At 39.7% G+C, this 121,896-nt stretch overlaps 8 protein-coding genes, 3 long non-coding RNA genes and 2 pseudogenes across 25 annotated transcripts; 4 read left to right on the top strand and 9 right to left on the bottom strand.

The window, feature by feature from the left end:
• Positions 1 to 1,450: 1,450 nt before the first annotated feature.
• LOC133717680 (protein WUSCHEL-like) lies at positions 1,451 to 5,179 on the bottom strand. The gene is made up of 2 exons (XM_062144393.1): positions 2,089 to 5,179; positions 1,451 to 1,999 (listed from the first exon to the last, which is right to left on the bottom strand). Exons 1-2 carry the CDS (start codon positions 2,675 to 2,677, stop codon positions 1,782 to 1,784), a joined length of 807 nt encoding a protein of 268 aa, XP_062000377.1. The 5' UTR covers positions 2,678 to 5,179; the 3' UTR covers positions 1,451 to 1,781.
• Positions 5,180 to 10,785: 5,606 nt separating this feature from the next.
• Positions 10,786 to 11,940, bottom strand: LOC133713605 (uncharacterized). The gene is made up of 2 exons (XR_009848144.1): positions 11,878 to 11,940; positions 10,786 to 11,222 (listed from the first exon to the last, which is right to left on the bottom strand). It is a non-coding gene; the product is annotated as an uncharacterized LOC133713605 (long non-coding RNA).
• A 731-nt stretch (positions 11,941 to 12,671) lies between these two features.
• LOC133717449 (uncharacterized) lies at positions 12,672 to 15,673 on the bottom strand. 4 transcript variants are annotated; one of them, XR_009849628.1, is made up of 5 exons: positions 15,416 to 15,673; positions 15,104 to 15,182; positions 13,769 to 14,422; positions 13,178 to 13,263; positions 12,672 to 12,919 (listed from the first exon to the last, which is right to left on the bottom strand). It is a non-coding gene; the product is annotated as an uncharacterized LOC133717449 (long non-coding RNA). The 4 variants fall into 4 exon arrangements; XR_009849627.1 differs by having other exon boundaries at positions 13,178 to 14,422; XR_009849629.1 differs by lacking the exon at positions 13,178 to 13,263.
• Positions 15,674 to 27,732: 12,059 nt separating this feature from the next.
• LOC133716358 (uncharacterized) lies at positions 27,733 to 29,118 on the bottom strand. Its single transcript, XM_062143069.1, has one exon. The coding sequence runs from the start codon at positions 29,116 to 29,118 to the stop codon at positions 27,733 to 27,735; it is 1,386 nt and encodes a 461-aa protein (XP_061999053.1).
• Positions 29,119 to 31,397: 2,279 nt separating this feature from the next.
• Positions 31,398 to 39,294, top strand: LOC133714269 (protein BTR1). Of its 3 annotated transcripts, none has more exons than XM_062140354.1 (8): positions 31,398 to 31,732; positions 34,003 to 34,241; positions 34,332 to 34,438; positions 35,728 to 35,921; positions 37,560 to 37,633; positions 38,404 to 38,502; positions 38,621 to 38,682; positions 38,772 to 39,294. In XM_062140354.1, the coding sequence occupies exons 1-8, from the start codon at positions 31,645 to 31,647 to the stop codon at positions 38,866 to 38,868; spliced, it is 960 nt and encodes a 319-aa protein (XP_061996338.1). In that variant the 5' UTR covers positions 31,398 to 31,644; the 3' UTR covers positions 38,869 to 39,294. The 3 variants fall into 3 exon arrangements, with proteins under 3 accessions (XP_061996338.1, XP_061996336.1, XP_061996337.1); XM_062140352.1 differs by having other exon boundaries at positions 37,494 to 37,633; XM_062140353.1 differs by having other exon boundaries at positions 31,399 to 31,732; positions 37,557 to 37,633.
• Positions 39,295 to 39,360: 66 nt separating this feature from the next.
• LOC133714270 (putative glycine-rich cell wall structural protein 1) lies at positions 39,361 to 40,361 on the bottom strand. Its single transcript, XM_062140355.1, has one exon. It carries the CDS (start codon positions 40,204 to 40,206, stop codon positions 39,592 to 39,594), a length of 615 nt encoding a protein of 204 aa, XP_061996339.1. The 5' UTR covers positions 40,207 to 40,361; the 3' UTR covers positions 39,361 to 39,591.
• Positions 40,362 to 44,594: 4,233 nt separating this feature from the next.
• Positions 44,595 to 45,535, bottom strand: LOC133718200 (uncharacterized). The gene is made up of 3 exons (XR_009850145.1): positions 45,256 to 45,535; positions 45,080 to 45,157; positions 44,595 to 44,994 (listed from the first exon to the last, which is right to left on the bottom strand). It is a non-coding gene; the product is annotated as an uncharacterized LOC133718200 (long non-coding RNA).
• A 20,267-nt stretch (positions 45,536 to 65,802) lies between these two features.
• LOC133715450 (acyl-CoA-binding domain-containing protein 4) lies at positions 65,803 to 73,847 on the top strand. 3 transcript variants are annotated; one of them, XM_062141950.1, is made up of 14 exons: positions 65,803 to 65,955; positions 68,119 to 68,244; positions 68,481 to 68,558; positions 68,636 to 68,749; positions 68,850 to 68,916; positions 69,126 to 69,187; positions 69,521 to 69,660; positions 69,745 to 69,871; positions 70,586 to 70,700; positions 70,829 to 70,917; positions 71,519 to 71,602; positions 72,729 to 73,046; positions 73,154 to 73,213; positions 73,320 to 73,847. In XM_062141950.1, the coding sequence occupies exons 2-14, from the start codon at positions 68,128 to 68,130 to the stop codon at positions 73,497 to 73,499; spliced, it is 1,551 nt and encodes a 516-aa protein (XP_061997934.1). In that variant the 5' UTR covers positions 65,803 to 65,955; positions 68,119 to 68,127; the 3' UTR covers positions 73,500 to 73,847. The 3 variants fall into 3 exon arrangements, with proteins under 3 accessions (XP_061997934.1, XP_061997932.1, XP_061997935.1); XM_062141948.1 differs by having other exon boundaries at positions 65,807 to 65,955; positions 68,082 to 68,244; XM_062141951.1 differs by having other exon boundaries at positions 65,824 to 65,955; positions 68,116 to 68,244.
• Positions 73,848 to 84,447: 10,600 nt separating this feature from the next.
• On the top strand, positions 84,448 to 87,012 carry LOC133716357 (uncharacterized; annotated as a pseudogene).
• Positions 87,013 to 90,398: 3,386 nt separating this feature from the next.
• LOC133718155 (kiwellin-1-like) lies at positions 90,399 to 91,249 on the top strand. Its single transcript, XM_062144971.1, has one exon. It carries the CDS (start codon positions 90,449 to 90,451, stop codon positions 91,007 to 91,009), a length of 561 nt encoding a protein of 186 aa, XP_062000955.1. The 5' UTR covers positions 90,399 to 90,448; the 3' UTR covers positions 91,010 to 91,249.
• Positions 91,250 to 91,454: 205 nt separating this feature from the next.
• On the bottom strand, positions 91,455 to 98,893 carry LOC133718154 (uncharacterized; annotated as a pseudogene).
• Positions 98,894 to 109,368: 10,475 nt separating this feature from the next.
• LOC133717896 (nardilysin-like) lies at positions 109,369 to 116,119 on the bottom strand. Of its 8 annotated transcripts, XR_009850017.1 has the most exons (10): positions 115,728 to 116,119; positions 115,341 to 115,508; positions 112,704 to 112,895; positions 111,589 to 111,738; positions 111,296 to 111,478; positions 110,936 to 111,097; positions 110,683 to 110,783; positions 110,402 to 110,565; positions 109,907 to 110,015; positions 109,369 to 109,787 (listed from the first exon to the last, which is right to left on the bottom strand). XR_009850017.1 is itself a non-coding variant. In XM_062144648.1 (9 exons), the coding sequence occupies exons 4-8, from the start codon at positions 111,610 to 111,612 to the stop codon at positions 110,433 to 110,435; spliced, it is 603 nt and encodes a 200-aa protein (XP_062000632.1). In that variant the 5' UTR covers positions 111,613 to 111,738; positions 112,704 to 112,895; positions 115,341 to 115,508; positions 115,728 to 116,119; the 3' UTR covers positions 109,369 to 110,015; positions 110,402 to 110,432. The 8 variants fall into 8 exon arrangements, 2 of the variants coding, with proteins under 2 accessions (XP_062000632.1, XP_062000633.1); XR_009850018.1 differs by having other exon boundaries at positions 109,369 to 110,015; positions 110,894 to 111,097; XR_009850020.1 differs by having other exon boundaries at positions 109,369 to 110,015; positions 110,402 to 110,553; positions 110,894 to 111,097.
• A 439-nt stretch (positions 116,120 to 116,558) lies between these two features.
• LOC133717897 (uncharacterized) lies at positions 116,559 to 117,187 on the bottom strand. Its single transcript, XM_062144650.1, has one exon. It carries the CDS (start codon positions 117,118 to 117,120, stop codon positions 116,626 to 116,628), a length of 495 nt encoding a protein of 164 aa, XP_062000634.1. The 5' UTR covers positions 117,121 to 117,187; the 3' UTR covers positions 116,559 to 116,625.
• Positions 117,188 to 121,896: the final 4,709 nt, after the last annotated feature.

Raw genomic sequence — 121,896 nt, 5'->3', positions numbered from 1 at the left:
TTTGTGTTGTTGCAACTCCCGGTACACTATTCAAATTGTGTAGCGGGTAATCCTACAGGACAGGAGAACCAGGACGGTGATCGTGCGGTTAGAGCAATTGTTAGAGTTTTACAACAATTGTAAGTTGTGAGGTGTGTTATGCTCATTTGAGCTTTATAATATATTGTGAGAGTGAATTGTAATAATGAACTCGAAGTTTCGAGATTTGGTTTTTTGTAATTGTAATTATTCAGGTTTCGGATTTGAATTTATTATTCAAAATCCGGGGCGTGACAGTTTGGTATCAGAGCGTAAGGTGCATATTTGGTGATGTGTCAATACCTTCCGAGTGATGGCCCGTCTGCAGCGGATCCCCATCGTGTGCTCTTTGGTATTGGCTAAGTCATTGGGTATGCGTGAGTGTTGGGAGTTGTTTAGGCCGCTAGGTCGTTTTAGGAACGTGAATACCTTCCCTATAGTATTGACTTGGTTAATATGAATTTGTATTTGACTTATACTGTGTTTTAAGTGTTATACATGTCTTAGCCAAGCATACTATACTCCTTAGGTGATGGAGATTCGAAGGGGTTGTACTTAGAACCTTACAGTTGTCTTGTAGGTTCGTATTGGAATAAGTTCAGTGGCCGCGAGTTACAATCCTTGAGGAATAGGAACCTCTTGATTCAACTCTGTTAAGTCAACGAGGATTGTTTTATGGAAATGAGGTTCTTTTGATTGTTGAAGTGTTTGGTTGAGGACATGGTGTGGACCTATGCACGTACCTAGTGTGGATACGAGTATGAATTGTTATAAATTTTGTCTTCTTAAGTTGGACGTACAGATGTTTAGATGAGGTGTACGTATCAAGGATTAGATATCTTGTTTTATAAAGAGACGTCTTAGTGGAGTTTTGGTAATTGACATGTGATACGTGATTAAAGTGACTCTGAGGCAATTATGCTGACCTTGTGTGAGATTGAATTCTTAGTGTAGACTAAGAAGGTTGTGTGGTGATTTTATATACACTACGTGATGAACTTTTAGAAGGAAAAGTTATGAGTAAAAGTATGGGTTTTTCCCTGATGTCTATAGCAGACTTGTGAATATAGTTTTGTTCAAGTGAATGAAATTGAATTTTGAGGCCTATGTATGGTGCAGGAAGAAGCATGGAGGACATGTTAGAGTCAGGCAAGGGTTTGCCTTTGGTGATTGATTTTAGGTGATATAGTTAAACGCAATTTCAGATATTGATTTTAGTGACTTTGTTAGGTATCCATAGTGGTTCAAGTGAATTACTATGTGATATGGAGTTTGATTCGATTTCTGAATCGCTAAATGTTAGGGATTGAATTGTGGTGAGTTTTTGTTGAAGCAATTGATAGATGGAATTATCGAGATTCTATAAGAGTTGTAAGAGTAACTCTAAAAACGTGGGTTTTTCCTAGCTAACTCAGGATGTGTTTAGCTTTATAAATCCCTAATCCTATCGATGAAATTGTTGTGTTTGGTTTGACTCAGAGGATACTAGCTAGACCTCGATGCGACTTAATTGATTGTTGGATTCTTTTTGAGTGATTGTTTTTATTGCATCATTATGAAAGATGTGTGCAGTAGAGTTGTTTATGGTTTTGAAAATAGTATTGGGTGACCAAGGTTCGATCCTTGGTGTTGTTGTTGGTTAAACAAACAGGAAAGAAAACATGCACACCATCTTATTGAGTTTATATTACAAAAAAAAAAGAAAAAAAAAAAAAAAAAAAAAAAAAAAAAAAAAGGAAAACGAGGACTATGCTGTACTAAGCCTAGTCAGCAGCTCCGGATGGGTTGAGGCTGAGCTCAAGAGAAACTGGAGATCCACGGTTGTAACCGCCTGAGCCACCGAAATAGTAATCATGTGCACTACCTTCCTCGGAAGTAGTCTTCAGGTTACCAAAGACGTCCTCGCCGTGCACGGGGAACAGAGGAAGAGTTTGAACCTCCTGGTGATCTCCTCCTCGTTGTTGCAGGGATGTTTGTCCTCCTGTTGTGCCAAAAGAGTTGTACTAGTATTAGTGTTGAAGTGTGAGGAAGAATATGAAACAGAATTTAAATCAAGAAATCCTTCATTACCAGTAGAATAGGTGGAACCAAAGTTGAGATCAATAGATCTACCATCATCAGTAGAACTAGTGGACCCAAAATTGATGTCAATGGATCCACCAGCTGGCCCAAAATTGATGTCGATGGATCCACCAGCACCAGTAGAACCAGTGGACCCAAAATTGAGATCAATGGATCTACCAGTACCAAGAGAACTAGTTCTCATGGGCACTGGAGCAGCCTGATTACACCTATTCATCTGCTTCTCTCGAGCCCTGACGTTCTGGAACCAAAAGTAAATGTTCTTACCCTCAACATGCCCATACTGGTTCAGCTGGAGACAGATCTCGTGAATCTGCTCTGTAGTTGGGCACTTAAATCCCTTGACGTAGTAAAGATCCTTGAGGATTCTTATTTGTTCTGGAGTAGGAATCCACCTGGTACGGCTTCGCCAGAAATCCATGTTGGCACTACTTCCAGCTGCTTGGGTGTTTCCTCCCTCCTCTGTTGGTTGCTGTTGTTGTGGTTCCATTTGTTGCGGGGTTTGGAGCTCCATTAGTTGCAGAGTTCGTGGCTCTTGGGTCATGGGGTGAGAGGATGTGGAAATCGAGGAATACATGGTTTAGTGTTTGAGGGAGATTTTGTTAGAAGGATTGGAGTTGTTGAACTGGTGATTGGAGATCTGAGATTCTCAGAGGAAAGATGAGATCGAATCTTCAAATGGAAGAAAAGATCTGAGAAAGAAGGATTGAAGATTTGGAGGAAAAGATTGAAGATCTGAAAGTTCAGAGGAAAGATGGGATTGAATCAACTAGATGGGAGAGAAGATCAGAAGAGAAGGATTGAAATTGATGAAGAAAGGATTTGAGAAGAGAAAGGCTGAAGAGTTGGGAGAGAGGGGCTGGAACTCAGGAGAGATTTTCGTTCCTTTGGAATGAACAGTTGCGCCCTCAGAATGCACCTATTTATAGAGCGAGGTGAGCGGATCTCCACCGTTGGATGGACGACTCCTGTGATTCATTCTACGCGTTGGATTAAAGTCGCCCTAAAACACGGAAAAGCTGTTGGCGCGTGGAGAGCGTGTAAGGGGACCGAGGGAATCTCGAGGCGCTGTGGCAGACAGCTGTAGCCGAAAGCAGATTTGACTGCCGTAAATCACGGAAGGGATAAGCCGTGACACAAGTGGGCCGTACTTGGGCCTGTCTCGGATCAAGGCATCACTGTAGCTGTGGGTGGAGGCCTGATGGGCCGAGTTTCAGAAACAGTTTTGGACATGATGGGCCGAGTTTCTGAAACAGTTTTGGATGAGTTGGGCCGGATTTCTGTAACAGTTTTGGATACGTTGGGCTGGGTTTCTGCAACAGTCTTGGATGTTTTGGGCCGAATTGTTTAAACAGTTGAAACAGTTGGTTTAAATAAAAGGATTGGTATGGATAATAACGTGAGCAGCCGTGCTCGAGTGGTTGAGTGTACAGTTCGTGTACAAGAGGTCTGAGGTTCGAACCTCGCCTCTCGTTTATTTTTATTATGTTCGTTATGACATAATAAGTATAAAATTTGTACACATTATATTAAGCACAGCTTGTGCTCCAGTGGTTGGGGGACAAAGGTTTCGTGCGGCAGGTTGAGGTTTCGAACCTTGCCTCCCCCGTTATTTTATTTATGTCGCTTATGACATAATAAATATAACACGTGAGCATATATTAATGAAGGCAGCTCTTGCTTCAGTGGTTGAGAGCAAAACTTTCGTGTTCGAGGTCGGGAGTTCGAACCTTACCTCCTACAAATATTTTTGGATCTCGTATATGCTTGATATACGGACGTATATACGGTATGTACGGTATATATACGTATATACGGTCTGTACGGTATGCATACGTATATACGGTATACCTACGGTATGTACAATTTCATACCGTAGCCGAGCTAAACTTTGTGGGCCGAATAGTAAGCCCAAATTGGTTGGGCCTATTCAAAATGCTTTTGTTCGGCCCGAATGGTAGGCCCAAATGGTAAGCCCAATTGTTCGGCCCGAATAGTAGGCCCAAATGTTAAACCCAAATTGGTTTGGGCCGGTTCGAAATGTGGATGGTCCGATTTCTTCAGGCCCAATTGGCCAGCCCTAGTGCTTAGCCCAAGGATTGAGCAAGCCCAAGTCATCATCATTGGGTGACATAATTTATTGGCGTGCTTTTTGGGATGATTTGTTTTGAGTGATGCATCTCTATTGTTGTGAAGAATGGTGCATGCTTGAGTTTTACTATAGAGATTTACCGTGATGCTAATTGAGTAGCGAAACACTTTGTGGGAGTGTTTACTGTGCTTGTATGCCAGTACAGAGTGATGATCTATGTGAAGATCTATGTGATGATCTATGTGAAGATCTATGTAAGGATCTATGAGATGATCCACGTGATGATTTTGTGTAATTGATGTGGAGTGATGTTGAGCAGTTGTTTTGTGAATTTACATTGTGATGAAAGGATTTAGTGGCCCTAGGAATGTATTTTTATACAAAGGATTGTGGCTTTGTAGATTACTACAGATTTGGAAAAGATGGAGATTCTATGATTAGGTCAACCTTAATCGAGAGGAATTGACTTACGCTCAAATTTCGGGACGAAATTTCTTTAAGGAGGGTAGACTGTAATACCCCGGAAAATCCAAATTAATTTCCGTGGATTTTTAGAAATGATTTCACGATAGTAGGAGCGAGTACGAAGCTTGGAGAAGTTGTGGAATTAGTTCGAACGATTTTATTTTCGAAAACGAACGTTTTTAGGGGGTCAACAAAGTTGACTTTTTATTCGTTCAAAATTTGGGAAAACTTCCTTCATGAAAGTTGTAGAGCTCGTCGATACGAGTTCGTGGACATGTGGAACGCATTATTCGGAGTTCGTATGATTAAGTTATGAATATTTGAAAATTGGGAATTTTCTATAAATAGGAAAAATTTCTGATTTATTCATTAAGGACAAAAAAATGGAGATTTTGCGGAATAGTCCCCCGAAACCCTCCGTCCTCTCTCCTCTCCCACGCGGCCGAACCGCTCGACCCGACCCGGCCGAACGGCCCTCCTCCGGCCTCCTCTGGCCACGGACCCGGCCTTCCCCGAGCTCGCCGTCGCACGACCAGCCGCTCCCTGCCACCGTCTTGCCCCGCCGCTGCCCCCAGATGGAGATCGAAGACGCCCCAGCCATGTGAACCCGACCCGACCGGAAAACGACTTTTCCGGCGTTGCATGGGCCGATCGTCCCCATTTTCGTGATCTCCTCCTCATGCTGATCATCCCCATGTAAGCCTTTCATCACGATTTTGTGTATAGAACGCTAGATCATGGTTTGACTTTTTCGACGTCCCTGATTTAATCTGAATCTGATCAGACGCACGAGATTAATCCAACTTCAACGCTTGATCTAGGACGATCTAGGCCAAACCAGACTTAGCTCCAGGTATGGAAGTCGATCACCCTTTCATTTTGAACCAGTTTGTAGTTGGTCACTTTGCCATCTGAGGTGGTTGACCGTCGTTGACCGCCGCGTTGACCGCCCACTGACCACCGCTTGTGGCGGCGCATCAGACCATATTTCGAGTTTTCATTATCTAGGCGATGATCTATGCATCCATACGAGCGTTTTGATATATAACATGGTCATGTTAGAAAAAGTTGATAAATAGTGGATTTACGTTTTGACGTTACTATTTAACGTTTTTACGTTTATCTTCGGTTTACGATCTGTGAAGATCTGACCATCGGTTTTGCTTCAATTTTGGATATGTTGATCGTATGACTGTCCCGGTGACCTTGTGAGGTCACGGACGAAGATCCGACCGTTGGATCTTCGTATAATTGAGAAATAGTGATTCGGAAGGCGATTCGTGAGAATCTGACCGTCGGATTTTCATATAATTTTGTGGAGATGTTAGTAAAGGCGATTCAGGAAGATCTGACCGTTGGATCTTCGTGATAATTTTGGAGGATGATCCTAAAGGCGATCCGTGAGGATCCGACCGTTGGATCATCATTAAATTCAGATCCGACCGTTGGATCATCGTTTAATTTGAATCTGAGCGTTGGATCGTCGTTTAATTTCATATTTGAGTTGTTGGCTAAGTCAAGATCATTATTGGACTAGGTGATTGACGGTTTGAGTTGGTGGACGATTGTGGATCGTATTTTGAGCTGAATTGAAGACGCAGCGGGATTATCGAGGTGAGTAAACCTCACGTGGTTCATATTACGAACCCAATATATTTAATTGCTTTATTTTGCAATCATATGAACTATTGTTGGTGTATTAGACATTCCTGTGTGAATGTCTGTATATATATTATTACGTGAAATAATATGTATTGTTGGAGTTGTGTTGAGTTATTGTTGAGAAACAATATATTGTGAGAGATATTGAGTTTATTGTTGAGAAACAATATATTGTGAGAGGTGTTGAGTTTTATTGTTGAGGAACAATAAATTGTTGTGATCTGTGGAGATCACTAGGTCACGAGGTGACCATGGCATCTATTAGTGAATCACGCTCTCGTACCGGGCTGGTGGTTATTAATAGTATTAAATCGTAATCACGTCTGTGGCCGGACGAGTGGTTACGTTCAGTTAGAGCTCTAGTCTGTCTGCCAAATGTGGAGTGACCTTATGAGTGAAATTGAGAGTAACTCATAAGTGTCAATATATATATGGTAACCTTATGAGGGAAATTGAGAGTAACTCATAAGGGTCTATATATATATATGAGTCTGTCTACCAAATGTTGGGAAATCTTATGAGCGAATTTGAGAGTAACTCATAAGTGTCTATATATATATATGAGAGTGAGTGATCTTATGAGCTAAATTGAGAGTAACTCATAAGTGTCTACATATATATATGAGAGTGAGTGATCTTATGAGCTAAATTGAGAGTAACTCATAAGTGTCTATATATATATATATGAGAGTGAGAAAGTAACGTGGGTTTGTGGTAGTCTTGAAATCTAATAAATCAACAGTTCTTTCTTGTTTACTCATACTGGCTGTAAAAAGCTTACCGGGTTTTGTGTTGTTGCAACTCCCGGTACACTATTCAAATTGTGTAGCGGGTAATCCTACAGGACAGGAGAACCAGGACGGTGATCGTGCGGTTAGAGCAATTGTTAGAGTTTTACAACAATTGTAAGTTGTGAGGTGTGTTATGCTCATTTGAGCTTTATAATATATTGTGAGAGTGAATTGTAATAATGAACTCGAAGTTTCGAGATTTGGTTTTTTGTAATTGTAATTATTCAGGTTTCGGATTTGAATTTATTATTCAAAATCCGGGGCGTGACAGAATTGTTGGTGTGATTTGAATTTTTTTACAGTGTATTAATATAAAATAAAATTCAAGATTTAGAAATTGCCTATAAGCAGTGTTTGCTGTTGAACTTGTGCTGGCAATTCACTGAAGTCAAGAAGGCGGAATGAATATTCTGGGATTGGAGGAACAATGCCTTCAACTGGTTCAAATTTGGTTGATTCATAATACAACTACACATCATGATTCACAACTTTGTATTTGGATTGATCTTTTCGGGTGTAGAAAATAGAGATGTCATATATTTCTCCTTGTTGCATTTTGTTAGAAACATGGGGGTAATCAGATTCATCAATCCTGGCATGGATTATATCTCCCTGTGTTAAATTAGAGTAAAAGGTCAGCAAAGAGACATTGATGATGCAGATGCAATCAAATTTTCAAATGATTGAACTAATTGAATATGATTTGTATGAAAATTACCGTTTCATCAATTAGGAGATAGTGGAGGCCGTCATATATCTCACTATTGAATCTACTTGGTCTCCATATTCTGGACACACGAACTCTGATCTTGAAAGTTAGTGAAAAGGCTCTTATGTCATGGAGTAACTTTGGTCTGACATCTTCTTGATTTTGTAAAATTTGAAAGAGTATAAATACTGAGAAATGATTGAAATTAAATGAATAAAGATGATTTAGAGTGGACTTACTGCCATAGCTTGGCTTCTTCTCTTACAGTGAGTTGATTGTAACTGCTTTGTTGATTGTCACAGTCGAGAGAGATACTATTGGTCTACATGGTATTGTGGAATAAAAATTGAGTGGAGAAACACAATTTACAGTTGTTGCTAAAAAAAAAAAAACTAACAGGTTCGAAATTAATTGTAATCTTTTTTCTTTTGAACGCGTAGGGTGTCAGTCCATTAATAGTAAAGTAGGAAACATTACAAATATGACTCACCCGGATTCCGGGCAACGACAGAATAGAGCCATGAATGATAAATCTAAAGAAACCCTAGAGTACACAAACATAATGTAACCATGAGATGAAGCTCAAATGCTGCAGAACAAAATCCGACACTACTAGGAGGACCTCCGACGACAATCAAGAGGCCATCCCAATTTATTCATGTTCCCAAAACACACCCTAATCTAGGGCACTCTTGAGAGTGCTTTCCTTCAGCTCAGGAGCTTTGCTGGAGGACGAGTTCTCCACCGTAATCAGAGATGGTGCTATTGCTTCCGGGACGTCTTCCATACGACCTTCCCCAGAAGAAGGAGAAAGATCAACTGCCTTAAAATTTCTCTTACGGCGGGGTTTCGCCTCCGCCACATTCAGTTTCTTGGGCTTCAACCCAGTTGGTTTGGGATTGTTCTTACGACTTGGAGGCCAGCCAACCTTTGCCTTCTTAGCAGGGGAAACCAGAATAATCCCATTGATATTCTTCAAAGCTAGTTCCGGCTCAAAATCCAGAATAACCGAGGCAGTGGGAGGGAGCGCAGCTTCTGTCCTCTTACGCTTTGAATATTGCATCAAAGTCACACCTGCAGACCTCTTCTTCCCAATGATGGGAACATCAGCATTAACAGCAACCTGCAAGGGCTTCGTAACAGGTACAGTTACCGGAGCTGGGATCTTAGCCACATTCACAGCTAAGGCCGACCCTGATAAACCAGGAAAGTTAATCGATCTGGGCGGAACAGAAAATAGATTCGGCGCTGGAGACTGAACCAAAACCTCCGCCAAAGTTGGACCAGACTGACCCGCAGAGGACGAAGCCCTAACCGAGTTAGGGTTAGGCTTAAGGCCAACAGTGACCACAACCGCCTCTGGAGGCCCAGCACACCCCAAATGTTGATGTTCCATCATTCCACAGACGCGGCAGAAACCAACGAGACGCTCATACCTGAATCTCACGGTGGCAGATGCACCAGACGTAAAATCGAAAGTGGAGGGAGGGAAGACCTGTCTCATCGGCGCCGACAAAGCATGTCTGATCCGGACACGCGCCGCCGTACCCTTACGGATACCCGGCCTGTCAAGGTTCACCACCGCCCCCAGCGTGGCTCCAATGAGCGCCACTGCTCCCTCGATGACCAGCGCAGGAGGTAGTCCCATGATCTCGACCCAAACTGGCACCGACAAGAGAGGAACCGCTGCCACAGTCTGCAGGCCATCGAACTCAGCCATCGCAAGAGCCCACTTGCCAAAAAACCATGGACCGCCGTCAACGATCCTTAACCGATCCTCCAGATGAGAAAACTGAAAAACATAGCGATCCTGTTGTGCCCGGACAGATAGGCGATTACCAAGCCCCCAGAGAGAGGTCATGGTGCCCATAAAGGCCTTTGGATCAGCACGACGCTTAGCCGTAACAGAGAGCAATTTGCCCACCGCAAAGTGATGGGAGGACACCGCAGCAGCGCCAGCCGGACCGAAGGTCGTCCGACCGTCCTCCGAGATAGCCAGGGCCGCAGCAAGGCGAGCGGTAACGTGATCAACCATGGTGTGGAGGCAGAAAGAGTGCTGAGAGGAATAAGATTTGAGAAGAAACCCTAGCAGAGAACCCAAACCCGAAAACCTCTCCAGTTATTAGTAATAGCCAAACTGCCTAGTAGAGCTCTTGTTGATGTAGAGAGACAATCTTGAAATTCCACTAAATAGAAACAAATTAATTGTAATCTTAATATCTCATTTATTTTTTATGTTTGGTGTACAAAAAAGAAAATAAGTTAAAAACAACAAAGAAAAAGTACAAATTAGTAGTTCAACAGTGATGAGTGAAGTGGCTGACATATAAGTGAATTGGTTGAAAGGGATTTTGACAGTTTTGGCGAAACAACCAAAGAGCTGTGGTAGAAACATTTTTGGTAATATAGAGGAGTTGAAAATTAGTTGTAATGTTAATATCTTTTTCTTTTTTTTTATCTTTCGTGTAAAGAAAATAAAATAAGTTAAAAACAATAGAAATCACTACCAACACAACAAACACGTACCTATGGCCGTGAGTATATGCAAACACATTTGGTGGAAACATTTTTAGTTAGTCGAAGGATGGAAAAACTAAATGTTTGATGAAGGAGAAAACAGAAGTAAAAGAATAAACAAAGGTGGTTTATAACATACTTACACTAAGTTTGAATTATGAAGATAAAGTTAATCAGGTAAATTTGACTTCGGAATTAACATGTGATAAATAATCTAAAATATGTGTCTATGATTCTTTTTTTTTTTTTTTTTTTTGAACTAAACATCAATTTCATTCATACTCAAGCCAGAATGGCACGGATACATACCTTCCCTTGCCATACCAAGGACAAGTTTAGGACGTGGTATGCTAGCACCACCCATTAGACAACCAGTGCTCACTTATTCAGCGAGCCTATGAACTATGAACAGTCATAGTAAATAGGCACATAAAAAACAAAAGTGCATAGGTCCCTGAAAATACAAGGAATTTGTTGGAATTAGACAAACTAAAAACATAGAGATGGGCCTAGAGCAAAACCCTAGCCCATCAAATTTCTGTCCCAATGAGCTCCAAGAGAGAGGAAGTCCAGCTCGCAGCCCAGCAGGAAAGGGTGCTCCAAGCCCAACCCAAATACCATCACCCAACCAAAATCTGTGGACAGCTCGGTGCAGCGCCGCCGACCACCATCATCCAGAAACCTCGCCGCCGCTACCACCCCACGAAACCGCCCAGAACCACCAAGCCACGTCGGCCATCACGATCCCGCCAGACCCTCCATAGCCACGCCGCCACAGCAATCCATCCAGATCACCAAAGCCACGCCTCCACGACACGATCTACTCCGACTCCTTCATAGCCACCGCCGCCTCCAGTTCTATGATTCTTTCGATATATGTAATAAGCTATATATACAGCAGTTCAATAAATTTTAATTATTAACTTATATAAAACATTAACAATAGATGGCAAAACCATGATCACTCTTAGCTTTATTCAGACCCAAATTCATATACAAATCAATTCGACTTACACTGTAATATAGAAAATTTAGAGCAATAAAACTCAATCTTAACCATTATTTCTAAATCTGAAAATTTAGCTTTATTCAGACCCAAGTTCATACACAACTCCGTTCGACTTACACTGTAATATACAAAACATAGAAAATTTAGAGCAATAAACTCAATCTGAACCATTATTTCCAAATCAAACGCAGAACTGTAAACCCAAAATCATTAACTATGATAGCCTCAAAATGGTACGTTCAGCAGTAGAATTCAAGTTTTTGGGTGATTGAGATCAAAAACATAAAGATTGTAGTAAACTATCAACTGATTTAAGCAATAAGAAGAACAAAATTGGTGTATTAATTCTAGTAGATGAATCCGTTGTAGATAATTGAAAATCAAATCGGATTCTCCAATAATAAAAACATGTATCTTTTAAATACAATCATGATATGAAAAAGGAAGGGAGATTTTGCAAAAAACGGATTGAAAGGCGACAGTGGTCATGGATAAGGATGGAGAGTTGTGGAATTGAGAAAATGACGGGTACCTGAGTTTGCTGTCGGTTAACAGTGGGTATGGGTAAGGATGGAGACTTCTGAAAGTGGATAGATGGTGTGGTTTTGGTCTATATACTTGGGATTTTGGGGCAAAAAAGTCATCGTACAGCAAATCCCTTTTTATCACTGTTTGTTGGATTGCAGTATGTGGAACATTCGATACACCTTATCTTCTGGACTGTGGCATCGCTGCAATGATTCCATAGCTTTTGTTAACTTTAACATGGTATGAGAAGGGTTGATCCATATGTTAGCCCCAATGGTCACCTATGCTCCATGTTATCATCATAATGCATCTACATGTTTGGCTTTATGGCTCACATGTGAAAAGGCATGTTGAGAATATCATATCCCATTTCAGGAATTCTATGCCTTGCATGAATATATGTGATATTGTGGGCATCTACATCCATGTCCTATTGGTTTGTTTTAGAAGCTTTAACATTAGCAATATAGTTATAAACTTTTTCTGATGGTCTTGCACTTTAGCATTTTAGTGGTGATGGTTGTTACAATGCAGTTTGAAGCGAAATTTGTCTTTTGACGTCATTCAGAGATACTTGCTTTAGCGAAATTGTGCCTCAATTCTAGGCACGAAAACGTGATAAGTTTAAAAGTATGTTTACTTTTGTTTGCCGAACTCTATTATTTTCTAAATAGAAACAGTGACACACCCAATAGGTGCAGTGAAAGAGTGAGTTATTGATATTTGATTTTATTTTTTATTAATGAGGAAAGTGTGGCAATTAGTGTTATGAATGAATTAAAAGCCTTCATTGAGCTAAAGACCTTGGTATCTGTGGACACCATTAGTTTGATTTCCATTGACATGTTAATATAGCAATACACAAATTTAGAAACAAAAAAGTCACTGAAGAGTAGAATTTTAGATAAGTGAATAAAACAGTTTTCGATCAAAATTTGAGGAGCCAGTTCTTGTGAAACAATGCTAAAGTTTCCTCCAAAAATTGACGAAAATCTTGGATCTCTTTTGAGGTGCATCATTGCCATTTTGAAGTTCTACGATAGTACCTGCAAGATCAAATGATTGATCATTAAATTCCGCAATGTATATTTGACAAATGTTTGTCAATCTAATATGCAATTATAGCAAGAGCTAGACCATTGTCTTCTTCAATTTCTGCAAGTTGATATTAAATGCCAAAACTACTTTCAATTGATTTAATGCTACTACAGAATTATAAAGTGAGCATATGAGATGTAGTACATTGTTCTCCTTTTTTTTCTTCTTCTTACCAAAAATGATGTAGAGCACATGTTAATACTTACTACGAAAATGTGGGAAATAAGCAAATGCAGCAACATAATTGCCCAAAATCAGTTTCAAAGCTGATTCAACTTTAATTTCTTAAAACCTGCAAAATGAAATAGGTTCATTGAAATTTTTGTCTGTCATTGTTTCGTCAGTTACGAAGCTGACTGCATCATATTATTTCAATATATATGGCCATGTTGGACCCAAATCCAGTTTGGAGACCATCAGCTAAAGAGTTGGTTGAAAATTCAATTTTTCATAGGGTGATAAAAAATGCATCGGCCTAGGACAACCATAATTGTGAATTGTAGATATTGGGGTTGAGTCTTATATCTTACTGGCTCTAGCACTATTGTGATAGATAGGCTACGTTTGTGTGACTGTAAATGAAAAGTGAAAGCTATTACTAATTCATATTTACAGAAAAGATGAGTAATAGAAAGTATGTACTATCGGTTCTACTAATTGAAGTACAAAATCCACAATTACAAAAAGTTGAACAACCTTTTGATTGAGTAAATTCTTTCTTATAGCAGATATATTGATGACGATATTCCAGAATTATAAAGAAACCAAAAGTTGGAAGAATGTATCTGAAAATATACCTTCAGTAGTTCCTTGTCAACAACCTCCTTAGCCTGGGGAGTTCTTTTGTTGCGTGTACAAACCATATTAACATTTATAAAGTAGAAGTAAATATGGAATAAAAAACTAAGATATAAGAATAATGCAAAACATGATTAGCATCAATACAAACCATATTAACATTTATAAAATCTATACCATGAATACAAACCATATTAACAATTCCCAAACAAAAAACAAACTGAGGTGAAGTACAAAATAAAAATTCAACTTAGTAAACATGGACCGGTTCCCCTGAATGAAAATTTTCACAAAACATGGGTATTCATTACCAAAAGCTTAAATCTTGTCCTCTTTTTTGCCTTTTTTTTTTTCCTTTCGAAAAAAAGAAGAAGAAAAAATTTAGAAACTCTATCTATATTACATATTGGAAATGTAGCAACGAACAAACATATAAGCCAATGAATAAAATAAACATTGTAAACAGAAAAACAAATCAAACCAAATCGAAAGTCGAAACATCGAGAAGTAAAGGAATATGTAGCATGCATCAACCATCAGAGCCCCATAAACAGAAAAATGAACCACTGAAAAATTTTACATGCAGTCAACAGTGATGTCGATTCAATATCTGTAGAATTCGTAATCGTTGACTCAGTCTTCCTACAGCAGACCTGCATAAATAGACAAATAAGAGATGTTATAACAATTATCATTTGTTTATTGACTCCAATCAAGATTGCTGAAATAAACATTGTGTTCTAAGGCAAGAACTGCTGAAACCGCATTCCTACACTTATTTCTACATTTTGGGAGTCTGGTGTAGAACTTGAATTGTTAAATTAGAAAGCTGACATTTTAAATAATCTTCAGTGCACCCAACTCCCAAAATTTTGAATGTTAACTATCTTTGTTCCATACCAACATACAGCAATGAATAACTTTCTAGAGTTAAAAGACCTTAAGCATTTTTAGGGATTAATAATGATTATCAAAAGCTATTTAAGGTCTTATTGTAGAACACAACGAAATCAAAACCTTAATGCAGAGTACTCGTTTTGGTAAGACCACAGCAACAATATCAATAACATAGCAACAAATACTAAAGACCTTTATGAGAACTGTATAAGAAGGCATGAAACAAATATTAAACCACCCGCACAACTCAATAACGCAGGAATAAAAAAGTAAAAGCAAACCCAAAACCAACTACCCCAACAACCAAGAAACAAAATCTTCTTTCTCTTCTCACATCAAAACTAACATCAAAATCATACACTAATAAATAAAATACATTTACTTTTATCCAAATGAGCCTAACTTTCAGTCAGCAAAAAGAACTGAATGACGATTACCTTTTTTGGGTAGATAAATGATAACACCTATCTCCTTTCCTTTACTCTTTACTCTTTGTCTCCCTTTTTCAACCTTCCTCTGCAAACACATACAAATCGAACAACAGATGAATTGATAAACAAAAGCAAATTGAACAACCCAGTTTAATACCTATCATTGAAAAATCATTTCATATTTATCATTTCAAATCTAACAATCACAAACAATTATCCTCCAGTTCATTAAAAATAACCCAAAACTATCATCCCCCTCAAAAACAAAAGAAGAAAAAATCCAACGACAAAAATCACAGAACAATTCAAACCACATACCTTGCAACCGGTTTTTTCTTTCCTCTCTCTTCTTTTGCTTTTTTTTTATTCCAGACCCAATAGATCTTCACCTTTCCTCTCTTCTATCCCTCTTTGCAGACCCGATAGATCTCCTCCTTTCCTCTTTCTTACAAATGTAACAATCAGAAACAATTATCCTCCAGAAACAATTTCTAAAAATAACCCAAAACTATCATCCCCCTCAAAAACAAAAGAATAAAAAATTCCAACAACAAAAACCACAAGATGATTCAAACCACATACCTTGCAACCGGTTTTTTCTTTCTTCTCTCTTCTTTCACTTTTTTTGACCCAATAGATCTTCTCCTTTCCTCTTTCTCTTTGCTCTCTTGTTTGATCTTCCAATACCTTGCAGCCGGTCTTTTCTTTCTTCTCTCTTCTTTCGCTTTTTTTGATCTTGATGTAAGCCACTGAATCCTAGCCCCGATTGTTATGCCCATCCAAGACTGAGAAATGCAAGGACGAAAATGACCCGATCGTCATGCCTATCCAACACTGACAAAAGCAAGGATGAAAATGACTTTTCCACCAACTTGATATTCTCTTCGAACAGTGAGGAAAAAAATGGCTTTTCCAACCCTTAGGAATAGTGTAACAGTACATTCACGCTTTATATATAGAATAATGTTCATAAGATAAGAACTTGTTAATATCAAAGTGTTTACAATATCCAACAAAAGACAACAAAGTCAAAGGCAAGTCAATGACATGAATTTTGAAGAGGTGTCGCCTTAGAAAGCTGAAGCCTAAAGATCTAACCAATTTAGAAAGTTCATTAAAGGTAAATAGGACAAAACGAGCTTCTTTTGATTGTTGGAGTGCAGTAACATAAAAAGGATACTAAAGCAAAATTACAGTGGGAGATGAGGGGGCTTACCATGTATGCTTCTGCAGTAGCAATAATACCTCCTAATTGATAACATCTATAAACCCTTTGATCATGAAAACAAATTTGAGCAAGGAAATTAAATAACTTCTTTGGCACATTTTTACGAACCCAGTGCAAGTTACCTTGTTTGAATTCACCTCGATTAAATTTAGAGGCCCAAAGTTGCTGACAAATACTAAGATAAGGTTTCAAATTCTAAGTTCTTTTGTTCAAGAATCGAGTAAAGAAATAAAGAAAGATAAACAGCCAAATTTAGGCAATCTGGATTTAAATCTAGATGCAACCACAACCGAAACCGAATTCCTGTTTCCTTCAATACCACATTCAACCAAACGCTTAATTACAATCTTTTGACAGGTCCTTCATCTGTCGAAACCCCAAAGCAACAAACATTTGAACTACAATGGTTTGGTTCCTTCACAGGGTATGTAGGCAATCTAATGACCCACTAGATGCAACCACAAATTCATATCAAATCTCTGGCTCCACGGGTCAAATTTAGCCAATCTGAATCTCTGACTTCACTAGTCAAATTCACCCAAATACCAGAAAAATCAAGAGAAAATGTCCATTTACCCAAATTTGAGCTACACTAACCTCATTTACCCAAACATCTTATAAGATTGCCCACTTACCTAACAAAATACATATTTTTTACCTTAATACTCAATTAAGTTATTTTTTAATTAATTTTTGGGACAATTCTGCCATCTCTCCCTTTGTCACTTAGAGAGAGAGAGAGACTTCACCGGACTCCAGTCGTCGGCCGCGGGACTTCGGTCACCGATCATCGGAATTCGGTAACCGGCCGCGGGACTCCGGTTAGCGGTCGCCGGAATCCTGCGACTGGTGTCCTGTTTTATTGCCCCCCAATAAACTTTTTATTACCCCCAATAATATCCAATAAACTTTTTATTGCCTCCCAATAAACTTTATTGTCCTCTAATAAACTTTTTATTGCCCTCCAATAAACTTTATTGCCCCCTAATAAACTTTTTATTGCACCCAATAAATTTTTATTGGGGGGTAATAAAAGTCTCGGCGACCTCTTTGCGAACTTCCGGCAACCTCTGGACCCGTGACCAAAGTCCTGCGTCCTATTTTATTGCCCCCCAATAATACCTAATAAATATTTTATTGCCCCCCAATAAACTTTATAAAAATTTATTGGGGTATTGGGGGTAATAAAAGTCTCTAGCGACCTCTTTAATTGGAAACCTCCGGCGACCGGTGATCAGATTCGGGCGGCCTGTGATCGGATTCCGGAGGCTAGTGACTGGATTCCAGCGGCCGGTGACTGAAGTCCAGCGAGGTCTCCAATGACTTTTTAATTATTTAAAGGTCAAACTTATCTTTTTATATTTAAATTGGGTAAGTGGGCATTTATTGGGCTCAAATTGGATAAATGGTGAAGAGCCCAAAAATCAAATCATTCCCAAATTACCTAAACGCAAATTCAAGAGCTCTAAACCCTCATAAATATCTCAAACACAAAATCCAAAAATAAATGGCTCATCTACCTATTTAAATCCCAAAATCTTGGAACTACATGTGGTTTGATCCCGCATGGGTATGTAGGCAATCTGGAACCAAATAATCTAGATGCAACCACATCCTAAACACTATTCCTAGTCCAAGCTCTCCAATGGGTCATTCACTCATTGGAATCAAGCTACATGAGCGTTTGTTTTTGTTTTTGCGGGGCACCCATTCTAACATTGGTTCCTTAATAAATGGAATCAAAGGGATTGTAATTAAGAGACACATTCTGTCTTAAATGAGTCAAACCCAAAATAATTAAAACTCTATTCTTTATATGAATACAAGTGAAATTACGTTGTGCAATTTTTACTCAACACTTGCTAAAAAAAAAAAAACAAAGATGTGCAACCCTTTACACTAAATGAAGGGAAGCAAACACTTTTTGTGCCCTGGATTACATGCTCAAACACCAATTCTGACTTAGGCATGCCTATCTTTTCGACAACATCTACTTTACCCGTTTACATGTTCTTGCTATGAAGCTTTGAAATTTACGTTTTAATAAGGAGCAGAATTGAAAGAAAAGAAGAAAAAAAAAATAATTGCTGCAGAGAGAGGAAAAAAGATAGAGAATTCGCTTCGTAGGCCTGTGATACTCCACCCGGCGGCGCGTCTTTGTAACGTACCCATTAGACGGGCATGTACGGTAGAAAGATTTGCCGGGGTTGATCGACATAGGCTGGAAAGGTTTGGAGTGGTGGGGTTGCAGGTGTCGGTTGGTACAGATCTTTTCAAATATGGGCTCGGGTCGCGGTTGTGCGTAGGCACAGTTTGTTGGTTAGTGGCTAATCGCAGGTGAGGGGGTCGATGGCCGCCGGAATGGAAGTCAGTTGCAATCTTCTCCTTCGTCGTTATGAAGGATTCATGGAGCTCTATTGGGTGGATGAATTCCCGACCCGTGGTATGATGTACGTGGATCCGATTTGGATATGTTGTGCTTCATGGTCAGGCCATTGTCATCAGCTGAAGTTCAACACCGGTCGCAGCATGATGATCTAATGGTGGTTTAAATCCGATGGTGTAGTACGAGTTGGCTACTAACGTTCATTGCAGGGAAGACGAGTAACTGGTTTGGGCATGTGTCTTTGGGCTCCTGTTAGTGGGCTGCTAGTATCTTATTACTTAATCTTTACTTCTTGTTTTTAGTTTATTGCTTTGTATTAGCAATAAGTTCCTAAGCTATAATAGTAGGGGGTCATGCTATTTCTCTGTGTGTGTATTCTAAGTGCCTTGTCTGCCCTCTGCCCTAACAAGGGTGCGACCTGTCTCTATAGTAAATTGGGCGTAACCTCCTAGTGGTAGAATGAAATATCGTGTCGTTGGATTTATTTTTGGGCATCAATATACTATAAAAGTTGTTTTTATTAGTTTTATGGCATTGCTTTAGCTCTCTGATATGCCACTGTTATTGTAAAGCAAATGGAGTAGTTGATGTGATACTCTTTGCGAGTAGGTGCATGTTTCAATACATTGTAATAGTGGAGAATCATCCTATTATTCGAAATGTTCTCTTAAGGCTTATTGTAAACTGGGGTTTAGGCACTATCACCCCCCCCCCCCCCATAGTGTTCGGCAGTTTCATTAATCAAGGCTTAGGGCAGCCGCACAAGCCCATATTTCAAAACCATTAAATAGAGATCAATGGCAGTTGAAAGATTAGATGTAACCAAAAACATAAATACTAAACAAAAGAAGACACATAATGATATCTATTCATATTTAAACCTCACAAGATAACTGCTCCTATTTGTTGGTAAGGATCAAATATTAACCACCTTTGATATTATGATCTGGGATTCCCTTACCTTCACCATGTTTAACTCTCTTTCTTGCATCGGTTGGTGTTGGGCTTGTTTTAACAGTTCGAAGTTGGGAAATTTTGAGGTTCTGCTTCAATTTTTTCACTTCTTTTTGTCTTTCTTTCTAGCTTTTGGGGTAAGGTTTATGTCCCCCCCTTCTTTAGGTTGTATTTTCTTTTTCTGTTATTAATAAAATAAAAATAGGGGGACGGGCTGTGGGTTCCCAGAGTGTGGCAAACCCTTCTCCTTCGGGATTGAGGGTGGGACTTGTTCCCTACATCGTTTGCCTCCGAGGAACTAATATCGCCTAATCCCTTATTCAAAAAAAAAAAAAAAAAAAAAAAAAAACCACCTTTGATAGAGATTTCCAGTCCCTTCACTTTCTTCCCAGTGAGGACTCATAAGGATCTACTTAATTACTTTGTGAAATTTTCTCTCAGTGTTTCTGAATCTATCATCTTATTACTTTAATTGATTTTATTATATTTCAATATCTCTTCATTTCTCATTTTCTGTTAAAGAAAAGTTACCCAAGAAAATATCGATTAAATAGTAATTCTTTTGTCATCCTATCCGTATTGGTTCAAAGCACAATCTTATTTTATGGATTTGTCATAAATTATTTTAAACTAGAGTGTATATACAAAAAGATGTTTCATATATTGTTGATTATTCTTAACTAGCATACAATCTATAAGGGAGGTCAAGTAAGAACAAAAAGCAAACCCGACCTAGGGTTTGAGCAGAGCGGCGGCGGACCCTCTTCGGTGGCCGGTTGAGATCTAACACCGGCGAGACTTCTCGTCAGGGCGAGGCATATAGGGCGGCACACGTCTTAGGAGGGCAGATCAACGCCCGAGATTAAGAGAGTCGAGGGTCGCGTGGATTAGTTTGGGCCGACGGTTTCGGCTTTCTTTCTCGGCATCTTGACAAGAGAGATCGATCTCTGGGCTAGAGGACTGGCGTCGGCGACTCTGGCTTGAAGATCGTCGCTGTTTCTCTGATTTCATCACTTGTTGGTGCAGTTTGCAAGGGTGCTTCAGGCTGAGTTTTTGGTCAGTTTGGTCCTTCAGTTCTTTGACACTAGTGTCGATTGGACATGATCTGTGGACAGAGAAGGCCTCCAGATGGGACGGTGGTGGTGCAGACGGTGGAGGCAACTCCTCTGTTAGCTGGGGTTTGGAAAAGTCGGCCGCCGGAGTTGTGGTCGAAGGGGATGCCGCTAGAGGTCTTGACGGCGGTGGAGGCAAAGGAGCAACGTGATTCTTCTGCGCTGTTTGCTTGGGTTTGGACCTGGGCCCAAATTTGGGCTGATGGGGCAGGGGAGTCATCTGCTAAGCAAGACTTGACTTGGTTTTGGGCCTACGGGCTTGGGCTCAAATTAAGGAAATCTGGGCCCTAATGAATTAGGGTATTAAGTCTGTGTGAGGTTGGATTAACTTCTATGAGTCTTCTATGACGTTTCTAGTATCTTGTTTGTACCACAATTGCGTGATTAAGTAGGGACTAGTTGAATGATTTCTTTTCCGTAGGAGGTGAGGTTTTTTCATTCTTGTATAGGCTCGCTTAAATGTGAGCATCCCAGAGATTTTAATGATCTGCTCTATCTTAGATAGTTTAGTTTGAATTTTCTTGCCGAGTTTTGCTTATGTAAGTTATGGTAAACTCTAGCCTATTGGTTGTTGATCTAATGAAATCAACTTATATATATTTTTTAAAAAGCATACAATCTATAATAAAAGTCTCTTGGCGTGTAAGCTGTGACCTGTTGGTAAATTATAATTCCAACATTGTATAGGTCATGGGTTCGATTCTCACTGACATATGTAAAGGTGCGGTGGGTTAAGGGTTTTTTTTTTTTTTTTTTTTAAAGTCTCTTGGCGTGTAAGAGGCCAATTTTGATCCAAAAACGTATATATTCTGCATATGTTGTTTCTCACACAAGTTTTTGAGGTTATTTACGCCAAGTAAACAGGTAGAAGTGATAAGATCCAAAAGTCTTCATTTAGCTAATAATAAGTAGCAAATGGGTTTTTGTTCAAGTGCTCGAAGTTGTAATTGCAAATATGTACGTAAAGCAAATAAGTCCATACTATTATTCTTTTTTCTTTTAGTTACAGCTAAAATCTATATTGCTTTTGAATATGAACCGGTAAAATACAGTTATTCATTTTTTCTAATGAGTTGTACCCACTTTGCATAATAGTCGTGTTCAATAATTTTTTAATGATTGAGACTTGCTATATATGAAAATGCTGGTGTTCCAAAATCAGTACTAATTAAACACAATTCAGGAGAGACTCACCCCTTATATGTATATATTTTTTAATTTTTCGTTGTTTGGTTGTATTGCATTATATTTGAATCTTAGTTTATCATGATTCTATATATTTATTTCTCAGTTATGTACTGTAAGTTTTTGAAAGATGTCTCATAATGAAAAAGAAATAGATAGAGCCGGTGAATAGAGTTTTGTCTATGAAAAGAACTTTCATAAGGAAGTCATGCCACAGGTCTAGTATGGCTGCCCAATCAGTGCACATGTAGGGGATTTTTGGTATTTCACTTTAATAAAGTAAAGGTAGTTTCGGAATATAATTAAAATTTTCTGGATTTTGATTGGGTTGCCCTACTAGACGTACAAGTGGCACAGCTGTCGTATGTAAGACTTTGTCTGGTTCTTTTGTTTTAATTACCGTTAAAGAAAATTATGTCATGCATAGATCAATGAATCTTTAGATTACCTTGCACTGAGTTCGTGTTTAATTGCATCATACTTTTGGTTATTAATGGCCTAATCCAAAATTAACTCTTACCACAATGACAACAAATTTGTTGTCATATCTGTAGATGTGTGTATCACACACATGTAGATACTATAGAATTTCTTCTTCTTTCTTTTAAACCGCGCTGTAAGCAGTGAGATTGTTTTCTAATAACTTATGTCCACTGACTGGGAAATTCTACAATGTGTTAATGTATGACATGCATACAATTGCCTTAAAGTGGTAAAATGAGTCCTCAAGATAATAATATTAGTCCTTAAAGTGGTAACATGAATCCTTAAAGTGGTAAATTTTCATAGTTACCACATGAGTCCTTAAAGTGGTAAAATGAGTCCTCAAAATAGTAAAAATAGATGTATGAGAAATATTAACATACCATAGCCTTACCCCCAGTGACTTGGCCCGTGAAAACAAGTGATTCTAGATTAAAAAATAGAAAATAAAATAGAAAAGAACATGTTAGAGGAGATCAAGAATTAAGATGATGTAGTCCAAAAACCCAACAACCTCCCTTAAACTAAACATTGACGATTCCATAAATCGATATTTCATTGACTAATAAAGATATTGTAAGAATTTATTTCAGGGGGAAGAGGATCCATTAATAAATACTGTGTCAAACTCAGTTGAAAATTTGAAGTGGTCGAGAAATAGAAACAAAAGGATATTCATATAAACCAAAACAACAAATTAACAACATTGGATATCGATCAATTCATTTGCTACATATCAAGGGGAATAAGGCATAAGGGCTTTAGGGTTTCATTTTCTACAGCTTCATGGTTTAGACTACTGAAACAACATAAAGATCTACATTGATCTCCATATGCAAAATCTTGCGATCTACATAAGAACCGCAGTTTCTTGCACTTTCGAAGCTCCGGAATAATATGGTGTCTACCAACGATTCCTGAGCCTGTAACGGCACTTGCAGTTGAGAAATGGCCTTAGATATTGCATCCATGTTCACGTCATATGGGTCGTCACACTCGAGTTCGATTGTGATGTCCTTCTCATTAGAGCTCCAGTTTTCTTCTTCTAATAATATGTCTATTAGATCTTCCTGGTCGTTGTCATCGAAACTTGTATTGTCACCATGCTGTTTCTGCAGTCGACGAATGGTGGCATTAATATGCATTAAGAACTTGATGCAGGGCAAGGCCTTTTCTGGTTCGATGACTCTGTGCAACCTTGCAATGCACCAAGTGTCGCCCACCACAACCCATTGTTCATTGGCCATGGAGATGTTGTTGTCTTGAATCTGGAATAAAAAATGTGACTAAGAAAGGATGAAGATTTTGTCTTCTTAAATCTTGAGTAAGAAAAGATGACGAAGAATGAATGAAGATGATCGAACACTAGTGCAGGTGTTGAAGGTTATATAGGAAGTGATGGTTGGTTTCTAATTAAATTTCGAATTTAGATTAGTCCAAAGCAATCTAGGATTCAGATATTTTTCCAAAATATTACCATATAAAGTAGAAATGTAATTTGAATAAAAAAAAAGAGTAGAAATGTAATTAATATTTTTAATGTGCCGCGATATCTTTTATGAATCTATCTAGACCAAAAGAGAAATATGGATTTTGTCCAGCAAAAGAACTTACTCATTTAAGAAAACAAATTCCCATATATATGTCATGTACATACATAATAATTAATACATTCATAAGTAAAAGAAGAAGAAAAGGAGTTAACATATATTGGTGTTGATTAAAACCTTCCAATTAATTATTTGAATTCATAACAAATTACCATGCCATATAAATCGTGTACATACATTACTTCGTACAAAACCTTCCAATTGTATTGTTTTCAATAAAAATTTTGATAGAAAAAGAAATTAAATAAAAAGTAGTTTTTTTTTTTTTTTTTTCAATTACAAAATAAAAACCAAATGCTACAAAGAGTCATCCAAAAACAACGTAAATTCAAATTATCAAAACAAAGAGCTTGGGCAGCTTGAAAAGGTAAAGCACGGACCAATTTTTTTGAGAAACTGTCAATTCAAATTAAGCGTGGACCAATTAGAAATCTGCAAAGTGTGTCTATGATTGGGAATAACATCATCAACAAAATTGGCTTCCTGAGCATGTGTGAGTCAGATTGAGTGAAAGGATATAGAGATCATTTAGTCTCGAACTAACTTTTTTATCCTCCAAGGTCAATAATTCTTTCCAGCTATGCTATTAGTGAGAATCTTTGAATCTCCTTCAACTTGAATATGAGTATGACCATACATAAAAGCTGCTTGCCCTTAAGAGCAAGTGCACCGGTCTGGTATTGACCGGGCAAAAGCATGGAATTATGACGTGGTGACCGGGCATGTAGAGATTCATCCCTCCACCGGTTGGTTTTTGCCCAGGTATAGTTTGCCTTTTGATGACCCAGGCCAAGAAAAAAGCCAACTGCATGACTAATTTCTTGACCCAGCATGCCCGGCTGCCAGCATGCTTCTGAGCTGACGACAGCGACCGAAAGCAGAGAGAGACAGAGAGCAGCAGACGCGTGGAGGCAACGCACCAATGAGAGGAGAAGACGCGCCGCAATTGCTGACCCCCTGCTGCAATTGGTTTTGTCGCCTAGCGATAAGAAATGGCGGAAGAGAAAGGCCACGTGGTACCTAGCCGTTGGGCAAATAGTAAATTTGAAAGCAACGGTCAAGTCATCTCAGCCGTCTGTTTCAATTAACTTGCAGATCTGACGGCAACCAATTAATATGTATATATATTAAATCAAACGGTAACAAAACGGTAAGAAAAAAAATTGTAAAAAATTCTAAAATTTTTTCTATAAATACCTACAATTTTTTCTAACATCTCACACCCAAAAAATCTGATTTCATAGTTACACCTTCCTCCTCTTCATATAGCTCTCATCATCCAAAATTTTCATTATCCAATATGGCCGAACAAAGGGGAAACACACGTCCAGTGGCCGGACAAGAGGGAGATCAAAGTGAAGATACTCAAGATAAAAGGAGATGGACGGATGAGGAAGATGTTCAATTGTGCAAGTCTTGGAAAGTTGTAAGCCAATGTCCGGCTGTGGGCACAAATCAGAAAAAAAACGACTTATGGATGCGCGTGAAGCGACATTTTGACGCAAATTGGCCGCAGAGCCGATCAACCCAATCTTTGCAGGGAAGGTGGAAAATTTTAAAGGTTGAACTCTTTGAGTGGCATTGTGCATTAAGGCAAGCGAAAAATTGGTACAAGAGCGGTTCGAATGCGGTTGATGAGGTATGTATTTGTTGATAAATCATTTAATTTGTTGATACATTATAGTAAAATATTACATGATAAATAATGTAGTAATTATAAACTCGTTTTAATTGTAATAATTGTTTTTCGTTATAATTAAAATAATTAGTTGATAAATAATGATGTAATTACAACGATATTTATATTTGTACTTATTGATTTTTATTGTAAAACGGTGAGATACTTTCTTATTAAAATTATGACCTTTATATTTTTTGATAAATCATTTAATTTGTTGATACATTATAGTAAAATATTACATGATAAATAATGTAGTAATTATAAACTCATTTTAATTGTAATAATTGTTTTTCGTTATAATTAAAATAATTAGTTGATAAATAATGATGTAATTACAACGATATTTATATTTGTACTTATTGATTTTTATTGTAAAACGGTGAGATACTTTCTTATTAAAATTATGACCTTTATATTTTTTGATAAATCATTTAATTTGTTGATACATTATAGTAAAATATTACATGATAAATAATGTAGTAATTATAAACTCGTTTTAATTGTAATAATTGTTTTTCGTTATAATTAAAATAATTAGTTGATAAATAATTATGTAATTACAACGATATTTATATTTGTGCTTATTGCATTTGTTATTATTTTTTTTTTAAATTACGTAGCAAGATGAAGCACAGAAATTGTGGCATAACGGGATGAAGAAAAAAGGGAAGACCAAAAGACACCTGTTTCAGAGTTTTGATAGTTACGCTGTTGTGGAGGGCTTTGCACAATTTAAAAACATCCCTAGCCATACATCCGGAGGAACATCAAATGTAGGAAGTCAACATACGCACACACAACCAATTGCTGAAAATTCCCCCATCAACTTGGACATGGATGTAGATGAGGTAATTGCAGGTGAAACTGCCGATCCTAATGTGAGGCCTCAAGGAAGGAAGGCTGCGAAAGAAGCAATCCGGAAAGCCAAGAAGGCAGCGAAAGAAGGAAGTCCTTACTCAAGCAGTCTCGAGAGTATAGCGAACAACCAAATAGAGGCAACAAAGGGCAAGAAAAAACTCGATGACGAATTCGCTCGAAGTCTCCAAGAGGAAGAGAAAAGAGCATGTATCCTCTTGCAAATCGAAATGCGAAAAGAGCAACTCCTATTTCAAGAAAGGCAAGATCGAATTAAAGAGATGGAAGAGCGTATTAAAGAGAGGGAAGAGCGTATTATGGAGATTGATACAAGTAAAATGACGCCAAATAAAAAGCGTTATTGGTCAAGAAAACAAAAGAAGATAGCGGAGAAAGAAGATCTTGACGAGCAGCCGCCACCTTCTATGGGTGGATACTATCCGCAACCCAATTTTGGAGGTGCATTCCCACAACCAAATGTTGGTGGTGCATACCCACAACCTCCTTACCCCGGTGCATACCCACAACCACCTTACCCCGATGCATTCCCACAACCTCCCTTAACCGGTGGATTCCCACCACCTCCCTTCACCGGTGGATTCCCACAACCCCGTTACCCCGGTGGATACTATCCGCAACCACCTTACCCCGGGGGATATCCTACACAACCACAATTTTCACCTTTCTCTACTGGTGAGTCCACCAACCCGTACCCTAACCTTAATGATGAGCCTTCAAACACAAATTACCTTTCTAGAGAGGATGAGGATTATGATTTGAATAATTAGGTTATTATGCATGTTTGTTATTGTATTGTACTTTTTCCTAGTTTTTCATTTATGTAAGCGACAATTTAATGAAATAAAAGTTGTATTTGGAAATTCCATGTATTAAAGCACACACCTTATATTCAAATAAATAACACATAATAAACATAATACGATGACGAATTCATATCACATTGACATAAAAAACATAGACATTGGCCAAACTAAAATGACACCAACTTTCCAAAACATAATACAAGCCAAATTCAAAGCACACAAACATAACAAAACATAGATATTAGCCAATTATTCCAAAAAAAATTCATTTATGATCTAGATCTCCATGTTGCCTTGAACGTTCCAGAAATGCTCTATCAGATCTTCTTGAAGGTTTGAGTGACTGTTTGCACTTCTAATGGCATCGTATCGATCCATGAATCCGTTGAAGTAATGACCATCTCTACCAACAGGATCGAAGTCATCACCAGTCGGCCCTTCCCAAACCTGGGCCTCATATTGTTATCCTCTTCTTCATCGGACTCCAAATCCTCATCGCTGTCATCTGGTCTTTCATCTTCTATTATCATGTTGTGTAATATGATACAAGTCAGCATGATGTATCGAAGGTCTTCTGTGTCCCAGCCACGAGCCGCTCCTCTAACAATACTAAAGCGGGTCTGTAAAATGCCGAAACATCTCTCCACATCCTTCCTGTACCCCTCTTGAGCCTGGGAAAACTTCAGATCCTTGGGCCGTGTAGGCCTTGGAATTGATTTCACAAAAGTTGCCCATTGCGGATAGATACCATCAGCGAGATAGTAGCCTAAATTGTGAATCCTGTTATTCACCTGAAATTGGATTTGAGGGGCTCGACCAGCAGTCAGCTCGTCAAACAACGGGGACTTAGCAAGCACGTTGAGGTCGTTGCATGATCCAGGCATTCCAAAGAAGGCATGCCATATCCATGTGTCATAAGAAGCGACTGCTTCGAGGATGATAGTGGGCACACGTTTTCGACCGCTGTATTCTCCAGCCCAACCTGTTGGGCAATTCTTCCATTGCCAGTGCATGCAGTCGATGCTTCCAATCATCCCAGGAAAGCCTCTTCTCTCAGCTTTGGCGAGAAGTCTTCTGAGGTCGGCCGGATTAGGAGCTCGGAGGTATTCTGCCGAGTAGAGAAAAACGATTCCTCTTGTAAATCGTTTCAGAGCCGCAATGGAGGTAGTTGTCGCCATCCGACAATACTCAGCACATTGATCTGCCCCGGCACCATAAGCAAGCATTCTTAAGGAACATGTCAGCTTCTGCTGGGGAAGTAGTCCGACTTTGCCTGCAGCATCTGATTTCTGGACAAAGTACGGGTCATAGCGACAAAGGTCACTGGAGATGCGGTTGAACACATTGTGACTCATCCTGTACCTTGTCCGGAATACCTCTTCACTGAAAACTGGACGCTCCACAAAGTAATATTTCATCATGTTTTTCCCTCTTGATTCCCTAAATCGCTCCTCATTCGGTGCACGCCCCGGTTGAGAACCTCGTCGTCCTGATCCGGAGGAAGCTTCAGCTTCAGCGACTGCTGGTACCACAAGAGCATTAGTCGTACACAGCTCTTCAAGATCTTCATCTCGAGATTTTCGAAACTTAGCCAACAATCTCTTCATTGAAATGAGGGAAGGAGAGGAAATGTGTTGGATCTGGAGAATATGAAAACGAATGAGATTTGTGAATATCAGCTTGTGAGGAATGGTGTGCTGCATGTTGCTCAATTTATTTACAATTTTCACATAAAAGGTGATCATACTTCGAGGACACGTGTCCACTCCTGGTTCGACGTAATCTGATCCGAAATTTTAGATAAGATTACATCAACAATAACCGTTAGATTGAATAGTATGCAAATGATCTGGTCCGTTAAAAAATTGTCGGTTGTAAGGTCACTCATTTCAAGGAAATTTGTCCGTTGCCTTCACTCATTTTAAGATAAATTGTCGGTGGCTCATAATTTGTCCGTTGTGCTTTCACTTATTTCAAGATAAATTGTCGGTGGCTCATAATTTGTCCGTTGTGCTTTCACTCATTTCAAGATAAATTGTCGGTGGCTCATATAATATCCACCGAAAAATATTTTTGAAAAAAAGTAAATTGCATAATTATGACATTAATTATCCGTAAATATTCATTATTATCATTAAATATATTTTATTTTAAATTTTTTTTTTTTAAGAACTATATGAACAGTGAAACCCACAGATAAACAGTGAATTACGTGAACAGTGTTGACCGGGCAAGAAAAACAACGGGTGCAAACCCATGTCCAGTGGCAGTGAATAGTAGCTTGACTGGTCGAATTCTTGACTTCTCGACTTTGCCTTTTCTTGACTACGGGTGCACTTGCTCTAAGGAAAACAAATAAAAAGTAGTTCAAGTCATTTTAGTTTGCCCTTTTACTATTTACCTTTCCAAAAGCAAAGACCACATTTTTCGGCGTATGAACCCTATTCCCCTAACACACAGTCGAACATATTGTGAGCTCAAGTGAGACCAAGTCATCACCAACGTCCAAAACATCCTGCAGACAATAAGAGAATAGCGTTGGTGCAAACCCATGATGAGTAGCGCAAGGCGTGGAAGGTGATCGCTCACAATCCTAGATTTCCACAATGCTTCTTGCGTGAGCCTTGGTCTCAAGAAAGGCCCCGAGTATAAATGGTGCACTAAGCGCAAACTTATTATGATCACCTTACTATTAATCCGTGCTAAATATCAACATCGCTAGTCGCTTTGTGCGAAGACAATGAGTGACCTCCACGATAACTTGCGATTTTGTCCGACGATAACCGAAGACGGCGTGGGCGCTTGGCTCTTCTTTTGTTATGTTGTTTCTGGACGGGAATTATTCATTTGCCCTAACTTCTGGAATCGGTAGACTTGGGGATAATAGTGACTGGTTCGATTTTGATTCTGGTTCGAATCTTCTTGTAGGCAAGAGTGCTTCGTGTGCATAAGTGCAAGTGACGACTAACAACGACTAGCGTGATCGGGGTTGGCTTTGTTCATAAATCTCTCCGAGCGAAAGTGGTGGCGATTGTGGCTTTGTGGAGCTCTTGGCGGTCTGTGTGCAGGGGTTTCCACATCTTGTTTGGGTTTGGGACTGGTGTACAGATTCCGCTAGTGGCTTCTGTGTGGCGACATAGTGGCTGCAGTGGACGACATGTAGCGTTGACAACGATGTGTGCAACGAATTTTGCATTGGGAGGGGTGGCTAGTTTTGGAATAGGCCATATCTATTGGATGTGGGCTCTATCTCTCCCTTTGGGTCATTATGGGCTGTTAGCTTAGTTACTTTTGTCTTTTCTTTTTGTTTTAATATTTCCCTTCCTTTGTTGGGTGATTGTGCAATAGCTACAGATTGTTGTGGGCTTAGTGTGTTTGGGCTGTTTAGCCTATAGCTCAAATTAGGTGCTTCTGGGTTAGCTTCCTCTGCGTAGGGAGGTCCCAGAAGCGTTAAGAATAAATTGAGTTGAGAATTTAGTCTGGTTCGGTTTCCTTCCTGATAGTGCCATGTTCTCTTGATTACTTGGTTTCGATTGATATCAAAGACAACTTTACATAGAATTTTAGGTTCTAGGGCTCTTAGCAATAGCTCACTTCTAACTGCCCCTTCATAAGGCGGTTATGTGTAATGCTTGCCTCCCACTATCTTGAATCGATTGACACTCTAATTTGATTAAAAAAAAAAAAATGATAACCTTACTATTGGACTCGGCTTGATATGTCTGACATTGTGACTTTGTGAGGTACAACTTGAGATTGTATAACAAAAACGTGTGGGAGGCGGTGCAGCGCATCGAGAGCTATCCTCAAATGGGGTCGTGGGACCTAATGGGCACAGCATGCCTTTACTCTGACCAGTACTACTCACATCCAATCCCACACCCTTCAACTCATTGACTTTCCAACACTATTGACAAAACGGACGGTGGCGATCGGCCAGATCTGAGAGTACAAACTAGTAGAATAATAGAGAAGGACTTGGAAGGCGGTTCTGACGGCCAAACCCGAACAAACAAAAGAGAGTGAGATGGATAGATGGATAGGTAGGTAACCAGAGAGATTACCAGCTCTCACACAGCTAAGCAAAACCCCAATTTCTTCCGTAAGCGCATTTTCGCTCTCTACTTGTTTCGTTCGAATTCTTCGACTACTCTCAACTCCCTCCCTCCCTCCCTCTCTCTCTCTCTCTCTCTCTCTCTCTCTGTGAAACGGAGAAGCTGACGGAGACAATGGAGTCTACGGAGTCCTCATACGTTTCGTCACCGGAGGCACCGCGGAGGCGTTCGTCGCCGCCGCCGCCCAAATCACCTACTTCAGGTCTATCTCTCTTTCTTTAGCTCTCTCTGATCTGATCCATTCTCTCTCTCTGAATTCATGTATGTATGCCTTGCGGTTCTCTGGAATTAGTGGTGAATGCGGTTATTGTTGTAGTTTAATTGTTCGGTGAAACGTTATAATCATGACAATGCCAGCTTACATTTGAGTTAGGCGGTATGTGTTTGCCAAGCTGAAAAGTGAAAACCCTAACCCTAACTTCCGCTGTGGTTTTTGAGAGAATGGGAGGGGATTGGAATTGAAAGGAATTAGAGCTGTGGATTGCATATAGACGTGTTCAATTTGTTAGAGGAAGTCAGTTTTCGAATAATGTGCTCTCAACTGATGGTGATGTAAATTTCTTACGATTGGTATCTATGTTTGTCCACTTACAGCATAATTAGAGGTTTCTTTATAAGTGTTTTAGAGTGAAAGCTCATCTCGGATCTGATTTTCCTCAGTCTTACCTTACGGAAATTATGGAATTTTTATCAGAGTCGGTATCGTGTTTGTTGAATTGTAATATACTACATGAGACCCTGGTGTCATGATTCAAATTTCATATGAGTATACAATTTAGCATGGGATGCGACCAATATGAAAGTTAAGAGAGACCTCTCTTTTAAGTTTTAAGGGCCTTGTTTAGTATTGGCAAGAATGTTGGTCAAGGAAATAAAAAAGTAGTGACACATAGCATGGGAAAGTAATGAAAGGAGATTGCTCTTTGCCATTGCAGATTTTGGAATTCGTAGCTGGTTCTTTTAGCTTTTGTGGGCCAGCTGTCAAATGTAGACATGCTATGTAGAATACATAGATAGGATCTTTATCTGGGCTGTTTGATGCGCAGTTAAGTGAGTTGTCTGGATTTATGTTTTGTCTTCTGCCGGACAAGTGCTCCATTGTTGTTTTGGTTAGTAGAGCATTATTAATGGGAAGTACTATGCCCTGTCTTCAGACAGTTGATGGTAACATTGATTTCTCTAATGTTGGTGGGAGGGAGCGCAAGTAAATGAATTACCAAATATTAGAAGTGTGAGCTTTTTTGTACCGAAGTCTTTATCAACAATTTCAGGTTGCCGTGGAATTTCGATAGCATTTATATGGTTCTTTTGAAGATTATTTAGGTCAACTGCAAAAGGCCATTATACTGAACTGCTAAACTTATTTCTGAGTTTGTTAAAGTGAACCCTACTCCATGCAGGAGGATACCACCCTTTCCACAACTCCTGTACCCAATCATACTGCCATATATCTTTTCATTTGGATACTAATGCCAAAACAATGGAGCCCTGCTCTGTCACGATTAAAGAATTAAAAACCTGTCTTTAGTGGTACACATCATAACTCAAATATTATTTTCACTTTGCAAAACTTTGTTTTTAAAGGAGACATGTAGTGAACTCGAGGGTTACCTTTATTAGCAGATCATAGTGTTACATATATGTGTAATCCTTGAGAGTGCATTGCCACACATTTAACCACATCTCAACAGGAGGATTTTTGTTGAGTTTAGCGGTTTTAATTTCATTTTCCCATTAAGTTATGGTCAAATATTGTATGCAAGTATTATACTTTTTATTGTTCAAATATTGTAAAGAGATGTCAATAATTCACCTAAAAGCACACCATATATACTAAAATCTCTCAAAACAAATTGACATATCAAAATTTGACACAGCAGGACCTCTAGTGGTAAATGATTTTTTTTTTTTTGTGCCGGTGCCATTCTTTGTCACATGCAGATGGCACACTACCATTGTAGTGTCCGTGCCAAATTTTTGTAATTTGGCCATTTGGTTATGCCAAAAGACGGCATTGGTTCAATTGCATTGAGCTCTGGTAGTCAATTTTTAATTTATTTTTGGTGGTTGAGTCCATCTCTTTGTTCTTTAATATAAAGAAAAAGTAATGGTCCCTTGTGGATAAGAAGCTTCTGAATTTTAGTCTTATAACTTTAACTCACCAAATAAATGAAGAAATTAAAGAATTGGTGAAGAATGCGAGTCGAAACTGTTTGTTGATGATGTTCTTTGGTGTAATTTTTTTTTCTTATTATCTTGCTGTTTGAACTCTTGATATTTAATTGTTTTGAAGGCATTTTTTGTACCCGCACTATATGGTGTTACAATTATATGTGATAATTATAAATACTCTTTTGAAGTAACATTTTGATCAATCATTCTTGCAGACAAGTCAAGTGATTTATGTAGTTTCTGAAATGTAATAACCAGCCTTATTATTCTTACTAAGTAGATTTGTTTTTCTTCCACCAGACACTATGGAGAAGCCCACATATGTCAGGTTTCTTGTATCAAATGCTGCAGCTGGTTCTGTTATTGGAAAGGGTGGTGCAACAATCACTGACTTTCAGTCGCAATCTGGAGCACGAATTCAGCTATCACGCAATCATGAATTTTTCCCAGGAACAACTGATAGGATTATTATGATTTCTGGAACAATAAATGAAATTCTCAAGGCTGTGGAACTTATTCTTGCTAAGTTGCTCAATGAGGTGCTTGTTATGATGCAGTTTTACACAATATGTTTCTTTAACATGTGCCTATGTATTAATGGTGTTAATTGTCCTTGTTATGTTGGTTAGCTATATTCTGAGGAAGGTGACGATGTTGAACCGAGAACAAAGCTGAGACTAATTGTTCCAAATAGTTCTTGTGGTGGGATAATTGGGAAGCAAGGATCTACAATAAAGTAAGAACACATTTAACTTGTGTTTCCTAATAGCATAACGTATGGTTTCTATGTTTACATACTTATCTGATAAATTAAGTCTTTGTTTTTTTTTGTTTCTTTCTTTGCCTTTTGGTTGTGATATCGGACCTTATTACTTAGCGATGAAATTATGAATTCCTGCACTTGAAATTTGTGTCTCGTTTATATTCTGTCTCATAGAAACTCTGAAAATAAAATCTATTTTTGCTCATTGAATGTCATCTGTTTGCATTTTGACTGTAAGAACTATAGACATGAAACAACTTTGGAATTTGGTGGCATATCTACAGGAGGTAATTTCATTAAGTATTCTTCGTCTGTTGTTCCTTCCATATAAGTAACAAATAATGGCACTTCCTGGTGTTTGCACTTTCAGTGAATATCATATCGAAGATGCTTATATGTTGTTTATTTAATTCCTTAGTGACATCTATGTGGCATTTGGACAATCTAATTAAGTGCAAGAGAGATAATATGAACAAATTGGGGGACGAGGAGACCCACACCCTTTAACGTCTTAAAAGTCAAACCCTGTTTTCGATTACTTGACAAGGTCATTGATGTAAATGATGTTGCTAAGGGATCTACACAGAATTGGTGTTTCTGCAATCATTTGATGTGTGAGCTGTTTCTTTGTTTTGGAAATCCATCATTATGCACCAGGGAAAGTTGTCCTACTCAAAAATTATGTGCTATAGTGATTCAATCATGTAGTTAAATAAGTAGGAAACACAAGTCAAGTGTTTTAATTTTTAAGAATTGTGCTACAAGAAATCAGGTTAAAATTGTTAATGATGCCTATTAAAATATCTCAAGGGTGTAAGTTTTCTGCTTCTACTAATCATGACACATTGGTGCATTGGGATCAGACTTTTTTTTTCCCTCCATCTGCTACATCAAATAAGATCTAGTAGTGGTTTTTTATTTTTTAACCTTTAAGGTTTTGTTAGTTTATACTGTTTTAGAGCTTCTTTTTTGCATGATTTGTTTCTCAAAAGCCATTATATGCTTGTTGCATCTTGACAAGTAAAGTAAGAGGACGATGATCAGCTTTTTGCTGCTTAGATACTGATGAGGAGATTTACTAGGTTCATGAAGGTGTGATCTATGGGCAACTGTGTAAAGGACATTCATTTTTGTTATATGTATGACTTTTATTTTTCAGTCATGTTTGATATAAGTTGCACTACTTGATTTTATACCTTAGGTTCCTCATTTTATATCATACACATCAGAAGTTGCTGACTTCTAAGGTTTGTCTTTACCAGGTCATTTATTGAAGACTCACAGGCTGGGATTAAAATATCACCTCAGGACAATAATTATTTTGGGGTAAATGACCGGCTAGTTACACTAACAGGAACTTTGGAGGAACAGATGCGGGCAGCTGATTTAATTCTTTCTAAGCTATCTGAGGACTCTCACTACACTCAGTCAATGAATGCCCCATTTTCATATCCAGGTGTGTGCGCATATGATCATATTCTTACTTATAGGAAGCTGCTTGAAACTTTTGTGTGATAATTTGCGACCTTACAAAAACAATCAATAAAACTGACAACATTCAGTTTAGTTCGAAGTATGTTACAAATATGAATGCAGATATTAAAAACCTACTTTATCTTCTTTTGAGGTTTTACCATAAGTTTAGCTTGCATTTTTGCCAGATGATCATTTCATAGCTTGCGTTTGTGCCAGTCCTGCTCTTTCTCTTTCCCCACCATATATCTGTTAAGATTAAAAGAAGTCCATACGTTCTCCTTCATTTTTCTAGACTGGAGGGCTGTTTTCTTTTTTGCTAGGGTTTGTCTCTTTCTTATGTCAGTCATAATGCAGTCTGTGTGGTTTGCTTCCCGTAGCTAGCTGTGAACTTCTTTTCCATGCTTTTGTTTCTTGTTTGTGTTTTGCTTTTTATATAAAAAGTTTTAAGGAAAGAAGAAAGAATTAGAAGTCCGAATTAATAGATAGTTAACAAATATGAAATTCTGGAAAGCAAATTAGTCACAATTGCAAATCTTCAGAAAAAAGGGCAAAAATATTGTTGATATCAAGGCACTGAGTACTTGCTTTTAGAGTCTTACCCAAGATTTTCCAGACTTTGTACCTGATGTGTCACAACTATGGTAATCATTAGGATTAACACTATTTCAGTCTAGATCGCTGCATTCCTATTAGTGAAAAGTCAACCCCTTCTATAGCGGAGTGGATACAACCATTTAGGGGCGGACATAGCCTCACCTTATCATTATTATTCTTTCGAATTGCAACAATTTTTTGTAAGGTTTGCAGAAATCCGACAATTTTATATTTTATGTGTAGTTAGCTGGCCCAAGGTCCCTGATAAACGGATTTATATATATATATATATATATATATATATATATTGTTTTTTTTCTCTCTCTCTTTTGTCTTTCTGCATCAGTCTCTTGGCTATTGTTATGTTGCAATATCTATACTGTATTTTACTTATTATAGTTCAACCTGAAAACTATCATATCTCATGGCATTTTATTTCAAATAGTACAAACCAACAAGATGGATGTTATACTTTTACTCAGAAATCAGAATACCACATAACTCATTCTACATGTTTCTAAAATGCTAGTTGTACGACAGACATGTAGAATGAGACCTATGGTATTCTGAGTAAAACTCTGACATCCCTTTGGTTTGTTTATCATATGTGAAATAGATGACTGCGCAATACATTTGAAGTCCATGGAACGAGATCCATTTAGTTTTGCTAGGCAATTGAGAAGCATGACTTCGGCTTCTACTGCCAGCTGATATAGAGTTGTTGGATTCATAATTTTATGTACCCCTATGGGGGTCTGGTTGGACACCATCCATTTAGAACATTTTATAACATATGACAAATTGGATAGAAAGTTTTGAATACTAAAATCTGTTTGTAAACAGTGATTCTTGCTGGTCAATGATTGTGTAGTTTCTTTAATTATCTATATTTTCATATATGCAAAATTATTATGGTAAACTTTGATTCCTAGTAAGTTCTCTCCACCTGAACTTATAGGTGTTTTCTTCTCGGGTTTTCATGGTATTCCATATACATATGTGCTTCCTTCTGTGTCAACAGCAGCCTACAATGCAGTGAGCTACGCACCACCGAATGGACCATCGAATGGGGCTGCAGGAAAGTTTCAGAATAACAAGGTTCAGCCATTTTCCATTATCATTTTAAAATATCAAGAGCCTAGAGGCTATTTATTTAATTTCACTTGAGAGGTTTTGGTTTTCTGGGCTTGTTATTGTTGACCAAGGAGAGGTTTTGTAAATTCACATTGAAATAATAAGTTATACTTGACAGTGGAAATCCTTGGTAACTTAATTTAACAAGTGACTGCTGTTAGGCACATCAAATATGTTATTAAGCTGGTATAAATAGATAAAGTTAAACTGAAAAGTCTGCTGGTAGGCATATTCAATCATGTGATTGATTTGGTATTAGTTGGTAAGCAAGTAGAAACCAGTGCATGAACTTCCTGTGAGAGAGGTTCAAATGTTTAACTGAATGGCGATTTTGAAGTGCATAACTGTGTTTTTTTAAGGGCATGGTTTTTTCATTTCTGTTTGATAACTGCTTGCAGGATTAATTAAACACATTTATCCAGTGGTCCTTCATTCACAATTCTAGCCTTCTACAAAAGGGGGTTCTTGTTATTGTTTTAATTGTTAGCATGTTACATGAGACGGCCCAAGATTTTATCATTGCACTACAAAAGGGCTCCCCTCTGCATAGGTGTTACTGTCATGATTACTAGGATTTTTGCATTTCAGCCTTGTTACTGCATTTTTGTTATATAAATGAACCCCTGTTATGCATCCACAATGTTATTGTGTTTTGGACGCGTCTGAAGCAAAATATGTTATTTTTTTATATTCTGTTGATTTCTAATTGACTAAAGACCTCTGTTGTTTTCCAGGAGGATCGGAGCAACAACTCGGTCACTATAGGTGTCGCAGATAGTCATATTGGTCTGGTTGTTGGTCGTGGTGGAAGGACTATAATGGAGATTAGTCAGGTTTGCAATTAGCAACTCTTTTTGGCGTGAATAGCTTGCATCATTTGTGTTGTGAAGTAACTTATCAATTAGCTCCATAACATTAGAGAAATGCTCATAGATCACTTTGATTTTGCAGGGTAGTGGGGCCAGGATAAAGATATCTGATAGGGGTGATTTCATATCTGGAACTACTGATAGGTATAAGGACTTCTTGAGATCATTAATTGCTACTCCATGGAAGTAAATGTCGATGTCTTTAACTTTCCACCATCTGTCTCATGCTGCAGGAAAGTGACAATTACAGGGTCACAGAGGGCAATCCAAGCGGCCGAGACGATGATATTGCAGAAAGTAAACTATGCTTCTGAGAGGGCGTTGGATTAGCTTTCTGAGTATGTCAACTGTTTCTTTTTGAGAATCTTGGTGGACCTGCCTGAAATAATTCTTATACACTGGCTGGTATTTCAATGCGTCCACTTGCGTTCTCACCAAATGATAATTTGGCTGAGAAATCTGAATGCTGTGTGATAGGAGCAAGGACGGGAATTTATTTTTTTTATTTTTTTTTTCTCAGAAGAGCAAACTTTATAGGGACTTTGTCTAGAGGAACTATATTCCAAAGGGAAAAATGTTGGAGAAAGCCATTATTTGTTTTGACCAAATAGAAGGATAGCTATATTTCTTAATTTACACAATTGTAACTTCTGAATTTGTAGGTGTTCTGATAGTATTACTTTGTTAGTGTTGTTGACATTTCATAGTCGAATTCTTTTTTCTTTATTGAATAATCAGAAGTCAGATTTATGTCTAGTACGCAGGTGGGATATTCCCATATGTTCATTTTAGATGGTACACCAATGAGTTTCCTCCTAGAGATAAAAAGAAAATTACTTTAACCTTTTTTTTTGGTCAAGTAAAATAACTTTATTATTAAATGGTAAAACTCTAATAGTATAATTGTAGGATACGAGTATCACACATAGGCGGAATGCACGTATGCAATATCTCCACCACCACAAGGTGATAGTGAAGCTTTGCATTTTATTTCCGAGTTGTAATTGGCAAGGATGAAAGAACTACCTAACAATGAAATTCATGCAATCATGTTCATGGTAAATCCCAATAATCTCCACCTCCACTGCCATAGCCTGAGCCTGAGCCTGACCCATAACCAGACCCGCTACCACTACCATTACCACCACCACCTCCGCCTCCGCCGCCGCCACCTCCTCCACCTCCACCTTTGCCACCTCCACTCCCATATCCACTTCCACTTCCACTTCCATATCCCGACCCATAACCAGACCCACCATTTCCAGTGCCTCCACCACCACCACCACCTCCTCCGCCACCACCACCTCCTCCCCCTCCTCCACCTTCTCCAATTCCTCCCCCTGATCCATATCCGGACCCATATCCTGACCCAGAACCACCATTTAAACCCGTTCCACCACCGCCACCTCCCCCTCCACCTTCGCCTCCACCACCACCTCCTCCTCCATTACTACCATACCCCGAACCACTCCCTGAACCTTTTCCCGAACCATACCCAGAGCCTGAGCCAGATGTTGAGCCGCCACCTCCTCCTCCACCTCCACCGCCACCGCCACCGCCACCACGGCCGCCACTAGCTTTAATGGCCTTTAATGATCTAGCCGCAAAGGATAGCTCCACAAGGAGCAATATCAAGAATGCAGCACCAATTACCTTAGTGTTGGCCATATCCAAATTTCAAGAGTTCAATCTTGAATGGATAAAGAGAAAATGTTGGTTGGTTTAGATTCTCAGAGGATGAAATAGATTGTGGTCGAGACTAGGGAATGCTTAGAGTTCTTCAGGAACCAATAGTCTTGTGAGTGCACTAGGTTAAGGTAAGGTCCCTATATATAGGCATGTGTGTAAGGCTTCAGTACTCCAAAAAACTTTTATTCCAGTAGCTTCTGTGCGACTTTGTATATTGATCAATGGAGACGTGTCTTGCGATTAGTGACATTGGCTTGGTGGTGGTGGGTGTGCCGGTGGTGGTATTGTAGGTAATGCCCTATCTTCTTGTCTTTCCTTGCTACAGAATATAGATAGATACTCCCCACTTTTGACTCCAAAAAGTGTCCAGAAGTTTATGTGCTTACTACTCAGGAAACGGACCAATAGTTTTCATTCACACTTCAATCTGTATTGCACGTATAAATGCCATAATCATTGCATGAAGTTTCCGTTCACTGTGTTTGTGGTACGGTGTGTTACACCTGTCTTCCTTGAGCATCATTCTTTCCAATGTGAGATCGTATTAGTCACCACCGAAAGTTAAGAATGAACCAGCCACAAATCACATAATTTCATGCCAATTGTACTGATAGACCTACGCGTAAAGAGGTCTCTAACCAACACTTTCATTACCACTGCCGTCAGGCCACTTGTCCGACCACTCATTCTCATAAATCGTATCACGTGAGATAATTTGAAATGTAAAGATAGATCGGCATCATCATCCTTTTGCATAGCAACAAGAATAGGCAGTGATTTATGCATTAGTTTTTACATACGTGTGATTGGTGACACTTAGAAAGGAGGTAATGAAATGCCAGCCATTTTAGGCGTGTGATTGATGACACTTAGAATGGAGGTCTACCTAGAATGGAGTTATTGAAATGCTAGCCATTTTAGGCGTGTGATTGATGACACCTAGAATGGAGGCTAGGTATTGAAATGCAACCATTTTAGGCGAATTATTCTCTTGGGAGAGCTAAGAATTTCAGGCCACAAGAACCCACTAAACTCACCAACCCAAAATTCCATGCTTGATTCGATCTTTCATAACATGAGTTAGTGGAGGCTTTGTCTTCTTTCTAGGATTGTACGCTCAAAATGATAAATGGCAAGTGCTAGCTTGCATGCACTTTGCCGTCAATAATAGCAATGTCGGTGGAGCTAATCTTACTAGAATAGCACCCCCACTTTAGTTGGGAAATTATGTATGTGATATCTCTTCAATCTTTCAACGGTTTCAATGGTTGGATTTGGAATAGCTAATTAGTTTGTTTTCATAGATTAATTTGTTTAATAGATCTTATATGGAATTGCTGCAAGTTTTTTTTAGGTTGAGATGAGATTCAGTTTTCCCAATAATTCTCTTTCTAATTGGCAGATTCAATGGTGGCCAAAGAATATGTAACTTTGATCGAATAGCTTGCCAAGTTTATTTGCATATAGACATTTTTTTTTTTTTTTTGAAAATGGACTGGTGCGGCTGCCCTGAAGCCTTGATTAATGAAATATAACAGAATACAAGGGGGGGACGTAGAGCCTGAACCCCAGATTACAATAAGCATAGAGGAAACATCCTGAAATACTAGAAGTCCCTACAAAATCTATGTATTCTAACAACCACCAATTAGCAAAGAGTGCACGAGTGGCTACTCTATTGGTTGAGTGTGCATATAGACATTCTTACAAATGATGAGTTTTTGCCGAGCTAGAATGATGAAATAAACAAACATTTCATATATTATATATTAGCTAGCTTTGTTTAGTAATAAGATATTTCTCTCCAACGAAATATTGGTTTTAGTCTTAACCCTCAAGTTCGATTCTTCGCTCTATAGGGGTCCTCAAACAAAGGTATCCGCAGTATTTTAATACATCACATGCATCAATAGGTAATCCAAAGTTTAGCTTATCAAGTGTCCAAGGGTTCTTTGGTAAAATAAAGTCCGCAACATTTTAAAATTAACTGCAATAATAGGAATGAGGAAGGTTTAATGATTAGGTCAAGATTAACACCGACGGTTCTTTTCGAGATGCGGACAATGCTGGATATGGTGGTATCGTTCGTGATGCTGAGGGTGCTTTTGTCCATGCTTTTGCTTCTAGGGTAAGAGTTCCTAGCGCCCTTGATGCTGAGGTTCTTGCTTTCCTGGAAGCAATTGGGGTGGCTAGGTCACGTAATTGGCGCCATTTGTGGATTGAGACGGACTCAGCGGTAGATATTTTGCGTCCCCATCTCTTGTCCCTTGGAGGCTGCACATTGAGTGGCTAAACGGTATGGTTTTAGCAAGACAATTGCAGTTACGTGTCACTCACATATTTCGGGAAGGGAATGCTGTGGCAGATGTGTTAGCTAACTACGGTGCATCACATGAAGGTACTCACAGATGGGATTCGTTGCCCCAGTTTTTGTCTTCTGCCTTTGGTCGAGACTTTGTTTCATGGCTGGCCTATAGGTTTGCTTGTTGATTATTTGTTCAGTCCTTGTTTCTTTTTTTCTGGAGTTTGGTCTGATGTCCTTGTTTTGCTGTTTCTTTTGCTTTATTTCTCTTACCATGAGATGGAATATTTTAGATGGTCCTTGCTGTTGGTTAGTAACTTTGTGTATTGTTCCATGGCTGGCTTTGGTCTAGTCCTCCAGCCAGTTTGTATTCTCCTTTTTTATTTAATAAACTTTCGAGAGGGGACGAGGAGCTAGTCCCTCTCTCGCTTTCCAAAAAAAAAAAAAAAGGTTTAATGATTTGGAATTTGAGCCTACTGTCGCAGAACATATCGATTCAGTGATAGGAAAGAATAGTACGTGCAGCAGAGGAGCAAGAATAAGAGCCAGTAGGCTAGGGCTTTCATCCATTGAACGCATTTAGATCCTTGTTACCAATCTCTAACTTTTTGGCCACTCGAACGGTTTAGCTACCGGATTCCGATCATTCCATGTCATTTAGGCCTCCCTGGCGTTCTATATATATTCTTGCTCATGTGGCTCTGAGAGGTGAGAAACCGTGAGATGTAATAATGGAAGGATGACAAGGGCGGCTTCCTCTTTTGGAGCTAACCTTGTTTTTGGCTTACATATCTATATATAATTGTGTGTGTGTGTGTGTCTCTTTCCTTAAGGTTAGCATTTCCTGATTATGATGCCATACTCTATGTAGGTGCCATTTGGGTATAGGAAACTGGGTAATTTATGTATAATTCAGATCCTGATCGATGAACTGGTGGTTAAATTTCGACAGACTCCATCCACCTACAAGTAAATAAATTTATGAAGGTATTGAAGGCTTATCTTTGTTTATGGAGGCCATTCTGAATCATACAACATTGAGCCTTTTACAAATCTCGAATGCTAACTAAAAATATTATTATCTTTATGAATAATTGCATGCTTTGTTCATTATCTAGCTAATTATTGATCCGGCTACTAACAACTCATGATTTACTACTTGTGTTTATGCTTTCTGTAAAAGAGGAAAACGGTAAAGTCTGTGTAACCAGGTGATGACTAACTAAATGATAAATTTTGGTTAATTTCTTAATTAATGAAGCCCATGTCAGTTCCTTACTCCATCTAATTAATGAGATGCCTTGGACAAATAATCACAATGATAACACTGTGATTTATGAAAAGCTTGATAGAATAACTTGCGCAAATTCAAACTGAATTAATTTATATCCAAATATGCACGCGCAAAGTATGGCAATAATTAATATGATCATGGACCAATTTTGCATTTCTTTGTACCGGAAACAAAGAATTGAAGGTATTCTTTTAAAAAAATCAACGGTAGATTTTCTCAGTTTGAAGCAATTTGGTTGAATCATTTTGGCTTCAAGTTTCAATTACATTCCACCAGGACATGATTCTTTTAAAATTTTTGTTCCTTAGACATGATTAATCACGAAAACATAGCTTTGATTCCTAAAAATAATTGAGGATCCAGAAGTAGTTTCACATTATTGACTCATAGTATTGTATTTACACGACTAGGATAATGTCAACATATATCGGTTTTTAACCGATGTAAAATAAGAAACCGACCGATGTCTTAGTGGGTGTAGAGAAAGATCATGACAAATCAGACATCGATTTTCAGCCGATATCTCAAATAAAAATAGACATTGTTTACAGCATCCTGAATCGATGTAAAAACCGTACAATGATCACAAATTTGTATGTTTAACTATATATTTTAATGCTTAATGAAGTATATGTCTACCAGCACAACTATGAATATTAACATCGTTTCTCATAACACAAACAATGTCTTTTAGTGTTTAGAACATCAGTTCTCATTAAATAACGATGTCCAGTAACTCCGAGGACATTGTTTATTGAAACTGTATTGATGTCCAATCATATATAGAACTTCGATCATTATATTATAATTCAATGTGCATTGGATTTTGGGACATCGATTCTGTCGTAATATTTCAATATCCACTGGCTAATGAGACATCGATTTTTTCTTTTAGAACTGATGTATTACTTCTTATTGATTTCATTTTCATTGTTATAAACTGATTTATAACTGCTGCTAGAAAATCTATTCCACATTTCTCAGCATAAAATGATTCAAGAGTTTTACCTTTTGTAGCAGTTGCTTTGGAGCTTGAAGGAGCAGCTTGAGAGCTTGAAGCAGCAGCTCATGCATTTGTGGAAGGTGCAACTCTTGCATTTGCAGAATGAGCATCTCTTGCATTTGTCGGAGCAGCTCTAGCTATGGCAGCCTTCTTCTCATCCCTCTTTTTCTACAATCACACAAACGTACCACACTAACTTAGCTCATAACTTATTGGACCTTAGAAAACATCAGATTTTTATTGATTAGTTAACCTTTAGTTTTTCTGCCCCTTGCTTTGCCTTTTGCCTTAACTCATTCTTTGTCAAGGGAGGCTTTTTCTTACCAATACCCTACAATAAATGAAGAAACATACAAATCATCATTGTATTATACAAGAAATGGTTATGTGATAAAACTCAACTTTGGAATAAGAAAAAAAGTTTCAAACCTAATTTCCAGATGTTCTTGCCTCTTCATTGTTCCTTTTTCTCTTGTTCAAATTGGTTGCTTTTGGCTTGGGAGGCAATTGCCTATGACATGCATGATCTCTCATTGTGGCCAACCACACCATAGTTACCTCTCTCACTTCAAACTTCTTTGAACAGTGCCTATAACTGTTGTCTCTGATGTATCCACCATGATACATCTTCACAGCGAAATCATCTGGGTGATCTGCATTAAAGAGAAGGACACAATCAACACTGTATTGAATGCAAAACAACCACACAACAACAAGTCCAACAAAACAACAAGTATTAAAAGCCTTCTGGTTAGGTTGCTTTTTTGTCCATATTAGGACCACAAATGTAGTACAGTATCAAAATGCATAAAGCAGCTCCTCAACAACCTTCACGTGCATTCTTTATACTTTAACCTACTTTAACCCACAATTTCTCTAAACCGTTAATGCAAACAAACAAGAGCTCAATTGAATATTGAACATGCAACAAGAAAGCTACAGATTTTGTCATTTATAAACCCATTCCACCCACAAGCAGACCCCTAAAAAATTCATCCACATTTTGAAACACCAAATCAGAAGCTTCTTTAATCCACAATTTCTCTAAACCGTAAACGCAAACAGACAAGATCTACCCTAAACCTGAAAGATGCAACAAGAAAGCTACAGACTTTGTCATTCATAAACCCATTCCACCCACAATCAAACCCCCCAAAATTTTTTCTACATTGAAACACCAAATCAGAAGCTTTGATTAGGGCTAAACGATGCCCTAAACCATTTTTTGACTTTGTCAAGGGGAACCCAAAGGCTTCCTAGACCCAAGATAATGTTGAGAATCGGTCAATATGTGAAGTCGAAAACCACAAATAAACACAGCACACCAAGAGAAACAACCACAAAGATACGAGCACAAGAACACAGATTTAAGGTGGTTCAGCAAAACTTTTGCCTACGTCCACCGGGCAGAAAAACGATCTTCCACTATATTTATAATGGGTACAACCAGAAAGAATAAGAAAACAAGGACTCTCTCTTCTCTTCCTATCTCTCCCTTCTTTGCCCTCTCTCACTCTCTAACTCCGAGAATGGAATACACTTTGCTCTCTGTCTTTGTGATGAAAAACCTAGAGCAGAACCCCTCCTTATATAGCCATAAGGATATCAACTTTCTTCACCAATTAGGAAACCTATTCCTATTGGTGGTAGGCAATTATGCCTTCTCCTTCTCTGTAATCAACAAGGATTACAGGTAATCCTACATCAATAAGGATTTTCCTTCCTCATTGGAACTCCATTCATCAGTAGGAATCCAAAACCTACTGGGTAAACAATTCTCATACTCTAAGACAATTGTCTTAGGAAATACTCATGGGCTGGAACCCAACAGATAAACCCCTTCGGCGCATGTGAAATACTCCAACTGTGCATTGCAGCACAGTGCCTGACCACTTTGACAGCTTCGGGGTTCGAACCTAGGTTGGGGAGCACACCCAACTAGGCAAGAACCACTAGGCCACTTGTAGTGGTTATGCCCTAAACCCTAATAACCTTCGGGGTCTCTATTCATCCATTGATGCTTCAAAATGGAGGATTCCCTTGATAGGGTTGCTCGGTTTTAGGATAGAGTTCGGGGGAAGAAGATTCTGGGTTGCTAGATTTAGGGAGAGAGGTGGCTCGATTAGGATAGTTTAGGTCTATTTTTTTTTTTTTTTTTTGAAACGGGGTTTGGAACCCAGCCTAACTGGGAGGCTCAGCCCCACGCCCGAAAATATTATTAATAGAATAAGAAGGATGATTGTACAGCGAGGGGGACATATTACCTACACCTCGAGTACTAGTACAAGAATCCTCAAAGAGAGCATCCCGGATAATCACAGGAGTCTCATCTAACCAGTAATCATCTAAGTAATCAACACTAGCAAGGTGTGCCAATCGATGGGCCACACCGTTTGCTTCACGATAGACAGAGTATAGATTAATAGAAGAAATTGCATGCAGATATGCTTTGCAATCCTCAACAATACAACCAACTTCAGAGTAGTCCTCCGTGTCACTTTTGAGTGCAGCAATCACCAAAGAGCAGTCAGTTTCAATATCAACATTGACTAATCCTTGATGAATGATGAGTAAAAGTCCTGCTCTCTTGGCTTCCAACTCCATCTGAAAGGCGGATCTAGCATGGGGAAAGGGACGTGCAATTGCAGCGAGACATACACCATCTTCATTCCTGATGAGAGCCCCAATACCCCCTTGACCAGTAGCGCTGTGAAATGCGCCATCAATATTAAGTTTCAGCCTACCTCGAGGCTTAGTTTTATGCCTTGACTTCTTCTTTGGTGACCCCGGATGGGCCGCATGGTAGTCCTCAAGGAGCTTGGTAGCCCAGGTAGCAGTATTCACGGGACAAAAGGAGGTCCCCTTCCAAGTAACATTGTTGCGTTCCACCCATATTGCCCAAACAAGCATGAAGAAGAGCTCTAGCTTGTGATTGGGCAGCAAATCATAAACATGCAGAAGCCATGCATGAACATTAGATGAAGGGTGGTTACGTACCTCAAGTTGCAGCGGGCCCCATAGCCAATACTCCTCAATTCTCCTGCAATTTTTTAGAACATGCAGTGCATCCTCTTCATAATTGTTGCAAAATACACATCTAGTATCCAGCTGCACACATTTTCGAGCCAAATTGACTCTTGTAGGCAGTATATTTCTATGCACCCTCCACATAAAGGATCAGACTTTTGGGGGAACATGAGTCTTCCACAATCTAGTCCAATGAGAATCAGCCAACCTAAGTGAACTCCCAGATGAAGAGGCGCGGCTAGTGGCATTTTCAGTGAACTGAAAAGTATGATACCCACTACGGACACTATAGACTCCTTTTTTATCAAAATGCCAAACTAGCTTGTCCTCCCGGTCTCTAACACTCAAGGGAATGCTGGCAATGATGTTGACTTCCGTTTGAGTGAAAATCTCCTCCATGAACGATACTACCCATTCTCTCTGGTGTTGATCAATGAGGTCTTCCACAACTAAATCCTCCAACCCAACCATTGGGGGTGTGAACGGTTTGAAAGAGTAGGGCAGAGGAAGCCATGGGTCTTCCCACACCCTTATTGACGCGCCATTACCGACCCGAAAGCGCAGTCCCCTTCTAAGAACCTCTTGACCTTTCAAAATGCTTCGCCATGCAAAAGAGACATCACCCTCAATAGAAGCATGCATAAAATCCGAGTTAGGAAAATACCTCGCCTTAAGAAGCCTTGCAATGAGAGAGTGGGGGTTTTGGATTAATCTCCAACCCTGCTTTGCCAGAAGAGCTAGATTAAAATGATGCATATTACGAAAACCAAGACCGCCCTCCGATTTCGGCCAACACAACCGTTCCCATGATAGCCAATGGATTTTCTTGTCTTCCTCCGTGGAACCCCACCAAAACTTGGCCATCAAACTATGCATTTCATTGCACAAGTGAATAGGAATTTCAAAACAGCTCATAATATAAGTCGGAATTGATTGAGCTACTACCTTGATAAGGATTTCTTTGCCAGCTGCACTAAGTGTCTTCTCTCGCCATCCCTTAGTTCTCTTCTTGATGCGTTCATTAAGAAAGTTGAAGACTTCCGTTTTTGAGTAACTAATTTCAATCGGAAGACCCAGGAATTTATCATGTCTTTCCACCCACAACACTTGTAAGAACTCTGCCAACTCATCTTGTAGGTCACGGCTCACATTTTTGCTAAAACTAACACTACTTTTCTGATAGTTGATCATCTGCCCTGACATCCTTTCGTACTCTTTCAGAATTTCTTTCAAGACGAGAGTATCCTCAAAATCTGCCTTGAAGAAAATAAATGAATCATCAGCGAAAAAAAGGTGGGAGATACACGGCGCACCTGGGCAGATTGCTATACCATGCAGCAGACCATCATTCTCCGCTTTCAATAAGAGTCTAGATAGCACTTCAGCACAGAGCAGGAATAGATACGGCGAGATAGAGTCACCTTGCCGTAGCCCCCTAGTAGGGGTAATAATTCCTCTAGGCTCATCATTAAGAACGAAGGAATAAGAGACTGTCTTTACGTAACACATTATCCAATTCACCCACACTGGACTGAAACCAAATCGTAGCATCACAGATTCTAAAAAAATCCACTCTACCCGATCGTAGGCTTTGCTCATGTCAAGTTTCAAGGCTCCAAAACCCACACCACCCCTCCTCCTGCGTTTCAGGAAATGTGAGATTTCGAAGGTTGCCAAAGAGTTATCAGAGATCAGTCTCCTCGGGACAAATGCACTTTGGAAAGGTGAAATAATGACATCAAGCAGGGGCTTCAAACGGTTCGCTAGAACCTTGGAACCAATCTTGTAGATAACATTGCATAAACTGATAGGCCGTAAATGGGTAACAAACTGTGGATCTTTGACCTTTGGTATCAGTGTAACATTTGTATGATTGAGTTGCTTAGTCAACTGAGCAGAACCAATGAAATTTCGAACCGCGTCAACCACATCAACCCCAACCAGAGACCAGAAATGCTGGTAGGTCTATTTTCTTTTGTTTAGATATTATTTGGGTTAACCGAGGGGTTAGGGGAGGCTGATGGGAACCATTAGGGGCACATTAGGAATTTACCCCTTCATGTGGGCCCACTCGCTGGGTTTGTCAAAGCCAGCTCATCAGTTGACGTCGGATTTGGAAGGCTAGAGAAATTTTGGGCACAGCTGATCAAAATTGAGACCTCGGGAGTGTTGCTGATGAAATTGAAAGTGAAGGGAATAACATGATGTCCAGTGTAAACCACAGGGTGGTGAAGTTAAATTTGTTCTCTAATTTATATACATGATTACTTTGATGGTTTGGGGTGAAAGCTGCTTCAGTACAATTGAATTATCTTATGGGCTAGAGGGATTGACAACTAAGGATGGGAGATCTGATTGTCTAAATAAGAACTAAAGATTCATGGATTGCAATTTCATATGATATATTTGCTGAACAAAATTGAGGGATTTGGTTATCTTCTGTAATTTTTTTCACAATATTTCCTTTCCTATAGCCAACATAGAATTTATTAACATCATCAAAATGTAAAGAATCAATATTTCATAGTTACTGAGGAATACTGACGTATGATAATTTCTCTTCAAAACAAAAAGAAAAAAAAAATATAATTTTAAATTGTACATAAATGGGTACCTTCATGTTTTTCATATTTTTAGTTTTGAAGCACTTCTACTGAACATATATTTAGATCTTAAAAACTTGTACTTTAATTCTCCATTTTCATCATGCAATACATTATTTCAAAAAGAGTTTCATAAAATGTTATAGGACACACCCTAAGTTGATGGTATGTAATTCATGTATATGATAAAAAAGTGATTGATCTCTTATGAATAAGAATGGTTTCTTCCCTCTTTATGACCTTAAAGTTGGGTATATATATATATAGAACTATATATTAACTTAAGAAGTTTCATGTAAAATTTTGTTTATTAGACTTATGTTACAAGTTACACGTTTACATTGATGAAGTGATGAATCATAAAAAGTCTATCCAACTCTACGAGAGTTCATACAAGTTTAGCTTTTGTTTTCACAAATCTATAAAAATTTATTTTTTAGAATCTACAGAAATCTAAAGATTTTATAAATCTACCTACTTTGATTTCGTAGAATTTTAGAAATCCATAATTTTTTTTTTTAAATCCATTACTTAAAAAAAGTTTGCATAAATCTGAATACAATACATCCCCTAGTTATAAAATTATTACAAAGATCTTTGTAAAGAGGTTTGGACCTGTTTGGCTCCAATTTTGTTGCAGCTGGTCAACAGTCTCTTTTCTTGCGCGGGCGTGCCAGCACCGTTCGGGTGCGGTCGTCGGGGGTGTCCCTTGACCTGACTTCTTTCAAGTGATTGTAGACGAGGAGAGCACCAACCTCGTCGTGGGATTCTTTGTGCCTCGTGGTGAGGACTTTGCTGAAGTTTCTTCTTGTTCACAAGTCGATACTCAATATTGCAGATTGAGCAGAGCGAAATCACCGGGAAGTATTGAGATCTTGCTAAAGCGTGACTTTAGCTTGGCTGGGTTGCTAGGGCGTTACCCTTGCTTGACTGGTTCTGTAACCGTTGTGGTCGCGGCACTACCGTCGGCTCCCGAGGAGACTAGGACCGAAGCACGTTGACAGAGGGTTTGGTGGCACTGAAAGTCGGCTTCTGAGAAGACTAGGACTAGGAGTGTGATCACCGGTAAGAGAAAGAGAAGGAGAGGAGTTGCTCTTAGAGAGGTTTGCTCTAGAGAGAACTTAGATCATCTTAGAGATGTTGTTGTTGAATGTGAATGTGTGTTTTAGAATGAGAGGAGAAGGTGTTTATATAGGGAAGAAAAAGACGAGTGAAATGATGAGTGGAAGAAAAATAATGAAAGTGGAGTATGAAAGTGATTTGTAAAATATGGAAAAGATAGAGAAATGATGAAATGAAAGCAAGGCATGAAGGTGCAAAAACATGGAAGTGATGATGATCTATTAAAGAGATTGTAGTAGAAAAATATATCCAAGGAAAAAAAGAAAAGCATCTAGCTTTCTTCATGTGGGTAGGAAACATGAACATGTGAATATTGAGCTGGTTTTAGGTCAGTTTCTGCCCCTTTATTCCTTCAATTATTTCTCCAACAAGCCTTCAGAATGAGCCTTCGACTTCTTCATAAAAAATGTTCCACTATGAGTGTAGATCATCCTGACAAATTTTCAGAGCTTTATTCCATGCGGTTGGGCTGGAAATGCTACTGGACCTCTTACAGGTCCAGTTTTCCAGTTTTGCTTCTGTAGAAAATTGGACTGATTGTTTGAAGGCCTTCCACTCAAATCTAGCTCTGGCACTCTTCATAAGAAATGATCCTTGGGCTTTCTAGAATTAATCTGGAAAGTTTTAGCTCATTTAGATTTCATTTGGTTAGTCTGCCGCCCCTCCTTCCTTGTTTAGCTCGGTTTCTCCTAGCCGAAGTAGGAAAATGTGCTAAAGTTAACTTTTCATGCTTCCATGCTTCCATAGTAGGCTTTATTTAGCCTCTAAATATATATATATTTCGAGCTTGTCGACAATATATAGCTTGAGCCACTGACATTGGCTCAATTTCTCCAACACATGCATTGTCAGGCCAAAATGTTCATTTTGGGTCCAAACATTGCCCCCCAGACCTCGAAGTCAAAGGTCTTCGTCTTGACTGAAGGGGTCTTGAATCAACACTACTCTTATAATGTTGTTGCTCCAAACCCCCCTTGTATTGGCTTGACTGTTTCCATATAGGCCTCTAAATAGGCCATAAAGCTTGAATGCCACTACTGAATTGCCTTTGTCATGAACTGACGCTTCCTTTGCCAACTTTATTGCCCCCCATGGATCTGGCAAAACTTGGGCAGGTTGTAGTAGATCAGAACTTTAGCGTGCCCCCCATGCGAAAGAGACTGCTTTTGATCGCGAATGAGTATCCTTCTCTTCCTTGGTGGTAGCTTCGCCATGTGTATAGCAGCAAGTATCGGCCTTGTTTGCTAGCTCTCTGTTGAGAATGCAATTGCTGCAAAAGAAGCCCAACTCGATGAACCTTTGGCTGCTTCTGAAGAAATGGGCCGCAACCTGGCCCGTGTCAGAGAACGGGCCACTTAGGCCGAAGCTGGTGTCATTGTGGCGGAACTCCGCGTGGAGGAACTTTGCTTGAAATTGAGCTTCATGGGCCAATCTCTGTAGGCCCCCTCGAAAACTGTTCGGTCTCCTTACACGTCAATAATCCCTTCTTTTCCGAGATTTAAGGCATTAATCACTCGTTGAAAAACAACGGTCGTGAAAAAATAATCTCGTGAATAGAACAATTACCTCCTCGAAAACCGCTCCTCACATGCTGCTAGTCCCTTTTTTCCCGAGATTTGGAATCACAAATGAAGATTTACTGACATCGATTTGACTCCTCTTTGACCGTCCATCCAAGGGTGGATATTTGCATGCCTATATCTTCCTCCACATTATAAACCCAAATTTCCAATCCCAAAATCATTTCATCAACTCGAATATTTCTAACAGCAATCTTTCTTAATTACTTGTCATCACCATTCTTCAATTCTCGCATTCTCTCAACCCTTCACCAATGGAACCACAAACCCAGGAACCAACCGAGGATGGAGGAAGCAACAAAGCAGCCGGGAGTAGTGCTAACATGCTTTGTAGGCGGAACAGGTGGAATCCCACTACAGATCAGATAAGAATCCTCAAGGAGCTTTTCTACAATAAAGGAGTTAGGTCCCCAACTATAGAGCAGATTCAGAGGATCTGTCTCCAGCTGAAATGGTACGGCAAGATCGAGTTCAAGAACGTCTATTTTTGGTTCGTGAACCAAAGGGCTCGGGAGAAGCGGAAGAAGAGGTCCACTTCGGATGTTCATGTGCCTATGCAAAGATCAGGGCTTGTTGGTGATGACAATGGTACCAATTGGAAACCTGAGGATCAGTATATTAACTTCGGATCTTCTGCATCTGCTTCTGCTTCTTCAGCTGGTGTGATTGCTTTTAACGGGCAGATGGGGAACTATGGTGGTTATGGATCTATAAACATGGAGATTGAAACCCTTCCTCTGTTCCCCATGCATGGTGAGGACATCTTTGGTAACATGAAGACTACTTCCGATGGAGGTGGCGGTCACGGTGGTGGCTCTTACATTTCCCTTGAGCTCAACCTTTCCTGCGAGGGCAAAGCTGGAAAAAGTTTCCGGAGCCGCTGACTCGGCTTAGTAGCTTCGCAAGTGTAGGAACACTTAGAATTGCCCCCTAAAAGTTGTATTTATGACTTTTTTATGTTTTTATTTTTTTATATTTTAGCCATAATTCTGGAGATTATAAACTCATCATAGACAATTGAAATGGCATCCTAAGACTCAAAATAAAAACAAGAACAACACGCAACATACAAGAAAAAACGTTTTGGACTTAGGGATATTTCTCTTCTCCTTTCGGTAACTCCTTTGGAACATGACCAGGTGAAGAGAGGAACGATTGATTGACAGGGGACGAGACCCTTTGTCAGCACTTCTCATATCCGAACTAGACCTCACATCCCATTGGATGCGCCCTACGATGAAGAAGATATTTACCCAAAATTCAATTTCACTCTAATAATAAACAATCAACCAACGAAATAAAGAACAAAGATAAACCAAAAACCGAAATATGAATATAAACAAACAATTTCTATTGAAGTGTTGCTAGGCTAAATGGGCTTAGTATTGTATAGTGTTGCCCCCCTCGTGTTGCTAGGCATAGCAAAGAAATGATTATGGGCCTAAAAAACAGGCCTTCATGAATGGGCTTTGCAAGTATAGGAACACTAGAATTGTCCCCCATGTCTTATGCGAATAAACTGTCTATGACTCCTCCGAGTCCCAGACATTGAGAAAGTATTTCTTCAAGTATCTCCCATTGATAGGGTTATGATGGACATCTCCATCCAGGTCCTTGAGATGAAAAGCTCATTTCCCTAAGATTTTATAAATGATGTACGGGCCTTCCCATCTTGGAGTCCATTTGCCGCGACCATCTAATTTTTCGCCAAGCGGGAGAACTGCTTTCCAAACCAACTCTCCTTCGTTGTAATTCCTTCCCCTCGTTCGCTTGTCATAGGCTCGAGCGACTCGTTGCTTTTCCATGACCAAACTATCTAAAGCCTCCAAGCGCTTTTCGCTAAGGTCTTCATGTTCCTGCCACATAGCCTGAACATAGTCTTCTCCAATGAGATGATGTTGCTCTTGGACTCGTAATGATTGGACGTTGACTTCCAAAGGCAGGACTGCGTCATGGCCAAACATCAAAGCATAAGGTGTAGTCGCGGTGGGATTTCGCTTCGATGTGCGGTAGGCCCAAAGAGTCTCATAAAGGGTCTCATGCCATTGTCGCGGATTAGCTTCCAACATTTTCTTCAGCAAAGTGATGATGATTTTGTTGCTGGCCTCTGCTTGACCGTTAGACTGAGCATAATAAGGACTGGAATGGACGAACTGTATTCCCCATTCCTTTGCCAGCTTATCAACTTCACCACCCATGAAAGCTGCCCCCCGGTCCGAAACAAAAACTTCTGGGATACCAAATCTGCATATGATGTTTCTAAATAGGAATTGTCGCAACGTACCACCAGATGCTTCTTTCAAAGGTTCTACTTCGACCCATTTTGTAAAGAAATCGGTCGCGACGATGATGAACTTGTGCTGAAGTGATGAATGTGGGTGAATCATCCCAATTAAATCTAGCGTCCATCCTCTTGCGGGCCAAGGCTTAATAATGGGTTGCATTGGAACATTAGGGATATGCTGGACCGGCCCATGAGCTTGGCAGTCCAAACAACCTTTAGCGAATGTGATGCAATCCTTCAAGATACTAGGCCAAGAATATCCATGTCGTCTGAGCAACCATCGCATCTTTGGACCTGCTTGGTGAGCACCGCAAATGCCGGAATGAACTTCGCGCATGAGTTGTTTCGCTTCGCAGCCATAAACACATCTGAAGTCTATGCCATCTTCGCCGCGTCGTCGCAGCTCGTCACCTCTAAGAAAGTAATTGAGTGCAAGAAAACGAATCTTCCTGTCGGCAGTGGGATCTGGCTGCTTGAGATAAGCGATCAAAGGGATGCGCCAATCCACGTCAATGGGTTCCAAGGTCGCGACTGAGGTATGATCTGGAGGATCTCTTCTCGCCATCCATGAAGGAAGCGTGCGACGCTCGACTTTAAGGATTCTCTCCCGCACGCCATATCTCAATGTTACCCCTGTTGCCAGCTGGGCCAACTCGTTCGCTGCAAAATTTCGCTCGCGAGGAATGTGCTCAAGATGTATGTTATCAAACTGGTCCAACAGGTCTAATGCCCTGTTCCAATAAGGAACCAACGTGAAGCTATTGCATCTGAACTCGTTACACAACTGATTGATAACCAAGAGAGAATCGCCAAGTATTTGTACATCTCCGATTCCCATTTCCAGTAGTACTTCTAGGCCTATAATGAGGGCCTCATACTCTGCTTGGTTATTGGTACACTGGAACTCCAACTGGAAAGAGTAGGAAAATCGATCGCCGGCCGGGTTTTCCAAGACAACCCCTGCTCCTGCTAGCGTATCTGTTCTTGACCCGTCAAAATATAACACCCAAGGCTGGAGCGAGACTGTGGCTTGATAAAGCGCGGCGTACTCTGGCAAGCACGCTAAATCCGGGCGATCTAAAGTTGTGGCAGCGACCTCTAAATCTCTAACTGCGGGGACATCCAGCATAGGGTGATGTGCCAGAAAGTCTGCGATGGCTTGCCCCTTTACTGCTTTCTGTGGCACATACTGTAGCGAGAATTCTGATAAGGCGAGCACCCACTTGCCAATACGGCCTCTCAAGATAGGTCGCGATAGCATATATTTGACTAAATCGGTTTGAGCAATGATGCAAGTAGTAAAGGACAACATGTAATGCCGCAACTTGCATGCTGAGAAGTATAATGTAAGACACAGCTTTTCCATTGGAGTGTACCTTGTTTCGCAATCTGTGAGTGTCCTACTGAGGTAAAAGATGGCATGTTCAACACCATTTGCATCATCCTGAGCGAGGAGGCTGCCAATAGAAGCCTCAGCTGCTGAAACATACAACTTTAATGGAAATCCCGCTCTAGGAGGAACAAGCACTGGCGGGCTCACCAGATAGGCCTTGATTTTGTTGAAAGCCTCTTGATGTTTAGGTTCCCACACAAACTCATTCTGTCCTTGCAACTTCAACAGTGGTGAGAACGGATGGATTTTGCCTGAAGAGTTAGAAATGAATCATCGCAAAAAGTTGATCCTACCCAGTAGTCGCTGTAACTCTTTCTTCGTTCGCGGGGGAGATGCATTGATGACCGCGTTTGCTTTATCCTCAGGGACCTCAATGCCTCTTTGATGGACAATGAATCCCAGGAAATCTCCTGCCTGAACTCCAAAAACGCACTTGGCGGGATTCATCTTGAGCTTGTGTAGCTGCATGCGCTCGAAAACTTTTCTGAGATCCGTGAAGTGATCTCCACTTTTCTTAGACTTCACGACGACGTCATCAATGTAAACCTCTAAGATCTTCCCAAGTATGTCGTGGAAGATCAGGTTCATGGCTCTCTGATATGTTGCTCCCGCATTCTTCAGTCCAAAAGGCATGACCACATATTCAAAAACTCCTGCAAACCCAGGGCAGCGGAATGCGGTCTTGTGTCTATCTTCTTCCGTGACCGGAATCTGGTGATATCCCGCTGTACCATCCATGAAAGACAACAGTTCATGCCCTGCAACTGCATCTACCAACATGTCCGCAACAGGCATGGGGTAAACGTCTTTAGGTGTAGCCAAATTAAGGTCTCTGTAATCTACGCAGATCCTCATCTTGCCATTCTTCTTGCGAACAGGCACTATATTGGATAGCCACTTATTGTACTTAGCTACCCTGATAATGCCCGACTTGTACATCTTTTCAACTTCCTCTTTGACCAGAACTTGGGTCTCCGAGTTCATTCTTCGCGGCTCTTGCTTCACAGGCCTCTTATCAGGCACCGTTGGTAGTTGGTGGCATACCAAGTCTGGTGATAGGCCTGGCATGTCCTCGTATTTTTCCGCGAAGCAGTCCTTGAATTCCAGCAATAATTCGACGAGCCTCTGTTTCTCGCTAGGCTCTAAGTAAGTGCTGATAGCCACTTCTATAGGCTCATCAGTTGTTCCCAGATTGACCTTTTCAGTAGGGTCCCTAACCTTCGGAGGTGTGTCATCCAATGCCGCTGGAGCAAGCTGAATCTCTTCTTCCTCCTCTTCTTGGTCCGTGAACTCTTCATTAACAATTTCTAAAGTCGCGACTCGATCATAGGCCTCTTTTTCCAACAAGTATGAGGATAGCCTCTCATACAAGGAATGGACGGCCTCTTTTTCCTCTATGAGTTCGTGATCCATTAATTAGCACTTGGAGATGGCACCGCATATCCAGGCCTTTCGAGGTCGTTTTTTGGGACCGCGAGCCCCCATTGTGCCAATTCAGAGGTCGTCACCCCTGTGGGGCGGCCCTTATCATCAATACCAACGACTTGTAAAGGAGAGATTGGTTCTAGGTAATACCTTGCGTCCAAGTAGTTGGCGGACACCGAAAAAGGTCGCGGGTCTGCTTTAACAATTTCTGCCTTGTCCGCGACTCTGTCCCATATGATCAGCTCCTGATGAAGGGTGGATGGGACACAATAACTCCTGTGGATCCAGTCGCGGCCCATAATTGCGCTATATGCCGCATAGCAATCTGTAACAAAGAAAGCGTAAACCCCTTCTGCTGGACCCACCTTGACTCGTAGGAAAATCAAACCCAACGTTTTGGTCACAGTCCCCGCGAAGTTCTTTAGCGTAAGGGAAGTGGATTGGATCTTCTCTTTCTTGATCCCTAGTAGATGCATGGTTCTGGTAGTAATGACATTCACAGCCGCGCCGGTATCAACCATTATCTTACTGACCTTAGTCCCATTCATTTCTGCTGTGATATACAAAGGTCGCATGTGTTGCACCATGGCGGGTGTGGGTCTTGTGAAGCTCATGAAGAAACCCTTGTTGTTAGCATCTTTAGTCTCAAGGAACACTGCTTCTTTCACCTGCGTTGTTGCGGCTGAAGTGATATGCAACTGCTGTTCTTCAATCGCGTCAGTTTCTACACATTCCTGCGCAGCTACTGGTAAAGCATATTTAGCAGGGAGCACATAAACCATATTGCAAGAGGTATCCACCATTTCTATTTCGTCCATGTCATCATCAAGATTGAGCTTGGGTTCATCTGCTAGGATATCGGCGTTGAACCGTTCAACCATGAAAGCAACCAATGATTCCTCTGCGGGGATCACCACCTTGGCTTGTTCGTGCTCCTGTACCATGGAAACCTGGTTCAGTGATTCAAAAATTTGTTTTGCCGCTGGCACTTCCTCTGGGAGATCGACCACCAAGCTTTGAACTTTCTGCACAATTGCGGACCGATTGTCTTTGCCCCCCAGCCTGTCAAAGATGGAAGGCTCGCTATTTCTTCCTTCGCGAGATACTCTCCGCCAAATATTGACTTTACGAGCTGGCGGTGGTTCTTACCTCGCGGGAACTAGGGACTTCTCCTGAGCGCTGCTTTTGGGGGCACGTGGCTTTTGCTCTTTTTGTGATACTTTGGGCTGCTGTTTCTGAACTTGCGGGGAAACGAATCTCTTGGAGTCCAGTGCCTCCAATTGTCTCTGATACTCTTCTGGAGGTTTCAGTAATTGCGATGGTTTGATCAGTCCTTGATCTAGTGCTTCCAAGGTTCGCTTTGCTTCCCCAAACCTCCGCTGGAGTTTTCTCTTCTTTGAAGAGCTCATCTCCACCGCCTTGCCCTTCTTCTGTGTATACCATCTCCCTTCTTTGATGGAGGACGTCGACACTGGCGGAATGTAAGGTCTGGTTAAAACCCCTTGCCGCTTATCTACTTGCTCTTCTTCCCTCGCGGTCTTCAACTTTTTGAATAAGTTTGAGTCCCTTGGAGAAAGAGTTTCTGAACCTTTGTATACTCTTGGGCTGCACGGTTGGAAGTTTCTAGAGGATGATACTAACTGTATTGGCGGCAGAGATCCAAAGCGGACAGTCTGGGATGTTTCCTCATCTAGGGCTTGAGTGTCACATTCTTCCTTGCACCGCGAGCATAGGACGATGGGTAAACGAGTCTTGGATTCCCGCTTCATGACTTTGTCTCCAACCCTTTTCAAATCCTTAGCCGCATGATCTGGACTTTGATTCTGCTGATCTTTTTCACCCCATGCCACGTCCACCATGTTGATGCCGGTATCTGGGAAGGGATCTAGATCCACCAACGCTGCTGCTGTTTTCGGTGCCTCTACTTGCAAACTACCGTTATTTAACCAGATTTGGATCTGATCCTTCAGCTTAACACAATCGGCTGTATTATGATTCCACATATTATGGAGTTTGCAGTATTTCTTCCCCCTTAGCTGCTCTGGTTTGGGAAATGGGCCGAAGTCGGTTTTCACCATCTTTGCGGCGATCATTTCATCCAAGATTTCATGCGCTTTGTTCGCGTCGTAAGTATAACTTGCGAACTCTGGTTTGGTGAAAACCAACGACTTGAGTTTCACCGGCTCTTTGCACAGTTTCAGTTGCTTTAGCGTTGAAGCCTTTTTCCCGGTGAGTTCCAGGGCAGCTATCTCATCTTCTTCAGACTCATCAGCCTCTGCTGTACTAGATTCCTCACTCTTGTAGTAAGGATCGAAGGAACTGGATTGATGGCTGAGTGCAGCCACTATTTGGCGTTTCCCTGGGCTATATGTCCCCTTCGAGGCGTTTTTTATAGCGTCCATCTCCCTGAGCAAGTGCTCGAAACTTCCTACTTCTGTGATCAGTTCCCCCATGGAATTGAACATGCTTCCATGCTGTTTTTTGCGTTGGCGGGGCTCTAAGCCTTTGATTGCCAATTTCACCAGTTCTTTCTCCGGCAGAATCACGTTCAACTTTCCTTTCTGGATCTGAAAGCGCTGTAGGTACATGACAGCGGATTCAGTTGGCTGCTGAGCCATCTGAGTGAGTGAAGCCAGATCTACTTCCGGCTCGATAGTCCCGAAGGTTTCCTTGAACAGCTTCTCCATCGCGGGCCAACTCGCAACTGATCCCGGTTGCAGCTTAGTGAACCAGGTGAAGGCAGACCCCGATAAAGAAGTAGCGAAGATGTTACACTTCAGATTGTCGTCGTTCTGGTACTGGCCACACTGTACTCGAAACCTAACCAAATGGGCCGCGGCATTTTCGACTTCCTCTCCCGAGAAAGTAGAGAACGTAATGTTCTTATATCCCCTAGGATAAGGTGTCTGTGTAATATGCGGTGGGAAGAGCCCTTGGTAGGCCTCTGGTTCGCGGCCCTGATCATTGCTTCTACCTCCTCTCTCCTTATATATCTTGGATCAGGAGGAGGTGGGTGAACCACTGTATCATCAACTGGCCAGATCAGCGGTGGCGCCTGTGAAGCCTGATTAACCAAAGATATGCCGCCTCCATGGGTCATTTTGTGTTGGGTTGACGTCTGCGACGTAAAACCCACTGCTGGCTGACCCTTTGTGGCTGTGGTTACCTTCGCTGGACTTTCAACCCGGTCGATACCATAATGGCTTGCTGGAGGTGGATCGTGGTGCACGTATTCAACTCCGTTGCTGTCATATTGGGGAAACAGGCTATGACCAACAGAGGCCCCTTCATTGATTTTCAAAGTCCTGGTCCCTTGCGTGACTGATGACGCGGCGTTGTTCTTCCCGCCCGTTGCCACAGTAGTTTCTTTACCTCTGACTGATACAGCAGTAACGGATGTGGCTGTACTGCCGCCGCTTGCTTTTTCTCGAGCATTTGGTGGTATGTACTTGCCTGACCCTGTAGGCTGGCCGAGGGACCCTAGCATAGCATTGGGGTCCCCTAACACCTTATTCAGGACATCTCTTGCCTGATCCATCTCAGTTTTTTGCATGGCAACTTGGATCGCGGTATTGGATCCCTCACTGCGAATAGCCGCGACTTCTGTGAGAACGACCTTAGTCTGCGCAGCTTGGGCATTTATCAAGATCACTAGCTGTTCATGTTGCTCCTGGGCTTGTCGTGACGTGTGGTTTATATGCCCTTGCAACAGCTCTGCATTGCGCTCCATCTCCAGCCTGACTTTCGTTATCAGATTGTTGGACATCCGTCGCTGCTCCTCGAATCTTTTAGCCGTCTTTGCCCAGAATGTACTATTGTTTTTTCGCATGATGTTAAGTTGCGCTTCCAGGCTGGCGTTTTCTGGGATAGGGATGGGTACAAAAACATCCGCTCTCACCTCGTCCTCAGCCACCCTGGTGGTATCAGACGCTTTTCCGGCCTCATTAGGCTGGGTGGTGAGAACTGCCTCGCCCTCAGTAGTGGGCTGTTGACCTTCTCCTCGTTCGGTCGTCATCTCTGTTGATGGCGTGTGGAGAGAAAATCTTTGAATTACTAATTCTTCTAAAAGACCACGACAGTCTACACGTGAGTGCGGTCTGTAACTGGAGGTCTTATGTTTCGGGCAGTTAACGTAAACCTTTTGATAAGGGTTTGCGCTTGACTTCCCAATGGCTTCTGGAAGTCTAAATTGAAAGTAGCTGAATTCAATAAGACACTGTGAATCAAGGTTTAGACGTGCGGCCCAAGTATAGTCGCCTAGACACAAACTTTCTTTCAAATCCTTTGGACAACCTTACTGAAATGGCCAGGTGGGGGAGGGCGAACAAAAGAGGCAGAATCCATTTTGGCATGAACTACTCCCACATAGTGGTTTAGGCCCATTTGTACGCACTTCTGGATTCAATAACCTGTTATGAACGTTGTCCCATTTCTAGACACCATTTCACATAGGCTATTCTTACTAAGATGAGAAAGATCATAAGTGTGAAGACAGTTCAACAAGTGTTAATAAAAACCGCCCTTAACCTTAAGGGGCCTGAACTAGGCACCAATAAGGAGTTTAGGTCAATATTAACAAAAGAGACTTCACCTATTCCGTTATGATTCACAACCCCTTACTAACCTCAACTTCTTAATAGTGGTGTGATTTACAGCTCACAGTTTGTCCCACTGGGCATGCCAAAATGTTTGGCTCCAATTTTGTTGCAGCTGGTCAACAGTCTCTTTTCTTGCGCGGGCGTGCCAGCACCGTTCGGGTGCGGTCGTCGGGGGTGTCCCTTGACCTGACTTCTTTCAAGTGATTGTAGACGAGGAGAGCACCAACCTCGTCGTGGGATTCTTTGTGCCTCGTGGTGAGGACTTTGCTGAAGTTTCTTCTTGTTCACAAGTCGATACTCAATATTGCAGATTGAGCAGAGCGAAATCACCGGGAAGTATTGAGATCTTGCTAAAGCGTGACTTTAGCTTGGCTGGGTTGCTAGGGCGTTACCCTTGCTTGACTGGTTCTGTAACCGTTGTGGTCGCGGCACTACCGTCGGCTCCCGAGGAGACTAGGACCGAAGCACGTTGACAGAGGGTTTGGTGGCACTGAAAGTCGGCTTCTGAGAAGACTAGGACTAGGAGTGTGATCACCGGTAAGAGAAAGAGAAGGAGAGGAGTTGCTCTTAGAGAGGTTTGCTCTAGAGAGAACTTAGATCATCTTAGAGATGTTGTTGTTGAATGTGAATGTGTGTTTTAGAATGAGAGGAGAAGGTGTTTATATAGGGAAGAAAAAGAAGAGTGAAATGATGAGTGGAAGAAAAATAATGAAAGTGGAGTATGAAAGTGATTTGTAAAATATGGAAAAGATAGAGAAATGATGAAATGAAAGCAAGGCATGAAGGTGCAAAAACATGGAAGTGATGATGATCTATTAAAGAGATTGTAGTAGAAAAATATATCCAAGGAAAAAAAGAAAAGCATCTAGCTTTCTTCATGTGGGTAGGAAACATGAACATGTGAATATTGAGCTGGTTTTAGGTCAGTTTCTGCCCCTTTATTCCTTCAATTATTTCTCCAACAAGCCTTCAGAATGAGCCTTCGACTTCTTCATAAAAAATGTTCCACTATGAGTGTAGATCATCCTGACAAATTTTCAGAGCTTTATTCCATGCGGTTGGGCTGGAAATGCTACTGGACCTCTTACAGGTCCAGTTTTCCAGTTTTGCTTCTGTAGAAAATTGGACTGATTGTTTGAAGGCCTTCCACTCAAATCTAGCTCTGGCACTCTTCATAAGAAATGATCCTTGGGCTTTCTAGAATTAATCTGGAAAGTTTTAGCTCATTTAGATTTCATTTGGTTAGTCTGCCGCCCCTCCTTCCTTGTTTAGCTCGGTTTCTCCTAGCCGAAGTAGGAAAATGTGCTAAAGTTAACTTTTCATGCTTCCATGCTTCCATAGTAGGCTTTATTTAGCCTTTAAATATATATATATTTCGAGCTTGTCGACAATATATAGCTTGAGCCACTGACATTGGCTCAATTTCTCCAACACATGCCTTGTCAGGCCAAAATGTTCATTTTGGGTCCAAAATACTTGCACATGTAGAGAGCATTTGTTTTTTTTTTTTTTTTTTTTTTTTTGATTGAAAGGGAATTATATTAACTCAACAAAATACATCAAAATAGGGATAATATTCTCCAAGTGAGAACTCCAAGAATGTAGTGGCGGACTCCAAGAATATTCTCCAAGTGAGAACTCCAAGAAAGAGATAGGAGTGAGAGCTGAGTGTAGTGGCGGGAGTGATGTTTCTAACTCCAAGAATGTATGGAGTATCCTTTGGGGTCTCAGAATCCCTAACAAAGTCAAGCTGTTCTTGTGGAGAGCTTGCCATTCCTTCCTGCCTTGTGTTGAGCGTTTGTTTAAACGCAAGATTAGCTCTCAGGATGTTTGTGGTAGATGTGGAAGGGCGTGTGAAACTGTTTTGCATAGTCTTTGGGAGTGCCCGAAAGCACAGAAGGTATGGAAGTGTTCCTGGTTAAGAGGTTTCGTTAAGCACTGGAAGGAGAATTCATTTATTGATTTACTAATCCATGTGGCCACTGTGGGTAATAAGAGTGAATTGGAGTTATTTGGTTTAATCAGTTGGTGGATTTGGAAGAGTCGGAATGATGTATTGCATGGTAAAGCAGAAATGGAGGCCAAACAGATTGTTTTAAGGTGTGAGGAATGGCATTCTGAATTTGCTCAGGCGCAGCAAGACAGTAATTTGTTATATGGGGAACAGCAGCTTGAGGATTGTAATACTCATCAGGACACGAGTATGATAGAGGCCAAAATGTTCTTTGACGGGGCAGTGGATGTAAAGAAGGGTTGTGTTGGTTTGGGTGCTGTCATTGTTAATAGTGCTGGTAACCTGGTTGGGGCTTTCTCTACTCCATTGCAAGTTCCTATTAAACCTGCAGCAACCGAAGCCTTGGCTTTGTGGCATGGATTAAAGTATTGCCAGGAATTGGGGTTGAATAGCGTCGCAATACAAGGGGATGCACTCAACATTCTTAAAGGCCTTAATTGTACTAAGTGGGATTTAAGTGATATCGGGGGAATCTTAGATGCAGTTCGGATGAAGATGCGAGATTTTGAAATGATCTCTTGGAAACATGTGAAGAGGCGTTTCAATGGAGTGGCTCATAAGCTTGCAAGATCGGCCTTGTCCTTGACTCAAGCTATGTTTTGCAAGGAGGCAGGACCTCCTTGGCTCCATGAGTTAATTACTGCCAGTTGTGTTTGATAGTTTTGTAGAGAGCATTTGTTAGTAAACATAGATGGAAGTTGGATGAAAAGAAAATGAGACAAAAAAAATATATTGGAGGTGTGCACAAGTAATTGGGCAGGTGTAATTATAAAATTTTTGACCTGTTTTTTTTCTGGTACAAAAAAAATTTCTCACCAGTACAAAAATGGAATTTGCCCCTTTATTCAAAAAAAAAAAAATGGAATTTGCCATTCTTCAAAAAAAAAAAAAAAAAAAAAAAGAATTTGCCAAAAAAAGAAAAAAGGAAATCTGCAATTAAGTCCAAAACGATGACTTTGATTTTTGCTCTTGGCGACTAGAGAAGAGAGCGACGCCTTCTCTGAAGATACACACACACAGAGTGAGGGAGATCTCGACTTGGGCATCATCACCGTCCGATCTCATCCTCTATAGCAATTCAAGGTACATTGATCCTCTCTTCTCATTCGTTGTCTTCTTCTTCTAATTTGAGCTATCAATCATTCAATGAACAAATTTCGAAATTCAAGTTTTGATAGAACATGAAACTGGGCACATGATTTGAAAATCATCAACCTTTATCAACTCTATGTCGTTTTGCAAACAAGACTATCTTAATATTGGTTTCCTATGTTCTTTGCTAGATTTGTAGGCTACAAGTTTAGATAAGACGGTATCGTAGTTTTTCCTTCTTTATTCGTAGCATAGGAACGTGTTCCATTTGAAAAAAGATGATGGAAGTTGTTTGTGGCAAGTTGGTACTACTGGAGATGTGAATGAGAATTTGAGTAGAAACGACATTGATTGGGGATATTCTGATGGAAGTGGAGCTGATATCGTTATATTGCGGGAAGCGAAGAAGGTTGCAAATTGAAACAAGGCTAGTTAGGACTACTTTGGGCAGTATTGGGCTTCAATTCCAGATGTGTTTCCGGTATGTATAAAAATCACAGTTCTGGATGGTAATGGCTGGTGGCTTTCAGAAATGTAGAATGCTTACAGGGAGAGAGAGAGAGAAAGAGAACATCTTTCTTGGAAGAATTGACATGTCTATCTGTTTTGTGTGGTTCCAGACGGTGCATTGGTGACTTCATGTAGTGCAGTTTGTTTTTGAAAAATCAAAAGGGGAGATTTACTGAAAGCATGAAGGAATTCAATGATTTCATAGGATACAAATCCATTACTTCTCAACGCGGAGTTTACATGGTCCAGTGAAAGGGAGATGGTAGTTTGGTGTAGGCTAGATGGCTTTTATTTTCTACTTTTGGGGAGGATGATTTATCAAATGTAAGGTAGTTTTTCCTGACTAGTCTTCTCAGATAATTTCCCAGTTTGCTGGATAAAAGTAATGGTAAGTGGAATCCTAGACCATTTAGATTTGAAATGTGGCTGGAGCACCCTTCTATTGGAGGAAACAATGAGAAATGGTGGGGCGAACCAAATGTTCAGGGCTGGGAGGGGTTGAAATTTATGAGAAATTCAAGGAGCTTGAAAGAAAATGAAGAAAGGATTAGGGAAGGGAAACATTTGGTGATGTTGGGAAGGAGAAAGAGGAGGCAAAGGCTATCATTAAGCAGTTGGAATCAGAAGAGATGGACAGAGGGAAGGTATAGGGAAAATTCAAGGGGGAGATTGGTAGAGCTGGCATTTAGAGATGATACCATCTTCTTTGCAAAGGATGATGAACAGACCTCGGCCAATTCAAATTTTGTTTTAGAAAAGCTTTGGTTTGGTTTCAGGGCTGAAAATAAATAAACCTAAGCGATCTTTCTAGGAATAAATACAGATAGCGGAAACATGGAGAGGTTGGCAGCAGAGTTGCTGGTGTCCTAAAAGAAGTTTAAACGATGAGGAGGCAAGTGAAGTAGCAGAATTGCTGGTGTTGTTATAAAGAATTAGTTTGGTGGTTTGAGAATGGATTAGACGAGATGGAAGCTGAAAGCTTCTGGTTCCTTTCCTTGTTAATCTAATTGATGATAATTCAGAACCAAATTTCTTACCTGCTAGTTTTATCTGGAATACCAAGGTTCCACCAAATGTCAAGGTTTTGCGCTGGTGGTACTGCATGGGAGGGTGAATACTTACTTTTGCTTTTCTCCTCACTGGTGTTTCCTGTGCAAGGGAGTTTGGGTTTTTTTTTTTGGTCAAACATTGCTTTTGGCAAGGGAATAATGTCAAAGTCTTTTGGGGTTGCTATATGTTGGCCCGTAATTGGGGTGCTTTGGATGGAAGAACATAGAAGAAAGTTTGAACACTACATAGGTGCAGCAGTGGAGGAACTTTGGGAGAGTAGGATTCTGTTTGCTTTCTGGCTTCTGTTCCAGTGGCTTTGAAAGACTATTGTTCTGCCAGATTAGAAGGCTGCAGTAGGTCTGGATTTTATTTTTTATAGGGGTTTGTGTGAATCCTAGCTGCTGCTGTTGTAATTTTATGAATTTTCTGCCGCTCATCTCTTTTTTGGACCTCTTGTCCACTTTCATTGTATCATTCTCTTGATCAATAAAAATGGTTTCTTTTGGAAAAAATAAAAAGGAAAGTTATTTAGTCTTGTTTCTGTATAATTGATTCAGTATTATGAGAAATGTAAAGCAATTGGATTATCAGCAGACTGCTGGTATGGGAACAGAAGAGATAAAGAAAGATGCGGATGCCAGCAATTGGCAATCTCATTTGGCATATGATCAGTGGGTAGCACTTCCTGTATCTGGTTCACGACCACCAGCTCGCTACAAGGTAGACACATTAATTTTTAATAAAATCTACAAAAAGGGGAACATGTTAAGTCTAGCACCCTTTTCTCCACTTTGGTTCAAAGTTAGGAGCATCTATTTGATTTTTTGTAATTGCATATTCAATTTTTTTATTTTTTATTTTTTTAAGGTACTCATGATATTTATCAGCAATATTTCTAACTGAAAAAGGGAGAAATTACTTGCCTACTAACCAATGCTAATTTTTTTTTCACTTAGCATGCTGCTGTAGTAGTTGATGAAAACTTATATATTGTCGGCGGGAGTCGTAATGGACGGTATCTATCTGATGTTCAGGTAATGTGCAGGCACATCTGCCGTTTAATTTTGAGGTCCACCTTTATGAGTCATTTAATATTGGACTCTTCTTGCAGGTCTTTGACTTTAGAAATTTGTTATGGTCAACTATAAAACTGAATGCAAATTCCAATAATTTTGAAGATAGTGGTCTGCAGGAAGTTGTTCCACCCACTTCTTCTCACAATCTGGTAAGAATTCTTGTTTGTCTATATTCTGTTTTAGTTGACTTTTACGTGTCTCGTGATTAAACATGGTTTTCACTAGCCAGGTTTTAATTATGCTTAACAGGTGAAGTGGGGAAACAAACTTCTGCTGCTTGGTGGGAATTCAAAGAAGTTGTCTGATAAAATAATAGGTTTGTCACTTCACAGACATCTTGTTAGTTCATGGATAATGTAAAACATCTTTCCAGACGTTGATAATCTGATAATGTATATATTTTGTAACTTTAAGAGTCATTTTGTTAGTTCATGAATAATGCAAACCTTGTTTGATCCATTTGACTGTGCACTTAGATGTTGTGTGTATTGTTTAAAACCTAATGCTATGTTACTGAACTTATAGTGTGGTTCATCGATTTGGAAACACACCTCTGTGGCGTCATGGAGACTTCAGGAAAAGTTCCGGTATGATTGGTGAATCCATCCTTTTCCATCTGCTTAGTGATATTAACTGTTTCATTGTTATTCTTATTTTTCTTGTTTTTTAATTAAAATTGGGTGAGTTATGCTTTGCAAACTTTCCATTGGCAAGTGCAATTCATGAAATTTTCTATATTTCATTTAACTATAAATGTTACATCATTGATTTACGATGGCAAAGTGAGTTTATGGAACCACATTGTGCAAAATGACAATGGACCATATGATGACGTCTCAACGTTCTCTAATTTTTCAGCTCCAATATTATTGATCCCTTGTTATGTGATAAGTGAAACATCTTGGTACTTTATATTCCAGGCAGCTCGTGCAGGGCAGTCAACTACACTGGTTGGCTCTAGATTGATAATGTTCGGTGGAGAAGACAGGAGCAGGAAATTGTTGAATGATGTCAATGTTCTTGATTTAGAGACTATGACTTGGGATGTGATGGAGACATCGTAAGTATCTATATGCATTATGTCAAACAACTTATGTATCATGCTTGATTTCTCATTACTTTCTTGAATTATGAATCATGACAGGCAGACTCCTCCAGCTCCCAGATTTGATCACACAGCAGCAGTACATGCAGAACGTTACCTTCTAATTTTTGGTGGCTGTTCACATGCTAGTTTCTTCAATGATCTTCATGTTCTGGACTTGCAAGCTGTAAGTGCTTTATTGATCACATCAAAATTTTGGATACAAACTGTATACATCTCAAATTGTAAACACATAATGACATTCATATAAGTTGTTTTAATACATCATCTTTCACAAGCGAATTTCTGGGGTATAGTATGTTGCAGGGGTTATTTGTGTGTGTGTGTGTTTTTTTTTTGGTGGGGGGGGGGGGGGGGGGTAGCAACCGTTACCATCACATGCTGATACTATTTCCAAATTTATATTTAAAAAAGTCCTACTTCACATAATTATTCCTTTAGGTTGGTTATAAGAGCTCTTAATTGAGTATTTTAAATTTCACTATAACGTGAGGCCTCAAATGAGTGAGCCAAGAATATTTTTTGTTTTTTTTCCCTCTCTCTGTATCCAAATACTTGCGTGATCAGGAGATTTACTTCTGAACAATTATGTGATGAGGAAGAACCAAGTGTCTTTCAGTATACCTTCTTCCATATGCCACACACATCTTGGCCACTAGGCACTTGTCATTGATAGTGTTAGGAGCATGGTTTTGGAAACCTTTCCTTGATACCATCATGGCATGACACGATAACACTTTAAAGTACCCTAGTAGATGTCCCTCATTTGAAGCTAATGCATTTTCCAATGCGTTTTGAGCTGCACAAGTTTAGCAATTAATTGGAGTGTGTGTATGTGTATTTTTTTTGTATCCTTCTCATGATTTGCATCATGTCACAGATGGAGTGGTCCCAGCCACAAATTCAGGGTGATCTTGTAACTCCTAGGGCAGGTCATGCGGGTATAACTATTGATGAAAACTGGTATATAGTTGGCGGTGGAGATAACAAAAATGGTATATTGCTCACTAAATTATATAATGAAAACTCCTTTGTGCTTTTTATCTAGTATTGTGACTTCTAATGTTTTAATAATAAACCTGCTTTGTTAGGTTTTATAATGCAGACTAAATTTTTTTTACAGGTTGCCCAGAAACCCTGGCCTTAAATATGTCTAAGCTAGTGTGGTCAGTGTCAACAATTGTAAAGCAAAGGGATCCACTCGCTAGTGAGGTCTCTACTTTGTTCTATCCTTCAATTTCTTCATTTTGTTCCTTATAAGTCAGAGTTATTGTAAATGTGTATCTTTCAAAAAATACACATTTATAATTCATTTTTTTATTTAGAGATGCCATTTTGTGAAGAAAAGGACAAAAAAAGAAACTATCACTGATTAAGAACACTTGGCATGCTGATTGTGATGAGTTGAAGTTTGAATTTAACAAGTATTGGCAAAACAAGGGTTGTTCTGTACCTTAATTTAGGTTTCGTTATTTCATGTGCATACAGAAGATATATTTATGATAAAAATCATTTTTCTTTCTTTCTTTCAGTTCAGTTGAAAATTGCAGTAAATCTTTCATATTCTTTCAAGCACATATTATATAAGTATGTATGTATGAACTTATGCAAGTCATACAACTATATTTATATTTGTTAGGGTCAAGTCCAGTAATCTATTATATTATGTGTCCCAATTTGTTGCGTAAAAGGTTTAGTCAAGATGTAAGTCGTAAATGAATATTATTTGGGATTGATTCATGCCATCTACTTATTAACATAAATTCTACTATTATAATTATTACTTTAATTAATTAATATAATTTGGGAACAGGGTCTCACTGTCTGCTCCGTGAATATTGATGGAAAGAAGCATTTGGTTGCCTTTGGTGGCTATAATGGGAACTATAGCAACGAGGTATGTTATTTGATGGAAAGAAGCATTTTGTTATTTCATTACTTGAATATCTGCATGGGCTCAATCCTAGTTGCCTATTAGATTACATTTGTGTTGGAACACGGAAAGTCCAGTGGCATTGCTGTTATAACTATCAACTTTCACTCACTCATAATTGAAGTTATGAAAGCTGAAATTTGGATCTGATGGATCTACGTTAAAGCAAAGCAGAACTGGAAATGATGGTTGCAACATGCTAGCAATGTATAATTGGCTTGACATTTTCTTTATTTGCATTTGTGGGTGGAACTTTATTAACAAAACATTGCTTGTCTCTGCTATCAAAAACAGTTGTTTTTTCTACCGTCCATATTTTTTATATTTTTTTATTTTTTATTTTTATAAGTCAGTTACTACAGAAGAGAATGGGCAAATACGTAAACAGTAGATCAGACAAACTGAAAGATATTAGGTATTTTTTTAAAACTCATCTTTTGTTTTGACATTTTCTGAAAAGAAAAAGAAATAACCTCTAAGGTTTGTGTTATGACTGTATGTATATTGATATAGGTATGGGAAAAATTATGAAATAGGGATGTGATTAATGATTATCAATGCCAAAGGAACTATATGTGATTCAAGGGCATATACCTCTCTCCAAAAGGGTACCGGGTGAGGGGAATCTCCCCTGTTTGTGGCCTATTGTTTCTTTAGCACCAACAGGCAGAAGAATAAAAGGTGAAGCAGTCTTGAAGTGCATGCAAGTAGCCTCTGTAATTCTAGAGGGTAGTCTTTACATTAAAAGTTTTGCTTCTATTCTATTAGGTGTCTTTGACCTGTAGGCTTTTGTGACTGAAGAATGGAAAACCAACGTCTTTTTCTGGTGTCTTGGTAACGAAATGGAACCTGGATTTATTTGACACAAGCAAGCTACTGATTGCATATTGTTTTATTCGTTCTCTATACCGGACAAGTTCCTGTCTGAAACTCTTGGTTTATAGTTCCAAATGTTGATGTTTATCATTGTTGTTGCTTGTAATTCACCTGTCTCAAGGATCATATGTGGTGTTTTGCAACACTAAGAATTCTGAATGTGGGGTTCTCTGAGTTCTCTAATATGGCTTATTTGCTGCCCTTCTTTTTAAAGGTTTTTGTTATGAGACCCAAACCAAATGACTCTTCACAACGAAAGATATTCCAGTCACCAGCGGCTGCTGCAGCAGCAGCTTCTGTTACTGCTGCCTATGCCTTGACTAAATCAGAAAAATTGAATTTCACAACAGTACAGTCGAACTCCAAGGGAGCTGAAAATCATCGTTCTGAACAAGATTTCACAATTGACATAGAGGCCCTGAGAGAAGAGAAGGGTGTGCTGGAATTGTCTCTTTCCGAAGTCAGGAAAGAAAATGCTAGGGTCAGCCAGGAGATAGATGAAGTCAACAATACTCACAGTGAGTTGTCCAAGGTATGCCCTTCTGTATACATTTAGTTGGGAAATTTCCTCTGTACTCATCCGTATTGTTTATTTATTTTGGCAAGAGAGATTTTCATACTATCAATCTTCTCTTTCAGGAACTGCAGTCAGTCCAAGGGCAACTTGTAGCTGAGAGATCAAGATGCTTTAAATTGGAGGTAATCTTTGATATAATTTAGTTGGTTTGGGAGATGAAGTCCTTCAACATTATTTATAATTAATTCTATACAGTGGCTAATTACTTGTCCTGTATTGTATTTCTAGGCTCAAATCAGTGAACTACAGAAGATACTAGAATCAGTGCAGTCCATTGAGGATGAGGTACAGGCACTTCGCGGACAGAAATCTGCAATGGAACGGGATATGGAGCTTGCTTCATCTGTTCAGAGACAAGGTTCTGGTGGTGTCTGGAGATGGATTGCTGGTAGTGGTGGCAACGCATAAAACTTGCTCAAAAAGAGCCAAAGAAGTCATAGCCCAAATATTGACATGGGAATCAACTGTCACAGGCACCCAAGAGGCTGTGCCGGAGCTCAGCAGTTGGCATGTTGGAAGAATATAAATGTTGAAGTGTTTGGCGACATTGACGATGGGGGATTTCTCACTTAGACACCACAGGTCACAGTGATGAGAATTACAGTCTAAGCGATGACTATATATTTACATAGTGATAGTTTAAAATCCGCAATCAATTACATGATCATTTTTTTTAATCCTCATATTCTTATTCTTGTTATGTATGATATTGATTTGTTCGTTGGATTCACATGATATAGTGGTTCAAAGTACTTAGATCCTGCGACCCTCATTGGACATTCATATTTTCCAGAGACAATCCAGACTATGTCATTGTAAATAGTCTTTGATTTACAGCATCACAGGATTTGGAAAGGTAACTAGTGGACGATCACTGCATGTTGCAAATTGGATTACAAATAGAGCGCCATTACAACGGTATATTATGTTCTTCACTTCCACATGCATTGTATAGATGGAAATGTTCTTGCTAACAAGTAGGCAACTTTTGATTTTGCAGCATTCTCTGCTTCCTTTACAAGCTAGTGCAAGAACAAAAGAATAACTAAACAAATTGGAAACAACCACAATCTTTACTTATAAAAATTAAGAACAACAGCGAGGCCTATGGTACACTGTCGGCTGGTTCAGCAAAATTTAATTTATATCCAAAATATGATAAACCAGGAAGTTTTGTAAAATGAGTCATCCTCTCTCTCTCTCATACTCTCTAGCAGTCATTTTGAGGCCAATGAGCAATCCCCAGATTTCAGCCTCCAAAATCTGCCCTGTACAATTACTAGCAGGAAACCAATGATCCAATTCTTAGCCCATCAACATTGAGCTTCCACCACCAAACACTAGATCGATTCCACTTTATTGTTATGGTACTTTGAGACTTGGATTCAGTTGCCTCAATTTAGGCTTTGTTCCATTCAGAAATAGCATCGATAATTGTTTTCAAAAGGTTATAAACCATCCAACATTTTCCAATCTGATGTACTTTAATAACTAAAAGTACCAGTGATTTCACTTGCATGCTCAGGTCATAAATCTTCAGAACCTCTCATTGTATGGCTTCAAATCCTGTAAAGTAGTTTACACTAGCTAACCTGTCAGCCTGCTCTCTGCTTACCAATGATCAGAAACTGAAGAGCAACAGCAGACGAGCAGCTACAAACATAAACTAGGGTTTTCCATCTTTGTCTCTTAATATAGAAATTACATATTCGTCTAACTACATACAGGCTTGAATATTCATATAATGATATTTGGTTAGTGGGCAATGTATGTTTTCTCACTAATCGTTAAAATCTATATGAATTGATGCTTGGAATGGAGAAAATTGATCAGTTCTTAGAATAAAACTCGATCAACTGTGTGATTCTAATGACAATGACATGCCTTCTACATGGTACTCGATCTTTCCACATTGAAAATTTTAAGCTTCTTTTTTTTCTTTTTCGACTTGATATCTGTATACAAGGTACTAGTTCTCTTCACTCTCCCATAAATGGATAACCAGACGATCCACCAGACATTTCACTTTCTAAAGGGGCCTCTTTCTCACTATGTTCTACTGAAAGAAGTTGGCCAGCAGGAAAAGGCATTATAGTCTGGAGACCATTTGCTGTTTGCTTTGTAAACTAACAAGTTCCTTCCTCAAGATTTTGCTTGCAGCTGATCTTGGAATGGCAGATATAAACCCTACTTTTCTGACTTTTTTGTAGGGGGCCACCTGAAGTATCCAAGTAGAAAAGTTAAAAGGGTTCTGTCTTAGATTAATGTTACTTCAAAACAGAAGCAACTAGGGGAAGACAGACCTGGCCGGCAACAAATTGAATGACTTGGTCTTCAGTGCTCAGTTCAGTACTAGCTGCTTTCACCACATATGCCATTGGAATTTATCCTGCTTCTTCGTCTTCAACCCTGCATTTTGTTATTATATTAGAAACAATGAGAGAGATGGAGGGGAAAAAAAAAAAAAATAGATCCTAGCAACTCATGGTATGACAGCAGCATCAAGAATTTGAGGATGGCTCAAGAGTATTGACTCCAATTATGCAGGAGCAACCTGTAAAGTGATCCAAAGAGTTAACTAAAAGTGTGAACTGGTTTGGCAATCTATACAAGGAAAGCATTACATTGGTGCTATGAATTGAGTTTTGTACCTGATACCCATTATGCTTGATGAACTCCTTGATACGATCAACAATGTAAAGCAGTCCATCCCTCATCAAAAAAACAAAGATCACCAGTTTTCAACCACCCATCTTCATCAATACTAGCAATGGCTGCTACCACATTCCCCAGATACTCTTTCATTATATTTGGACTCTTCAGCCACAACTCTCCTTCCTTATAAGGTTCCAAAGCCTGTCCAGTTTCAATATCCACAATCTTAGCAGCAAATCTTGGAACCAGATGCCCACATGAGCCGGTGTGTCTTGTTCATTGGAAATAAAGAAAGTTGCTGCCCCGAAACTTTCAGTTAGGCCATACCCCGGCTTCAACTCAACCCAAGGAAACTTCAGTCTGAACTCATCAGCCACTTCTTTGCTCAATGGTGCAGTTCCTGAACTGACCCTCCTCAAGGATGATAGGTCACACCTGATAGGTCACACCAGGCTTGGCCTGCATACTTCACTAGTCCAAGACTCATCGGGGTCACAACGGGTATGTCAACAACCCTTAGTGGACGCTTTGGTGCTCTCCTGACCTAAAAATATCAGAGTTTTATCACAGTTCATATCCAAAAGCGCTCTGTCCTACAAAACAATTTCAAAAAGTGCAATATACCACTGCAATTTATATCCAACAGCTGTCCTAAAAATATCATGTCAACACTATCCACACTGTTATCAAAAACACAGTAGTTTCCAACAAAATCAACCATTTCAATACCAAACACCACATACCATGGTCACATCTTGACCTCTTGCACTTTTTCTCATTTCTCTTCCTCTGCATCACGACAACTTTCTCAAATTAATTGGAAATTGGCTACTCTGAATTTGAGTTTTGGTCTTACCCTTGTAAAATGAGTTTGCCATGGGAGGATATTCAGAAGTTAGGACACTATACAAGCTGTTATATATTTGCAAGTGCAATACTGGGATCAACTCTATATATATAGCTAGATTTAGTAAGTGTTCAATACTGAGTAAAGATGTTATCTTAAACAAAAAGTTGTAAGAAATAAGTGCATACACACACAAGTATATAAAGTAACAACTTCTGATAAGATAAAGCTGGACTAGAGGTCCACAACAGAAACATTTTGATTTTGCTTATGAATATGAAATGCTTGGCGTTCCAAGAACACCAACAGCAAGATCGTAGACCAACTATATGGTAAACTGCATGAGTCAATTAGTCATCAAGTTTTGCTATTTGAATAGAATAGCCAAGTTTTGCTATTTCAATGAGTCATTAAGGCATTCAAAACTGCGATTTACAATTATGAACACGAACGGTTCAGGTTGGACAGATTTGGTTCGTTCATTGATTTAATCTAGTTCGATACCTTAACTATTAATAATTTTGGCTGAAAATTTGCAAAAGTGATATATTCATTAGGACCTAAAAACTGAACGGTCGAGATGTGGATATGCGATCGAAAAATGAGTCTATTCAAGGAAATCCTTAAATTTTAAAATCTAAGGAGCTTCTTATCATATATATATATATATATATATATATATATATATATATATATATATATATATATATATATATATCTGTGTGTGTGTATGTGTGTATAGAACTTTGCTCAGGAACGGAGGTCTGTTCCTAAGCTTAGGAACGGATTTCCAGTTTTTTTTCCCACTTTTCGATCACACATTCACATCTTAACCGTTCAGTTTTTAGGTCCTAATGTATATATCACTTCTGCAAATTTTCAGCCAAATTGATGATCGTTAAGGCATCCAAAACTGTAATTTACACGAACGAACCGAATCTGTCGAACCGGAACGGTTCTTGTACATTGTTGTAAATTACAGCTTTGAATGCCTTAACGATTATCAATTTGGCTGAAATTTTGCAGAGATGATTTATATATTAGGACCTCAAAACTGAACGGTTAAGATTTGAATGTGTGATCGGAAAGTGGGAAAAAATTGAAAATCCGTTCCTAAGCAAAGTTATACACACACACACACACACACACGCACTAGCTTGCAAGCATTCATATAGAATAGAGAAAGGCAAACCTTAAAGCTCCCAACAACAAAATTGTTGTTTTCCATTGATGTGCGCAACATACTGTGTAACCGCAAACGCTCAAGCCACGGCTTACATGTAGCATATCTTCCATCTTTCTTCTTTAGAATGTCCAACACCACATACAAGCTATCTCTCTCAACAATATCAAAACCATCCTTCTGCTTAGTACCAAACCACTCTACAGTGAGGTTGTAGAGCACTACACCTGGGTGTTGAACTGGTTCACCTTGGGCGAAAAGTGGCAGACATGCAACATTATCTTTGATCTTGATATTTTCGAGAGTCAGTTTTCCTATAGGACTAGAAATACTCATTCTGCTCAACATGCCATCAACGATATCCCTAAATTAATAACAAAAAACTAAGATAGGATTGAGCAATGATATCCCTAAATCATGAACAAAAAATTAAGATAAGATTGAGAACACAAATACGGGTTCAGGTTAAGGGTTTAGGGTTTTACCCGTATAACAACTAGTAAGGTCTCCTTAGCTTCTTGAATTTCTTATCTTCGTGAGGCCATTCCCTCCACAATTCATCTTTTTTGTGGAAGCTCATGTATTCTTGAAGAGAAGGCTCTAAAATCGATGCTAGGCCATCCAACTTTACAGATTCACAGTCGGGTATCATCGTTGATATGAATTGGAGGAGAAAAGAAATTGAATCGGTGGAGAAAAGAATGGGATTCTCGAAAGAAAGGTTGGGACCTTTCCTTCCTGTGTTGTCCCAATATTGGGGGAGAAAGTGGTTCACTTCCTTTCGGGGCTAGGGGTGTTATTTTTTTTTTTGGTGAACAGCTAGGGGTGTTATTAAATATTAATGGAATTTCAATATCTTTGATAAAATAAAAAATAGAATAAAATTATTAAAGAGAAAACAAGTTGAAGAGCAATTACACTATTTTAGATTTGAAAAATACTAGAAATCCCAAGAATTTGTATCAAAATAGAATCCCAAATGACATGACACGTGCCATATCACCACCCTCTTTGCAAAATTATGATAGGTTTTAATGCGATGTTTTAATAGTTATTTCCTCATATTTTACTTAGTTATTTCCTTAAATAAATCAATTTTAATAAAGTTTCTATTTTTAGGTACCAAGGAGCTAGCAAATGGAGAAGAAATGAGCTTAAAAGCAAATGAGAAGCAAGGGAACGTTGAGAACGACAAAAACAAGGCACGAGGGCTGCAGAAATGAGCTGAAATGAAGAAATGAAGTTTTCCTGGTCCAGCCAGGAAATCCTGATCCAACAAGGAAATCCTGGTCCGATTAGGAAACCCAGTCAAAGTAGGAATCCTGAGTCAACTAGGAAACATATGATCGGAGAAATGAAGACAAATGGCTAAAAATGTAGAGACCTAGTTGGATTAGGAAACCTACTCCTACCAGGAAAAGGAATCCTAATGACACAAGGAGTCCCAGTTGAACTAGGAGAGCAAGAGAAGATTCTGGAAAGATCAAGAATGTTTCATATGAAGAATCTTTGTTTGATTAGGAGTTCTGAAGACATGAGGAGTCCTGATGGGGCTAGGAAACCTGAGGGCACTAGGAGACTATGCTGCTTAAAGATTACTCAAGAAGCTCAAGAATATTTTAGAAACTTGGAATATTGCGGCAAATTAAGAGACCTAAGTATACTAGGGTTTCTTGGACGCAAAAGGAGTGAATTTTAAGTGAAATAATTATTTTTGCCGTGAGATATATAAGGGGGTGTAAAAAGTGACGTGTTGGGACTAAAAATATGTCCAGATACATTCCTGGAGAATTTCAAGGGATTACAACAAGCAGAAGGGTTGAAAACAGATCCAGATACATTCCTTGAAGTCCACATTCATTCTTGGCCAAAATTGAAGAGATAAATCAGAAATTCCTAAGATATGTACATAATATATATATTCTTAGAATTATCAAAGGAAGTTTGCAAATTCTTATACATCAAGTTTGCATTATTGAGTGATCTAGCTTCCCCCCATTTATAACTTCTAGATATTATTTATGTGGAACCCCCTTTTAAAAAATGGGAGCTCTCGCTCTCTCCTCTCTGCGGCGGCTAACCCTAGGGTTTTGCCGTCCGATTTCCTTCGCCTGCGACGCTAGCGTTCGTGGGTTCTGGCTGGCGAGCCCTGTGGATTCGTGGATCTCCCCTTTTCAACCTTCTAGTTGCTGCACCATAATCTCGTCGGCTTGGCGACGGGACTTACCCCCTTCGGGTTTTGCCCGTGCTGGTGCTTGTCTCTGTCGCAGCGATGGTGATGGGCGGTGCCCGTGGTCTGGTGGACCCGAACCAGACATGGGATCCGGGTTCTAGCAAGTGGTGGCTGGGTCTGATCCGGTCTATGGCGGCGGCAGTGCGTTGGGTTGTCTGGCCTCATGGTGTTCCTCGATCGGTTCCCAGATCGGCGATCTTCGTGGGCTGGTGGTGGCTCCGAGTTCTAGGAAGCGACAATCACCCGGTGAGGACGAAAGTCGCGGCGGGTGATGGAGATGGTGTACTCCGACGGTGGCCTGACTTAGTGTGGCGGCGTCGGGATGGTGGTCTGGGTGCCCTGAGAATTCCTTCAGGGGCTTGGGCTTGGTCCGACTTTCTGGTGTCATGGGCTGCTCTAGGGCCTGGTGGTTCGGGGTGGGCTGTGTTGGTTAGGCCCGCTCACTTTTGGGCCCGTATTTAGGATCCAGGTGGATTGGGGACTAAGTGTATTAGGCTCTCAATATATTGGAGTATGCCTTTGACTGTGTTCGGGGCATTCTCTAGTAGCGTCAGGTTACTGGTCACTGGTTACTTAGAGCTTCACTCTAAAGTAACATTATGTTAGAATCTCTAGGGTTTTACTTTAGGGTTTCTATTCATGGCTCAATTCTGTCGTAGCCGGGAAATCCGGTGAGTCATTTTGTAATGTTACCTACATTTACATTCAATGGATTGACGTCCCCCTTGGGTTTCAAAAAAAAAACTTCTAGATATTGTGCATATTATTCACTTTTCCGAATTCCTGTTTGTTTTCATTCTAGTGTTAATTATACATTAAACTGTTGTTCTGCGTGATGTGATTTTATTTGTCAGTCATCAATAAGGCATTTATTATTTTCAGAGGGCCAGCCTGAAAGTATTGAAAACATGGTTCGATCTTATGTTGAGAAGGTAATAAATTATGAAGTCATAAAGCCACACAAACACAGTCATACATGCATGCACAATTATAGAAGTTATGGAGTGTACACATTGAAAAAAAAGAAAAAAGAAAAAAAAAAGCACAATAATCTTGAGGTCAGATGGACTGAAACATGCAATTATCGTTGATTAAAGGAATTATTTTCACTGTGCATTTGAATTTTTTTTTTAGCAAATAATGTAATTTCTCTTTCTCACTTGTTATGTGCTTTAGTTTTATGACTTTATCATAATACCGTTATTTTGCTTTCAGTATACTACGAGACATTAGACAGCTAAAGCTTAAGTTGTTAGGGAATTGATCACTGATTATGTCAACCTAACATGTATATATTAAACTCCTTGGTTTCAGCACTGTGAAGGGAAATATATTACAACATTAACATAGAGATCAGCTAGACAAGTGTTCTACCATCTTTTTTCTCATTATCTGTTATGATCAAGTCATTTGGTATAGAGTGCAAATAGGGTTTCCTATTCTTGGTGGCATCTGTGTATTTCCATCTATTCCATCTTATTTTTCACATGATGAACATCAATTGTGTTCTGATTGGTGATTTTGTGCTTATTGTAGCCTAATAGCATCATACTAGCAATATCTCCAGCCAACCAATCGCTACATCTGATGCTACCGAACTTGCATGGGAAGTGGATGCAGCAGGTATACCCTGTTTAATTACTTGTTAGAGTAAACCGTTTCCCTTGCTTGTGGACTGTCCTACAGTTAATTTGTCTCATGCACTTATATTATAACTTGCACACAGGTGAACGAACGTTTGGGGTGATGACAAAGCTTGATTTGATGGGCAAAGGAACTAATATTATGGATGGGCAAAGGAACTTGCATTACCCGTCAGTGGAATTGGTTTATTTCTTTCACGAAAAAAAAAAAATCATCTATAATAGTACTCTGACTATAACTTTGTGCTTGATTTTGTATGTTAGGTTTGCAGCTTAACAAGTGCTCTTTCAGTGATAAAGAGATTAATGATTTTGATGTTTGTGACTCATAGGAATTGAGACGGTTTCCGACTCTGCAAGCTGAAATAGCTGCTGCAGCTAATGAAGCATTGGAAAGGTTCCGTGATGAGAGTAAGAAGGCAGCTCTGCGCTTAGTGGACATGGAATCCTCATACTTGACTGTGCATCTCTTTCGAAGACTTCCACAGGAAGTGGAGTAACCAGTTGGCCCAGGAGGAAGACCAGGAAACCCGGGAGGATATCCAGCTGGCAATGCTGCTGTGGACCGCTATTCAGAGGGTCACTTTCAGAGGATATATAGGATCGAACAAGTTGTCATGCTTTGGGACGGGGGTGGTGAATTCTAGTTTTATTAATTGTTTGATTATATTTGCTGTATTTATCTTTTGTATATCTGTAATACGTATGTAATGTATTCTGTTGCTCATAAAGTTTTTCCCTAATTGAATACAATAATAGCCACTAGATATCAATGATGCACGGTGAAGATTCCTCCTGAATCCAGAACCCAATTGCAAGGAAATAGTAGCATGCAGCAAGTATAACCTGGGAAACCGCAGCTGCACAGACGACTCCTCCAACCACTTCCCTAAATCTCATTTTCTCATTCCTTGTTTATTTGATATATTCTTAAATCTTTTTTTCACTCGGGCTCTCCGATAATTAAAGAGAGGTTATCAAAAGGGATTGTATTGGGTCCTACCTATGTGTTATCTACAACTAATTAACTGGGATTATGCAAACACGATTTAAAAATGGTGTCCGGTTCTTTTGCCTGCTATTGTACATTTGTACGTCTTGAGCTCTTTTGGTCTAGTGACACTGCTACATCTCCAGATGCAAGATTTGGCAACTCTTTTGGTGCCTGTAAAATTTATGCCACTGGAAGCTGCCAGCCTAGCACTCGAATAATTCTACTGCGAGGAAATGCTTCATCTTTGTATCGACTCAGAGTCAGAGGTTTGGTGATCCATGTCCAAGAATCAGCTAAGCATTGTTGGTTGATGCACAATTTGCATGATGCTAGATTGCAAAGTGTACATAATTCGGATCATCTACTACATAGACGAATCCATTGCCATTTGATACATGTCGAGTGTTACCTAGGGGTCATCATTTGGCCCGCGGGCCTAAAAGCCCATGGGCGCCCGCCCGGCCCGGCCCGCAGCAAAGCCCATCTCGGCCCTGCCCATTGGGCACGAGGCAGGGCTAGGGCGGAGGGTTCAAAGCCCAGGCCCGGCCCGCGGCCCGGCCCGTTATATGCCCATTAAAGCCCGCCCGGCCCGGCCTTATAAGCCCACCCGAAAGCCCATTCAATTCTTGTATTAATATCTTTTTATGTAGTTATATTGAACTAATTATTGCATTAGGTCATATGTTTTTTTAATTTTGTATTTTATTTTGGTCAATCATTAACATATCATAATTTTTTCATGCTTTTTGTATTTTTTTTAACAAAATATTATGACATATAAATATAATGGGCTCGGCCCTGCCCACCCAAAAAAGCCCGGCCCTAAAAAGCCCGTAAGGCCCAGGGCCCATGGGCGGCCCTGGGCCTTGATTTTTAAGAGAAGCCCGGCCCTGCCCGGCCCGAAAAATAAAAAAAATATGTTTTGGCCCTGCCCGGCCCGGCCCGAGCCCATTAATTTTGGGCCCTGCCCATTGACGACCCCTAGTGTTACCTATAGTCTATACCACTAGGACCAGGGCCCATCCTTCTATAATTACTATTTCTGAGTAGCATATGCAGGAAATATTGAATTTGTAAACAGATCCTAGGGTAAAATAGTTGAATTCGGGATTTAATCCATGCAATCTTAGCAAAAAAGACAACAAAAAGATCAATACATAGAAGCTCAACCTGATTTGCATGATTTGTTGATGAGGACATCATAGCCAAACCTTTTAAGGTTTATGAGCGAAAGAAATGGAAAAGGAGAGCAGCTAGTCATTCCCTTTCCATATGGTTTAATTAATTGCTTTCATTCTAGAAGTCTCTAGGCAGGTGTCTTTCAGTTTCAGTTTGGGTCAGTTTCAGTGTGGAATTTTAAGGTTTCTTTATTATTTCAGTTTCAGTTAGGAGTTTAAATTCCTTTATTAGGTCTTTTATGCTTCAGTTTTGTGAAGTGTAACAGCCCTAGCTATGAAAGAGTCTTTAATGCTAGTTAATATGAGCTATCTGCTCAAATATAAATAAGTGTAAGTGCCAAGTGGCCAGATATGTCGTGATGAATAAAAATTTCAAAGTGTTTCTGAGTTTTCCAGAGATTGGAGTGTTGGTGTGAAGCCTTGTGTGTGAGTGAGAAACTTGGGAGGGAATCCTAGTTCTTAGCTTTCACTTTCTACCCTACAAACTTGTGTGTTAAAGCCCTATACCTTAGAGTTTGTTGATCCTGGTGCCTAGGCAGTGATTATACTGCATCAGTTTTGGTATCAGAGCTGGACAAGCTCTGGTGTCTCCTAGCTCCATCCAGAAGAAACTTCATTTAGCCATGGACCTTGAAACTTTGGCTAAAACGATAGAAGGTTTAGCCGCCCAAATTGGTCATCTTGAGACCAGATTACAAGATCAGGCAGTTGCTTTTGACCGTCGTTTGGCAGAGATTGAAGCTTCCATCTACAATGAAGAAGAAAGTGTACGTGGGGGGCCGAGGGTGCAACCTAGAAGGAATGTTCGCAGACAAAATGTTCGACGTAACAATGGGCAAGATGGACATGATCCTGAAGAAAAAGCACTGAAGTCTATGAAGATTGAAGCTCCTAGTTTTGATGGCCAGCTGAATGCAAAGGTTTTCTTGGATTGGTTATTAGACATGGATCATTATTTTGAATGGTATGAGTTGTCTGAAGATCGCAGGATAAGGTTTGCAAAGATGAAGTTGGTGGGCAAGGCTCGAGATTGGTGGTCTAATGTGGAAAGACGAATTGCGAGAGATGGTGAAGAACCTATTGCTTATTGGGATGAGATGAAAGAAAGGCTGAAGGAGAAGTATGTTCCTTTGTCTTACAAGGAACGCTTGCTTGACCAATGGCAATCTCTTCGTCAAGGAAGCATGACAGCTGCTGATTATATTGATAAGTTTGAAGAATTTATGGTGAGATGTAACATCACCGAAGACCCATCAGTAACTCTTGCTCGTTTCAGGACAGGTCTTCGTCCAGAACTTCAAAGAGAACTGATTCCTCATGATGTATATTCATTAGAGCGAGCTTATCAATTAGTGCTGGAATTGGAGCGCTACTTGAAGACCCCTACAACCCCTGTGTACAAGCGGTTTGATCAGCGGAACTCTGAGTTTCGTCCTAGCACCTCTGGAACAAAACCGTCTCCATTCTCTAAGGGCTCCAATACTTCCAATTCGCTGGTGAAAGCTGAAAAAGGAAAGGGATTACAATCTGGTATGCGAGGAAAGGGATCTGTAAGGTGCTATAGATGTCAAGGTTATGGTCACTATGCTGGTCAATGCCCAACTAAAGAGCAAACTCGAAGTTTGTTTGCAGCAAGCACAGAAGAAGAGGCTGATGCTCAAGGAGAATTGGAGGAAGAAGTTTATGAGCCTGAAATTCCAGCTACTGATGATGATTTGGAGGGTGAACCTATAGACATTGTTCAACCAAGAATGGCTGTGGTTAGATGCACTTTGACTCAACCTAAGAGTACTGAAGATTGGCGGAGAACAAACATTTTTCACACTTATGTTAAGTGTGGAGACAAAAGTTATAAAGTCATCATTGACAATGGAAGCTGCATCAATGTTGTCTCCCCTCAAACCATCTCTAAATTGGGTTTGACCGCTGCTGATCATCCTCAACCTTATCGTGTGGCATGGATTGACAAGTCTTCCATTCCCGTGACACAGCGATGTCAAGTTCCTATTCAGTTTTCATCTTACAAGGATACTGTTTGGTGTGATGTGGTGCCGATGGACGTGGGACACATTCTTTTGGGCAGACCATGGTTGTATGATCAGGATGTAACCATTTCGGGCCGTGCCAACTCATGCTCCTTTATTCATGAAGGAAAGCACATCAAGTTGAACCCGATCCAGCCCAGATCAGTCCCCCAACCAACACTTAGCAAAGGATGGCAGCAATCAAAATCCCTTAATATCATCAGTCCAAGACACTTTGCAAGGGAGACAACAGGTGATTCTGTTATTTTTATATTGATTGCAAAGGAATCTCACCCTTTGACTAGTTTGGAGTTGCCCCCGGATGTGAAATCAATCCTTGAACAGTTTACTGATGTATTTGCCGAGGACCTTCCAAATGAACTTCCTCCTCTCCGGGATATTCAACATGCAATTGATCTGGTCCCTGGAGCAACATTACCTAATTTACCACATTATCGGATGAATCCAACCGAGCATGCAGAATTGAAAAGGTAGGTTGATGAGCTTCTTGCAAAAGGGTTCATTCGAGAGAGCCTTAGCCCATGTGCTGTTCCTGCCCTTCTCACACCAAAAAAGGATGGCTCTTGGAGAATGTGTGTGGATAGCCGAGCCATCAACAAAATCACAGTCAAATATCGGTTTCCAATACCGAGACTTGATGACATGCTGGACATGATGGCAGGAGCTACTATCTTTTCTAAGATTGATTTGAAAAGTGGTTATCACCAGATCCGCATCAGACCTGGAGATGAATGGAAAACCGCCTTTAAGACAAAGGATGGTTTGTATGAATGGTTAGTCATGCCATTTGGACTAACTAACGCACCCAGCACCTTCATGAGAGTTATGACACAAGTTTTGAGGCCGTTCATGGGTAAGTTCTTGGTTGTCTATTTTGACGATATTTTAATTTATAGCACATCCAAAGAGCAGCACCTTAATCACTTGAAGCAAGTTTGCACAGCTCTTAGAAGAGAGAAGTCGTTTGCAAACCTTAAAAAGTGCTCATTCATGTCCAATGAAGTTATCTTTTTGGGATTTGTTGTGTCGTCAAAGGGAATGCAAGCAGATCCAGAGAAAGTCAAGGCTATTGCTGATTGGGCAGAACCAAAAAACATACATGAGGTGCGTAGTTTTCATGGATTGGCTACCTTTTATCGTTGATTCATTGCTGGGTTCAGTTGTATCATGGCTCCCATTACTAATTGCATAAAGAAAGGGGAGTTTCGGTGGACAAATGCTGCTGCAAAGGCATTTCAGGAGATCAAAACCAGAATGATTAATGCTCCTGTTATGCGCCTTCCTGATTTCACAAAACCTTTTGAGGTTACATGTGATGCTTCAGGTGTTGGAATTGGTGGAGTTCTAAGTCAAGAGGGGCATCCTATTGCATATTTCAGCGAGAAGTTGAATGAAGCCAAGCAGAAGTACTCTACCTATGACAAAGAATTTTATGCAGTGGTTCAATCCTTGCGGTATTGGAGACATTACTTGCTGCCACAAGAATTTGTCTTGTATTCTGATCATGAGGCTCTGCGATATCTCAATTCGCAAAAGAGATTAAACCCACGACATGCAAAATGGGCTGAATTTATTCAAGAGTATACTTTTGTGCTGAAGCATAAATCTGGAGTGGAGAATAAAGTAGCATATGCTCTTAGCCGCAGGAACTCACTTTTATACACTATGAGTGTGGAAGTGGTTGGATTCGATAATCTGAAAGAAGAGTATTTGAGTTGTCCAGACTTTGGAAGAATATATTCAGCTCTCTTGGAAAAGCAATCCAAAAGCACTGAGTTTGTTCTACAAGATGGGTTTCTTTTCAAAGGAACCAAACTTTGTATTCCTTGCACGTCGGTGAGAGACTTCCTAATTTTAGAGCTACATGCTGGTGGGATCGCTGGACATTTTGGGAGAGACAAAACCATTGCTCTTGTGGAGGATCGCTTCTATTGGCCTAGTCTCAAACGCGATGTTGCTAAAGTTGTTGAACGATGCCGTACTTGTCAGTTGGCAAAACACAAAAGGAAAAACACAGGGTTATACACCCCGCGCCTGTCCCACATACTCCTTGGCAAGATATTAGCATGGATTTTGTGCTTGGGTTGCCTAAGACTACACAACGACATGATTCCATTTTTGTGGTTGTGGATCGTTTTTCTAAAATGGCTCATTTCCTTCCTTGTTCTAAGACATTTGATGCTTCTGAAGTGGCCAAGCTTTTCATGGATGAGGTTGTTCAGTTGCATGGTTTGCCTAAAACTATAGTGTCTGATCGTGATGTTCGGTTCATGAGTTATTTTTGGAAGACTTTGTGGCACATATTGGGCACCAAACTCAAGTTTTCATCTGCTTACCATCCGCAAACAGATGGGCAAACTGAAGTGGTGAATAGAAGTTTGGGAAATCTGCTGCGAAGTTTGGTTGGTGAACATATCAGGTCTTGGGATTCAATTTTACCTATTGCTGAGTTTGCATATAATAATTCAGTTAACCGGACTATACGCATGAGTCCCTTTGAAGCTGTTTATGGTCACAAGCCCAGAGCTCCAATAGATCTCATTCCCATGACGGTTTCACATAGGCCATCACAGTCAGCTAATGAATTTGCAAGTCATATTCATGAGCTGCATACTGAGATTAATCGTCGGATTAACAGGAGCAATGAGCAATATAAAAAGGCTGCTGATGTACATCGAGCATTCAAGGAATTTTCAGTGGGAGACTTTGTCATGGTTCGAGTTAGACCTGAACGTTTCTCTAAAGGGAAGGCAAAGAAGTTACAAGCTCGCAGCATTGGACCTTTTAAAGTATTGCAGAAGGTTGGAACCAATGCATATGTGTTAGAACTCCCTCCAAAAATGGGAATCAGTTCTACTTTTAATGTGGAGGACTTACTGCTCTATAGAGAACGTATGGTGCCTGTGTTGCCATTTTCTTCTGAATTTTCACCAATCACCCCACCTTTGCCTCGTTCTAAAGTTCCTAAGAGAGATGTAGTGGAAAACATTATGGATGAGCAGGTTGTTTCGACAAGACAAGGTGGCTACCAGAAGTACCTAATTAAATGGAAGGACAGACCAGATTCTGACAACACTTGGGTAACTAAGGAGGAGCTGCAGCGCATCGATCCAGATATTCTGGAAAGATACTACAGCTTTATCTCACCGGAGGCGAGTTCTTCCCAGCCGGGGAGAATTGATGAGGACATCATAGCCAAACCTTTTAAGATTTATGAGCGAAAGAAATGGAAAAGGAGAGCAGCTAGTCATTCCCTTTCCATATGGTTTGATTAATTGCTTTCATTCTAGAAGTCTCTAGGCAGGTGTCTTTCAGTTTCAGTTTGGGTCAGTTTCAGTGTGGAATTTTAAGGTTTCTTTATTATTTTAGTTTCAGTTAGGAGTTTAAATTCCTTTATTAGGTCTTTTATGCTTCAGTTTTGTGAAGTGTAACAGCCCTAGCTATGAAAGAGTCTTTAATGCTAGTTAATATGAGCTATCTGCTCAAATATAAATAAGTGTAAGTGCCAAGTGGCCAGATATGTCGTGATGAATAAAAATTTCAGAGTGTTTCTGAGTTTTCCAGAGATTGGAGTGTTGGTGTGAAGCCTTGTGTGTGAGTGAGAAACCTGGGAGGGAATCCTAGTTCTTAGCTTTCACTTTCTACCCTACAAACTTGTGTGTTAAAGCCCTATACCTTTGAGTTTGTTGATCCTGGTGCGTAGGCAGTGATTATACTGCATCATTTGTTCTGGGATTTGTCTCCAAATTATGAAAAGTACCAGGTTTTTCCACCCTTTTTGGTCATTATAAGAATTGGAGTTAAGCACTCCTGCACACCTAGTCATGTCAGTTGATCTGTTTTCATGACAAATTAGAAGTAAATTTCAAAAAGATTGAATACCACCGATATAAATTCAAGTGATCAAAATCAGTTCGGTTAAGTGAAATACTGCTAAACTGCAAGCTATAGTTGGTTGCAATTTTTTTATGTGTATAGGAATCTATCAATACTAGATGTTCAAGCATATCTCCCTTTCAGGGTGAAGACTGACTTGAAGGCCAAGAAGGACAGGGAAAAAGTTAATGAAAACCATAACAAGGCATTTCTTTCAAATTTCTTTAGATATAAGAAAGTGCCATTAGACGACATTATTTTCACAAGGAGGAAAACAAAGAAGATGTCACACTTAGATGAAAACAAAACAAGAGCAATGATTTGTTAAGTAGAGATTTTCACAACAGTGCTCCCTTTATTGGAGAAAATGGCGCTTTGAAAGCAATAGTTTTTGTAACAATATTCAAAAGATGCAACAGTCCTGATGCTAAACCTCACTATCTATACAAATTCTTAATAAACAAAAGATGAGGACACCATTGTAGTCTCAAGTAGAAGCTGACACATGGTTTCACAGCATATTTACAAGTGAGGTCTTCGTTACGTTGATGGAGTGTAATACCCAACTGCTTTACAAAACATATGTTGAACAATCGATCGGTACTTTCTGGTATTCTGATAGCTATAAATACATACCCGCAATTGCTTTTAAGCATCAATCTACAAGCAAAGAGATATACAGGGAAAGGAAAACAGAGAGAAAATGACTAGCTTATTCTCAAAAGGGTCTATTCTAGTCATTCTCCTTTTAGCAATTTGCTTGGTTAGTGCAGCTCAGCAATGTCGCCCAAGCGGAAGAATCAGAGGAAGGAAACCACCACCTGGACAATGTAACCAGGAGGATGACTCTGACTGCTGTAAAGCTGGAAAAATGTACCCAACCTACACTTGCTCGCCACCCATGTCTGGTAACACCCAGGCATACCTCACTCTCAACAGCTTTGAGGCAGGTGGTGATGGAGGAGGCCCATCCGAATGTGACGGCAAGTATCACAATGACAATACTCCAGTTGTTGCATTATCCACCGGATGGTACAACGGTGGGTCAAGGTGCCTTAACAACATCAGCATTAGTGGTAATGGGCGTAGCGTGGTGGCCATGGTGGTGGATGAGTGTGACTCTACTGAGGGATGTGATGCTGACCATGATTATCAGCCTCCTTGTCCCAACAACATTGTTGATGCCTCCAAGGCTGTCTGGAAAGCCTTGGGTGTATCTGAGGACAACTGGGGCGGCTTGGATATCACATGGTCCGATGCTTAGTTACATTAGAGTTTCTCCAAGTTGTTGCTTATTTTCTTTCTTCTTTGGGGTTTGATTCTGCTTATTTTTGTTGTATGCGTGCGTCTATGTGTGTGGAATGTATCATATGTACATTATAGAAAGTGAATATAGAAGACTTCTGTTTATGTGAACAAACTAAATCTTCTGTGATATTTTACTTGAAAGGATCTAGTTGTGAAATATAGAATGGACTTGAAACTTCTATGCTTTCTAATGAAACTAATTCGAGTCATATATCGAAGTTAATGCATCATATGTCCCTTTCTGAAACTCGCATATGTATTCACTAACAAGATCCCCTTTGTATAATTTGAGAAACTGTATGTATTCTCGACAATCCAAACCTTTAATCTCAGTTCAAAGATCATCCCACTATATTAATATTCCCAGATCATTTATTTTTCAAACTCAAAGATAACTAGTATCAAATGAACATTATCTCTGTATCAAGTATTGCCAGCTATAACTGTAATACAGCCTTCTATGCATTTCTAATCAGAGCATTATAACAAATTCTCCTAGTTTGACTATAAAGACATTTCTTGTCAAACACACAATTTCAACTTTTTTTTCTAGAAGAAAGAGAAATTATTTCATGAGACTTCAGTAACAATCAATTTCAATTTAAGAACATTAAAGGTCATATAATGAGATTCTGACCAAAATGATATCTGTCAAATATTAAAATTGTACAGATAACACCCAAACCATTCTGCCTTGTAAAGGCACAAGTGAAACAGGAGCCCAAATATCTGGGAAACAGCAGCTGCATAAACGACTTGTACAACCGCTTCCCCAAATCTCATCTTCTCCTCATTCCACAATACAAATTTGCAGCACTCTAAAGAAGATGTGAGATTTTTTTTGTTTTTGTTTTTTTTTTTTTTTTTTAAAAAAAAACCCCACCCCATTCCCACCCTTGATGGGGCTCGAACTCCTGACCTCTTATATGTGAGATTGTCTTATACAGTGGCTTAGCCATCCATTCTCAGCCGTACCCTGCCACAAGGAATATGGCTCCCAATGATATCTCCTAGGAAGTTCTTTATTGCCCGATCAAATTGCTCCCACCTCCATTCTCCTTCCATCTACCCACCAACTCCTAGCTTACTACGTTATCTTTCTGTAAAAGCAACTCCTTTCGGTCAGAATTGAAATTTTAAAGTTCCTTCAAAACTACCAATGGTGTGTATCCATGAGGTAGAACTACATGAAAAATTAAAATGAAAGAATATTTGTGGTACATGGACAATTATTGCAATGCACTTCCCATGTTAGTGGATGACAAAATCTTATTGCCACTATATAAAAAGTCTTATCTATTCTTGCCGCATTACTAGCTAACCAGCCTAATGCTGCTACTCAAACAGGCCAAGAACTAAACCCAAGAAAGCTGATTTTCCCCTCACATTTCCTTCAATATTTTTCGCTCATATATGTTTCTAATTTTTGTTAAAGCAAACTACAAGTCATTGAAAATGAGAATGCACAGAACAGTGGACAATGTATCCACAAGCTAAAGCTGACAAAAATCAAGAAACCAGTAAAAAGTCAAAGGCAAACCATGATTCCAAAATTTCTGTGACTATTTTTGAATGCAGGGTTCATTCAAAAATATATACATATTCAAATTACTTACATTGTTAGAAATTGAGAATCAGACCCTTTACAGAGGGAAAGCTCATTCCTTGAGAGTTATCTAAACCCTAAACCACCCGAAGCACAGTAATTATTCTCTCTCACAATCCGAAGCAGCAACCAGTGGAGGAGCTTATGCCTCACGGGCACAAAAACTGCAAAAAGATGCAAGAATAATTAGAGAGATAGCACATGATCTACAACCACCTTCAAGCAGTTTACGTCCTCTACTACTCTTGCTGTGTTGTAAGGAGAGGGTGAGTTTGGAGGTAGCCTTTTGTTGTTGGTGACTGAAATAGTCACAACAGAGTGACACAACTTGCAACCCTTTAACAGATTCCTAGTAGTAATAGTAACATAAATTCTTTTTGTTTTTTCTTTTCTTGTTAACAGACCTTTAAAACTGAAAGCATAGCACACTAAAAGTAAAACTGATTTTAATTTATCTATGGTCCCTGGAACATGAAGCAAAGCTCCGCCACTCTGAAATGCAAGTTTAATGTTATTTTTATAATCATATTGTTTACATAAATATTCAGGATTGAAGACTGCATCAAGTGTTTAGAATGCATTTAGTCATGACAGTGATAGTATGCTCATTTCAATATTGTCATGCTTCCTGGTAACTCTTTTTCCCATCAAGCAGATGACCCCTGTTATCAAATAAATTCATCTAAAAGCAGTTTTTTTTTTAAAAAAAGATAAAATGAAACATTAATAATGGAGATTTAGAGATAGGATCATTGCTGGGTAAAGGAAGGCCCTTAGTCTATTAAGGGTTGGTTTAGCTCGGTGAAGAGGCTCTTCTGAATCTAGGTAGGTCCTATGCTCCATTCTTATTTGAGAGTTCACTTAAGCACCTAAAACACAATAGTGGCACTGCTTATAAGTTCAAACCTTTCACACACAGAGAATAATAATAACACCAGTTTTTCATCCTACACCTGGAAAGCTTTTAATTTCCATTTATTCGTTTTTCCCTCTATATACAAAAAGTGGACTACATTTCCACATTTCAATGAGGCAAACCCAATAAGAAACATTTGCTAACCTATATCAAAACACAATAGGAAACCGTAATGAATTTCACCAACAGATTTTGCCTCTACAAATCCTTTCAAAGATTTAACCTGCTCCGAAAACCTTTTTCCAATCATCAGCTTACTGTAACTTAATTTTCATTTGGATCATATAAGATCTAAGATGATATAAGATGTGCAACCAACACACAATTAAACTAAAACCATAACAATCATTATTAACTTAACTTGGAACAGAAAGTCATAAAATTGCACTCATTATTGTATAATTTTCATTCGCACGATTCATATATTTACTATCTCAGTCTGCCAAAAAAAAATCCAGTTGGAAGCAAAACAGATATCCATATCACAATGCAAGCAAAACAGATGCCAAAATATCTATGTTTTACAAAACGCAACCAAACTATCAATTAAAGAGCAGACATTAAAATTTCATTTAGGTCAAAACCAAATTTCAAAACTAATAAAAAAAAAACAAAGCCTGAAACTTCCAATCTAATCCCTCCTCAAGTGATATAGATGAATCCAAAAAAGGTATGAAACTGTAAAAGAGCCACCTCCATGTTCTCCTTTTGTTTATCATTTTCAAAACCCAGTAACGATTTTGATGAATAGAAACGTGGGTTTTGACATAAATAATTAGACCAAACAAAAATGAGGTGCTCGGAGCAATCAGGAAGGAACTCACCAAATACGAACCGTATATATCCTCTGCTTCAATCACCCAGCCTTGGGCAACAACTGACAAAGAATAAATGAAACAAATTAGAAATCATGGTAGAACAATCCAAAACAAACCCAGACCCAGGTCCCTAATCTTTCCTCCTCGAAATCTTACATCAAATCCAGAATACAAAATCCGAAATTTGATATCAAATACGGCATATAAACTCTGTAAACCCAACCTGTCTAACTTGTAATCTGTTCAGAATCTTGCTCCACCAGTATTAACGATGAAGATCGTCTAACTTGTAATCTGTTCAGAATCTTGCTCCACCAGTATTAACGATGAAGATCGATATATTCGTCCAATGCCAGCCTTCAATCGAACCTTCCCGAATGCACTACAATATCAGGCGTTTTCTTTATTCAGTAAACTCGAGCAAAACCGGCATTTCCAAAATCAATCACTGTTTTTATCTATTGCGTTCGAGGGAAACACAGTCATTTAACTGTGTATGAACAGTATAATGAACAGTGCTTAGGAACAGTGTAGACGTTTTAGTATATTTAGAATATGCATTATCATCCTTATACATTATCTTCATGCCCAGTATAGAGTTAGAGCAAGACTTGTACTATTACTATTCCAAAACATAGAAAAATTGTAAAATATGTCACAGACAATGAATTCTTGCCAATTGAATGGTAGTTCAGAGATCCAAAATTATCATAAACTTGTAACGCGTTCTTCAACAATTATTCAAACACAAGAAGCATATGCATTTCCATATCTTTCTAATTTTAAAGAAGCATGTGCATTACCATCCTTATACATTACAGTTCATGTATTGTAACAGACTTAGACTTCAACTAGTACTTCTACTATTGCAAAATGCAGAAAGATTGTAATAAAGTCAGACTCAATAAAGACTAGCCAAATGAATGGTAGTTCAGAGATTCAAAATTATTATAACTTCTAAGTCATGCTTCAATAAGTATTCCTATAAATAACGATCAAACACAACGGCCATATTTATTAAGAAAAAAGAAAACAGGGCATCAATAATGAGCACAACAAAGAGTTTGTGGGACTTGACCATAGAACTTGTCAACGACATTACAAATCTTACTAAATGGTGTTTAGTTTCGGTAGTTAATGAGTATCATACATGCACAAACAAATAATCATTTTTCTTTTTATTAATGTAAGAAGCACTCACAAGAACCCATGATTCATGAAATTGTGATGTACTAGATGTGTTGCTGCAACTTTAATATTTCTCCTTTAGTTCTTTACTCTCTCTCTCTCTCTCTCTGTCGCCACCCCTCGCCCCTTTCCCTTCGGGTGTTCTTTGCATTCATTTCAAGAACAAGATCAGTTTCAGTTCTTCTATAAATTTGAGACCCACTATTATATACTGTTTATTTGATAAATTACATATTAAATAGACCAAAGACAAAAGAGAAACAAAGTCAATTTGTTAACTTGTGACCTTTACAGAAGGAGAAAATGATTTCAGTCCTTGACAATTGTCCTTACTCCCCAATTCCCTCTCTTATGCTATGACTGCCTCCACATTTAATGTCAGTAACTCTGCTGCTGCCCAAATCATTGTTGCAGCCTCATAACCACTGAATTATTTCATAAATTAGATCCCTCCTAATTACCCATCAAAGTTTACTTAATGCCTGGATTTTCTTCTCAATCTGAACATAAGGACACAAAACTAGTATCCAGGATAGGACCATTTTATCTTTGGGTGGTGGTTCAAATCCTAGATATACTGCAAACCACAGAAAGATTCTAATAAAGCCACAATCAAGAAAGAGTTGCAATATGAATGGTGTTTCAGAGGTCCACAATCATGGAAAACTTGAAAACTTGAATCGTGACTCATGGCTCGAAAAAAGGTTGTTTCTGTAAAGTGATACAACCACCATAACTATTCCCAGAAAACCACTCCCCTGTTAAGGAATGAAGGAGCACAACGAAAGAGGAGATCGCCTTCAAAAAACAGAGGACCTAAAGTGATGATGGACAGAAAAACCAAGATTATGTTCTTTATTGTATTATTTAATTTTTTCATGATCTGAATTGAGCAGCAACACATGGTATACGGACACAAAACAAAACTTAGCTTGTATTAATAAATATATATGGTATTTCATAAAATGTGTATACTACAAGTGGCTGGAACTTCAATATCACGTTATTAGTTCTCACTTCCCCCCTCTCCTGGTCGGGATGTCTCTGTTTGCTGTCTCTTTTTTTTTTCATTTTCCTCAGGTGTTCATTAAACAAAAAACAAAAAAAGAGGCTAGGCACACAGTAAACACCGCAACTGTCTGTTTGATAACCAAAACCTGGCTTACGATAAAAGATAAAAAAACAGATAAGAGTTATGTTTAGTTACCTTCTGGCCACTTGACAATGCAAAAATAGTTCATTTAGTTGGACAGCTCCACATTCAATAAAGCCACCAAAGCTACTGTCCAAATCTTCCTGGCTCATCGCTACTCACTTATTTATCTATTTCCCCAAAAGACCTGTCCAGCATCCTATTCCAATCAAAATCAGTTACCTGAAAACAGATTTGAAAGATCAGATCCCAATATATGAAACATTCTTGCAGCAAAGAATTATTGGAATGTTTCTTTCAAAGCAAAAGAAAGTTCTACGGTATCTGGATGAGTTAATCTCAAACTGCACTTGCAATAGCCCACTCTTTTTCTTTCTTTGATTCCTATAAGCTACTACACATAAGAGTAACATAAACTTCTAAACTGTCATTGAAGCATACCTAATGTTGGTTTCTTCTCAGGAGACCACTTGCAGTTTATACTCATAAGCAAACTGTTTGGTCATGTTTCACTCTAAACACAATAGCCACCATTTAATTCCTCTATCTCCATGGTATTTTGGATAAAAACAGAAATTTGGAGGGAAAGTTAAAGTGAGAACAAGAATTACTGCTGTACAGAGTTCTTCTACTATCTCATCTTCTCTCCTCCAATCCATGTAGAAGTGGGCTAATTAAAATTTTGGGGTTGATGGTAGAATTATTCCAAGTATCTCGGCTGTTCATCCCTCCTCCTTTTCTTACCTTCATAACATAACAAAGAATGGTTCTTTCTACGCTTTTATGTCTTCCCCACCCCATAGCTAATCCCTTTAACAAAGATAGGATTAAAGCTAGATCTTCTTTATGGAATTCAAGTATGCCCCAGATATGGCTTTTCCTAGTTTGCTGAGGAAACAGTTCTCACAATCACTAGACGGCATGAGAGGAGATGCCACAGCAATAAGAATAAAATTTTCTCCATTTCCCACATCTATTTCGTATAGCTCATTGAAAACATCTCGAAACTCATGGATCAATGTCCTGTAAAATGATGTATTTGGAGGAATCACATTTATAGCTATGATTCCATAATCAGAAAGAACTGATCTGGCTGACAAAAGGATATGCTTCCGAACAAACTCCAATGGGGGAGCAATTAAACCATCCCTAGCATCACTTGAATCCAAATCAACCATAATCACATCAAATGTTGATAGTCATTACCACTGCCCACGTCACAACCAACCTCTACCTCACGGGCACCAGCAAGTTTGTCAATAACTTTTAATGCATCTCCAACACAAACTTTGATATGCTCCCCATTGTCTAGCCCAAAATACCGCCTAGAAACCCTTAGCACCTCTTCATCGGCTTCCACACCCACGACCTGAAAATCCAATTGGGTTTTCAAGAAACCGAGCAAAGCCCCACCCCCAACTCCTAAACACAAAGCTTTTGGCCTTTTACCCCACTTCGAATCCGTCCCTGAATATAAGGAGCAGCCAGGCTAAGACTTGCCACCATAGGAACCAAATAAGAGTGCACTAAAACACTATCATCCAGCCTAAACTCAACTTGTCCAATTCCCACACAATCCAAACCAAAACCCATTTTGGGAACAATGCGCACCTCCGTCTGGATCACATAATCCTCAAACGCCTCCTGAGCTCCCTCTTTGAAATCTCACCACCAGAGTCAATCTCCACCACCATTTCACCAACCAAACACCCAACGCATTTCTCCAAAACAAAACTAGAAATCAAATTATGTTGGTAACTCAAAATGGGTATATATCTCAGGAATGCCGTGTTTAAAGCAGGACTTGGACTTGGATCTCCCAAAAGAAAGAGAGGTTTCAAGCTCACCCCTGAGGAGGAGCTGGAGATGGCCGGAGTGGGTGGAGAATATCCAGTCGGAGTAGCGGTGTTTGGGGACGAGCATTCCGGCGACTCGGGGTGGGTCGGCGGCGAGTCGAGAACGGCGACGCGGAGGAGTCGGAAGGGTTTGGGAAAGTGAAGGTAATGAAACGAGATGGGTTTATGATTTCGAAAGTGGTCTGTGGTCTTATCGAGGATAGCCATTTTGGGGGTGGGGGGAATCGTACTTCTGATCCCAGAGAGACTCAAGTTTCTTTCGTATGGGAGCTGTTGTTACATGGTAAAGAGGAAAATGGAGCACATCTCTCATCATCTAGTTTCACTGGGTGTGTGTCTATATATATGTACATATTTGAACTAATTGGGTATCCATTATAGTTTCTTGATTTATTTATTTTTTCTTTTTTCAAGTGCTCGATTGTTTTTCTTTGTTACCCAACATTCACTAAAGTAAACACAAGCATCATAATACCACGTGGATTTCATTATTCCTTGCAAGGTATTCACACAACTGAGTTACGTATGAGGTTAAGGTTAATAAGTGTCGTTTGGTCAATTTCGCACATCTCAATTTGCCGTGTGACAGTTGGTATCAAAGCCAACTCAACTCAACTCAAAAATCATGAATGATGGCTGGCAGAATGTCAAACCAACAAAAGTTTGATTGGATCGAGGACCAAGTTGTGTCTCTTAAGGAAGCAAAAGCTAGATGAGGCCGAAATGAGACACATGAAGAAGAAGCTCCTGTTCCGAACAAGGAAATTGAGGCAATGTGTGATGCCCTTAAAACACTTCAAGTGGCAATTGACATTATGGCAGGTGATGTCCAAGCCACTATTGATGCTTTCAAGAATGAGTTGACATGTTGAGGAGTTGGCATAATGTCTGGATTGAGTATGATTCTGAAATGGTTATACGGTATTATCAAAATCCAAAACCCATTCCAAGGAGGCTCCACACGAAATGGCTTAATGGTTTGGCAATGGCAAGGAATTTACAGGTTCGAGTCTCACCCATCTATAGGGAGGGTAATGTTCCAGCTGATGTTCTTGCCAACTTTGGTGCTTCCCAAAGTTGAGGGCAGTCATGCTTGGTGCATCCTCCCCCAGTTCTTAACTTCTGCATTTGGACGTGATTTTAATGTGTGGTCGGCTTATAGGTTCAGGTAGCTTGATAGTGTATGTACTATCTTGTTTATTATCCTTTCAGTCTTGATCGTTAAGTCATTGATAACTGCCTTAAAGCTAATATGGTTCAGGTTGAACAGATTCAGTTCGTCCATTGGTTTAAGCGAGTTAGATATGTTAAAGATTATCAATTTGACTGAAAATTTGCAGAGATGATCTATACATTAGTACCTAAAAACTGAACGGTCGAAATGTGGATATGCGACCGAAAAGTGATCTTAAACTCTAAATGCGCACTTTAATTTTAAAGTGAAGCTTCACTCTGGATATGATCTATATAAGTTGACCGACTTGATCCATTTTTTTTTTTTTTTCCTAATTTGAAGAATTGGATGTAAGCTCGAATCCAAACCCTTCATCTCTGTTTAAAGATCATCCCCTTATATGAAGATAATATTCATATAACTTTTTTTTTTTAAACTCAAATTTGACTAGTATCAAATTAGTATTATCTTCGCAAACTGTATTGTATGCATTTCTATTCGGAGCATTTTAAATAATTCTCCTAGTTTGACTATCAAGACATTTCTTGACAAGCACACAATCAATTTCAATTTAAGAACACTGAAAGTCCATATAATGAGATTTTCATACGACCAAAATGGTATCTTTCAAATATCTCTAATGTTTATTTACTTTTTCAACTAAAAACCATGTTTAAGGTGATCAGTCATAGGGCTTAAAAATGCAAATATGTACTTCTACCAAATCGGGATATGTGTCACAATTTTGATTTTGCTTAACAATATGACGTGCTTGGCATTTTCTAAACTGCTAGTAGCTTGATCAAGCAGCTTATCCGCAACCTAAGACAAAAGCAGCACATTAGAGCTTATAAATAATTTTAACCACAAATAGCACAATATTGCGCAACAGGAGAAAGACCAATCTCAATGTGCTTGATTTGAGAAAACAATTTCTGATACAGACATTAATATTGAACGACAAAGTACACATTAACCTTATTTATTTTCACTTTGATATTCGGAGGGATATGGAGCAGCCAATACATATAAGTAGCTAAATCTATTCTCGCACTCATGTGCTCATGAGTCATGTCGACCTTTTGCAGAAAAAAAAAAAAAAAAAACTGAAAGTGGCCCGTCCTCCTCCTTTTTTCTATTTGATTGCTTGGACTTTGATGGAGACTCCAAATCATAGAAGAAGAATTTCAACGAAATCAGTTTGGGTATATATGACATGACTAATAGATGAATAATAACGATGATGATGTTGACATCGATTTGAAAGAACTAAAGTCTCACCGAGTTGTCACTGTTCTTGTTCTTGTTCTTGATCTTGATCACTCTGAGGTCAGTTAACCTTGATTTGGATGGAGTACAGATCAGCTTTGTTGTTTATCTATATTTTGCCTTTCTAATAAACCCCACCACGACGTCTTCAACTCCGCAAAGACACATATGCCCAGCCGACGTCGTGCCAAACACCAAGAACAACCCTGAAATTGCAGAACAAAAAGCAGGACAAAAAGGTCCTTTCGTCCCCTTCCATTGCCGAAAGACAGATATGCCCACCCAACATAGTATGAGACACGAAGACAAACTTGCAATTAGAAGAGAAAATCAAGGGCGGAAGAGCCATTTCTCCTTCCGAGTGAACGTTAACTCAGCTTTAGATATATATATGTATAATGAGAAAAATTCAGTTACCGACTCCAAACTATGCTGCCAAGGCCAATTTGATACCCGAACTCTCAAAAGTATCAATGTGATACCCAAACATGTATTTTGACATCAACGTGATACTTCCGTAAAAAATTCCTAACGGGGCCGTCTATTTGCTGACGTGGCAAGTACATGGGTCCTCAAAAAAATGTAAAATGACCAATTTACCCTTTTTTAATTCATTTTTTTTCCTTTTCATTTCTTTTTGTTCTTCCTCTTCTTCTTCTTCTTCTTCTTCTTCTTCTGGGATTTTCCTCTAGCCAAACCGCAGCCTCTTGCCTCACCCCATAACCTTTGCAATTCAATTTCCAGACAAACAACATAAACAAAAATAAATGTGAACACACCCAATCACAATCACAAACCCAATAACCATAACACCAACCATCCTCAATATCACACACCCAGAATTTACCACAAAAAAAAAAAAAAAATCTAATCTTTACCCAACCATCCTTCGTTTTTTCTGTTATTTTTTTTTCCTTCGTTTTTATCTCTTTCTTCTTCCTCACCTCCACTCTCACTCCCTCGCTTCCAACGCCGCCCTTGCCCTCCAATTGGTGAGATTTATGGTCCTACAACTTATATTTGTAACTCAGCCAATATTTAGTCATGTGAAAAGAAAGAAAGAGATAAAAACGAAGGAAAAAAAAAGCGAAGGAAGAAAAAAAAATAACAGAAAAAACGAAGGAAAAAAAAAATAACAGAAAAAACGAAGGAAAAAAAATTTATTAAAAAAAAAAAAAAAAACTGAGGGCATAATGGACATTTTGGTGTCAAAAATTGACGTCGTGTACTGATAGTGAGTCGAGTTTCAGATTTTGTGTACCGAAATATTTGGTTTGGAACTTTATGTATAAGAATTATTAGTGGCCTTTATTTGGTGTACTGTTTGCGAAATTTTCCCTAATTTAAATTTGAATTTTAGTGTTTTTTTAATGAGTCGGTGCCCAAGTAATATTACCGTTCGCAGGCCCAAGTTAAGGTTTATCCGGATTCCAATCCTTATATAATCCCCCCTTTCTATATATTTCCTAATCCTTATCTCCACTTTCCATTCTTTGTTATCAATCTCTGATTCTCTGCTCTGCTCTTGTCTTAAGGAAAATTTCCCAATTCTCGATCTCTAGTTGTTTGTTCGTTACTTTCGATCTCCGTTTTCTTCCATGGCGGTGGCGATCCAGAAGAAAACAGAGTCGCTCCAGTACTGGAGGGATTTCTTTGCCACTGCAAACAACTCCACCATTTTCGATATTCTCGACCACGCCATCACCGTCGCCGCCTCTGATTTCCCGGAGGAGTTCACTCGCCAGAGGACTCGAATTCTCGATTCGATTCAACGTTTGGGTTTGGGTTTGGGCGGCGGTTCTGATCTAGGGTTTTGTGCGGGTGCTGCATCTGAAAGTACTGGGTCCGATCAAAAGGCTGAGCAGCCTTCAAAGCCATCGCTCAAAATACGCATAAAGATCGTGAAGCGAAATGCTGATGGTACCTTGATCGAACCCAATTCAGATGAAGCGAAATTGATCAAGCCCTGTTCTCATCTGATCAAGCCCCCACCCTGTGTTGGTGATCAAGCAAAATCGATCAAGCCAAAGCCGTGTTTGGATGAAGCGGCAATTGAGGCAAAGCTTCAAGCCACAAAGAGAAAGCTTCATGATCGATATCAAGAAATTGAGAACAATAAGAGGCAGAGGAGGATACATGTCTTAAACCATCTTCCCAACCAAGACTTCAAGATTCGATGCCCTGCTGCCACTGCTAAACCCAAACTTGGAAACCATTGGAAACCAGTACTAAAAATCAGAACATAAAAAAAATAAAAAAAATAAAAATAAAATAAAAAATAAAAAGGGAAAATTTCGCAAACAGTACACTAAGTAAATGCCACTAATAATTCTTATACATAAAGTTCCAAACCAAACATTTCGGTACACGAAATCTGAAACTCGACTCACTATCAGTACACGACGTCAATTTTTGACACCAAAATGTCCATTATGCCCTCAGTTCTTTTTTTTTTTAATAAATTTTTTTTCCTTCGTTTTTTCTGTTATTTTTTTTTCTTCCTTCGTTTTTTTTTTTCCTTCGTTTTTATCTCTTTTTTTCTTTTCACATGACTAAATATTGGCTGAGTTACAAATATAAGTTGTAGGACCATAAATCTCACCAATTGGAGGGCAAGGGCGGCGTTGGAAGCGAGGGAGTGAGCGTGGAGGTAAGGAAGAAGAAAGATATAAAAACGAAGGAAAAAAAAATAACAGAAAAAACGAAGGAAAAAAAAAATAACAGAAAAAAAAATTTATTAAAAAAAAAAAAGAACTGAGGGCATAATGGACATTTTGGTGTCAAAAATTGACGTCGTGTACTGATAGTGGGTCGACTTTCAGATTTCGTGTACCGAAATGTTTGGTTTGGAACTTTATGTATAAAAATTATTAGTAACCTTTACTTTGTGTACTGTTTGCGAAATTTTCCCAAAGAAAAATAAAAATAAAAATAAAAACCAAAAATCTGAAATGTTGACAATATTAATATGAAAAGATAACTCTATCAGGCTTGACAGGATTTGAAATCAATCAATGTAAAAAAAAGTCCAAAAATCATACTTCCAGTCCCAATAGAATGAATAGAGCGAGTTAAAAATACTGGACAGAAGCCAAAGCGCCTGATAAACATTAATCACATGATAGTATTAGCAGAAAAAAAGGGCATGATTATATTGAACAAGCAATGTACTAAACCTGCATAACATAAGTGAATAGTTGCTTGTAAGTGTCCGTTTTGCAGATACATGTGACATTTGCACAAGGGATCCAAAAAAATAGTTATAAAATTTGAGAACATGATATATAAGTGCCAGCTATAGTTTTGCAGCCATATATGCACAAGTCAACAGTAAGGGTTAGAATCCCCCAACTTCAAGTGATTATTTATTAATGACAAAACGCAATAAACATGGACAGTCTGTTCATAAATGAAACATTTGAGATGGTTGTTTGAATCTCAAGTTAATAGATGTTGGTTGTTGATGCAATCTGAATTTCTGGGTCACACTTTTTCTATTGTTCTTCGGACATATTGCATTGTAACTCTTTGATATGGAAATGTAGTGCCAAAGTCGGACACTTTTAACTAGTCCAATGCTCAAATTTTGATTTTTCACCATTAATCGAGACAGTCTGATTATGTGCATTGAAAACCATTTTCAAATAATGACGCAATTCATTGAGTGACTTACCTGGACATGAAGACTTAGAAAGTGAAGAGGCCAAGAATGTAGGTATTGTGTTGAAATAGTGCACAATTGTGGCGTGAGATTATCTGAATACAAAACATATATAATTGAAAATGATATCAGTAACTTGATATTTAGGCTATTTAGCATATAAGACTAACTACTTTTTTGAATTTTGAGGATTGGAAATTCATTGCCTCTTGCTTTATTGAGTTCAATTGAGAGTCTGGGAGCAGAATTCTAATGTTTTGCTTGCTTCATCATATGAATTTATATTTGTGATTGTGGTTGATAGTTGAAAGTTGAAGAAATTGTGCATTCTAGTTAAACAGCTACAGTGGTTCAAAAAAGACAAAGTAGAGATAACTCGACATCAAGATGTACGTTAGTACGTAACAAGCAAAGGCCAGTGGCGTTGCATGCTATAAAGTGGCTCCGCCACTGGCTGGCCATTAGTATGATGTGAATCACCAAATCCAAACCCAACCATATCACATCAAGGAGATTAACCTGCAGTACTAAGACCAAAAGACAAAAGAAAAAAAATGAAACTGTTAACGTTAGTAATCCGAGGGGACTCTAGTTAGCTATAAATAAAGAAAGAAAGAGAGAGAGAGAGATTGACACAAGATGTATAGTGGTTCGCCTCCGCATGAGCGGGAGACTACGTCCACTTGAATGTTGTACTAGTGTGTCGAGCCTTGCGGCCTAACGAGATTACAAAGTATGCAAAGGGATGGATGAATGTGTTGAGTTGTGGGAGGAGGCATTCCTTTTATAGATGAAGGAATGCTTCTCCTTTACTTGTTCTTCGATGTGGGACAAGCAAAGTTACTATTCTAGTCTATTTAACATGCAGAAAGCTATGTTATGGAGGCATGTTGGCAAGGGCGGGAAGGTGGCTTCCTAGTGGCGGATTTGCGACTTCCGGATACCGCCGCGTAGCCTGAACATAGGGCTACACGATGCATGTCTCGGTTGGGCCTTGCCATGTCTTGTGGATGTCCCAAAGTGGGTGTTACTTATGCTTGGTGATGTAGTAAATACTCCATATTATTGGAGGTATGTACAAGTCCCCGAAGTCCCCGAGTAAGAGTAGCTTCTTGGTTGGGGAGTTCAAATCATGAAGTCATCAAGCATAAGTAACCGGGCGGCACGGAGCCCCTACAAGTCCCCGAACTCCGTAAGCAAGAAGGGACTCGTTTAATCCTGCACAATGAGACAAAAAACACGCATATGTAGAATGCTTGTTGTATTGGTTACCGTTCGTATTAATGGAATGCGAAAAGAATTCGATTTGTAGCGGGCAACAAATGGCAGAAGAATTCAATATTCCATTAATGTGTATGAACATGTAAAATATTGATAGTCGTATATGTGGATCTTATGGCCATTAATACGCACAATAGATAGTGGCAAGTGTAATGGGTGTCCATAGTAATTTTGTGGGAGTAGTCCCGGTGACATAGAATGAAGCGTTTGTGAACTTGGGGCTTAAGTAAAACATGTTGGACATGACCGAGCAAGTTGGGTGTAGTTGAGTGTGTAGGCGCTGTGCGAGCATGCGAGGCGTGGCCCAAGTGCAAGTCGTGGCCGTACTCGATACCCAAGCAAGTCGTTTATCCGAGCATGTTTTAACTAAGTCGTAAGTGTCACAAGCTTCTAGATGCATGTCACAAGTAATTGAATTTAAGCATGTATGTGTGTAGCATGTACTTGTAGTAAAGTTGCTAATAACATGTTGTAGGCATGCTTAAGGGTTATGGAGACATGTAAAGACATGGCAATAGCTCGAATCGCAAGAGCGTAAAAGATAAGATATAGTGACTTATCTTATGTCGAGCATGACGGTCCATTGCAACGGCGAAGTTCCTTAGTAGAAGGATGATGGTTGCACGAATGAGAGAAGTGATCGATGGTTATGTCTCCTTTCTCTTAGCATAAGATAAAGAAAATAATTAGCATCCCTGATCATATACACATGTTTGAATCATGTTGCTTCAAATTTATGTGCGGTACTAACTGACATGAAGTGCTTGAGTTTCATGATCATGTGAGATGCACGTTTTGATGTGTACATGAAATGTACTTAGGGATGAGTGAGTGGTGATTTGGTAGCATATAAATCATAATATCCCAAGAAGGTGGCACATGTGCATAAGCTTAATTTCAATGCTGTGAAGTTTTAACAAGGAAACAAATGAAATACTGACAAGCTAGTTTCTGTGTGACAGAGTTCATTAACATGCATGTGCGGTCATAGAGGAAACTTAAGCTTAATTCAGACATGCCCAGTGATATTGCAAATAAGTACCATGTGGCCATCGCCTAATCCACATATCAATAGGCAAAGGAGCATGCATGCCCAGTTGAGGACTTATACCTTTGTATGTGCATACAAATTTAATGTGATTGAAGAGAGCATGCATGTGTGGACGGTATCCAAGTTGTTCATGTTATATGATGACAAAGCATACACAATCATGATCAAGTTGCAGCACATAGATGGAAAGCATGTGCATATCAGTGAGTATGCTGCAACTAAAGTGAATGATGATACGTGTCTTGCATACGTGCACACAAGACTATAATTTATGTGTGGCTTTAAATTGTTAGTCATGTTCTGCATGGGCACGTGCATATCAAAGAAAGGGATAGCAAGACTTATCTCTTGGTCGGCCTTTGTTGTAGAGGAATTCAGTTCAAACCGGAGAGATTGAGTGTGTGGCCGAAGAAGAAGATCAGCGGATGATTCGGAGGCAGCGGAGACCTAGTGCTCAGCGGAGGAAGCTTTGGCCATCGGAGCGGAGAGGAGGCTTGCCGGAACCTATGACAGCAAAGCTGTTGTCAGCGGGTCCCCGGGCATCGGAGCTCCAGTCAGGGGAGCTGGGACATCAACGGAGCTGTGATGCCAGCGGAGGCTTTGATGCTCAACGGGGACGAGTTCAGCGGAGGAGTTTGTTCAGCGGAGCTCTGCCAGCGAGTGAACACTTGGTTGTCAACGGAGATATGGAATTCAGCGGAGGTGAGTTACTGGCGGTTAAAGCATGGCTGGCTGTTGATGATGGTTAGCAGCGTTTGAGCTAGCGCTGGGCAGAGCCTTGGCGGACTGGCGCTGGGCAGAGCCTTGGCAGTTGGCGCGCTGGGCAGTTCGTCGGGGAACCAGTTCGGCGGAGATGGAAGTTGGGCGGAGCGGAGCATGGTGCTCGGAGGAAATTGACACCAGCGGAGGAGCACCTGGCCGGCGGAGATGGTGAGCGGAAGAAGAGCGGGCCAGCGGTGAACTTTGAGGCGGTGCCGCTAACGGAAGCTTGGCGGAGGAAAATCTCAGCGGCGAAGAGTCCAGTGGAGGCTATCCGGCGGAACTGTGCAGCGGACAGGGGACGTCGAAGCTAGTTCGGCGGAGCCGAGAAGCAAGCCTGGAGTTCGGCGAACGTCGCAGAAAGCCCGGAGTGTAGGGAAACAGGAGCTCGGCGGAGGAGGATGCCGGCGGGGTCCCCTGGCAGACTGTTGTGGCAGACTTGGAGGCCGGCGGAAGATTCGTGCCGGCTAGCGGAGCGTCCTAGCGGAGCGGTTGGAACCAGCAGAGTGGTTGCACGGCGCTGAGGTTGGGCTCGCAGAGGTGATGCTGCAGAGCTGCAGTCGCTGGCTGGTGTGGCTAGCGGAGACGTGCAGCAGGAAATTGCAGCAGAAGAAGAAGCTGGGCGGAGCGGGAGAAGGAGAGCGCTGCACGTGGGTGTGGAGAACAATTTCTTGGGTGTCCAGAGAAATTTTTAGCCGCCCAGAAATTTTTTTTTTTTTTTTTTTTTGGTGGTGCCAGCGTTGACTTTCATGGGTTGGGCGTTGACCAACCCCGTCGGGCGTTGACCAAGCATTGACCGCCCCACATGCTGGTGTTTTGAGCAGTTTCTGCAAGTTTTGACCACTCCATGGGCATTGACTAACTCCGCTGGGCGTTGACCACGTGTTGACCAGCCCGTAAGGTGCAAATTTCTGCACTCTGCTCTAGTTGCCGTCAAGAAACATTAATTCAAACATAAACTCAAAGAAGGAAGGAATTTCTTCAAGCTCCGCTAAGCAGACTTAGCTCACGGTAGGTGACGAAGCCATTGTGTTGGCTTCCCACAGAAGGCGCCAAATGTTAACGTTAGTAATCCGAGGGGACTCTAGTTAGCTATAAATAAAGAAAGAGAGAGAGAGAGAGAGAGATTGACACAAGATGTATAGTGGTTCGCCTCCGCATGAGCGGGAGACTACGTCCACTTGAATGTTGTACTAGTGTGTCGAGCCTTGTGGCCTAACCAGATTACAAAGTATGCAAAGGGATGGATGAATGTGTTGAGTTGTGGGAGGAGGCATTCCTTTTATAGATGAAGGAATGCTTCTCCTTTACTTGTTCTTCGATGTGGGACAAGCAAAGTTACTATTCTAGTCTATTTAACATGCAGAAAGCTATGTTATGGAGGCATGTTGGCAAGGGCGGGAAGGTGGCTTCCTAGTGGCGGATTTGCGACTTCCGGATACCGCCGCGTAGCCTGAACATAGGGCTACACAATGCATGTCTCGGTTGGGCCTTGCCATGTCTTGTGGATGTCCCAAAGTGGGTGTTACTTATGCTTGGTGATGTAGTAAATACTCCATATTATTGGAGGTATGTACAGAAACAAAAAAAAAAACCAGCAATATATTTTCACTAAAAAAAATTGAGTGAATTAATATAATTTTTTATATCAATGTATCTACAATGGTTTTGATTTTCACTTTCATCCTCCAGGTGGGTTGTAATCAACGCAAATAATACCTGGCAAACAATAAGACCTCAAAATGCTCAGTTTCCATCAAAAATTCAGAAACCATCTACAAATGTTCAACAACTGAGCATTTTAAAGGCATCTTAAAGGCTGCAAGGTCTTCAATGACTTGTACAGACTCCGGCCGTGCTTCAGCATATTTCAAGTCTGTTTCGCATCCCCAAACACGAATTGCAAGTCAGTCTCCGACACTTGGGAGATGACTGTTGCAAATTTGTTTTTGTACCAGTTCATGACATCGTCCTTCTGAATGCTTCTGAGTCATTCTGCTTCCTGTTTTGTATAGTCAAACATATACTTGCAGATCAACATTTATTTGAATAGTTCAGAGCACGAGCATTAGAAAGGTCTAGGCAAAGCATTCCAGCAGGCAGAGAGGATATATACACTACATTTTATCGGTAATCTGTAACCAATATCGATTGGTTTCATAATGGAGGGATGGATCTTTGCAATTGGCCCAGCTCTGTAATTCTCAAAAGAGGCATCATCCAGTCATTGCTGCAAATGCGACCACATTTTAGTTATAAGAAATTCCGTGTCCAACAATCATATATGATATATCATTTTGCAGATGCTCAATAAGAAAACCACACGAGTTAAACCAAGTACGTGAGCATAACAGAATAAAATCAGATTCCCATGATCAAGAAATGCCTTGTACATTTCATTATGGCACCTCAAGTTGCAAGATCCTATAATCTTGGTTTTAAAAAGTGTATACATAGTATACTACAGTTAACAGTTCATACTTCTGAAGTGTTTATAAAAAAGATCGGCTAAAACCTTAAACTCGTATTATTATTAATTTATTATTATCTTTTCGCTATTAAGGGGGGGAAAAAGCCCCTTAAACTAGCAGTTTCAAAGGAACCTTGAATGCTTACCATCAACTCGTCCAGTCTATTTATAAAGTTCTCAACTGTCCCTCAAGTAGATTGGGTTGTACTCAGCTGACTGAACGCAAAAATAAAATCCAAATATATTGCAAGTAACCCACGGGCCACAATGAACAGTATAACCAAGCTGCTCCTTCGTCCTATTTCCAGATCTACAAGCGCAATCGTAAGACTATACATCAAATTATAAATTCATCCAACTACAATGTCACATACAAATTCTTTAGCTAATAAGAGTAAATGTAATGCTCTCAGACTCGATAAATTACCTTAGCTGATTGAAAAGTGGTTCCTCCACAATTTCATTGAAAAGATCTATCAGGGCTCTCAATCTGAGGGACTCGATCCTCAATTCCCGCTCAATTTGAAGCTGCAATGTGAAATCAAAACCAAGGGCCACACATAAGCCAAAGGCACATTTATATAGAAAACCAAAAAAATAAATAATTAATACTTATTCACTGAAATTGTATAGAAAACCTAAATCACCGAATTTGTTTCAGACTTATTCTTCACACTGACATCTCTAATGAGGTTAGCAGAAGGAGGAAGACAAATACACTGTTCACTACGCATCAGTTCAATTGGAAGTGGTTGTACACCAAAATTTGTTTTAAATATATCTGAAAGCCTGACTGCTTCTTTTTCTGACAAATTTCCATGACAGAGGCCTTCAATGTACACCTGTGCATATTGAGGAGACAGTAAGTTGAAATAATTCTATCCTTTTTACAGGAAACTACAATATATAATCACTAGACATCACATCTGACAGCCAACTCCAATTCCTCCAGAATTTCTTACCACTCTCTACTTGATGGTTACACATGAAACTGGAAAAAAAGGAAATCAACAATCCTGGACTGTTTGTGTGTACTGTACCTTGGACCAAAGCTGAGGAATAAATGACTTCACATCAGAAATAGAAAGTCCACTTAAAATGTGCAACTTCTCATCAACATCATACAATCTCTGGAACAAAACTTGCACTCTCAAGTATGCAGAGTGACTCAGAGGCTTCACATTGGTGTTCTTTAACTTTCGCTCCATATCTTCTTTAATAACCTGTTAAGTGTAACTGTCATAAACAAGCCCGAAACCGGCAAGGTATTCTTATCTATATGAAACTTAAACCAGACATAGAGCGGATAGCAGGGATGAATGTCTAAGCATACCATAAAACGATCAGAAATTGGCATGAAACTTTCGGTTGTTTTCAAAATCTTTGACAACAGAGCTGGAAGCTTGTCATTGAAACCGTAGACCCTTAGCTCCAGCTTGTCAGTCGATACAGATACCAAAGTTTCCAGCTTGGCAACACTAGCCTACATGCAGAGATAAGTCAATGAGGACAACCTGACCAATATTTTTCTACAAAATCGAGTATACCCTTCATAGACATCGGTAAACGTTTCTTTAGTTCTCAAAATTAGCTACGCAAGGCTGGGGAAGACTACCATTATAAATTAAATTCAAGATCAAAATAAGTGAGTTGTCAAGAATGGAGAGAGAACACATTTGTAATTTATAATGGTAGTCGTCTTCTCATATTTGCTATCACAAAAAATAATTCATTGAAAATGCACAGAATAAAAAACAAAGTTTAGGAAGCTAAAGCTGAAGGAAATCAAGAAACCAGCAAAAACCAAAGACCAACCAAGAGTCCAAAATTTCAATATATGATCTAATTAAAAGAAGTGCACGCGTCAGCATCCTTATACATTATCCTTCATGTGTGGTAACAGAGTTAGATTTTAACCTTGTACTTCTACTATTCCAAAACACAGAAAGATTGCAATAAAGTGACACACAATAAAGACTTGCCGAATGAATGGGTAGTTCACAGAACCAAAATAATTACAACTTGTAGCTCATGCTTCAACAGATATTCTGATAAATAATATTCAAACACAGCAGCCATATTTATTGCAGGAAAATTGAAAACATATTAATGATGAGCAAATTGAGAATTTAGTGGGACTTCAGATGCAATGGAACTCATCAGCATTATATATATTACTACATGTCTCTTAGTTTCCATATTTAATATGTGTCATACATGTGCATATAATTTATCTATTACTGGAATCTAGATATTTGTTGTTTACTTCTTTACTGTATCTCTCTGTCGTACCTATTTTTCACTCAGACGCTTTTTATTTTTGTCCTTTTTAAGAAGGTCAGTTTCTGGTGTACTCTAAATTTTAGAACACTATTCTGATCTATCTATTTTATAAATTAACAATTAAAATAGAACAAAGACAATTGAGAAAGAAAGTTAATTTGTTACCTTCTGACAACGACAAAAGGAAAAAATGAGCCCAGTCCTTGACAATGTTGTCCTTACTCCTTAATCTCCATCCTTTGCTATGAATCCATGATTACCAGCATATTCAATATCACCAGGTCTGCTGCTGCGCAAATCATTCTTGCAGCCTCATGACCACTGAACTCTTCATCCAATATTCCATTAGCCTCTTATCTGAAAAGGATTTTGAAAATTAGATTCCTCCCTATATTTGAATCTCTTTTGCAACCCATAACCAACACAATGCTTCCTAGCAGCAATCCGAGCAGAATAGCCAGAAAGTGCTATTCAGCATGGAACAAGACAATGATGGAAATGACAAGTACAACCTAAATCATGTAATTATGGTCTTTTCCGTAAGCTAAATACCCATAAGAGTAGTTTCCCAATCTGAACAAAAGGTCACAAAAATAGTCTCCGTCATAAGATTGTCCATTGTTATCGTTGGGTGGTGGTTCAAATCCTAGACATATTGCAACAAAGTCACTAAGCACAGAAAGATTCTAAAAAAGTCAGAATCAAGAAAGACTTGCAATATGAATGGTGGTTCAGAGGTCCAAAATAATGCAAAACTTGAATCATGACTCATGGGATTGATAAAAGAATTGGTTCTTAAACTTTGGACATAATTACCATAACTATTCCTGAGTAAACGACACCCTTATTGAAGAATAAAGGAGCATCATCCAAGAGGAGTTGATGGCCTTCAAAAAGCAGAGGACCTCTAATGACTATGGACAGCAAAACCAAATCATGTCCTTTATTCTTTTTATTATTTGAATTGACGTAGGAAACAGCATACGCATACAAAACAAAACTTTGCTGGTTTTGATAAGTCATATACACAAGGTCTGATTCATGAAAATATTTATATTGAAAGTAGCTAGAACTTTAATATATCTTCGTTAACTCTATATTCCCCCCACCCGGCAAGGCCTGTCTCTCATTTTTCTTGGTTCCTCACATGTCCATAGAATCTTAGTAAAACCATCCACTATATGATAACCTAACCTAGGGATACAATCAAAGATGAAAAAGAGAGTTAACTTTAGTTTAGTTACCTTTGACCTGTAGACAATGAAAAAACAGTCTCCTACTTATCTCGCTCCACATTAATTGTTCTTTATGGAATTCAAGAACGCCCCTGATATAGCCATTCCTGGTTTGTTGAGGAAACAGTCCTCACAATCACTAGAAGGCACGAGAGGTGATGCCACAACTATAAGAATAAAATTTTCCCCATTTCCCACATCTATTTCAAACAACTCATTAAAAACTTCTTGAAACTCATGAATTAATGTCTTGCAAAATGATGTATTAGGAGGAATGACATCTATAGCAAGGATTCCATTATCACAAAGTACTCATCTGATGGACAAAAGAAAATGCTTCCTAACAAACTCCAATGACAGAGCAATTAGACCATCTGGCATTGCTTGAGTCCAAATCACCACAATCACATCAAATTTAGTATCAATATCATTTCCATTGCCCACGTCACAACCATTTTCTACCTCACAAGCACCAGCAAGTTTATCAATAACTTTTAATGCATCTCTAACACAAACTTTGATGTGCTCACCATCTTCCGGTCCAAAATACTGCCTAGAAACCCTTAGCACCTCCTCCACACCCACAACCAGAAAACTCAAAACTCAATTGGGATTTCAAGAAACCAAGAAAAGTTTCACCCCCAACTCCTGAAGAAAGCTTTTGGCTCACCCCACTTCAGCTCCATCCCTCAATGTAAGGAGCACCCAATCTAACAAATGACACCACTGAACACCCTTACTTGGTCACTAAAACACTATCCTCTAGCCTAAATTCAACTTGTCCAATTCCCACACAATTCAAACCAAAACCCATTTTGGGAACGATACGCACATCAGTCTCAACTAAATTGGGCATTCCTGCTTTTTGATCTCAAACCTCTTTGAAACGTGACCACCACAATCAAGCTTCACAACCATTTCACAACTAAATTGGACATTACATATCTTTCTAAATGGTGTTAAGTTTATCAACGGAGGCCACAATCAAGAAAGAGTTGCAATATGAAGGGTGTTTCAGAGGTCCACAATCATGGAAAACTTGAATCATGACTCATGGCTTGAAAAAAGGTTGTTTTTGTAAAGTGATACAACCACCATAACTATTCCCAGAAAAGCAGTCCCTTGTCAAGGAATAAAGGAGCACAACCAAAGAGGAGATCGCCTTTGAAAAGAAGAGGACCTAAAATGATGGTGGACATTTGGACAGAAATACCAAGATTATGTCCTTTATTGTATTATTTAATTTTTTTCATTATCTGAATTGAGCAGCAAACACATGGTATACGGACACAAAACAAAACTTAGCTTGTATTAATAAATATATATGGTATTTCATAAAAATGTGTATACTAGAAGTAGCTGGAACTTCAATATCACGTTATTAGTTCTCTACTTCCCCCTCTCCTGGCCAGGCTGTCTCTGTTTTTCCATTTTTCTCCGGTGTTCATTAAACAAAAAACAAAAAAAGAGGCTAGGCACACAGTAAACACCGCAACTGTCTGTTTGATAACCAAAACCTGGCTTACGATAAAAGATAAAAAAACAGATAAGAGTTATGTTTAGTTACCTTCTGGCCACTTGACAATGCAAAAATAGTTCATTTAGTTGGACAGCTCCACATTCAATAAAGCCACCAAAGCTGCTGTCCAAATCTTCCTGGCTCATCGCTACTCACTTATTTATCTATTTCCCCAAAAGACCTGTCCAGCATCCTATTCCAATCAAAATCAGTTACCTGAAAACAGATTTGAAAGATCAGATCCCAATATATGAAACATTCTTGCAGCAAAGAATTATTGGAATGTTTCTTTCAAAGCAAAAGAAAGTTCTACGGTATCTGGATGAGTTAATCTCAAACTGCACTTGCAATAGCCCACTCTTTTTCTTTCTTTGATTCCTATAAGCTACTACACATAAGAGTAACATAAACTTCTAAACTGTCATTGAAGCATACCTAATGTTGGTTTCTTCTCAGGAGACCACTTGCAGTTTATACTCATAAGCAAACTGTTTGGTCATGTTTCACTCTAAACACAATAGCCACCATTTAATTCCTCTATCTCCATGGTATTTTGGATAAAAACAGAAATTTGGAGGGAAAGTTAAAGTGAGAACAAGAATTACTGCTGTACAGAGTTCTTCTACTATCTCATCTTCTCTCCTCCAATCCATGTAGAAGTGGGCTAATTAAAATTTTGGGGTTGATGGTAGAATTATTCCAAGTATCTCGGCTGTTCATCCCTCCTCCTTTTCTTACCTTCATAACATAACAAAGAATGGTTCTTTCTACGCTTTTATGTCTTCCCCACCCCATAGCTAATCCCTTTAACAAAGATAGGATTAAAGCTAGATCTTCTTTATGGAATTCAAGTATGCCCCAGATATGGCTTTTCCTAGTTTGCTGAGGAAACAGTTCTCACAATCACTAGACGGCATGAGAGGAGATGCCACAGCAATAAGAATAAAATTTTCTCCATTTCCCACATCTATTTCGTATAGCTCATTGAAAACATCTCGAAACTCATGGATCAATGTCCTGTAAAATGATGTATTTGGAGGAATCACATTTATAGCTATGATTCCATAATCAGAAAGAACTGATCTGGCTGACAAAAGGATATGCTTCCGAACAAACTCCAATGGGGGAGCAATTAAACCATCCCTAGCATCACTTGAATCCAAATCAACCATAATCACATCAAACTTAGTATCAACATCATTATCACTGCCCACGTCACAACCAACCTCTACCCCGCAGGCACCAGCAAGTTTATCAATAACTTTTAATGCATCTCCAACACAAACTTTGATATGCTCTCCATCGTCCAGCCCAAAATACCGCCTAGAAACCCTTAGCACCTCCTCATCGGCTTCCACACCCACAACCTGAAAACCCTTAGCACCTCCGTCTGGATCAAATTGGGCATTCTTCTAAATCTCAAACGCCTCCTGAACTCCCTCGTTGAAACCTCACCACCAGAGTCAATCTCCACATCCTCCACCACCATTTCACCAACCAAACACCCAACGCATTTTTCCAAAACCAAACTAGAAATCAAATTATCTTGGTAACTCAAAATGGGTATCTCAGGAATGCCGTGTTTAAAGCAGGACTTGGACTTGGGAGATAAAGCAAGAAAGAGAGGTTTCAAGCTCACCCCTGAGGAGGAGCTGGAGATGGCCGGAGTGGGTGGAGAATATCCAGTCGGACTGGCGGTGTTTGGGGACGAGCATTCCGGCGACTCGGGGTGGGTCGGCGGCGAGTCGAGAACGGCGACGCGGAGGCTGAAGGTGGTGAAGCGAGATGGGGTTATGATTTCGAAAGTGGTATTATCGAGGATAGCCATTTCTTGGGGGAATTGTATTTTTGATCCCAGAGTCCAGAGAGTCTCAAGTTTCTTTCGTATGGGAGCTGTTTTTTTTTTTTTGAAAGGATTTGATTTAATTAGATATCAAAGCCATAAGAAACAGGCCAGAGTCTAACAGAACTTACATAAGAAAACCCGGGACAAACCGGATAACCTATCTAAGCCACTCTAAACTCATTAAAATCTAAAGGGACGCTCGCTGAACAGCAAGCCTAAAACTAAGCAAGAGTAGTCTCGCTCTCCAAGGAAGAAATATTCATCTAGTCTAATCTGCCAGTACGCAATTGTAGTACAAATATCAACTAGAAACGTCTTAGAAAAGCTTATAGAAATTACCCCTACTTCAAAAGGCTTGAGTCCAGAATGTCTAGAAGCTTGGAGGACTTAAGAAAGCGCGAGTCCCTTCCCCGTAGGGTTGGAACTAGCACCATCTGCAGCCTCCTCAGTAGCCAACAACCTCGGCATCAGGTTGCTCCTTGAGCTCTTCTTGAGGGTCTGTAGCATATTGGTGTCTTTTTCAGATTTAAGCCACAGAGGCCCACTCCTTGCCTTCAGCACAGTCCCTGCCTTTGGCCCATTTCTTGGCCTAGGCCCAGTCTTTGCCCCAGAAGCAGGCCCAGTCCAGCTCGGAGTCAACCCTAGGTCAAGACTAGGGCTTCCCTCCATTTTTTCCGGACCGTCTTCTTGCTTGCGACGTACCGCCGCCCTGATCTCCAGTATAATGACCGGCTCAGTCATCACCGCCCCTCCTGCCGCCTCCAAGAAGTGCGGCACAGTCCCAGAGCCAGAAGCCACCGAACTCCCCAGCAGCCCCGACTTGAGCCCAATCTCAGTGCGCTGACGCCGCCATACCAACGCAGATCCTAGTCGCCCAGAAATCTGCCGGCGTCGATACCAACGACGTGGCTTCGACCCGATCCGGCCATCCACATTCGTAAAACCACCCTCAGTCGAGTCTTGACTCAACCGGAGCCTTGGAAAAGCTTGGTCAAGGTTCCAGCGCCGTTTCAGAAAAGGCCACGGCCTCTTCAAGCCCACGCCGCCGTCCACCCGCCTCTGTCTGGTCTGGAGAACATGGCGCTCCCCGCCGTCGTCGCGAAACCTAGGTTTCGCCTGCTCGGGTCACTCCGGAAGTTTCGGAGGCCCTCTCATCTGATTTTCGTATGGGAGCTGTTGTTACATGGTAAAGAGGAAAATGGGGCACATCTCTCGTAGACTAGTTTCAATGCATATTTGAACTAATTGGGTATCCATTATTGTTTCTTGATTTTTTTTTTTTCTTTTTTCTTTTTAATTGCTCGATTGTTTTTGTTTTTCGTTGTTACCCAACATTCATTAAAGTGTGCTCTTTTTTTTTATTACAAGGATGCTCGAAGGCAAATGACAAAAACCTAAATCACAATTAATTTTGGCTTAGAGAAGCCCAATAGATCAGCTTCCAAAAGAGGCACGACATCAGCAGGAGGGGAGCTAAAGAATCTGCAGCCAAGCTCATAACCATGCCCAATATTTGCTAACAAATCAGCCACTGAATTACACTCTCTGTAAACATGGGTAAGGGACACATTCCAATCCCTACTCAAAAACTCTTGATAACTTGCGACAATACTATAAAGAGGATGGAGATGATCAATAGGAGAGAGAACCAACTTGACTGCAACAAGTGAATCCATTTCTATTTTCAACTGTCTACAACCATTCTGCCAAGCCATTTCCATTCCTTTCAGAAGCCCCCAAAGTTCAGCTTCAACAACTTGACCAATGCCCAACTTGGCAGAAAACCCATTCATCCATTCACCCTTATCATTTCGAAGGGCTCCTCCAGCACTTATAATCCCAGTAATTTTATGCAAACTGCCATTAACATTTAACTTGAGCCAATCCTTAGGTGTAAAATGCCAATACAGTTGAGCCACCTGTCGTGAAGGTTTAGCATGTGTAATCGTATTTGCTTCAAAATATTCTCTGGTAAACTGATGAATAATTAAAGAAGGCCAAACTGGAAATTTAAAAGTATGATCCAAGATGATGCTGCACCTCTATTTCCATATATACCAAAGCCCCATAGCAAAATAGCAACACCAAGGAACCTCATATTGCATTCTCACAGAGGACTTTAAATTGATAAGCAACCAATCATTAAAGGGAAGGTTGTAAGTGGAAGAGAACTCACTTGTAGGATGGAGGGCAGACCAAATTCTCATAGAAATAGTGCAGTCTTTGAAGAGATGGTCCAAGGATTCAAGCGGGAAGCTGCATCTTGGACAACGAGTATCTATCGCCAATCATTAAAGTGTGCTTTACTAGCATTATAATACTGTGTGGATTCATCGTTCCTTGCAAGGCACTCACACAGCTGATTTACTTATCAGATTAAGGTTAATAAGTGTCGTTTGGTCAATTTTGCACATCTCAATTTGTCGTGTATCAAAGCCAACTCAACTCAAAAATCATAAATGATGGCTTGCAGAATGTCAAACCAACAAAAGTTTGATTGGATCGAGGACCAAGTTGTGTCTCTTGAGGAAGCAAAAGCTCGATGAGGCCGAAATGAGACACATGAAGAAGAAGCTCCTGTTCCGAACAAGGAAATTGAGGCAATGTGTGATGCCCTTAAAACACTTCAAGTGGCAATTGACATTATGGCAGGTGATGTCCAAGCCACTATTGATGCTTTCAAGAATGAGTTGACATGTTGAGGAGTTGGCATAATGTCTGGATTGAGTATGATTCTAAAATGGTTATACGGTATTATCAAAATCCAAAACCCATTCCTTGGAGGCTCCACACGAAATGGCTTAATGGTTTGGCAATGGCAAGGAATTTACAGGTTCGAGTCTCACCCATCTATAGGGAGGGTAATGTTCCAGCTGATGTTCTTGCCAACTTTGGTGCTTCCCAAAGTTGAGGGCAGTCATGCTTGGTGCATCCTCCCCCAGTTCTTAACTTCTGCATTTGGACGTGATTTTAATGTGTGGTCGGCTTATAGGTTCGGGTAGCTTAATAGTGTATGTACTATCTTGTTTATTATCCTTTCAGTCTTGGTTATTTGTTAGGGTAGATTTTCTAGCAAATTCATTTAGTCTCTTGTAGTAGATTATTTTCTTGAGCCTAGTTTTGGTTTGGTCAGTCGGCTCCTTTGTACTTTCACTTTATATTAATAAAATTTTGAATTAGGACGCTGAATTAATCCTACTCTCGCTTCCTTAAAAAAAATTAGATGTCCAAATACCAATTTTAAAGGTATGAATAGAAGGTCCCTTTAGATTATTTCATTATGATTTCAAGACTAAATGGTAATTTAAGCGATTCATATTTTCATGAAGGACAAAAACCCTTGCTCAAATTTAGTACTTGGGGCTGATAGCTAGTCAGCATTTGTTTTGAAACGAGAGTAGGCTGAAAATTTACAGAGATGATCTATTCATATATACCTAAAAACTGAACGGTCGAGATGTGGATATACGATCGAAAAGTGAGTCTATTCGAGGAAATCGTTAGATTTTAAAATCTAAAGAAGTCTTTAGCATAGAAAGACTACACACACACACACACACACACACACACATATATATATATATGTAGATATATACATATATATATATATATATATATATATATATATATATATATATATATATAATAAATGATATCAACTCAAATACCTCACCTAGGCGGTAATCCGCCACCTGGGGTTTGAGGACTTTTCTAAAGATACGACTCAAATACCACACCTAGGCGGTAATCCGCCACCTGGGGTTTGAGAAGTTTTAACTAATTAAATATAATCAACTCTTACGGCTCTGATACCAGAAACCGAGCGGAAGTGGAAAATAAAACAGAGCATAAAATTAATACATAAATATAATAAAATACATAAATATAATAAAATTACTAATATTAAAACTGATTATTGAATTGACTAAGATTGAAGATTAAATTACAAAACATAAACTTACTAGTTTGAATGCATGAAGGGTTTACAGTGAGTACAGAAGGGAAAGGGAATGACTAAAGCGGAGGCTACTCAACACATGAGTTGCTCCGCTCAAACTAGGGAGAAAATGAAAGAAGGAAATGAACTTGTGAAATTGAACTTGTGATAACTGAAGGAGGGATGCTCCTTATATAGGACTTGACCGCTCCGACATTTGGGTCAGATCATCTGTTTTTACTCGGAAAAGGCCAAAAACAGGAAGCAGCACGATTAGCTATGTTTTTGCCTCGTGAGTGAACAGTAAAAAAGTACTGTTCATGAATAGTGAATTGTCTGTCTCGTGAGTGAATAGTGAATAGTGACTTGTCTGGTATTGGCTTTACTCGAAATCTTCATATGGATCTTGACTATCTTGGTAATCAGCCCATCTGGCTGTTTTACCAGGAGTGTCTGGATGACTGTGAGAAGAGGATGAGGAGCGGGAAGAGGCTTCTTCTTCTTCTTCTTCTTCTTCATCTTCATCGTTACTGAGGTTAGCAGCTTGTTCTAGGAGTTTCTTGGCTAACTGTTTCAATTCTTCTGACTTGGATGATGTATCGGATTTTGCTTTCCCCTTGGATTTTGAAGAGGAAGGTAACTTGTGGGATTGTGGCTTTGACTGAGAAGTGGATGCCAGTTGGGTTGGCATTGGAGTGACTGGAGATCTTGACTGAGAAGGTTGTGCTGGAGTGACTGGAAATTCTTCATTGAATTGGGAGATAATTCTTTCAATTTTGAAATTATCCCACCATTTGACTAGGAAGTGTCTGGAGACTACA

Source organism: Rosa rugosa, chromosome 6 (assembly GCF_958449725.1).
Source record: "Rosa rugosa chromosome 6, drRosRugo1.1, whole genome shotgun sequence".
Lineage (NCBI taxonomy): Eukaryota > Viridiplantae > Streptophyta > Magnoliopsida > Rosales > Rosaceae > Rosa > Rosa rugosa.
This window is presented reverse-complemented; position numbering and strand designations above follow the sequence as displayed.

Excerpts from the sequence above, each read along its gene's own strand:
- LOC133717680 (XM_062144393.1), bottom strand. The coding sequence starts at position 2,677 with ATGTATTCCTCGATTTCCACATCCTCTCACCCCATGACCCAAGAGCCA. Across the intron at positions 2,000-2,088 it reads TGGTTCCACCTATTCTACTG|GAGGACAAACATCCCTGCAA; the intron begins GTAATGAAGGAT and ends TTGGCACAACAG.
- LOC133716358 (XM_062143069.1), bottom strand. The coding sequence starts at position 29,118 with ATGCAGCACACCATTCCTCACAAGCTGATATTCACAAATCTCATTCGT.
- LOC133714269 (XM_062140352.1), top strand. The coding sequence starts at position 31,645 with ATGGAGTCTACGGAGTCCTCATACGTTTCGTCACCGGAGGCACCGCGG. Across the intron at positions 35,922-37,493 it reads TGCCCCATTTTCATATCCAG|GTGTTTTCTTCTCGGGTTTT; the intron begins GTGTGTGCGCAT and ends CTGAACTTATAG. Across the intron at positions 37,634-38,403 it reads GAAAGTTTCAGAATAACAAG|GAGGATCGGAGCAACAACTC; the intron begins GTTCAGCCATTT and ends GTTGTTTTCCAG.
- LOC133714270 (XM_062140355.1), bottom strand. The coding sequence starts at position 40,206 with ATGGCCAACACTAAGGTAATTGGTGCTGCATTCTTGATATTGCTCCTT.
- LOC133715450 (XM_062141948.1), top strand. The coding sequence starts at position 68,086 with ATGAGAAATGTAAAGCAATTGGATTATCAGCAGACTGCTGGTATGGGA. Across the intron at positions 69,661-69,744 it reads TGGGATGTGATGGAGACATC|GCAGACTCCTCCAGCTCCCA; the intron begins GTAAGTATCTAT and ends GAATCATGACAG. Across the intron at positions 69,872-70,585 it reads ATGTTCTGGACTTGCAAGCT|ATGGAGTGGTCCCAGCCACA; the intron begins GTAAGTGCTTTA and ends ATCATGTCACAG.
- LOC133718155 (XM_062144971.1), top strand. The coding sequence starts at position 90,449 with ATGACTAGCTTATTCTCAAAAGGGTCTATTCTAGTCATTCTCCTTTTA.
- LOC133717896 (XM_062144648.1), bottom strand. The coding sequence starts at position 111,612 with ATGCCAATTTCTGATCGTTTTATG. Across the intron at positions 111,479-111,588 it reads CAATTTCTGATCGTTTTATG|GTTATTAAAGAAGATATGGA; the intron begins GTATGCTTAGAC and ends TACACTTAACAG. Across the intron at positions 110,566-110,682 it reads CCACTTTTCAATCAGCTAAG|ATCTGGAAATAGGACGAAGG; the intron begins GTAATTTATCGA and ends TTGCGCTTGTAG.
- LOC133717897 (XM_062144650.1), bottom strand. The coding sequence starts at position 117,120 with ATGGCTATCCTCGATAATACCACTTTCGAAATCATAACCCCATCTCGC.